The 121,896-nt window shown below is 45.9% G+C and overlaps 5 protein-coding genes and 2 long non-coding RNA genes across 11 annotated transcripts; 2 read left to right on the plus strand and 5 right to left on the minus strand.

Moving 5' to 3' along the window:
• The first annotated feature begins 1,769 nt into the window (after positions 1-1,769).
• On the plus strand, positions 1,770-8,795 carry tmem106c (transmembrane protein 106C). The gene is made up of 8 exons (XM_049016971.1): positions 1,770-1,944; positions 2,396-2,678; positions 5,703-5,766; positions 5,876-6,035; positions 6,125-6,265; positions 7,034-7,083; positions 7,556-7,609; positions 7,781-8,795. Exons 2-8 carry the CDS (start codon positions 2,465-2,467, stop codon positions 7,899-7,901), a joined length of 804 nt encoding a protein of 267 aa, XP_048872928.1. The 5' UTR covers positions 1,770-1,944; positions 2,396-2,464; the 3' UTR covers positions 7,902-8,795.
• Positions 8,796-10,885: 2,090 nt separating this feature from the next.
• On the minus strand, positions 10,886-45,063 carry tns2a (tensin 2a). The gene is made up of 28 exons (XM_049016949.1): positions 44,009-45,063; positions 30,029-30,134; positions 29,724-29,761; positions 22,876-22,914; positions 22,739-22,780; positions 22,498-22,547; positions 21,787-21,970; positions 21,572-21,622; positions 21,249-21,371; positions 20,989-21,053; positions 20,794-20,877; positions 20,573-20,685; positions 20,009-20,069; positions 19,802-19,877; positions 19,586-19,715; positions 19,409-19,474; positions 18,752-18,868; positions 17,261-18,643; positions 16,902-17,070; positions 15,809-16,737; positions 15,188-15,319; positions 14,999-15,091; positions 14,755-14,832; positions 14,425-14,502; positions 14,162-14,330; positions 13,818-13,886; positions 12,841-12,870; positions 10,886-12,456 (listed from the first exon to the last, which is right to left on the minus strand). Exons 1-28 carry the CDS (start codon positions 44,123-44,125, stop codon positions 12,315-12,317), a joined length of 4,734 nt encoding a protein of 1,577 aa, XP_048872906.1. The 5' UTR covers positions 44,126-45,063; the 3' UTR covers positions 10,886-12,314.
• Positions 45,064-49,150: 4,087 nt separating this feature from the next.
• eif4ba (eukaryotic translation initiation factor 4Ba) lies at positions 49,151-60,339 on the minus strand. 3 transcript variants are annotated; one of them, XM_049017024.1, is made up of 15 exons: positions 60,227-60,339; positions 57,663-57,800; positions 56,917-57,122; positions 54,854-54,970; positions 54,428-54,482; positions 53,787-53,924; positions 53,579-53,707; positions 53,244-53,411; positions 52,807-53,047; positions 52,375-52,463; positions 52,012-52,261; positions 51,807-51,850; positions 50,649-50,778; positions 50,095-50,167; positions 49,151-49,430 (listed from the first exon to the last, which is right to left on the minus strand). In XM_049017024.1, the coding sequence occupies exons 1-15, from the start codon at positions 60,237-60,239 to the stop codon at positions 49,350-49,352; spliced, it is 1,872 nt and encodes a 623-aa protein (XP_048872981.1). In that variant the 5' UTR covers positions 60,240-60,339; the 3' UTR covers positions 49,151-49,349. The 3 variants fall into 3 exon arrangements, with proteins under 3 accessions (XP_048872981.1, XP_048872982.1, XP_048872983.1); XM_049017025.1 differs by lacking the exon at positions 50,649-50,778; XM_049017026.1 differs by lacking the exons at positions 50,095-50,167; positions 50,649-50,778.
• A 14,843-nt stretch (positions 60,340-75,182) lies between these two features.
• LOC125744954 (uncharacterized) lies at positions 75,183-77,036 on the minus strand. 2 transcript variants are annotated; one of them, XR_007398531.1, is made up of 3 exons: positions 76,981-77,036; positions 76,591-76,890; positions 75,183-76,410 (listed from the first exon to the last, which is right to left on the minus strand). It is a non-coding gene; the product is annotated as an uncharacterized LOC125744954 (long non-coding RNA). The 2 variants fall into 2 exon arrangements; XR_007398530.1 differs by lacking the exon at positions 76,981-77,036 and having other exon boundaries at positions 75,183-76,260; positions 76,291-76,410; positions 76,591-76,909.
• An 8,644-nt stretch (positions 77,037-85,680) lies between these two features.
• LOC125744952 (keratin, type I cytoskeletal 18-like) lies at positions 85,681-89,952 on the minus strand. 2 transcript variants are annotated; one of them, XR_007398529.1, is made up of 8 exons: positions 89,467-89,951; positions 87,640-87,722; positions 87,396-87,552; positions 87,090-87,254; positions 86,822-86,947; positions 86,460-86,680; positions 86,059-86,257; positions 85,681-85,898 (listed from the first exon to the last, which is right to left on the minus strand). XR_007398529.1 is itself a non-coding variant. In XM_049017276.1 (8 exons), exons 1-7 carry the CDS (start codon positions 89,857-89,859, stop codon positions 86,143-86,145), a joined length of 1,260 nt encoding a protein of 419 aa, XP_048873233.1. In that variant the 5' UTR covers positions 89,860-89,952; the 3' UTR covers positions 85,681-85,898; positions 86,118-86,142. The 2 variants fall into 2 exon arrangements, 1 of the variants encoding a protein (XP_048873233.1); XM_049017276.1 differs by having other exon boundaries at positions 86,118-86,257; positions 89,467-89,952.
• A 3,393-nt stretch (positions 89,953-93,345) lies between these two features.
• LOC125744955 (uncharacterized) lies at positions 93,346-106,521 on the minus strand. Its single transcript, XR_007398532.1, has 3 exons — positions 106,240-106,521; positions 95,175-95,842; positions 93,346-95,045 (listed from the first exon to the last, which is right to left on the minus strand). It is a non-coding gene; the product is annotated as an uncharacterized LOC125744955 (long non-coding RNA).
• A 2,937-nt stretch (positions 106,522-109,458) lies between these two features.
• krt8 (keratin 8) lies at positions 109,459-114,554 on the plus strand. The gene is made up of 9 exons (XM_049017274.1): positions 109,459-109,928; positions 111,226-111,434; positions 112,043-112,103; positions 112,216-112,311; positions 112,506-112,670; positions 112,946-113,071; positions 113,187-113,407; positions 113,517-113,566; positions 113,895-114,554. Exons 1-9 carry the CDS (start codon positions 109,563-109,565, stop codon positions 114,125-114,127), a joined length of 1,527 nt encoding a protein of 508 aa, XP_048873231.1. The 5' UTR covers positions 109,459-109,562; the 3' UTR covers positions 114,128-114,554.
• Positions 114,555-121,896: the final 7,342 nt, after the last annotated feature.

A 121,896-nucleotide genomic window follows, 5' to 3' on the forward strand; every position in this document is an offset into this window, starting at 1 on the left:
ACACACAGATATAAAATCAGTTTGACCCGTGGCATTACCAAGATGAATGGACCAAAGAAAAATGTATTTGCTTCACAACAGATCATTTCCTCTAATTACTCTAACCATGCACCAACATACAACATATGGACAGAAGTATTGGGTACACCTCTTAATCACTGAATTCAGGTATTTTATTTAGACGCAGTACCAAAGGTGTATAAAATCAAGCACCCAGCTATGCAGTCAAATTTACAAATACTTGTGTAAGAATGTGTGATACTGTAGTAGGATTCCAGCTTCATGGCTAAAAACATGGTTTGGTGAGTTTGGTGTGGAAGACCTTGACTGGCCTGAAAAGAGCCCTGACCTCAACCCCATCAAACACCTTTAAGATGAACTAGGTTATGGCCAGCCAAACAACATAAATGTGCACATGTTAACATGATTAAGAATATTTCATATAGTTTATAATTGGCAAGACTCGAGCACGTACCATTTTTACACTTCATTAGTACTAACTTAGCAATTAGCAAACAATTCCTCAGTCACACTTCCTGTTATGGCTGAGCGTGCACCTGACGTCAGTGGCTGAGCGTGCACATGGCTGACAGTGCATATTCTGCAGCCAGACCTTTTTGACTTATTGCGCTTTCGTCGGCCCATTTCTATGCAGATGAGCGTGGGGAATTTGAATATGTTCTCAACATTTAGAGTCTACATTTAACATTTATATTTAACATTTATACTTAACATTTATATTTGCATTTACATTTAAGTTTTACATTTAATATTTAGATATGTTTACATTTAATATTTATATTTACATTTAACATTCAGATATGAGTTAACATTTAAGATTTATATTTAACATTTATATTTACATTAACTTCCCCCATGTCGTCGTGGGGTTTCCTCCGGGTTTCCCCCCACAGTCCAAAGACATGCTGAGGCTAATTGGAATTGCTAAATTGCCCGTAGGTGTGCATGCTGTGAGTGTGCCCTGTGATGGGCTGCCCCCCCGTCCTGGGTTGTTCCTTGCCTCGTGCCCATTGCTTCCGGGATAGGCTCCGGACCCCCGCGACCCAGTAGGATAAGCGGTTTGGAAAATGGATATATGGATGGATGGATGGATGGATATAGAATGGAGTGTCACAAAAATTAATGTTATGCAAAATAATAATAATAATAATTATCATCGTCATCAGAATGATAAATAGTTGATGGACGGATGATATAGAACTGCGCAAGAATCGTGAGACTGCAGACGATCTCGAAAAAAAAATCGTGATTCTTGTTACACTCGAGTAGTGTACACTGTAGTGCGCTGAATGCAATAATATTTTTTGATGGGCGAGTAACGGTGGTCGAACAGAATATACAGTATTTAGCACAGCAATGTGGTGAAGCGAAAACTTAAGTTCCAACAGCTTAAAATACACACGGTTTAAATTCGGAAAAAGTACTTAAGTGCAGTAACGAAGTATCCGTATTTTACTATACACAAATTACTCTATCACTTAAATTGCAGTACGATTAGTATGACGAAAAACTTGAACTACATTGTACAACGTTGCTAAAGAATATCTGAAAACATTTGAATTTTCATTTCCCTATTTCACTTTCACGTAGGTTTGCCTGGAAAACTACATGTAGTTGATTTCAATCAAATTATAACAATTATAAAAAGTGCGAAGAATTTCTGCTCTCAAAGACAGTCCCTTATCACCACTGCGAGCAGTCATTACGGGTCGGTCGGCATTCGTGTGATTGTACCACGTGGCCAGGGACCCGGAAGTGACCGATATAAGTGACCGATTTAAGTGGCGTCAGAAGTGCGATGTTGGCGAAACAAAGTGTGGAAGTGAAAGCCGGGCTGATTTCTGCGTATGCGAGTCTAAGTGTGTCCAGGAGCCTGTGCGGACTGTTGGGCGGTAACTGGAGACGTTTAGAAATACCAAGCAGGTCTGGATTATATCTAATCACATTGAATTGTTATATACTTATTAATACGTTTCGCAGGGTGTAACTAGCCCCTGAGCTAAAGGAAATGGTTCGTGCCGGAAGGTTTTTGGCTATACTTTAAATATATTTTTAGAAACTGCAATAGAGATGTGATTTCGAATGTTTTTCTAGAAATTAGCTAGCACTGTTTTAATCAAAACTTAATGCACAAATCCTGTATGTGACAGCACGGATCACGAGTAAACAACTTTTGACTTTACTTGTTTGATAGTTTTTTTTGTGAATAGACATCGCATTAATAGACATTGTTTGTGTTGATTCTCTAATATAGCTTTTGAACAGCAAGCTCGAGTAGTGTTTTGTTATTTCTCAGCGATGCCGTGTTTTGTTCAAGCGTTGATGTGCTGACCATGTGTTTTTTTTCCCCCCCTTTTACTGTTTTCACTCCTAGCTGCGTACCGACGTGTCGCCTTGTCACTGCCTGTCTGCCGGGGGCTACCTGCCATCAACCCGCCGGCCCATGGGTGCACAGTGGTCCCTAAGTACCAGCACCCTGTTGCCTCTTCCCGACAGCAGGAAGAGAGGGCAGCAGGAGGGCGAGTGGGAGGATGACAATGACTCTCTGGATGATCGGCATAGGCAGGAGGACATTGCCCAGTTCCCCTATGTTGAATTCACTGGCCGGGACAGCATCACCTGCCCTACGTGTCAGGGCACTGGACGGATCCCCTCAAGTAAGTCTGCCCTGGGGAATTAAGTGGCAGTCTGCTCTGTCCTTTGTATATTCTCTGATGTAATATTATCCTTAAGGTATTTTTTAACAGTGACGGGTTAAACCTGAGAACTTCGGTCATTTGTCCTACAGATGGCAATTTTTGAAATTTTCAAAAGTTTCAGTACATTTTAAAATAATCAGTGTCTTGGGATGCTGGCCGTGAGCAGCCTGCTGGTAAAAACCTAAACAGCAGCGACGGCAAAAGTGGGCAAACAAAACATTACTGGAGATTTTGCAGGTCACAACGGTCGAACTGTCAAAAATGTGTATAACCTAATTTTGATCATTTTCACTGTTTGTTGTAGATAGAACTGCAATTAGGATGATAACTTCTTTCTAAAGTTAATCAAGAGTGCAAATTTTAAAAATGTTTCAGTATTAATTTCTCCTGTGTTTGGCTTCTAGACCTTTCTTGCAGTATTATTTGGTTCTTCTCTTAATTTTTAGAAATTCTTTGAGTTTGGCCCTTTTTCTACTAGTAGCACTGGTGGTCTTTGCTGAAAATTTTAGGAGCACCAGAACAAAATTTAGGCATACAATTTAAATTGACATTCAATGCAAGAAACTTTTTTTTTTTCCCCCACCTTCACTGTATTTATTTCCCTGGGCGCCGCTATGGGTGGCAGCCCTTCGCAGACAACTTACTCTATGAAAAAGAGCAAGTTGTGGGAGGCGTAAAGACAATTTCCCTACAGGGATCAATAAAGTATCGATTATTATTATTATTTCCGATAAATGTTTTGGTAATAACTTACAGGAATGACATTGCTTTATTATAAAGGAAAAAGTTACATCGCAAAGTAGTGCTTAAGAGGGGAAAAAATCATTAAGTTAAATGATGTTTTTTAAAACAAGCACCAAATGCAAAATTTACAAGGATAAACAAAAGGTATATGGCCGACCGCAATACCGTCAGTGCTTCTGTCCCTGCATAGATTGTGCTTCAGTCTCTTGTTGAGCTTTACCAGCATTTCATAACGTACTTCCCCACCGACATTCCGGAGCTTGGTTCCTGGTTCCAAGTTCCTGAGTCGTCTTGAAGGAGAACTGTAGCTCCTGGCTCCTTTCGTGTGTCTCTTTCCCCCGCTGCACAGCAAGAACTGGAACATTGTGAGATGCGAAAAGCTCATAGGTTAAACTCCACATGCAATTTTATATAAAACTACACTGCAACCTCAAAAAATGGATTATGAGAAAGTTGTTTTATTGGTCATATTAGTTACTGGGTGGATCGATCACGATCATAATTATTATTTAAACAACCCACAATGTGTATATTTCATTATTAAATCCGTTCAACAGATCAATGTTTAATATTCCACAGAAATAAAAACGTTATTCGGCTAATAGATTGCGAAATATGGAGACGCAAGCAAAAATGATTCCTTAATGTATTAAGTATAATTGAGGTATAAAAATAATTCAGTTTGTTCAGTTTTTGCTCCACCAGTTCTGTCTCCTTTTTTTTCCCTGCACTTCTGCATAACCTCCAAGTTGGTGTTTGTAGTCAACCAATCAGCAAGCTATTTCTGTAAGCTGCACCCAAGTAGTACCTCCTGCAGTGGGAACCTGACAGATGTTCCAGGAAAAAGTTTCTGTGGTGGGAAAGTGCATTACATACACAGACGCACCAATTCCCCATTCAGAGTGTTTCACGTGGTATATGGTTAAAAAAATAAATGACGGGCATATTTGTTGCACTGGTGCGGTTAGAGTTCAGTCACACTGTCTCTAAAAATGGTTGCAAAATGCGAGTAAGTGGTCGCAGTCTGTAGCTCTGTATAGTATATTCTGTCAATTAAAACCTATTTGGTATATTTGCATGCCAAGTACATGTCGAGTGTTTATAGAAATGATCATTTGTCCAGGTTTTTGTTTGTGTATATTGAGCTGGTCATTGGAATTATTATTACTAATAATCAAACCAATGGAAAAACACATTTTCAGGCAAGAGTTTTAAATAAGTTTTAATTCAAAACTGATTTTGTGTGTGTGTGTGTGTGTGTGTGTGTGTGTGTATATATATATATTACACACACACTACATAATGTTGAGACAAGGAAGAATCCCTAATATTACAAACCTTTGTGAATTTTGTTTCCTATGATTAAACAAAGATGTTTTGCCGCAACTTGCTTATGATTAAAAGTGAAGCCAGCAGACTAGCGCAGTCCTTGCGATGTGAGGTGCATATGCATGAAAGGCCATGTCAATATCAGCATAGTACCTCATGCAAGACTGGTGCAGTGGCGCAGCAGGTGGGGCTGTCACTGCGCACTGCTCTGTTCTCACCCCGTGTGGACGTGGCTTTTCTGCAGAGTCTCCAGTTTCCTTCCACTGTCCAGAAGTATGTAACTGAAATGAACGGGGGAGCCTTAATTGATCGTGTGACTGACTGTGCACCCTGCGATATTTTGTTGGTTCCTGCCTCGCACCAATTGCATTTTATTGTATCATTTAATTATGTTATAATGTATATAAATGATTACTTAATGGATCATCAGATTAATTGGTGGATTACTCAATTATTGATATAATCAGTAGTGACAGCCTTAATTATCTAATTTTTCAATATGTTTCTAACTAAATCTAATAAAATCTTTGAAACTACACCTACCGTACATGTACCTCACTATAGCTATACTGAAATTACACTAACTACTAACCCGTCTAATCAATACTATTGAATTTCAGTTGTTAATAATCGCCAAGCTACTCGGTCAATCCAGCAACACCACAAACAGCCAACACACCCAATTTTCCCAGCTTGTTCCCCCGGCCCCATCATTTGGAGATATGACACACCGGTCACATAGCTGATGTGAAGTCTTGAGTGTTGGGTGATGAAATTACCATCTTTTTGTCCTACTTGCCAGCAGTTGAATGGTAGCTGAAGCTCTTCTGTGCAGAATATGATCTTGTCTTAGTGTGCAGCTTATTGCTATGCTTCTGGTTCCTTGATAAGGTATCATCTCTTCTCTAGGACAGGTGAATGAATTGGTGGCTTTGATTCCCTACTCTGACCAGAGGCTGCAGCCCCAGAGAACGTAAGCGAAACCCGGACGTCTGTCTTTGCTGACCTCTCACTATCTCCGGGGTAATTAAAGATTACGATGTTGCTTTGGGAATGATGACGTAAGGGCCGTGTCTCTGCAGGAAGCAGTATGTGGTCCTGTCCGTGGTGCTCTGTCTGCTGGCTTCCTCGCTGGTGGCGTTCTTCCTCTTCCCGCGCTCCGTGCTCGTGGTGGATGATGGGATACGGGTGGTGACCGTGCACTTCGACCGCAACAACAGCAGAGTGCTTATCAATATGACGGTAGGTTGCTCGAGATGGCTTTTTTTTTTTTTTTTGCTGTCCCCCTTGTTTACGAACCTCACCTAACCCATCCCCCAACCTTTCCCCAGAGCACATTGAACTTCACCAACTCCAACTTCTTCACGGTGCTGGTGGACAGCGTTAACTGCCAGGTGCTCTACATGAAGTCGGTCATAGGCATTCAGCAGCTGGACAATGTCATCCATATTCAGCCCCTCAGCCAAAGACAGGTGAGGAAGGTGTTCTGCTTAAGGGTGAATTTCAGAGCCCTCCACGATTGGGCCATTCCATGTCAAATCTTTCGAACCTCATAGTCACGGATTTTAACGAAACTTGGCATGCTGATTGGCATGAATGAATAGAATGGAGATGGTCCATGAGGATGTAAAAAGTTCAGTCTCAACTCCTCAGTGCTGGGCGTAGTTTCTTCTTCACAACACAACCCAGCCACCAATTATCATCATATGCAGCCCCAACATAACCATTGATGCTTGCACTTAGATTCCCTAAGTGTGCGTTTACACTGGACCGATTTGCACTCCTCACTCACCTTTGATGAATGCAGGGCATTTATTAGCCATATTTACTAGCCATGTGGACCTTTTCAGTAGTATGGCAAGTACAGGTGTCTGCAATGACATTTAAGAAGCTTCCATTAAATTTCATTGTAGCATATTTGTAACCTCAATTAATGTTACTTACACCTGTGCTTGTTATACTATTTCATGTCAGTTTGGCTGCCATTAAAAATACCCGTTAGTGATATGAAACCATGTGATGCTACCTTATATTATATACTAAATCAGCTGCCAAGTTTCGTTAAAATCCATGTTGATGAGGTCCGAAAGTTTGATGATTTGACATGGAATGAGCCCATTTGAGGTTGCAGCATCGTGTGCCTCTTGCAGGCCTTTTTCATATTGAACTGCGGTGTGGATGACTTTTTACATGAGTGATTGTGAAGTAAACTGTGTATTGTAATCTGAAATACCTTTCAGGTAAACTTCACTGTCAGTCTGGTGATCAGCGGAAGCCTCTCCTATGTTTAGTAAGTGCTGCCTTTTGATATTTTATTGTCCCTTCCAGATTTTGAAGATTGTTTATTAATACAGGCCAGTGTTTTCCAATCTGCTCCTCTGTGAGCCACAGTCCGGTCGAGATTTTTGCTCCCTGTAGATTATCTGGCAGGAAGCTTGGAGGGAGCAAAACGTGGACTGGCTTTTCGTTCCTGAGGACCGGTTTGGGAAACACTGATAGTCCATGACCTTATTTTGTTTTTTTTTTGTAAAAATAATATTTAAAAGAAAGTTTCATTGGTAAAATTGTATGGAAGCATGTGCAATATACGCATCACACCTGAATATTTTTCTCTGCACATTTTGTGTGTATCAGGAATTTTGCACGCCTGAATTTTTTTTTTATGTTAATATTCTGGAATATGCATTGAATGCGGGTGAAGGAGCAATTCCTGATAAGTTGGCCCTCCTGATCCTGAGCCTGGATCTCGTTTGCCTTCCCAGTGCCTTCTGTACCATGGCCAGCATCAAGGTCCATAACATCGTGGTGTTAATACAGTAAGTTCTCGTTTCTGCCACCTGCAGGATATGTGAACCCTGTGTTGGTCTCTGAAGTCCACGCGATGCGTCTCGCCTTCCCCCGGCGTTCATCCCTGGCCCATCTATGCCGCTTTGATCTCTTTCCTGTGAATTCTCCCACTTCTCATTTGCCTGTCCCCCTTTTTGTAGGACCTCAGTGAAGACCTCCTATATGGTACGCACCGCCCAGAACACCATGGAGGCCTACCACTACATTGACTGTGGCTCTAACTCCACCGTTCACCAGCCTTCCGTGTCCTGGGGTCATTGATGTGCTGCCCCCACAGCCGACTCCCACGAGGAGCCGGACCACAAACTGGGAGAGTGACGTCCGTCCTCATCCTGTCTCACCTCTTTATGGTCTCAAAGCTTCGATTTGCAGTTTGACAGGTACCAGTGACATAGATCTGCTGTAGATATAGATCTCCTCTTTGGTTACTACTGTAGCAGTGGTTGCTACCCTGTAATCTTTTTATTATCTGGATAATGGCTTCCAAAAATCTCGTCCATAGATGACTCTTCTGTAGCACTCGCACAATTTGAGCTTGTCAGTATCGATTTTTGGGATGTTGCAGTGGGGGTGAGGTCTGTTTCGCTCCTTTTTTGATCAGGGTGGCAACACTGCATAGAGTTGAGTGAAACTCCTGTAGCAGGTCAAGCCTGTGTGATGATCTCACACATAATGTCTAACATACTATAACAACACATAATGTTTGGATTGTCTTGCAATGCTTGTCTGCTTGTTAGGTCAGTCCTCTTCACAGCATAGCTGTTGCATCTCATTTACATTATGGGGCACTTACGGTTTATCAAAAGGGGGGGGGGGGGATATTTATTTATTCACTGCTGATTTGTGTTCAGTCTCAGGGAAATTGACGGTAACATCAGATTTCTACCCATGATCAAAATGCTTATTTTGAGGGAGGCATTTATCACCATTAATACTGTCTTGCAGTGAAAACCTGATTTCCATTCTTTACCTAGATTTGAAAATTAATTGAAATTTTGCTTCTGTCTACGCATGACATATTCCTATTCCTGATAATCTGCTTTGGGTTCCCCTTTTGAAAAAGTGCTTATATAAAGTTGTAATTGATCGAATTGAATCAGCTCATATGTCTGGGTTTTCAAGCATGCAGTGTTGACTTTTTTTTTTTTTTTTCTTGGCATATTTTCAAAGTTCCATGAACTCTGCAAAATACAGAACTGGCAGTGAATTAACTTGCACAGTGATGTACAAGTTCTGTGCATGAACTCTTCCAGCAGACTTAATGCTTGTACCAGTCAGCTTTCTCATAAGGACTGTCCCATGTTGTACCTTGAAATGTATATCTGTAGCAGCCCTCCGTAGCCCATTCACAGCTTTGGCACAGTAAGTCTGGCCACTTCCCACCTTTATAGTCGTGGTTTTACCCAATTTGGGGAAGGAATGTATTGCAGGAACGGCACGGAAACCAAAGAACCTCGGTAACTCCAAGCAGTTGAGTCTCCATCCTTGGTGTGTTCCAGATGTGTGTTCTGGCTCGTTAATAGTGCAGAACACACAAGACAGATGTGTCTTGTGCGTTGTCTTGCCCAAAAAAAAAGTGTGGTGTTGATCCCGTGATCAGTATGTAATGGGGAGAGCTGTTTGTGGAGAAGCAGATTCCTCAGGAGGGTGAGAATGATGTTACTTTTTTTTACTTGTGTAACAAAATGGAAGGATGATTACAGAACGGTGTGCTAGATTAGATGTTAGTTGGGTTGTCTGATTTGATTGCACATGGTTTTTCCATCATAGCTGGCTTGACATGGAAGTTGTGCATTGGAATGGACAATTTTTCTCCCTCATGGCCTCCAGCTGTTTCCTTGGGTTTCATTTGCTTTGTTTGGAAAGGATGCACTTAATTTTTTGCTGACTTAAACTGACTTTTTATGCTGTGTATATACTGGTTTAGCCAACATGATCCTGTTGGGTGAAAACCTGGCCTTGGCATTTAAAGGTCCAGGTTTAAATGGGTTAAAGTTCCGTCTTTCTGAGATCAGGGGTCACCGGTGAAGCTGCTGAAAGGTTGAGGTCCTCTGTCAGACCCGCATGACGGGCTCCCGCTTTCTCTACCTTGCTCTCTGTTTAACATGGCAGGCTGCTTTGGCTGGGACTCCGGAGCCTGAATTTGTTGTTTTTTAATTTTTTTTTACTGCTACTCCTTTGCTTGGAAAAGGCCTGTTTCCATTTCTCATTCTGACATGCAGTGAATTCCACATTAAGTGGGTTTATTTCCAATTAATAAAGTTCTTTTTTTTTAAAAAAAAAAAAACTGTTGTGCAGGGGTTTGTCATTCATACATGCAAGAGTTTCTGGAAAAATACAGCATGTTTAATATGTGAAAGCAAACATAGTCCCAGGGGGCTGGGTGACGCCGATTATATATTTAAATGTGAAGGAGCCTATGAACCTCTGGCAATGCTGTGACTCTGGGTATGTCTGTCACTTCACCTCTAGGCTTGAGGTCTTTGGGTGTGCGACATGGTGAAAACGTGCGTGGGTTTCTACTGGGTATGCCAGGCTCTTTCCCCGGGGTCTCTAAATTGTCCTTGCTGTGTTGTCCTCTGTGATGGACTCACATCTAATTCAGGGTGTTTCATGCTTTTTTCACATGTGCTGCCTGGGACAAACCCTAGGCTCACTATAAGCAAGTGAAATACATACATACATGCATACATACGAATACAGCTCTGGAAGAAATTGAGACAGAGAAAGTTCACTCATTTCTCAATTTATGGGTATGTATCTGTGAATAATATATTTGTTTTTGCAAACTGCTGCCTGGTTCTTCCTTGTTTCTCAATGAAGGGCTTCTTCTTGGCTTTATGGGACTTCAGTCCTGCTTCAAGGAGCCTGATTTGATCCTATACTAGCGGTGCACTTCACACCTGCACTTAATGTCTCCCATTCCTTTTGAAGGTCACTTGGTGTCATCCTACGATTTCATGAGAAATTTTCGGATAAGTTAACGGTCGTCTCTGCCATTAGAATGTCGCTTCCTCCCTTTACCTGCTGGTTTCTGGTTGTTCCCAGTGTCTCCTGCTTCACATTATTCTTGTGTACTGAAGTCTTAACTTTGAGCCTGGAAGCAGCCTGCCTCACAGCGTAGCCTTCTGACATCAGATCCACAATTAAACCAGGATTTAAAAATGCAGATTTGTTTAAAAATAGAGTGGTCTCTTAATTTTTTCCAGAACTGTGTTGTGATATGTATAATGGAAAAGACATAATGCATGTAAATAAGGAATTGTTTATTTCAGATACAACATTTATATTCTTTATTTAATGCATACATTGCCGTTTTAAAAAATAGCATATAATATAAATTCATTTCTTTTTATAAATGTTTCCTTTTTTTTATTTCTTACATACTCAAGCTGTATTTAGAAAATATATTACTACATACAAAGGTCAATAAGAAAGATAAAACAGACCACAATATATTAAAGCTGTTACACATTTTTCATAATCTGTCTTATAAAAACACTAAACAACAAAACATCCCATTTATGCAAAACACATGGAAGCTTGTAACAAAATGACCAATAAAAGGTTTGTAATCGAAAAACACGAGCGCTCTTTAAGCAGCTTTGGTTAGGGCCTTTGGCAGGTTTCTCCTGTGTCTTTCTCTAGTTTTGACTAAAGTTCAGTTTGCAAATGCCTACGCCATGATGGCAGTGGGGAAATCAATTACCTGCGATCTGCATGTGACATTACTACAATATCAAGTGTGATTGGCTACTGCATGCAGACACATGCAGCTGATTGGACAGCAGCCATGAACTGGCATTTGACAGAACGCTCGCCACCCGAAGCTGGGCTCTCGCCCTCTACCTCTGGACAGACACCGAGAGTAAGCCGCAGAGGGTTTGGAAAAGACTGAGCCATCACGCATCTCCCAGGGCACATCGCCGAAATGGCTTTGAGCAACCACTAGTCCTTTTGGGAGCTCCCTGGTGATGTAATGGGTCCCTTAAGCACCCCCCGTGTCCCCATCACGTCCCCTACGATACCAGAAATACACTCACATACATTCACAGCTACCTTCTGTAACAGTCATCTACTTCTTGACGTCATTCTCAGAAACGCTTGGCCTGGATCCTAAATCTGTCATACGCTGGATTTGTTTGTTTACCTCCAGAAATAATAGCATAATCATTCTGTTAATTACTTACAGGACATCACTAAACCCATGCCGTGTTCTCCTGTTATCACTCTAAAAATAACACCCGGTAAGAGTTAATCAACAACTGACTCGCATGGCAGATAATGCTGATAAGTGTGTCGAAAGACAGTGCTGATATCAGCTATGGTTCTCTCCCTAGTCACACAGCCTCAGTCTCATTCTCACTCCCTCAAACCAGAAGAGGAAAGCACATAAAAAATATCTATCCTCTTCCTAAAGTAAATTTATTGCTTGGTACGTGATTATTACCTAGTTTCACTTTGATATAAAACATGAAAGAAAAAATATGTGAATACAAAGGAAGACAAACAGTGAATAAATAGTGAATAAATTTGCCTGATGATATCCTATAAGGACACTGACAAGGATTATGGCAAAGGAGAAAAAAAACGAGAGAAGCAATAAAAATGGTACATCTCTCGAAGGGGATTTCCTGAGCCAGTGTACCACCCCCCACCCCCCCCTCCAGGCCACTATCTGCGTTGTGATCCCAGCATGACCTTGTTGATGAAGTTGACGATGGCGACGGCGGGCTGTTCGGGGTCTAGCTCCGCAAACAGGTGGCACACGTTCTCTGACACGCTTCCCTGCTTTTTCGCAACAAAGCCAAATACCCTGCAAGAGGGAGGATAAGAGGCAAGGAAGTAAGAGGAGGGAAGGTAGACCGGGGTGGGAGAACTGAGAACCACAGTGGGGCGTGCAAATAATCAGTAAGACCACTCTGAGTGGCACCTAAATCAGCGGAATGGTGACCAGGCCATGTTGAAAGAATGAGGAGAGTCTGGCTCCTGCTAAACTCAGAAGATGTGTCACAAAAGAGCTGGGGTATGTGAGGCAGAGGTGGGAGGAGCATGTCATTCTAGCCAAAACGCAAAGCATGCTGGTTAGCAGGCAGCTGCCTCTGGGTGCACACTCACGCTTGGCCATTATGCAGAAGAGGCCACACAAGCACAGCACAGTGCACACAAAGACAGACAGGATAAGCCAGCGAGCACTTACTTGGATGTTGTGCTGTCAGAGTTAGTCCACCTAAAGCACGAGAAGACAAAGACGTCCTCAGAACCACGCACACACACACGGATGGGAACTCAGACATCACGCTACAGCCCATGATAGAGGCATGCAGCCGCACTCAAAAGCCACTATCAGACAACAATGCTTGCACAACACCATCCAATCAGGGTTAACATTGCACCCACTGACATGACACCATCCAATCAGGGTTTGCATTACACCCACTGACAACACCATCCAATCAGGGTTTGCATTACACCCACTGACAACACCATCCAATCAGGGTTCATGTTGTACCCATTGACACAACACCATCCAATCAGGCACCACAGAACAAAGAGTCATACAAAGCTATCCAATCAGGGCTCATGCCAGCCACTGCATGATATGCCATTAGATGTAAACAGTCAATAAAAGCAATGAGTTAATGCAGTAAGATCCTTTCATTAGTTGGGTAAAAAACTTTTGATTTTGAATCTCTTGCTACAATTTTCTACCCAAAAGGTGAGGAATCCATAACACGACTAGACTACATAAGCGGCACTGACCATGTTAGCATTCTGCTGGCACATGCTAACTTGAATACGTGATGCTTGGACAGAATCTGCATGCATACTCTGCCTGTCGTGGCCTAGTTGGTGTGGTCCTGCAGATAAAGCTGCTACATTTCACACTGACTGGGTGCAGCACAGGCTATGACTCTTCAAATTATAACCTAAATCAGCATTTTAGTAGATGGAAAAATAGGGAAGTCCAGAGGAAGCTGAAATGCTTGATTGGCAACATTTATGTCCGTGACACCACCTAGAATAGATGTGTCCAAACAAAGAGGCCGCTGTGTGTGTGTGTGTGTGTGTGTGTGTGTGTGTGTGTGTGTGTGTGTGTGTGTGTGTGTGTGTGTGTGTGTGCGTGCCTAGGGCACGTGGGGGTCTCTGGGACGCGAGTTTTGCTCCAGTGCCCACCTCCTGTCCTGGGGGTCCACACTGCTGTAGGTCACGCTATTGACAGGATAGTGTCTCCTGAAAAACACTCTGTAAAGAGAGAGAGAGAGAGAGAGAGAGCTAGCATTACCTGAGAGGTCTCTGAGTGCTTAGAGCACCTGTGTTATTCACATGTTGTAAGGACTGGGGGTGCTGAGGGTAAGACACTGCGTTAAACTGAGGCTGGCACTGGCACTGCCACTGCATTAAATCACTGTATAGTACCATTAAAGTTTCCAGTGTTTGGACCTCATCTCCTCTGTGACATTAAGCACCCTTACAGCATGCACTATGTGACATTAACATGCTGGAGCCGGCAGCCGCACCTGCGCTGGTTGTCTGTGAGGGTGATGCCCTGGGAAGACACCTTGAAGTGCACTACGGTGGCAGAGGGCCGTGGATCCTGGGACATGGTGGCCCCGGTGGCTTTAGCGATGGCCTGGGGCCCCGTCAGCGACTCTGTCTCCACGGAGTTCAGGTAGAGCACGTTGCAGGCTGGGGGTGCGATGGACAAGCGCACGGTGACGTTCACTGCGGCCTACGGCTGCATGCCCAGTACAGCACTGCCCAGTAGGGCGGTAGCTCTCACCTGCTCCCTGTTTCAGCAGATCAGCTGCTGTGCTCATGTTGCTGGTCGTCTGCACCTCCTGGATTTCACCGACAAGCTCTGCAGCACCGAGACACACACCCATTATGCCTACAGGCTCTTGCAGGTGTTACAAGTTAACTAAACAAAATACAAGTTTTGGCATTTTTAGTTTTTTGATTACAATTGCCGATATTAATAAAACTGAGCTTCCCCATGTGGGGACAGAAAAAATGGTCCCCACGACGTCAAAGTAACAGGAGCTCCACACATCTTGCAGTGTACACATTTGGCGTGTGGGTCATGCAGTGGTTTGAGGATGCAGTGGATCACCTTTCTCAGGGATGCGCAGGGTGCAGGGCAGCGACATGGGGGTGATGGAGTGCTGATACACCAGGGCCGATAGGCTCCCTGCGACACACACACACACACACACACACACACACACATCAGGGACACTGCTAGGAGTCTGTACATCTACCGGAGAGAAGCTACAGAGCCACGTCTAACTGTGGCCTCACAAACTCGCCGAGGAGGAACAGCACAGTTAATGCAATCTCCGTCAGACAGATCTCACCGAAGTAAGGCTCGTTCTGGCAGCCCTTGATCTTCACCCCCCGGGAACCGGTCTCAATCAGGAAATGCCTGACCAGCTGCTCCAGAGGGTCACCTGCCAATGACAGGGACAGTCACATGACAAGATCAGCGTGCGATGGAGAAGCATTCCAGAGACATCCCTGCCTGGCATTACACAGCTACAGCGTACCTTTGCTGCCATGGTTGCTGGTGTTGGGGGGTGGGGTGGCCACCTTCAGCGCCAGACCGTAGGCTCCCTGGAAGGAGTTGCTGTCGCGGACGAGGAAGGAACCAGGTTCCCTTTCCTTCAGCACGGCAATTGCTACCCAGACAGGAATGAAAGAAGAGGAGGAATGAAATCACTGTTCACTTCCAGTTCAAGATAACGCCTGAAATTCAACCGGTTATATAATAGGCAGCAAATAAAAATAAAAGCTGAAGAACTACATAGTTCAGAACACCAGGGAGAGAGATGAGGTAGGTCTCCAAAACTCTAATATTCTTTACTCTTTAATACTCTTATTTTTCTATTGGAAAAACTCTAATACTAACAATGACAATCTTAACCCCTACCCAGCCCTAAACTTAAATATAAGTAACCAAACAAGTTACAAGACATAAAAAAAAATTTTGATTTCAGTCACAGATTTTTTATAAATTTGAGTTTCCCCTTGTGGGGACTGAAAAATTTTCAAAATAATATGTTTTTATCACATTGTGAGGATATTTGACCCCACGATATAATATATAAATAATCCACGCACACGTGATCTGCCTGGGCCCCGTCTTTGGGCTGCTTTGTGTGTGTTACCTTGGTCCCTGGAGATGCCGGGCTTATACCAGAATCGGGAGCTGTCCTGGACAAACTTGACGCTCACGCGATTCTCTGCTTCACTGGTGGACACGGGCAGCCCGTCAGCTACTCCTGCAGGGGGCGCCACCTCCCCAACTGATGGAGAGAAGGTGACATGGTGTGGGGCCCCCGAAGTGGGAGGCTGGACCCCAGAGGTACTGCAGGGGGGCCTCAGGGTGGAGAACCTGCTGTCGGACGAGGCTGGCAGGGCGGAGAGCCGGCGCTTCTCGGGTAGCGGGGGCTGGGCCGGGCCGGAGCCCGGGAGAATGGTGTAGCCCGTGTAAGGCACAGCCGGGATGCAGACTGGGTAGTAGCTGTTAGACAGGGGGAAGGTGGGCGTACACTGGCCTTCTGGAGGCGGGGAAGAGGAGCAGGACTGCAGGTGCCCAGCGGCGTCGGCACCCAGCATGAGTTTCCGGCTCATGGTGGCAAAACCAGGCACAGGAGGTTCGCTGGAGGGGGGGCGCTGAGGGGACGAGGGAGCCGAGCTTTGGCTGGAACCGGGCCTGGGGGAGCCTGAGGGAGGACTGGGGCCCGATGGGCTAGGCTGGGCTGCCTGGTAGTGCTGTGTTGGTGAACTTGGTGGATGGATGGAACCTGGAGAGCTCTGGAGAGTAGCCTGGACAGCAGGGGGAGGCACTGTGGTCTGGCTGGGGGAGCTACAGGGAGGAGCGACGCTGGGCTCAGCAGGCGGCTGGGGCTCCACGGGAGGGGCGGTCGTGGGCCGCTGCTCCAGGCTTGTGTTGCTGGATGGTGGGCTTTGCTGCGGCCCCTCAGGAGGGCCAGGGGATACTTGAGGGGGAGCCACTGTCCCATGTTGGCATTGGGACGGCACAGGAGTGGCACTGTCCTCTGTCACACACAGATCTGTCTCCCTGAGGTTGGGGCTACAACAGTTAAAGCAGAGAGGAGAAGCACTGAGGATGACAGACTCCTTACCTCTGCACACTATGAACGGGGGCTTAACCACCCATAGTATACATACTAGTTACATACAGTATGAGTTCATTTTGTCAGAAATATTGATAAGGGACAAAAAAGGCATATGTACCTCTGCTGTATGCACAAAGGACTGCTTGTGTGGACAGGGGTAGGTGCCTCAGAGAGGTCAGAGGTCATGGAGCAAACAGCTGGCGGCTCTCGGTGCGGTCGCCTCAGGGAACCCTGAGAAATGTGGTCCCGCCAGACCAGGCCATCCACCATGCCTCCTGGGGCCTCCACTGCAGAGAAACGAGAGGTGGAGCTTGAGAAGCTTGGCGTCCCCAGTGCTATTTCTACATACAAGCACATTCCTGTGGTGAAAATCCATCCATGGATAAGGGACAGTGGGCAGGTGACAGATAAAAACATGTATGTGTGAATGGCCTCCCATCTCAGGTACAATTAAAGGTTGCATGCTGGTGAACTGACCTGTCTGCCTTTCTGGGGGGCCGTTGGGGGAAGTGGTGCTGTGGGAGCAGGTGGAGATGCTCGCTGTGGGCGGGGGCAACGGCGAGGTGGACTCTGACTGGTAGCCGGAAGCGTAGCCCCGGCTCTCGGAGGGGGACGGCTGGTAGGGAGAGCAGGGGCAGGCCTGGCGGGGGGTCTGATACCCACTGCTGCTGCTGCTGTACTTCAGCTCTGGGTGGGTGTGGCCATGGCCATGGGGGTGGCCATGGGAGCGAGAGGACTCGGGGTAGGCGGGGTGGCCTGAAGGCAACGGGTCGAAGGTGAAAGCTTGCAGGTCGTGGCCTTGGGGCGAGTGCCGAGGGCCGTAAGGGGGCATGGCAGACCTGCGGTGCCAGTATTCGGCCTCTCTGTCACGCTCCCACTGGATCTCTGCCTCCCGGTCCCAGTGCAGTGGCACCTCCCGGGCCCGCCTCAACCCCGCCTCTCTGTGCAGCCCCACCTCCCTGTGCAGCTCTGCCTCCCGCCCCCAGGGCAGTGTGTGGAAGGCGCTGACGCCGGCCGCAGACTCGTCCCTACGGCAGCAGCAGTCCCGGCATGGGCATCCTGGGGAAGGCACGGGGTCCAGCATGAGCAGCTCACGGTAGGGACTGGCAGCCCCTGGGGGGTATGGCCCAAAGTCATCACCCCGGCATAGCAGCCGGCCAGGAGGAGGGAGGGTGTGGCTATGGGGGGGCAGGTCCTGCACCGGGTAGGGGCACAGGTGCCGGGCAAGGCCCTCGGGGAATGGCCGGTGCAGATAGTGTGGGGGACCTGGCGGGCGCTCCCACAGCAGGTCAGGAGGGGGCAGCACTTGATGAGAATGGCTGTTGTGGTGCTGGTACACCTCCAACAGAGGTGGGGCCATTCCAGCCAGGGAAGAGGAGCCAGGGTGGGACGGATGCCCATTGGACATGCTGGTGCGCTCCAGGCAGCAGCCATTGGCTAAAGGCAGGGGCCTCTGACAGCTGGGTTCAGGGCAGCGCTGGGAGCGGTAGCCCACGCGGCAGGAGCAGGAGCGGCCCAGCCGCATGGGCGCCACCGTTGCTGGGGGGGTATCTCCGTCGTCCAAGATGGCAGTCTCCCGCTCCCGCTCCCGGCCACTCTCAATGCCCCCCAGCAGGCGGTCGAGCTCCTCACGCTCCTGCCGTGTGGGGGGAGGGGCCCGTGCCAGCTCGTCCAGATGCTCCGTAGGGGCGGTCGAGCGGCCGGAGTCAGAGCTGAGGGACAGCAGCTGGCTGTGCTTCTCCTCGCTAATGCCCAGGGGGCTCCCGTTGGTGGAGGTCAGTGAGCCTGAGCCTGGGCCCCTGCGCTTCTTCACCTGGGCATAAAGGCTGCCGTCCAGGGGTCCACGAGTGTGCCCGATGTCTGAAAGGCAGGGGGGGATTTGGGGGTCACCGGCTGGAAGGACCCTGAGGCTATGGTAATGAGAGCTGAGCCCTGAAGCAGCCCGGCTTGCCGCGCGGAACCGTGTACCTTCTAGGCTGTCCTGGTGGTGCTGGTTCAGGTTCTCGTACGAGTCCCAGCGGACCACAGGGTCATTCGTGTTGTAGTCCACAGTGACCGCAGGGTCATTTCGCTGGTATTCTCGGCCTGCCAGGCACACAGACACACACATGCAGAATGAGTTCCACTGGTCCTCGGGGGACTGGGGAGGGACCCACTACCGTCAAAAACTGACAATGAAAAGATTGATCAAGCATCTTCTGCAGTTACCTCGCATAGTTTGGAAAAGATCTGACAAATCGTTTGAGTTATCATGTTGTCATGATCAAGTGTCTGAAGCTGCCCCTCTCTTTGCTGTCATTATGTGATGCTGCTTCAGATGCTGCTTTGATCAGCATCAATTTGTCATGCATACAAAGCTGCTGCACAGTTTGAAAAAGATCCATCACATACTTTATGAGTTAACGGGCTAAAGGGGTTAAGTGTCACAAACAGTGCTCTTCTTTGCTATCACTAAGCGACGCTGCTTCAATTTTGGGGCGATCTGTTTCAAAATTTGATCAGTTCCACGTTGTCCGCCAGACAATGTGTCTGCGAAGTTTGAAAAAGATCTATCAAATTACTTTTTGAGCCCAAAACCATATGTATTACCCGTCTGGGGACTACAATGAAGTAGCAGAACTGCACCTTTGATCTTCTCAGGTCCAGAGGAGAACACAAACTCCACGGTAGCATCAGGGGGAAATCTGTCATCTTTAGAGAGAAGATGCAAGTAAGCTTTTCCACAAGGGAGGTGCAACTAGAACAATTTCATTTCATTGGGAAAGTCTTTGTTTTTATTGTCCCCCCCACCCCCACTGGTACCAGTGCAGGCTTTGTCCAGCTCCCCCTTGCCAAACCACAGCTGAGCTCCATGGATGGTGCAGGTGTGGAACTGCAGCCGGAAAACAGTTTCCCTCTCGGCTCCGTGGGAATGACGGTGGTAGCACTTCACCTGGAGGAGGGGGGCAAACAAAGAACAGGATGAGGGGGGTCCACAAGGGCCTGCTAGTGACATTCAGGATGGGCGCTCCCGCTCACCATAATGTCGCCTTTCAGCAGCAGTGCCGGCTCGATGGTCACGCACAGCCTCCGACCTCCAGAACCCTGTAGGTCGCTGCAGACAGTGAGCATACGCATGCCGTTACACCTCGGTTCAGCCAGTGTGGGCTGGTTTAACACACAGCCACCATAAGGGGGGAATCGATAAGAGGCACGGGGGCGGGGCAGGGTTTGTACTGTGCTTACTAGATCCCTGAGGTGTAGACCAGCTGCATGGACTGATAGATCTTGAGGAAGGGGAAGTAACCTGAATGGGTGAGCAAAAAAGAGGAAGAGAGAGAGAGAGGAGAGATGGAGTGAGACGGAGCTATGAGGGACAGGAATGTGCTGACGGTTCCTCTCCTCCTCACTTGGTTCTGATTAAAGATAACAAAGGGGAGGCTGTGACACAAAGTCCAACTATTCATGGAAGGGGCACGTGTCAGGCACAAACAGAGGGTGTTTCTCAATATGCATACTTGACCGTCCATCTCCCATTACCGGGAAGCAGAAGCCCAGTTCCAATTCTGAAGTACAGAACTACAGAGGACGGGAAAAATGCCAGGATGCTGTTGTTGTCCCGCCCCAAATATCAAGGATACATCTTTTGCACCCTCACCGAATGAGACCAATCCCATGATTCACTGCGTATCCAAGTTTGTTCTTGGAAGGCAAGCTAGCAAGACCAGTCCTGCCAAGACCTTGGTATTGAGAAATACCCAGAGACTCAGAGACACACATGCAGCATACAGAGATGCCACGGGGCTGTACCTCCTCCAGCCTGGAAGTTGGGCAAGGTGGGGATAAGGACCTGGTGCAGGAACAGAGGGCTGCTGTTCATCTTAATGGCCCCAGACAGAAGTCCCCCAAAGTAGTAGATATACCTAGAGACAGTAGACAGAAGGGAAAACAGTGAGGCGGGAGAACGAGACCAGGGGTCAGTCTGCAGGTTCAGCTACACTGAATACACTGAAGGATCTGGGTGCTGATACCTATTCTGGGATGGCTGCAGCGAGGGTGACACCTTGTCCTCACAGAACTTCCTCATGGCCAGTGTGCTTAATGCTTGGTCAGCTCTGAGCAGATGACAAACACACAGCGAGGCGTGAGCAGTATGCCTGCAGGGGACACCCAACAGCATTGGCAAAGTGACCGTCATTGGCGGGGGTTGGGGGGGGGGGGGTTACCCGGCAGAGATCTTGCTGTAGTGCATGTAAGCCGCGATGATCACACCCGTCTTGCCCTTGTTCCCCTGAGAAAGAGGAGATGGATTTACGTCTCCATCGGTCACGGTGAAAGCTGGAGACGCCAATGGTGTATTTACAGACATGGTTGTCTGACTGCAGCTTTAAAAACACCTGTGGAGCCTGATGCTGATACAAATGTGGCAGAACGGTCTAACAAAAAAGGCCAACAGTCATCCCCGCGAGACCCGCTGGGCCCTGACCTTGCAGTGCAGGACAACCACATGCTGGGGGTCGGAGGTCAGCCAGGTCTCCATGGCTTTGCACATAGCACAGATTTTGTCCAAGGGAGGGGCATGAAGGTCAGGCCAGCCAAAATCATGGACCTGGATGATCACATAGGGGAAGATTAGCCCAATGACACTTGAGATATTTGTATATTCCCTGATGTATTCCACCATGTGACACTGAGAATGAGACACACACAGACAGGTGATATACAGATGATGAATGAGTATGGCAAACTACAAAAAGACAGCGGGACACAAGCAAGGGGGAAGACGAGCTCATGGGAAGGAATGCACACCTTCGGATTGAGCCGCGTGATGTCGTGCCGTCGCTCGGACAAGTTGAGGAGCTGGTGGGGGGAGAGGGAAACAGTAAAAATCATTGGATCACTGGACAACTAAGGTGACCAAGACAACGAAGACATTCCACCTTCACAGCTCTACACGGAACTGCTTTGTGTCACTGCAGCCCAATACCAGGCTTGCTACTTCTGGAGACCAAACGAAAACTGACCAGAAACTTGTCCTGATGCTTGGACTTCAGCATGGCAGCCACCTCCTTCAGGTTGGCCCGGTACCGCTGTTCCTCCAGCAGAGGGGGAAAGAACACTGAGATGATCCTCTCAGTGATGTAGGTCAGGTCGAAGTCGTAGTGCCTCTCCATGACGCGATCCATCACACGGTCCACGCTGAAGCTCCTACAGCGCAGGCCAAGGGAGATAAGGCTGTCAGGGTCCACGGCCCACCAGCAAGGAATGGGCCCCCACTTCTCCTGTCCCACCATGCCTTTACCCAGCTGAGGTGAATTATGTAGCCCAGGCACCAGGGTTAAATGGTGTCAGATGGGTGAACTTCTGAAGGAAGCGATGCAATAACATGCTTCATTATCTAGGCTGTGGGTCTTAAGGAATGTGGATCCCTTAGATCTGACACAGAGCTAAGCCTGAGATAACAAACTCCTGCTACAGAAGATGGTTTAGGGGGAAATCGGAATCAGAGAGAAGATCATGTCCATCAGAGAGAGGGGTTTCCTCACCACTCCACCCAGGGGCGGACAGACAACATGGAATGATGTCAACAGAGCGCGAGGCACTCAGAACCGTGACCTAAATTTAAGTAAATTTTCGGCAATGAAAAACTCAATACTTTCAAACTTCATTCCAAATGAGGAGGGTGAATAACCAGTAGAGGGTGATGCTGAGACAGAAGAGAAGAAAGTCACTACCTGGGAAGGGTACTTCGCTGTTTGGTGTAGGTCAGAGACTTTGTAGAGCCCTATGGGCAAAGGCAGGAGTAATGGTTCATTAGTTTAGACACCTGACCACAGAACTATATGCAGGCACTAAGTGATTATTTACTGAAAGGTTATGAACAGTGTCACATTTAGGAATCTGGGATGATGGGCATTTGGCCGGCTGGTCTTGTAATAAAAAAGAGAGAACAGAGATGGGGGGGGGGCAGCTCACCAGGTGCTGGATGTGCCTGGAAGGAGCGGTTCCTCTCCTCTGCTGCAGGTGACAAAGGGGGATAAACTGCTTGCCAGGGTGACTCTAACTTAGCAGAAAACCAACATGGAGGCAACAAGGATGCGAGTGATACTCACCAGGTCAGAGGTGGGAGCAGGGATGCAGGAGGAGGTCACCTAGAACAGAAACAAAACACGACTTCAAATTTTTTAGAGTGTGAAATCCTGCATTTGCCCCCCCGTCAGTACCTTCCGAAAGCACGAGACTCTGATGTCACCTGCCCCTTGCACATTGTGTGGCTTGAAGCTCATTGCCGCCTCTCATTATGCAGCTTGGAGCCCATCGCCGCCTCACACTGTGGTGCTTGAAGCTCATCACTGCCTCATATTATGGAGCATTAACCTCATTGCTGCCTCACATTGTGCAGCCTATAACCCATTACTGCCTCATATTATGTGGCCTGGAACCAATTGCTGCCTCACATTATGCAGCTTAGAGCCCATCGCCGCCTCACATTGTGGTGCTTGAAGCTCATCACTGCCTCAAATTATGGAGCATTAACCTCATTGCTGCCTCACATTGTGCAGCCTGGAACCCATTACTGCCTCACATTGTGCAGCTTGGAGCTCACCACTGCCTTACGTTATGTGGCTTGAAGGCCATCACTGCCTCACATTGCTTGCATTGCCCTACATGCCTGTCTCACTGAAAGCAGATGCAGATTAGCCAAAACTCTACTTTCGCCCCCCTTCCCAAAATTTTGAGCTATGACACTTAGCTGTGCGCAGACACGGGCCAAGCCAAGCCAGAAATGCACCCAGGCATGTGACCTCTGACCCCTTCTCACAAAGGAGCGAGGCGGTATGGCATCCCCCCAATACACTCTGTTGCAGTGAGCATGCCTGTCTGAAGTGTTCAGCCAGAGGAAAGGGCAGTGATTTGTATGTCTTATTGTATGAAGCAGGAAAGTTGCTGAAATTGGTGGGTGTGGGGTTTAGGTGGGTCCCCTCTTACTCATACACAAAGTGCCAAAACACAAGAAAAGTCTGGTTTCTCACAGTCCTGACCTCACAGGACCAGGACAGGCAGGACTGCAATACAAGGCCACACAGCTCAGCAGCAAACTCAGTAATGCCTTGTTTATTGAATGCTAGACATATGGGATAAAATAAGGGAGACACATTTCACAGACACATTTCACAGACGCAGAGAAGCACTGCACCCTGCGCAGTACCTCATTACCCCTGGCTCACAGAGGCACGACTCGCTTGTTTCCATTGACATATTTTCTGGCTGTTCATTCCAGCAGCTGCCAAGCTTATAATGTTGCATAAACCAGGAGAAGGAAAAAAAAAAAAAGTTTGAATGCACCATTCAGTAAAAGCCAAACCCAGAGCGTAGGGGGTCAAAGCAGGAGCAGAGGCAAGCGCATTCGCTCCTTCTCTCCGCCGCTGTCCTGCTCTCCCTCCCAGGCTCACTCCCCTCTAAACAGACGTCTTTCCCTCTGCCCCCCCCTGCGGTGGGGGAGCACAACGGCAGAACAAACACACCAAATTCCATCTCCTGGACCGGCGCTTACGCACACTTCCTGCCAGCACCCCCCCCTACCCCTTTCCCCCTCACCAGTCCACCATACCACCCTCCCCCCTTTTCCCGAATACAGAAACAAAACCCAAAGCTCTGTTACCACGGTCCCCAACGTTAATTCAGAGCATCGGACTGTGGGCTACATACCACTGGCATATCTCCCTTGATGTGCAGACAGTAAAACATTACATGCACGTGGGGATTACAGTACCCTCCTCCCCCCATATGAAACCACCAGCCATGACTGTCAAAATCTGATCTCACTGGCAGAGTCATGGGAGACGGGTTTCTCCGACCACATCAAGAGCCCAGAGGCAAGGAGAGTGAGCGGAACAAAAAAGGCAGGAAGGAAGAGAGCCAGACAGGCAGAACGGGGAACATGGAGAGCTCTGTACGCTGTCATGTGACCGTGATATGATTGGGGGGGGGGGGGTCAAACAGCAGCCTGATGAAGAACTGCGGAATGGAGTGAAATATAGGAAGGAAGAGGCAGACAGCGGAAGACAGGAAGGGGCGGGGGGGGGGGGGGTGGCATGGACAAGCGGAGGCACCACAGCCTGGCAGTTTGGGGGAGGGGGGGTAGCTTGGCCATGGGTGTTTACTGACGGCAGAGTCGACGTTCCTGATCCTGTAAACAACGTCATTAGTGAGATAAGTGTGGAGGGATCTAGGAGGAGCACATCCGCTGAGGGGGCATGACAAACCACCCCCCCCACCCCCAGATCTGAACACCCACATAAGCCTGTTTAAGCTCTGGTACATCTACTGAGGCAGCGAGCCTGCAAACTGTGTGCATGTACAGGCAGACGCTACCCCCGTCGCCTCAGCTGCGTGGCTGGGCTGTACCCCCCAAAAGGAGGGCATGCGGGTCTCTGTGCTTGCCTGTCTACGCCCGATCTCTGCAGTGACAGAGCATCGGCTACCCATAATGCCACAGGCAGTTTGGGGCTGCTGCTGTGAATCAGCCCCCAGGATCTGGGTGTGTGGTGACTCCATCTAAAGCAGGCTGACCATCTGCTTCTGCTCAGGCCTTCATCAGATACTAATTGAGGGCGTAAAAAAAGCTGATAAACGCTAAATGGCCGATGTTGCACAAGCTTTCGCTTTTGGCATGACGGGCAGCATGTCACCTGGCTCTGCTGCCCCAAAGGCTCAGCGTTCTGTTTCCAGAAGCCCCCCATCCCTGTGGCTCCCTGCCCCTCTGACGCCCGAACCACTTTATTACGTTACTTTACTGACTCGCTCAGCCAGAGTTTATCTGAAGCAACTTGTGTTTATCCTGTTTCCATGCTTACGGCTGGACCAGGAACTGAACTCTGTACTGGTCTTCCTCTCCCTGGGGCTATAACCTTAGAAATGTTGGGCGCACAGTTTAAGAGGCAGTCACACTCCCCAGCACCAGCTCTCATCTGGGTGGTGACACTGTATGGATTGGCCTAAGCAATTCCATCTGGAGACCATAGCGCTAGAACAATGACCAAAGCTGCCAGCGTACTGCAACGAAAAGATGGGGGGTTAGTGATGGGGGTGCAGAAGGAGGGCTGACATGCAGAGAGGAACTGCATGTTACTTTCCCTCAGTCTTGATGAAAAACAGATTCAAATCAACAACATAGAGTGACAGAAATACCATTGCAAAGACGGCGAGAGTATGACAGAAAAACTGAAACAAAGACAGCAGAGAGTATTACAGGAATGCTGAGGCAAAGACGGCAGAGAGTATGACAGAAAAACTGAGGCAAAGACAGCAGAGAGTATGACAGAAAAACTGAGGCAAAGACAGGGAGTATTACAGAAAAACTGAGGCAAAGACAGCAGAGAGTATTACAGAAAAACTGAGGCAAAGACAGCAGAGAGTATGACAGAAAAACTGAGGCAAAGACAGAGAGTATTACAGAAAAACTGAGGCAAAGACAGCAGAGAGTATGACAGGAATTGTGAGGCAAAGACAGGGAGTATGACAGGAATTGTGAGGCAAAGACAGGAAGTATGACAGGAATTGTGAGGCAAAGACAGGGAGTATGACAGGAACACTGATGCAAAGACAGCAGTTTAAGTACAGCAATGCTGCAGTTGTCTCCACTAAAACATCACAGGAGCGGCACTTTTGAGAGCTGCTGGAATGTCACGCAATCACAAGCAGCACACATCAATACAGCCCCTAGCAGGAGAAGCAACTGCTTTTGGAGCCCGACAAAAATAAACACTGGAAAGAGTTACCCCTGCATGTGACCCTATATGTGACCCCAGGGGCAACCCGGCACAGGCTCACCCTGGAGACTCTTTGCTGCCCTTTCTCTTTCTACGAGTCCTTCCTCCCCTCCTTCAATAACCATCAGTCCATGGAGATTGCTCTGGACAGGCACAGAACATGCAAGCTGAATTGTACCCCCCCCAACAGACAGATGAAACAACCAGACCACCAGGTGTCAGTCAATTCTCAAACATAACAGAGATGCCAGGCATGGTCTTACCCTGCCCTACGATCCCCAGATACCCACAGCCAATCACAAAGCACTCTCCGTTCTCACCTTAGGAATTTGGGCGAAGATGCCACGGCCAGTACCCCAGGTGGATGGGCTATAGCTTCCCTGCTCGAGACGTGAGGGGTCCCTCTATGAGGGAGGGGGAGGGGGGCTGCGGCCTCGCTGTGATCCCAGCACTGCACTCTGGCTCCCTGCTCTCTTACTGTACAGCCTCACTCTGCCCCCAGCTCCCACCCACTGCCCTGTCACAAAGCTACTCTTCCAAAGGCTCCCCCGCCCCCCCCCCCGGAACAGTCCACACCCTATGTAGCCCCCTCCTCCAAAATGCCAACACCAGACAGAGCCAGCTGTCGCCTCGTAGATTCAGAGGCAGGTCGGTGCCACATGCATTCTACCGCCCTCCTGAGGCTGTCATTGTTCACAGTGCAAGCCCCATTACCCCGGAGTGCACTAAGATAACGGCGACAGTAACATCGCAGGGCAGTTACCAAAGGAACGCTGAAGGCGCTTATTCTGGGAAAGAGTTTCTCTGGAAAGTCTGAGGGGGCTGGCTCAGTAAGTCAGCAGCTCAGAAGGACTGTGTCTAGCTGCGTGCAGGAAAACCCAAGGGCCCCATCCCCCTGCCCCACCTGCACCGTGAGGGCAAAACAAGCGAGAGTACAGAGGCTCCCCCATCGCTCCTAGACAGACACACACACACCAGCACACATCCATGCTGCCCTGCTTCCTGAGGGGTGACGCCTTTATTTTACAGACCCCAGAGTGGGACCCGGTGCCGCTCTCACAGATCTGGCAAACAAACACATCTCCCATTCGAGCCTGAAAACAGTACCTGCGGACCCCCCTGGCAGACAGCTGTAGCCGGCCGCCGTGCCTCCTCCCTGCTCAGTGGGGACCGGTGAGACGTTTGCAGTGTGCGCCACCATGAGAGGCCCCAGCCTGTCTGCTGTCGGCAAGTTTCCCGAAACTAAACTCACCCATTAAAAAAAAGAGATACTTGGGAGTTCTGGTTGCCATGACGGCAGCGGAACTGCTTGTGTGTGTTGTGGATGTCATTACGGGGTCCTCTGGGGGAAGCATGCAGGGTGGGGGCATACCAGTACATCCTCTCTCTCTCTCTCTCTCTCTTTCTCTCTCCCTCTTTCGCTCCCCAGAACAAACCAAGCAGGTCACGTGCACGTAGTTGTTTTGGCCATGAGTGACTCTCGAGGAGACAGTGGTGGTTCGTGTTGACAGGTGGGGGTCACGTTTGGGCGAAACTGGGGGGGGGGGGGCAGTGTTGTGTTCCTCACCCCTAGAAAGAGGGGGGTCAGCTGAATTTACTCTCAGCTATGCACACAGAGAGAGCAGAAGGAAACTCAATGTAGCAGAGCAGATTGGTACTGCGACCTAGGGCCTGGTCAGATGGACTTACATAGTCATGCCCAGACAGTCAGAACCGGTAAGTCAGGCCTGATCAGACAGGCCCAGAAAGTCAGACCCAATCGGTCAGATCTGCTCAGTCAGGCTGGCCTGGTCAGTTAGGCCTGATCAGGCAGGCTCATGTAGCGTACAGGAAAGTCAGTGCCGCACTAAGGACCTTAACAGGGCTGCACAGCTGGCTCTCCTCCTCTGTCTGCAATGCTGTATTCCCCCTTCACCTCTCTCTCTTTCACTTTCCGTCATTCCCAGCTGGTAATAATCACTCCCATCCTTGGTACACAGCTGGGTGCGGTGATTCATAGGGGAGGCTCAAATTCATCAGAAGAGGCTTTTGGACCAAGGCATCAGGATAAGGGTGGGGGGGGGGGGCTGCTGGTGGTCGGGGGTGGTATATGTTTCAGAGCAGCATTTCCCCATCCATACTTGGTAGGAGTTTCATGTTCAGCGTAGTCCAGTCCACTCCAGCTGTAGGAGCATGCTTGTCTTATTGCAGAGGTATGACACGCAGCTGCTGGACCTTAACATAAGCCCCCCCCACCCCCCCCCAAGGCATGATGCAATCTCAAGCTGGGAAAAGTCCAGGTTCAGTTCAACAGTCTCTCACTCAATGATCTGTGGCTTCAATTCAGCAAGAAACCAAGGATAACAAATAACAGTGAGACAGAGAGAAACAGGATCGGAGCTGGAGCCACGTGTCACACAGCAATGAGAAACGCTCCCGTGCACGGCGGTGAGAAACGCTCCCGTGCACGGCGGTGAGAAACGCTCCAGTGTACGGTGATGAGAAACGCTCCCGGGTACGGCGGTGAGAAACGCTCTCGGGTACGACGGTGAGAAACGCTCCAGTGTATGGCGATGAGAAACGCTCCCAGGTACGGCGGTGAGAAACGCTCCAGTGTATGGTGATGAGAAACGCTCCCGGGTACGGCGGTGAGAAATGCTCCCGGGTACGGCGGTGAGAAACGCTCCCGGGCACGGCGATGAGAAACGCTCCCGGGCACGGCGATGAGAAACGCTCCAGTGTATGGCGATGAGAAACGCTCCCAGGTATGGCGGTGAGAAACGCTCCGGTGTACGGCGGTGAGAAACGCTCCCAGGTACGGCGGTGAGAAACGCTTTCAGGTATGGGGGTGAGAAATGCTCCACTGTATGATAGTAATAAATACTCCTGGGTACGCCAGTGAGTAATGCTCTGGTGTATGGTAGTGAGAAACACTTCTGGGCACAGTGGTGAGACATGCTCTAGCAAGAAACACTGTGGTACAGCAGTGTCTCTGGTATGACATTTCTGCAGCCTCTTCTCTTGCCTCCTGGCCACCCCACATGGAAATCCTCTGTCAACATACTACAAAAAAAATGTTGCCCATGACTCATCCATGTTTGCATTTTTTCCAGGAGGCCAGGCTGCAGGATGTTGACCCAGCAACTGCAGAGAAACATTCTGTCCCATCCCTCCCACCCCCTGAACATGTGTGGTGCGATAAGCCTTACCTTAACTTCACATTTCTTGTGAGTGGCTGTTTTGCACACTGTGGGGAGATAATGGTAGAGAGGGACAGGCCATTAATGACTGATTGTCAGCTAGACCCAGATATGCAGGCAGAGGCTGACCCGCTAAGCCCAAGAGCTCAAAGTAGCATGGGGGAGTTTGTATGGTGCCTGGTGTTTACAGTGATGCTCAATTTAGACTGGGATAATTTAAGAGGTTAGCTATGCAGAGTGGGCTGTGAGCTACAGAAAGACCAGGCTGGGTATGAGACAGGAAGTGAGGTGTTGAGCCTGACGGGGGCACTGACCTCTGCAGAAGGAGCCCAGGCTGTCGATGGTCTGCCTGCATACCCCACACTGGCGTTTCTTCTTGAATGTCTTCTCTTTGAAGACATGCGCCTCCCCCTTTCCCACCTGGAGACACAGGAAGGAGCAGATATGCTGAGAAATCTCCGCCGACCACAAACACAGACGCACACACACACAAATTAGGTATCTATATCTTTGAGGGGACTCTCTTCATTTCCCTGGGTAAACCCGACCCGTTCCGCAAACTGGGTAAACCTCTGAGCTGTACCCGACCCGTTCTGCAAACTGACGGTGTCCCATTAGAATGCATACGAGCTGTACCCATCCTGTACCTGTGCTGACACAGCCCTGCTAAAGTGTGTGCAAACTGAGCTGCTTGCATCCCCGCCATCTGATTCATCGAAGTGCATGGAGATTTCAGTCATCCTTATGCATGAATTATCTTAAGGAAATAAGGGCATATTCTGTATACTGTACTATTCACTATTCAGTAAGACACGTTGTGATGTATTGATGCATTCTAATAACATGAAATTTCCTATTTAAAAAAGCATTACAACAAGGTTTCCAACTCTCACACATCTGGTGTTCACGCAAGAAATGTCACGGCAAATCTGTATTATTCCATTATAAACCTAAATTTAGCTACATCAAAAGCATTGGGGTAGTCTGCAAACCCTAAAGACTAATTACGAGGCAATAAAACTCTTATATGCATGTAAATGCATGTGCATATGTGTGGAGACTTGTCTCAAATTGAAAAACTGGCAACCCTGCTACAGAACAGCTGAATGGCATGAATTTGTAACACAAATTTCACTAGCGATTGATGCTGACATAATGCGGCGATTCACACAGATGTGCTAGCAGAACTCAGCACACAGTAAATCATGATGTACGCTGTGTAAACAGTAAATAAGCATCTCTTCAGGTGCTTATTCGCGCCTTTACCGAACCGGCCCTTCTGCGCTGGAAAACCAAACCGAGCTGGAATTAGTTCGTGGTACGGCTCGGCTCCTGAATGCCAAGTGAAAAAACATCACATGTTAACACTAACCTCTACCCAGCCCTAACCTTAACCAGAAGTATCCAAACAAAAAACAAGAGACTTTTGGCATTTTTAGTTTTTTGATTAAAGTGAGATTTTTATAAAACTGGATTTTCCCTTTTGGGGACCAAAAAATGAAAAATGTAAAAATAACAGGTTTATTTATCTATACCTGGACCACACACACACACAAATACACACAGATACACACACACACAGATACACTCAGACACACACACACACACGGCTTGGATTCCAGGCTAATTAAGCAGCTGGCTGCCCTCTGTCTCCCACGTCTCCAGTGAGTCATGGGAAACGGCCGACAGGCTCACAGACACAGATGAGCTGCTATAACACTGGGGACCCCTCAGCCACCCTGTGACAGAGTCGGTCCCTTGGCTCAGTGAAGGATCCCGAACGGCTGCAGATCAGCGTCAGACACAGCGGTGACACAGCTGCCTTTCTCGGCCATTAAAGGGGCAGCACAGTGAGGCTGTAGCGAAGGTGCCGTAATCTGTTACAGCTCCATGGACACCGAAGCCCCAAAATGACAAAGCCGGTCTCTCTGTACTCTGTAAGGTATCTGCACAGCTCTCTGAGTGTGCATGTATCTGTGTGTAACTGGAGACTACACACAGCATAAACAGCACACAGCACACCCCACACCACGGCACACAGAGCACAGACCACGCCGCACGGCACACAGAGCACAGACCACGCCGCACGGCACACAGAGCACAGACCACGCCGCACGGCACACAGAGCACAGACCACGCCGCACGGCACACAGAGCACAGACCATGCCACACATCACACCGTACCTCTGTGGCAGCTATTCCCCAGAGATGGGCGCCTCTTCCACTGTCCGGTATTTGCACAGCTGGCATCCTGGTGCCCCCCCCCCCCCCCCCAACTCAGAAAAACTTTCGGCTGGCATTGCCCCTACCCCCAAGGGAAGGCAGCTATGAACCAGCACCAGCGTTGTGCTATGGGGACACCCAGGCTTTCCCACGCAGCCACCTCACTTAAACCTGTGGCCCAAGATGCCATTTCATGCTCTTATTCCTGCTCACAATCAAACCCACTAAGGGGGCAGAAGACGCGTTTCTGAAGAGTCCAGGAGTAAATCTGAATAAGTGAGCAGATCTGAGGACAGTATGTCTTGCACAAAGCCAGGTGCATAAAACTGAGCAAATTTGCATTTTTCCATGGCTATGGTGAGTGATCGTCAGCGTACAGCACTACTTAGAGGGCGCCAGTGCCAGGACAACGTGCCAATGTGAGGAACAGAGAAAGCCCAAGGCATGTGCGCACACACACACACACACACACACACTCTCCTCTGCACAATACAATCAGGGCATGACAGTTGGCAGTAGCGTCTGCGGAACACCCCCCCCATGCACACAGGCCTGAGCAAATTTGTTCAGAGTAATTAAATGCCAGCCTTGACACACACCTACCTGCCCGCCAGTGTTGAGGGACGGGGAGGGGCAGCTAGCTCACCTCATGGGACACTCGCCATCCCTTTTTAAAAAGGTCAAGAAAGGAATGAGGCACCCCTGAGAGAGCTGAGCGCTCCTCCTTTGAGGTGAGCTGTCAACATGTGAGCCAAATTATTCTGGCATGTGGCACCAAGCAGGGGGTGCTGGGGGCCACAGGCAGGTGTGTGTGAGGAGGGGCTGCTGGGAGGCAGAGAGATATGGCTGCTAATGAACAGAGTGAAAGCAGAAAGGAAATAAAGCACCCTGACAACAGTTGCAAGCCAGTCCTCCGCGGCGCTGGCTCCCAGAATCCTCCACTGTGCATCATTCTGATTCGCTAAGCAGAAACAGCAGTTCCTTGCATGGCATCCACTTTGGCAGAGCCCCTATGGCAGGCTGGAACCATCATGCCTTTCTTTCCTTCATCTAATTTCCCCTCCCTTCAGCGGTCTGTCCTTCGCTCATTCTGCCCCAGCAACAGCCAACAATGTGGTGTGTGCTGTGGTGTGCTGTACAGCATGTTGTGTGCTGTGTGCAGTGTGCTGTGTATGCTGTGTGTGCCTTGTGGCATGGCGTGTGCTGTGTGGCATGGCGTGTGTTGTGTGGCATGTGCTGTGTGGCGTGTGATGTGTGTGCCTTGTAGCATAGCGTGTGATGTGTGTGCCTTGTGGCATAGCGTGTGATGTGTGGCATGGCGTGTGCTGTGTGGCCTGGTGTGTGCTGTGTGGCGTGTGCTGTGTAGTGTGGCGTATGCTGTGTGGCGTGTGCTGTGTAGTGTGGCGTGTGCTGTGTGGCGTGTGATGTGTGGCGTGGCGTGTGATGTGTGGCGTGGCGTGTGATGTGTGGCGTGGCGTGTGATGTGTGGCGTGTGATGTGTGGCATGGCGTGTGCTGTGTGCCGTGGCCTGTCGATGTTTGGCGTGTGATGTGTGGCATGGCGTGTGCTGTGTGGCGTGTGATGTGTGGCGTGGTGTGTGATGTGTGGCGTGGCGTGTGATGTGTGGCGTGGCGTGTGATGTGTGGCGTGGCGTGTGATGTGTGGCGTGTGATGTGTGGCATGGCGTGTGCTGTGTGCCGTGGCCTGTCGATGTTTGGCGTGTGATGTATGGCATGGTGTGTGCTGTGTAGCGTGGCGTGTGCTGTGTGGCGTGTGCTGTGTGGCATGGCGTGTGCTGTGTGGCGTGTGCTGTGTGGCGTGTGCTGTGTGGCATGGCATGTGATGTGTGTGCCTTGCCTGCCTCACAAGCATGACAGCATGGCCCCACCTTTGGGAACCCGTCTTACTAGCACGACGGCACAGCCATGACCTTGTGGACCCGTCTCATGGCACGCCGGTACGGCCAAGACCTCAGGGACCAGACTCTTGAGCATGATGGCATGGCGACGACCTTGGGGACCCGTCTCACAACACTACAGCACAGCCATCACCTTGGAAGCAAACCACAGCCTCACCTGCCACAGGCTGGACAGAGCTGAACCAGAAGGCATGGTAGTCTGGTGGGTTCCACCAGCTCCACACACCACCCCAAAAAGACGCGCGGGCGACTTGCCACGGCGCCACGTCGATCTGCCCCGCAGCTTGCTGGCATGGTCTCCCTCCACGCGTGTCCACCAGACACAAGAGCCGCCTGTTCTCTTAGTTTAGCTGCCGACGCCCCAGTGCTCAATGGGCTGTTTTGAATGAGGGTGCTGCTCCCGTTTTCTGTGCCCTCAAGGTAGAGAACAAGAGAGGTATTGAAGGGCGGAGCCACTGGAGTGGAACTCCCTGCAGCCCCGTGCCACTATCCACGCCTCCCCCCCAACACCAATCAGACACAGCCAATCTGGAAAAAAATACCCACCCTGTACTGGAATGAAACAGAGCTCTGTGTCTCTGAAGGTGCATTGCTGATAAGTGATGGAACCCCCCCCCCCCCCACCGCCTGGAACAGCACTGGAGAATAACCTCAGGAGGTTAGAGTTAGGAGTAGGATCTGTGGGTCTGCCTGCAGGGCCAGCTGAGGAACGGACTGACTGACACAAACCACACTGGGCCCTTTAAGGGTCCATGGCAGTGGCTGAGAGGAAGGCCTGACTGTGTGTGTGTGTGTGTGTGTGTGTGTGTGTGTGCGTGTGTGAGGCTCTGTATCTGAGGGAACTCCTAGCTCCCCAGCTTCCACAGTAACGCAGTCTGTCCCAAACGGGCGGGACAGCCCAGCAGAGAACAGAGCCGCCCTGTTCCCGCGGTGAGGTCAGCGCTGCAGCACTCTGTCATGGCCCCTTCCTGTTAACCCCCACGGCTCCGCCCATCCCCGCTCCCCGCCCTTACCCTGCCATCGCCAGAAGCCCGGCCGGGCGTTTTTTCCTTCAATATGGATGCCAGTTCCCTGTCAATGAACAAGGGCTCCTTTGGCTGGTGGTGCAGGCCTGGTGAGGTACCCAGAGCACAGCGCTGCATACAAGCGGAGGGCGGGGGGTGAGCGCACACCCCAGAGAACAGCCCCCACCCAAAACTACACAGCAAAAAGCTATCAGAGGCGAGCCCTGTTACCACATTAAAATAGGAAGGAAGCTGACAAAGCTAACAGGCTGTCAATTACAATGGCGCTTCCCACCAAACTGCCTGCAGGGACACTTTTTAGTCAGTCCTGAAATAGAACTCTGATGACGAGATTCCCATGTAATACATGCGGATATCTTTAGCATTTCCTCAAGATATATTACTAGATCGTTTGAGCATCACAGTAACAGCAGTAATATGATACTAACAGTGATATCACAGTAACAGCAGTAATATGATACTAACAGTGATATCACAGTAACAGCAGTAATATGATACTAACAGTGATATCACAGTAACAGCAGTAATATGATACTAACAGTGATATCACAGTAACAGCAGTAATATGATACTAACAGTGATATCACAGTAACAGCAGTAATATGATACTAACAGTGATATCACAGTAATAGCAGTAGTATGATACTAACAGTAGTAATAGAAGTAATATGATACTAACAGTGATATCACAGTAATAGTAGAAGTATGACACTAACAGTAATATCACTGTAATAGCAGTACTATAATACTAACAGTGATATCACAGTAAAGGATGAAGTGTAATACAGTGAAGACCCAGTGTGACGGCTCCTCCACACTGGGGTCTATATGCCCTCCTAGGCCCTCCACCATTCCCTGGCTCTTTTCCTCTCTCACATCATTTCCCAGGCAGTTGCTCTTATATCCTGTTGCTTTCCTGAAGCTCCCTTCGGGCCAAAACTGCACTGGGGCCTGAACTGCTTTGTATCCAGAGGAGCCTCATGGAGAGGGGTGTATTTTGGGCTGAGACACACACACACACACACACGCGCACGTCCCAATGGACAGTCAGCACTAGCCATGGCTGCAAATGCCTTGTGTTTAAATGGCCGTGTCACACAGTTTGGACCAACATTAAGGAGCTCTTAAACAGAAACAGCTCACTTAAACACATTTCCAAGATGACAAATGCATCGAACTAAATTATATTATGTAATATTCAAACCCGCAGTATCCAGCACAGCAAAGCACAGAGGACTTTTGACAGAGTATCTCTAAGCTGCAAAAACCAACACCCACCTCTAACCTATATCACTACTAACATATACCACTGCCAACCAATGCTGTCTATAGATTGACACACAGTGAAATGATGGCTCGGCTGTGCAGGGTACATCTGAGAAACGGCATCACCGTTTCAGACCTGAGGGGCCCAACGGGAGCTGAGAAACAACAAAAAAAATAATCTACCCCCACCATACCCCCTCTCCCCAGGACCAGCGGTCAACTTTCAAACACTGCTACAGTGACTCTTGGGGCTCCATTATTAAATTTAATAATTTAATTTAAAAATCTCAATATATTCACTTTCGTGGAAGGCCCAAGAAACCAGGGCCCTGCACATCCTTATCGTTTGCTGCAGACCTTTTCCCTTGACGCACGCCTCTTAGATAGCAGCTTCCTGGAACTGCCCACCAGGACTCACTGGCTGAATCGGGCACCCCTTCCCTGTCAGTGCCCCCTCTCTCATTCTTAATATGCCAGCATGTTTTAGGGCTAACGGATGATGGGAAGTGCATCCATAAAAGAACCTGCTGGGGAGATGGCACAGTGATATCCAAGGAGTACAGGTGAAAGCCAAAGGTGCACAGGCCTATGAATAGAGTAACTATTTAGCCATTAGGAGAATAAATATTGCCCCCACGCGCAAAAGATCCCCATAAAAAGAAAGGTGTGTAAAATGTCAGAGAATCGAGGTGATGGGAAACACCTTTAATGAGGAGGGAAAGAGAGTGACCTCAGCTACTATAATCATGACGTCATCACCTTACTAACGGTCACCCTGCTTCTTAATCAAACACCACCCAATGAAAAACATACAGCACTGCAAGTGGTTTGCTCTGAAAACACATGAAACATCCAAAGTCTGCTTTTCTAGCTGATAGCTTTATGTCTCTGGCCAAATGCATCGATTCTCCAGATGCTAGGATAAGTAAAAATAAATACAGAAGCGAGCTGATAATAGCGGGAACCTCTGGGACACAGGTCATTCAAAGTTTATATTATATTTTTCCGCGCGAGCTCTGTCTTACTTGGGAAACTGGCAGCGTATAACGTTAAACTCATTAAATCTTTTTTTTCTAATTCTTAAATCTGTTTGGGGTGTATCTTGTAAAGCACGTGCAATTATTTGAATTGGTTATATGAAGGGACCATGAAGCACGCCTTCTAACAGTTACCTTTTCATTTCGGGCTACTTCTTTTTAAAGGTAAAGAAAGAAAAATGAATGGCACGATATACTAAGCGGAGAGGTTTTTGCTATTACTAAATGGGCGTGGATCGGGAAATCTGAAATGTCCACTTACATTATCCAAAAGACGCGGAGTGAACAAAAAATATATCATATAAAGATCACAGCGGCGTTTACCCACGAAAAGTAAGGTGGGAACAAATTAACATAGAAAAGTTTGGGATGGGAGACGGACGAGAGGAAAGGGTGTGTGTGTGTGTGTGTGCGTGTGTGTGTGTGTGTGGGGGGGGGGGTCATATGACTCATTCTATCCTCATTCACTGTGTCTTGTAGTGTATGCAGTTTCTGGACAGTTTCATCCTGATGTCGCTTTAAATTGTGCCCCCCTTCGGCCAGCTTATGTAACTTAAATAATATTTGTTACTGGTCCATAAAACATTGAAACAAAGTCGCAATATGTGATTATCTGAAATGCAAACAAAACCTGGAGTACGGACGCGCTGCTATAGTGCTGACAAGATAAATCGGTTTCCAACAAACAGGAGAAGAGTGTAAATCACACTTTTTCACTATCATTCTTGATAACCCTCTTCAGTGATGGGATATGGTGTTAGGTAAGTTTGGCTAAAACTTCACCACCGTGACTTTAGGGAAACTGGAAAACCCTCCTGAGTACATGTAATCATCCGACATCAATATGAAGTGTACGAGTCCATATAAATACGGACTCCAGAAAATGCAGATCGGAAATAATCACGTTGCATACAGCGTTACATGACGCAGATCAACTGGTCCCAAATGTCCCCTGTGGGCAGCGTGGCGCAGTAAAAGGAGCCCGTAAATTACTCAGTTGATGCTTCTCCCAGCTAATTCACTGGCTGCGGAAAATCCATTAAACCAGGTGAAATGCACCTTCAAAAACTGAGATCGAAGAAAATACAACTCGTTATAGAATAACACCTCATGTTAATCATTGTAACATCCTTTAAATACAGACGACATTCAGAAATCTGGATATTTAGCAACAATATATTCTTACCTTACTCATGTCTGTGAATAATCCACTTAATTCGGCCGCCTCGTTAAAAACTTTTTTTTTACATTCCCGAAATCTACAAGAAAGAGCTACGATGATGCGCGTCACCCGAACGACTTGTTTTGCAAAACCTCCCTCGGCTTCGCAGGCGGGGCCATGCAAGGAGGAAGGAGCACTGGGATTGTTTTACTGGAAATTAACCCAATAATCGGCCAGATTCAGGAAAAGCGGGCGGGTCAAAACGCAGAATTCCATGGACGGCGGCGGTCTTCCTTACAATATTTGCTGTCTATTGGAGTAAAGTGGAAAGTGGGCCGTGACTTTTTTGAGACCGAGATTAGTTCTCTGCAGTTTCTCTTAGGTTAGATTGTCGGAGACGTAAGGCGCTCTATAAAGGATTTAGACATCCAAAGCGCAACTTGCCGGCATGTCCGGCGCAGTAGAGAAACTAATTATAAAAAAATAATGTCAATATATATTCTATTTTTAATGGTATGTTCAATTAGCCTTATATATACGTATGTATCTTTACGTGTTTTCTGATGCGAAATGGAAGTCCTTGCAAGTTTTTATCCCTGCCTTGCAGCATGGAAAAGAAGGCTCGGGTTAGGGTATAACTGTATTTTCTATTCCTAATTTTTGAGGATTTCGATGCCGTGATTGAAACGTCGAGCTCCCCAGCTGTGTCATTTTATTTGGATATTTCACGCTGCATTACACACGTCAGTCTTGTTGAGCGCCGCATTATCTTCCCAGTTGAAGTGTAATGGTGACACCTATTGCTTAAAACGAGAAGCGCAATCGAGTTCAATTTGAGGATCATGCGTTTTGTGCCCTCCAACATCCATCCATCCATCCATCCATTTTCCAAACCGCTTATCCTATTGGGTCGCGGGGGGTCCGGAGCCTATCCCGGAAGCGCCCTCCAACATACGAAGTAATATTTCAGTAATTCATATCAATGTCATTTTAATGTTAATGAATCGCTCAGCCACCAAGAAATTCGGGACGAAATCGCTAAATGGATTTAGAATCATTTTTATAGATTTTTTTAGGGGATGCTGAGACAAAAAATGGGGTGGAATAAGCCTGCAATCACCTATCATAAGAATGTAATAATAAAATAGCCATTAAATACCATTATTAAAGGGTACGAACTATTAAAAAAACATTTTATAGTTAATTTCAAATATATAACCCACTATCAGGTCTGATCGAATGTGGCACTTTTGGTGAACTTCAGCGCAGATCCCAAAATAAATTCACTAACGATAAGAGTAAACATGACGTACATTGTTTAATAGTGTAAATAATGTACGACAAGTAACATAAGCAAGAAGTATATAACGAAAGAAACAAGTGCTTATACTGATAATAATAATAATTATTATATTAATAGGGGCGGCATGGTGGTGCAGTGGTGCCTCACACCTCTGGGACCCGGGTTCGGGTCTCCGCCTGGGTCACATGTGTGCGGAGTTTGCATGTTCTCCCCATGTCGTCGTGGAGTTTCCTCCGGGTACTCCGGTTTTCCCCCCCACAGTCCGAAAACATGCTGAGGCTACTTGGAGTCGCTAACTTGCCCATAGGTGTGCATGTGTGAGTGAATGGTGTGTGAGTGTGCCCTGCGATGGGCTGCCCCCCCATCCTGGGTTGTTCCGTGCCTCGTGCCCATTGCTTCCGGGATAGGCTCCGGACCCCCCGCGACCCAATAGGATAAGCGGTTTGGAAAATGGATGGATGGATGGATGGATTATATTAATAATAAATCTGAAATAGCATGTGCATATTTTTTATATTCCCATTAACATTGATTTTATTAATTTTGATGCAGCAAAGATAGAATATTTAAAAGCGTTTCATTGCGTTACTGCGTTTAGACGGTATTGCAACATGTTTGCATATGTAATTAAAGGTGTGTGATTAATCGCGATTAAAAAATGTATGCTTTAGCGGCATTATTAACAGTCTTCGGTGACACCGATTTCATGTATTATTAGTAACTTTTAAACTGTTCCAGAACTTGTCTGGGAAATTCCATTAAAGGTACCAGCCGTCTGTGATTTATTTATCAGCAAATGGTTTATAGGGTAGGCCTATTTGTCCTGCAAGAAGCAGCTTCTTGATATCAAAAAATCATAAAAATGAAAAAAACAAGGCAAAAACAACAACAAAGAATTTAAATGCATGACGTGAACGTAGGTGTCAAACAGCAAAATTAAAAACGTAGGCCTAACTGAGCTGGATATCAAGAACTTCAGAAAGAGTCATTCGTATTGACATTGATAACTTGGGATAAAGTAAGACACTTGGACAATGATGAATATGAATAGAGCAATTCTCAGAAAGTGCCTGCTATTTCCAAGTACCAAACAGATCCAACTGCTACAGCACATACGTAACACTGAAGCTGTGACCTGGAAAAACATTACAGCCTTTAAATGAAGTTTTATAGGTGCTTAGTCCCTTCAAAAGTATCATAATAACATTCTGGAGGCCTGTTTTCGAAAACAAGCCCTCAAGATTTGGTCAAAATGTCATGAGAGAGAGTCCCACCAAATAAACACACCACCATTACACCCAAACTGTTACCTCACTATCATGTGCTCTTGACGGCGAACAAAAAGTTCTTTTTGTAGAAGGATCCTTTCTTGGAAAAGGTAAAGTTGCAAAATGTGGGATTGCTGAAGAAATACTGTTTTAAGTTATGGTTGTTTACTGTGCGTGGAAATCGGGACAAAAAAGGTATGTGCTTTTGTTCAGGGCTCCAGCAAGGCGGAGTGAAGCAATTCAAACCACAAAGACACGGTTAGTACTGGTCATACATGCTCACATGCAGACACATTCACAAACAAAACAAGCATTCTTTCACAAATGCTGCGAGCACCTCGTGTACATGTGAAGAGGCCGAAATAGAAGAAAATTCCAAAACAACACATAATCACATAATTCAGTCCAGCCATAAAAACCTAAACACATTGGAATTTCCGGCTCATATTAAAATGTAGGGATCTGGGACGTTTATTTGTCTGTGCATTTTTCTTTTTTTTAAGTTGTACCATGGCATTTGGAGCGGGGGGGGGGACAAGGGCCTTGGGAAAGGTTAAGAAAATATAGGGGTTGCGGGGAGGATGGGATGAGTGCGTATGTGTGTGTGGGGTGAGATATTGTAAAGCTGTCAATCACACAAGAAGCTGCGAAAGCCTTAGAGCCTACTGAGGTTATGAGAAAGAGGGCGGAAACTCATGGAAGGACAGAGCAAACGGAAAGGGAGAGATTATTTTGTGGGGAGGGTGGGGGGGAGACGCAGTTCAGAGAGCTGCTTAGTGCTCGGCCATGGAAACGCGAGACGAGAAGATGAAAAGGTCTAAGGAGAGAAAAAACGATGCTGTTGGGAAAGTGAGCAAACCTGTGTGATAGCAATGTGAGGAAGAGGGGAGAGCAAAGCAAATGGAAGAGGAGAAGGACACTGGAAAAGAAGGAACAAAAGATGGAGGAGGGGTGTTGACTTAGGAATGATGGAGAGTGAGCAAAGAGCCAAAGTTTGATAAGGTACAGCTGTAGAGAGAGGAAGCAGAGCAAGGAAGAGGGAGAGGAAAGAATATGGAAGCATATGGTGGGTTAGGGGATGGGGAGCCATTCAGGGGAGCTTTCTGCGCCTGGGTAGGGTTGGGTATCGTGACATGCATATTACATGAGCAGTTAATAAAATGCTGAATCATATCCCTTCCAAAGTCCAGCTCATTTCCTATCCACAGAATGCATTAACCACGGAGCAGAGTGAAAACATCGTACCAAAGCGGGGAAAAAAGTACAAGTCAAGGGCCAAAATTCCTCAGCCCATTTTTGGTAAGTTTGCTTGTTGGACGAGACTCTGCCCTGAGATGCAGAGGGACTGAGCTTATTACACTGCTGCTGGGATGCCATTCTAACCCAGAAAAAGAAAAATTTGGACTGATGGGTGAGTAACTGGTAATTGTTGAGTTAGCATGTGATAGCACTTTCATGGACAGAAGGAACAGGACACAGGAAACATGACTTGACCATTTCCTTTTTTTCCTGAAACACAAATGATTGATTTACAGACTAGGGTAAGTCTAAAGCAGGGCTGTGTCTTTAAAGCTGACATGCAAGTTCACATTAAATAGTTCAGGCAAAACAGGTAGGTGCTCAGACACCCCCAGCCATGTCCCCGGCACGTGCCTGCTCCACCACAATGAGTGCACCCCCCCCCCCCCTTTCCATCCAAGCAGCACGTCTGAGTGTGTGAAGGTGTCCACAGCAGGTGTCATGCCATCTTCGGCACACCGGGAGTGCTGCTTGCGTAACGCCCCAGCAGGTCACGGTCACAGGAAGCAAGGAAGTGCGTCAACCCATAGAAATCCACTGCATGCTCTCAGGAAGTAGTATGCAAGCTGGAAGCAGGCGGGCGTTGGGAGGAGCTCGCTGCCTGTCCAGGCAGTGTGGGATGGCGACTCAGCCGTCTACACTGAGATGAAGATCGCCACCCTAGTGCCACTTCATCATCTCGCACAATATTTCATCACACCTTTCTCAAGCTAAATGCACTCAGGGTAGTGATCTCTGATCCACATGCAATTCTGAGCACAAAGCAAAACACACACACACACACACACACACGGAGTCATTTTTGCTTTTTCTACAGCTGCATCAAACACATGATAGAGCGCAGTGCTGGTCACAGATCTACAACATACTTAAACACTAGATCAGATGGTCTTAGCCACATGCCCCCCACCCCCCCCCCCCCCCCCCACCACCACCACAGGCCATCGACAAAAAAACGCCAGCAGGTGACAAGCATCAAAAACAATTTTCGACATCATTAGCCTACGTAAGACTTTTCCGGACCTTAGTATTCATACATTCATACAAGTGTCACATGACGTTTTTCACATGTGTCCTTTATTCTGAGCGTGACCATTCTTGTCAGTTTTGTTTTATCACTTGGGCGAAGTTTCAGGAGCATGGGCCAATTATTTTCTCAAATGGCGTTTCTCTCGTCATCCCTGAAAGTTCATGTATTTTACAGCATGAACAACAGAGGGAGTACGGCGCCGATACAACCTGTTCTGCTGCGCTACTGTTATGACAGGGCTCTTGGCAAAATACACTTCTGCGCTTTTGGATGTGGAACATAATACTAAAAAAATTACAACACAACAAAGGGTCACATAAAGGATCTTTTGCTTACAAAAGATCACATGTTGTCAAGACTCACCATACCACACTCCTGTTTATGCCTCTTAAAGGTTATTACTAAAGTGCTGGCCGCACTATTTCATACTAAGTGCTACAGTGATGCAGTGATCCTTTTGCTGCTTTTCGTTACTATTTGCCGTCTCTCTCAGTTCATATGGGAGACATGAAGTGTGTGGCAGAGACTATCTGAGCTCAGCCCCAGGCTCTTGAATGTCAACAATGCAGCTGCCACATGTGGTCCACCATTCCCACACTTCCCATCATGTGAGGAAGCGCCGTGCCCACAGTCCCAAACACACGGACACACATACACACACACGCACGCACACAATCACAACTGTTTTCAGTTGGCTAACTGTGGTGGCAGACACCAAATAAAGACAGTAAGTTAACTTTTGTTTGTGAGGTTGATTCCCTACCTTGGTCAGCCGCATCTTGCTGTCCGTCTGCTCCAGTCCCCCCCGCTTTGGCGGCCCCTTGGGCGTCACGGCAACCGCCTCGTCCTCGCAGCAGTCCGTGCTCAGGGCACAACCCATAGAGGACGAGAGGCTGTGCGCCCTTGGCTGCCTGACTGGCTCGCTTGCTGGCTGGCTGGGGCTGACTGGGGCTCGCTGGGCTCCCTCTCCCTCGCGATCCCCCCGCTTTCTGCTCCCCAGCGCTCTCTCAGGCAGCTGTTTTTGTCAGCAAGGCCCTTCCCCTTTTCCTGGCTCCTGCTCAGACTCACAGGCAGCTCACGCACTTACACACACTCACATAGAGACATTCACAGCCATCGTAGAATCCTCAGCTTTTCTTGCTCATGCTTATATTCTTCATAAATATTATCGCTGCCCCTCACCCCAAAAACATTATATTCTTCCCTCTTCACTCTCACTATGGCTCTATGACCGGCTTCCCTTCAGCACCGGAATATTCACCCTCCAAACTCTCTATTGCACCACTGCGGCAGACAAATCTAAATAAATAAATCCAATGTTTTAAATAAAAAAAGCAACTTTTATATTTACAGCCAGCCTTTACTCATCATTAGGCATGAGAGAGCCCCCCCCCCCATCTGAGGCCTGAGTCATGCATCCTTCCACCCCACAATGCGAAAACATGGGGTCGTTCTCAGTGTTGTGCATTTCAAGTTCAGAAGATACAAATTCAGACCAAGATTTTGTTTCTACAAACCAGTTGAGCATTAAGAGCCACAGTCACAGAGTATTCAACCCTGTGGTAGAAACAAAATCTTGGTCTGGATTTGTAGCTTCTGAACCTGAAATGCCCAGCACTGGTCTTTCTGGCCAACGCCGCGAGTCGCTTCTGCCGGGATGCTCCTTGGGCACAGCCACCTACCAGCGGGATGCAAGGCTCTCAGCTCCTCCTTTCAATTTCACTTTGGATTCACGAATGAGCTGGGTGAAACTCTGCCCCTTTTAAGGGGAATTCCTGATGAGTATCCAACACCCTCCGTCAGTCTCTTTCCCCCACAATACATACCCCCCTCCCCAATCCTGGACATAAGCTGCTAGCACATTTTGTTTTTATAGGATTGTTGCTCCCTGGCCTACACTCTCAGGTATTCACCCCCCCTCCCACCCCCACCACACAGACTGCCAGCTCTGGTCCTAGATCCTACAGCCTGTTTACATCTACTGTCGAGCATTTTACAATCCACTCCAGCTCCAAAGAGAGCAGAAATGTGTCCCTCCCTGCCGCTTCCCTTCTGCGGGAATTCTGCAGCACGCCTGGGCACCACTTGGAGGCTGATTAACCCAACCCCCACCTCCCCGTGCCCTGCATGCCGGCACCGAGCAGAGAGCCACGGGTCAGCCCTGCAGCCAAGTCGCCAGTGAAACCCCTTTTAGGAGGGACACACTGTGTGCATAGGAGCTTCAGCCAAGGTTCTGCCTCCAGGAGGCTGGCTGACCGAGGGCCATGGCAGAAGGAGGGTTGGCTGCAGAGGAGACACTTAAACTCCAGGTCAAACACCCCCCACCTCCGAACCCCAGCTGTTCTGGGACTGGGAAGGGCAGCTATGTTTAGAACTGAGATCAGGGCATTTTCTGTTTAAATACAAAAGAATGGGGGGGGGGGGGGTCATTGCTGCCTTTGGTGGAAATCTGCAGTCACCTAACTGAGGACAGAGAGCAACTTGAAATGAAGTGGAGGAGATGAACGAGAGAGAGGATGTGGACAGAGAAATCAAGAAGGAATGCTTAAGGAGTGATAAAATAGGGAAAGTAAAACAAAGGGGTCCTATGAGTCCAAATGGGGGGGAGGGAAGGAGAGAGAGAGGGAAGGAAAGAGAGCAAAGAGGAGGAAAGAGAGACAGAAAGTGATTCAGGGGGGCTGGGGAGATCCGCGGCGCCTAAATGAACTGGATACGAACTGAATATGAACCGAAGAGATGAAGCGACAAAGAATCTATTCAAAAGGTCTGAACTGATCATCATAGCAAAGAAAAGTCCCAGATGTACCAAACCAAAAATGATGCTGCTTTGGGAAAAGACCAGTGAAAAGAGGCCAGGATGCAACATATTAGTTTCTCTGATCATAGCTGGGAAACTGCTGGCAGTTTTCTTTTAAAGAACATTTGAAAGTCATTGTTAAATGTGGGAAGAGTCTGGGTTAAACAGACAGCATGAGACACCCTGAACTGTGTAAAGTGTGTCACTACTGGGTTGGTCAGTTGACACCATGATCACACCACATCCTTATGCCTTTAGAGCAGCATTACTGTATGTGAACAACACCCCCTGCTGGAATACCATGGGAAAGGTTTCAAAACACATCGTCAGGAAATAAACACGCCTGAGAATCCAGCAATTGCGAGTCACATACCAGCGGCTGTGGCATTTCATTGCCACACATTGCTACCGGAATTTCCCAAAAAACACTATATAGTTTGCCCTTAATTTAACACTGGTGGTTTTAGCCAGTGGCAAAGGACAAACAATTCTGAACTGAGAGCAGGATTTAGGCACATTTTCAAACCATATAATCAAAGATGTACTAAATTTGCCAGGGAGAAAAATGCAGTGAACTTACAGAGTCTTTTTTAGCTTCTTTGGCTATTTTTAATTGGAGACCAAAACATTTTTTTAAACGTCGTCGTATAAATAGAGACCCAAGCTGTCTGTGGAAGGTTCCCGGACACACTCCTTTCCTGTTTTGGCGGCTGCAGCTGACATTTTGCCTTTTTCTAAAGGCCGAAGTTCCATTTTGTTTGGGAGATTATTGGGAAGGGCTGGGTGGGGGTCGGAGGGATACACCGGCAGCTGCCTATGTTTATAAGGGCCGGAAGTGTTAAGGAGTTTAGCCAAGAAAAGGAACAGTCATTAAATCAATGCCAAACAAGTGATGGGCCTGCAGCCCCCGGGGCTGTCAGCACTCAGGACAAATGTTTATTATTCTCAAACTCCAGGACAAAAAAGCCAGAAGCAGAACTCAGAATATTAATAGACACAGAGAAACAGCAGTAGTGGAAATGGAGGGCAAATGGCAGTCCTTTGCCATGTGGGGGACATACAACTATTTCTATTACAAAAAAATGCAATGACCAAATAACTTGGCAAAATGGGAAGTCAATGCAATGCAGCGTATTCATCACCATGGGATGTTTTATTTATTTTGATGAATCTCTTAATCGGTCATTAAAAAACAGAACACCCTACCTAAGCTGTCTTTAAAATATATGAAAGTTCACGTTTAATAAAGTAAAAAAAAAATTGGCAAGGCTTTACAAAGAAAGCTAAATGAAACAAAGAAAACCAAATCACACAAACCTCAAATGTCCAATGTGAGCAATTTTGAGCCCGTTTTGGAGATTTGCAGTCTGCTTGAGCACTAAAGCAACAGATCGACTAAAGTAAACTTTCCTACTCAGAATAAAGGTCGTCGGAGGTTTAAAGAAACACAGTGTTGAGAATCATCACAAAGGTTGAGTATTACAAAGGGGCTAAAATCATACGGCTTCAAAGCAGTTGCATAAACATTGACTCTTAGGAAACCTTGACTTCAAGATGCTAAATCCCTGTTCAAAGCCCATCTAACACCTTTGTGAGGCTTAGTTCCCACTGAACTCAATGGATCTCTGGACCCAGGTCCTACCATTGCTGGAGCTGGAAACAGACTATGTGGGAGACAGAGCTGGATGCTGGGAAAATGTCAACAAAGTCGTGACCCACCACATCTGCAGCCGTCTCAGACTTCTCCTCAGGAACGCTGGATTCTGGCAGTCTCTCTGGAGTCGCACAGAGCAGCCTGTTTCCCATCACATACCCCATGACAAAAGCTCCACTGAGCCCAAATTGGTCTCTCGTCTTAACGATCATGTCAGAGGTCAAAGTTCATGGTACAAGCAGCTGACAGCTAAAGAGTATGGGGTGGGCTGCTTAGGGAAGAGAGAGGAAGTCTCCATTCTATCCTTCATACAAACTCCAAGACAAGAGATCCCTTCAGTTTGGCTTCCTTCCAGTTGACACACGAGGTTGCAAGTACTTTTTAATAGAAAAAACATTTGATTTACAATCAACACACATGAAAAACCTTCCCCCGGAATAACAGAAGAAAAAAACTAAACCTTGCATTTAATACATTTTTCATTTTGAGTGCGTTAGTGGACAAGCACATTCTCTCCATTCTTGCTTTTTGAGCACACAAGTCAAAAATGGCTCCCAAAAAAGGAAAGGCAGGGGGGAGGGGGAAGAAAGCATGAGAGGAAGATTTTGGAGAATATCACTCCCAGGGTTTAAAGCAGGGGTCAGATTCTGAGGCCTGATAGTGTCATGGTTTTCCTGAATGGCAGAGCATGCACTGGGGGTGGAGCGCCATGTACCTTCCGGATCACTGCATAATGACCTGACGTTTTGCTAAGTGTATTCCCACCTTCCCACCTACTTACGAGCACCATTACCTTTCCATATGGAACCAAGGACATTGTTCTTCAGCTAAATGTCAGGCCATCTTACATCACATGGAATCTTAAGAATGCAACAGTGCAAAATTCTGTACACGGACCCCCCCCCCAACCAAGCATGAGACAGCTCAGCAGAGATGAAACAGCCCTAAAGCATTAGAGAGTAAAATTGTGTCACTTGAAGGCTCATTCCTTGAGTTTGCAGAGGGGGGACTACATAAGCAATTGTTTTTCCACCTGGCAGGAGGCCGGCACCATGAAACACGGCGACAGACGACACTGCGCGGCATCCTACAGGGAACGCAGTCTGTGTAGCCGTGCCTGCGCATTGCCAGGACCCTCAGATCTGCCTCAGAATAGCCGCCACCCTCCCCGTCACTCGAACTACTAAAAAAGAAACTCCTGAGTCCACACGACGGCCAACTCTGCCCAGGAACTTACCATGTTTGCTAAAACCCAACGCAGATCAGTTACAGGCATCAGTTCACCAAGCAGTAACTTTGAAAAGATCATGAAATTTATCTTAAGTGAAATAGCTCATGTACTGCTGAAATCCAGTGGCTGGGGTAGGAGGAGGACCCCATACAAAGCATGGACTGAGCAAACCAGCCACCCCCGTTTCACGCTAACATGCTAAAAAGTGGATCTGAAGCCATGATTTAATCTTTTTTTCCCCACTTTTTATTTATTATAATTATTTATTCAATTTCCATTTCCTTATTCCCATTTTAAAACAAGTCCAGTATTGTACTATGTTTAGGTCCAGTCCGGCTGAGCTGGGTCTGGTGCGGCTGCCGGTGTGAAGATTGGATCTGTTTCTCGGACTTCTTTAATTCATTCTTCGCATCTTCCTCTTCCTACTCCACGCCATCCTCTGCCTCATCGCCTTGGTCGCCATCCATTAGCAGCGCTGCGTACTTACTGGCGGAGCTGAATTTCTGTGGACCAGAATTAGCAAGACTGAAGCCTGGGAGTGACAAAGGGGATTTCGAAGGCCCAACAGCCGCAGCCAGCATGGGGCGGGCAGGCAGGCAGGCGGTCAGGTCTGCAAAAGCCGGGTGGGCAGCCCATCACCAAATATATGGCTGCAAATGGTCACTGGTAGTCATGAAAAATGTAGACAACACCATGTGTCTGCATGTACTCTGACATGATATAATCATAGTCAGCCTGTATGGCACTACATACAAGTTATAAATACCCGTTTGTCACCAAAAACCTCTTATCCCAACCATATCAAATTTAACAAAGCAGAAAATTTGCCAAAAATTCCATAAAGATCTACATCAACTTATAACAAGTCATCTAACTTGACTTCACAGTGGTGCTTATGGTTTCAAACAGACCAAGAGACACCTTAAAAGGATCGAAAGTTCCCTGTTTGCTGAAGAACCGGCAATAAGTGGCATAGTTTCAGCCCCATTCCTTTTGTGACGGGCATCAAGTTCACCTTGGGGTTGATGATCTGACTGATTTGTAAATATTTACAGAAGTAACAACAACAATCAGCCCTTCCAGCAATGTCACAATGCTTAACGACCACGGCAAGCAAGTGTGCTGAGCGTAAGAAGCCCGAGGGAGGCGCTGTGCTGAGACACTCACAGGGCTGGGGGATTCCTCGTATCTCTTTGGCTCTGGCACAGGTTTGCAGTCTCGCTCTCTTCTACCATCCTTTCTGTAATCAATGCAACAAGGAAGTCAAACGTGCTTAGTTGGGTACAACACCCACCACTCTAGCCACTGGAAACAGTTAGGGCTGCGAGGACGGACAAACCAGCACTTAAGGTGACCCGGGAGCATGAGAAACAAGCTGCAAAGTTAATACTTAAACAGGAAGCCCTGATTTACAAGTGAACACACGACACCAGAGAATCAAGAGGACTTATGCAGGGTCCCTAAACTCTGCCAGTCTTCTGAGTGAAGCTGAAACTCTCTCATGTGTCACCTGAGACCAAATACAGAGCTTCTGACCAACACTCCTTGACGGCTGTCATTGTCTTCCACATGACACCGATTAACACTAAAAGGAGTGATTTCAGACATCCAAAAGTACAAGAAACCAAGGAGGACACGACTCTCTGCAGCTCAAGGAATGCTACTGAGCTCAGAGCCTAGTGGAGCTGAGGGACCCTGCACTGTCACCCATGAAGGCTGACCTGTCTGGCTCCTTTCTCCGGTCTCTGCTGGCAGCATCTCCTCTGCCCCTGCCCGCCCCAGGGACAGAGGCGCCCCCCCGGCCCCGTGCAGGGCCCCGGTCCCGGCGCACACTGTCCACCTTGTTCTCATCTGCAGGAAGAGCACTGTGCTAAGGAAGGGTGGCGTAATGCGACCAACCGCACAGGACTCTGGGTCTTAACCCTAAATACCAGCCATCATTAACTTTTCAGGGGTATCCTTCAGCTGAACAGCAAACGAACAGCCACACGGGATATTTCAATACTCAGGAAGCAGATCTAGCTCTTGCTCATACTTGAGCAAGAAAGAAAGTGGGAAGAGGGCAAAAGGAAGTGTCTCTAAACGTACGATTCCCTCAGCATCGAGGGATGTCCTTTTCTTGCCCACTAAGGGCCATCCTGCACTCTGCACCAACCCGAACACACTGTTCCAAATGTCTCCGCGCTTCACATGAGGCAATGCCAGGACCATTCCATACAAGTGAGACATCACATGCTGGCCAAACAGTGGTGTGGCAATTCCACGTGGGCAAAGGAGGCATGAAAAAGAAGAACACCAAGGAACACCAGGGGCCCAGCGCCCAAAAAGGCTTAGCACAGATCTATCAACAGCTATGCTACTCTCCCGCATCCTCATCCCTTCCATCCAAAAGCCAACAACCAGCCCACCAAACAGGACGTTGACCCTCTCAACAGGTCCCAATATCCCACAGTGGTCATTCATCAAGCAGAATATCCATCAGCGCCTTGCGATTTACGAATGCCCTCCCTTTCTCTACCACAGATTAAGCTTCAGTAGTTGGATCAGTCACATGTACTGGTTTCTCTGACTGCTCTGTGTACTTCCACACATGTGGCAACACCTGTTGCCCCTAATAACCATTTAATGGCTCTGTCCAGTAATTCAAGGCCATACCCACAGCTCCATACAAGTGATGCTGCTCAAATTCAAGCTATATAGAGCCCATCCATTCACAAGTGTGGTGCAGGGAGTGGCCTACAGTCTTAGGCAGGCAGAACCCAAAGCCCCTGGGAGGGAAGTGGACTCAGAGACACAGCTGCCTATACTGGCAATGCTGGACACCAGCACGCTCATTTTCACCATAGAGGGGGTTGAAGGCCCAGGCAGTTCCTCCTTACCTTTACTGCGCGGAGAGGTTTTCTCGTCCACTGAGCCTGAGGAGCTGAAACGGAGACATATCATGTTTTAGCAGCGAGTGGTTCATTTTTCAGATTAATTTGTTCATGTTTTGTCTTCTAGAAAAAGTAGCCAACTGGAGTGCAGAGAGACATGCACACACCCTCCCCGAGAAATAAAGAAGCCCCCGCACGGAGGAGCCCTGACCTGGGCAGCTTCGGGGGCCCCAGGCTGCTAGGGGAGGTGGGGGAGCGGCCCTCCTGCTCGCTGGAGCTGCCACCTCCCACAGCACTGCGCTTCGCCCAGGCATTCTCCTTGGGGGGCGGGGCCGGTACGACCTTCAGGGGCAGGGCTTCGTGCCTAGGGGGAGCTCGACTCCCTGGAGAGGGGGGGTCCTCCTCACGGCCGCTGAAAACCTCGTTCTCCACGGCTCGTTCACTCTCCCTGCGCCGGGAGTCTGCAGCAAAGAGGTTCCATCAGCAGGTCAGCTATTCTAAAGCCACCTTAGAGGAACCAGCGACCTACCAGGCAGACCCCGACCTGGGAGCGGCAGAACAGAGCAGCCCTTACCTCTACCCGAGGTGCTGCCGGGCTGCGAGGACTCGCTGCCAGTGCGCGATCGCTCCGCGGGCTGCTCCTCGTTCCGCCAGCTTGGGTGCCTGTGGGGGGGAAAGACACAGGGAGAGGGTGAACTCAGCTGCAGTCGCAGGAGGAGCAGTGAAGGTAGTCACTTGGTTTCAGCTCGGGCCCCATCAGCAGGGGTTTCACTGCTGCCAAGACACTTGAAATATGCAATGAACCGCAACCAAAACAGCTGGTAAGTACGGAGAGACAAACATGGTTCTTTGACCGGTGCGAAATCTCTGCCTGTTTTGGTCGAGGCCTGGTCTCATCACACCAGTCAGAGGAAGGAAGCACGCGCAGCTCAGCCCAACACAGGGGCACGCTCGCATTCTCTCCGGAGTGGTGGCCCTGCTGGCTCCGGCGCCCGCTGCCGCTCACCTCTCCCGAGGCTTGCGCTCTGGTGCCCTGCCCTTATCCTCCTCCAGTTGCCTCTGCAGCTTCTCCTGCTCCTTCTTCAGCCTCTCCTCCACCTCCCGCTCCTTGGCGGCCGTGTCCACCGGCTTGGCCGCACCGAAGATGGATGCGGTGCGACCCGTCGGGGCCGAGGGAGCCCCACCCTGGTCCTCTTCCTTGGGCACACTGCGGGGTTTCAGGTTCAGCTTGGGCCTCTGGAGGGGGCCTGGGTTAGAAGGGTGGGCAGAGTCAAAGGCATTAGCAACACAAAGCTGGCTCCTGCCTTTTAGTTCAGTGTGTGCAGGTCCATTTGTCAAAATCATGATGTAAGCAGTCTGTCTTAGAAGTCACAAAAGCTACTATCCAGTGGCGGTCTGGAGAGGCAGCGGCCCAGCACCCCCTAACTCCCATTGGACACTCACCTCTCTCCTCACGCCTCTCGTCCCGCCTTTCGTACCGGTCCTCACGGTCAGCATACCGATCGCCATAGCGATCACTGCTGCCCCGGAAGTCATCGCGCCGGTCATCGTAGTCACGTCGGAAACCACTGCCAAAGGGTCGACGCCCCCCACCACTGCGGGAGTCGTAACCTGCATATGAGATTGGGGGAGAGATTCAAACCGAAATATGTCACTGTGATTTTTCTGCTGTTACGGATCACCAGGATGAAATTTTTGAAGAAACAGCATCCTGCTGGACATAGATCCTGGATCCTGTAAGCCACACCCATAAAGGTTCTAGTCTGACTTCAACTAACCTCTGTCAAAGTCTCTGCGGTCACGGTCATCGTAGCGGTCACGGAACCGGTCCCTGCCGCCATCATAGCGATCTCCATCTCTCCGGGGGCCGTCACGGAAGCGGTCCGACTCGTAGCGGTCACGTGACCCTGGAAGAAGACACAGCCAATCAGAATAGCTTAAGCCTTCATCAGATGCCATTTTAGCTGAATGAGAGTGGATGCTCACGTTCGCCGAAGGCATCGTCCCGCCGTGGACCGTCGTCGCTATCGCTGGCAGGCCGCGCTCGCCAGTCTGAGTCTGTCTTGTCAGGGCCACCGTCCCCCCGGTTCCGGTCGCGCCCAGACATGGAGCGGTCATCTCTCTCTGTGGGAACAGCAGTGGTGGGTCAGCAGCCCAAGAGGAAATGAAATTCAAGCACGACTAGGGGCAAACAAACTAATCACACCAACTGGACACAGCAACATGAGTATGTCAGAACTACTGGCCAAATACAAATTACTTTTTTTCCCCCAATGTTTATTTTCAGACTTCATTTAGGGGTTTAAATATGTCTGTATTGTAAAAACCTTAAGAGCGTACTGGTCTATACCAGGTTCTTTAGTAACTGCTGATAATTAGTCTAATTGTGTGTTTTCCAGCCGCTTACAACAATACGAAACCAAGTTGAGATTTGCGGTCCTAATATTATCACTTTAATTTCTGGAATTTGAATCGGCAAGGGATTTAGTCTGACCTAATCAGCAGAGATTCCCTGTGACACACTTTATCTGAACTGTAGGTGGGCAGTAAGAGATTTAAAAGTACTCAAAGGGGAAGGTACAATGTATGCAAATTAACAGACATGCGGGGGGTTGCTGCAGCCATACCTTTCTCGTTAGACTGGTCTGCAATGTCCACACGGATCCTTCTGTTACCCAGGTTCTATAATGTGACCAAACAAGAGCTCATAAATTCCCCTTACAGAATAAAGAATAGACACGATTCTTTAAATCAATGAATAAAGAATGACTAAAGGCTGCCATCTAGTGGTTGCTGATAAGTGGTGTTTCTCATACAAGCTCCAATCAGTTATCATGTGGCTCCAGTAATGCTCCTTGAAATCAGCTGAAGCAAGGTCAAAACTAACGCACACATGGAAGTAACTGCAGACAAGTATACCTCAGTAAAATGTAGATTTTGCCCTCTTAATTCTTGGCTTTACCTGCTCTACCGCAGGAAGGCAAGATACGTGAAAAACAACCTAAACCCCTCAGTTAGCATGGAGGACACAGCCGGGTCCCTTAGCGGCTCACCTCCTCGTTGAGGCTCAGGGCCCGCAGGAGCGAATCCACATCGTCAAACTCAGCGTAGCCAAAGCCTTTAAGTCTCTCAGGGTTGTTAGGCTCCCTGGGGAGACGCACAGCACTGATCTGCAGGGGGGGGCAGCCAAAGACCAACAGTCACAAACAGGCGTGCTATACAGGCCGAGGATTTGCCTCAGGTCACAATAGAGTTCAGGCTCAGAAAGTACAAATCCAGACCAAGATTTTGTTTCAACCTACCAGTTGAGTATAAAGAGTCACAGTCACAAAATACTCAACTGGTTGCCTGGAACAAAATCTTGGTCTCGATTTGTATTTGCTGGACCTGAGATCTCCACCTATTTCTCACACATACACACACACGGTCAGAGCAGTTCAATAATAATAATAATAATTTAAAAAATGCATCTCTGATGAAAATATGTATCAATTTTGTGTGCATGTATATATGTATGGGATATAACAGTACACATACTTGTGTACAGTTTGGCACATCGTTTTGAGTCTGGTATGCACAATGAAATGAAAGTTTGATACAGGTGGAATCTAAATTCACAAGCAGATGTTTAGCATTGAAAACATTATACTAATATTGGCTTAGTCTTATGGCAAATGCTGGCTACAGTCAGTCGTAATCAGTGGTTTGGGATCATTTTGGTTTAGTGGTTTTGGAGTATAGGATAAGACCAAGACTGTCAGCAATATTATACCAAAAGCTAATATGTGGCTGGAAAGATACCCAATATGCTAACGCATGTGAGACGACATCATCCGCATGTGTGTGCGACCAGAGTAAAGCCGAAACAGCCTCTGCAAATTAGTGTCCCTGTGGCATCCAAGGTGCTTTTGCCAGAAAATTCACACCAGGTGAAAAAAAATTCGTCACTACAGACATGTGACCGTACTCAGTAGTAGAGAAAATGGGATTTAGTTCATTATAATTAATTTTTTAAAATGTACATTTCTTTTGCAATGTTTTTTAGGTGTTGCTATTCAGACACAACAAGACACTAACTTTGGTTTGCATTTGTTCCAAATTGAGTCTTTGCAGTTTTAATAATAAATTTCAAAAAAAGTTATTTTTTCTCTCCGGTGTATCCAAGGTTTGTATCAAACTATTAGTTTTATGTGCTGCTTCAGTCCTTTATATATAAATACATAATTTTTTTTTTTACAAATTTTATATTGTATTACAATCACAGGTCTTCTCTTCATGTTGATCTTAGAGCAGCATGAGGTTAAATGCCAACCTTCTCAGAGTTAAATTCAGTTCAGCCACAAAGACCATGAGAAAACCCAATCTGCTCCACAGAGCAGAAACGATAGGTGAGGCTGCATGGCAGACCCTAAGACGTTCAACACAAAGATTAACTAGACGGCTGCCTCTCCTAAACCCAGCAGCCATAAACACTTTGTAACTTTCATCCGCCGCCTTTAGCCACTGCGTAGAGCTCTGTAAAGAAGCCATTTCAGTTCAAATTTATTTATGGTGATGTATGTCAAGCAGCAAGCATTTACAGACTTGCTAACTGAGGGCTTGCAGGAGTTTACTTACCCAAAAATGTTCTGAGGGCAGAAGGAAAAATGATCGATTCAGAAAGATAACCAACCACATTGTACAGGACCTGGGTCTAAGCAACAAGAGTAGGTGGGACCAACACATCTGATTGGATGGTCCGGCCCCCTATAGTTGCTTGGTCCAACCGCCTCTACAATCTGATTGATTATCTCTCAGAACCAATCTTTTTTTTTTCTCCCCTCAGAACATTTTTGGGTAAGAAACTCCCAGGAGCTAACTGAGATCCTTTCCAAACTCCTGCTGGCTACAAGCCAGTGGATGCCAGCATGGCATCATGTGACCTGCAGTGTGCAAAGATTCCACTGCAGTGGTATAGTGGGTACTTTGGGTCAAAGCAGGCTTGCAGGAGGTGGCGGACAGGAGAGTCCAGCATATTTAAGAAAACTGAATAAGGACAAAAATGAGAGAGAGAAGAGGCTTCCTTTACGGGAGAGACGGAAGCAGTCAAAGAAATGCAATCGAGGGTGACACTCACACTGAGACCTCGGAAAAAGTCCTTGATTGAGTCCTCTGTGACATCATATGGGAGGTTCCCTAAAAAGGCCGTGTAGGGAGGGCTGCGGGGGAGCCGTGTGCGGTCCACATTGGGTTCGCGGGCAGCCCGGGGGGCCGTGGGCAAGAGGGAGCGGTCAATGGGGGGGGCCCGGTACACATCATCCTCTGTGTGCCAGGAGGTGGAAACTAGGAAAGATGAACAACTTCAAATGCAGCACTCTGACGGCAGTCTCACAGAGCAGAGGACATGGAAAGGGCTCTTCAGAGTCTTATCAAAACAGACCATTTAACTAGAGGCTCTGAAAATCTTCAGCCTGTCAGATCACGTTTTATAGGGTAGATAGGATGCCTGATAAGAAGTGATTGAACAATGCTGCACTAAGTTGTATGTGCTCTCAATTAATATCAGTATAATACAAACTAATGAACAGGAGGAACTACTCAATCAACTACATGCACAACAACGTGCTTGCTGAAGTCACTGAAAACACATGGGCGATCTACTGGATTTCAGTATAAGGTATCATGCTGGTTATGCTCAGCAGTATTTACTAAACTCATATTTCATACTTAACATACTCCTATTATTTTGGCCTTAGTCGGCTTAATGGATCGGCTGGATTAAAAACCAAGACACACAGCAGACCTCTGCGAAAGCACTGTGACACAGATTAGGCACAGAGTGGTGCACATGGTAAGCTGAGCAATGAGACTGGCTGCTCTCACCATCTCCTTCCAGGTCGTCGGTCTCATCCGCCCAGCTGGTGGGCTTGGTGGGGTAGCTCAGGGGTGCATTGCCACCACTGTCCTCGGCAAGGAAGTCGGTCAGGGTCAGGGTCTTCCCTTTCTTATTCTTCTTCTTAGCTACACACCAGAAATAAAAAAGTTGCAATTTATAGCCATGCCTTAGAAAAGACTTCAGTTTAAAATACTGGTACATAAGGCCAAATCCCATGAAAAGGGCAAGCGCAGTTTCAATTTAGAATAAAATCCTCAGTGTGAGTGATGAGTAAAATTAGGAAATCTCAGACTGAATGCTAGAGTCAATTTTTACAATTCACAATGGGAATCTAACCATTACGAATCAAGCTACACAACTCTCTCTTGCATTTAATGCTGCCACAATGAACATGGCATTTTATATTAAATAGCAATAAAGTATAAGGGTGCTGGGAGAGGAAGACAAAAACTACATGAAGGTAGTGCACAGCAAGAAAAAGGCTGTGGTCAATATAAGCACAAGCCTTCCTCTCTGTTTGTGGATTCAACACCTCGCAAACATCAGATACAACCAAATTCACGAAAAGTGCTGAAATCTCATGTATGAATTTAACATTTTCCTGGCTCAGGAAGAACTTGGAGAGGCAGGCATTGAAGAAATCTGTAGTGGTTCCTTTCCAGGTGGATATGGATTGTTGACCCCCCATTTCATTTTTACATGTAGAAGAATATTTTTTAATTAAGATTAAATATTTCAATCCCGAACATTTTAATCAAACTTTCTTTGCAAATCATTCCTTTTTAGCTGAGTATGCAAAGGATTTAATCTATTTGCAGGTGCAACCCGAAAGGCACTCAAAAAATCATTCAAACCGCTAAGAGAAGTTACAGATCCTCAAAGAGTGGACGTTAAATAAACAAACACAGCACACGGACTGCCCCAGTAACTAAAACATGTACCGTAATCATGTGTGTTCCAGAATGATATTGTCCTGACAGATCAGAACAAAGCGAGCCCTGGAACCACCGCGGGAAAACCATGATGTTAGGACATTTTTCTGAAGGGGGCATCGCTTGTTTGTGTTTATAGATCTGCCTTAAAACCGAAAGCTACAAAGCGATCGATTTAACCGACAGTGGTAACACAAATACATGAAATTGAAGACTAACAATAGAAAATAACACGAATTAGTACAGACACGTGCACGCTCTGTGAACTGCATATCGGAGAAATAAAAATTTAAGACCTGGTAACAGAACCACACCAGTCTTCTTAAAAGTTTATGAGCAATGACTACACGATATTACGTATCGAGAGCTGCACTGAGATCCCTTGAAGAAGAGCAAGCAACCAGACATGTTACACAGTCCGCTTCAAACGAATCCAGCTAGCATTCTGTGCGGCACTGAATCACCGAAAAATACGCCCGCGCCGCGCCAGCACACACCCCCAGCCCGAAGGGGATCCCGCCCGCACCACGTTTCACCATCATCTCCACCAAACGCACCATCTTGGTGAACAGGGCACTTCGGCGCTGTCTCACAAGACGCCAGTAGACCAACTTGGCGCGTTTAACAGACATGTCAGCGACTAGGGTAACCGAGTGAGTCAGTTAAGAGACGTCTAAAATCAGCACGTATAAGAGGGAAGTGCATCCGAACTGAAGTCGGCCTTATCCAGTGAAATACAACTTAAACGGCCGTAGTACTGGTTAGTTGGCGCACACGATTTCTTTACGAGATTTGCACAATTCGTCCTCCGGCCTCACAATAAGCCAGGCGGAACTTCACAATAGTTTCATTTTCATTGTTGCGGGAGTCGGATATTCAACGCACCAAGCCGGTTCCCTGACAGTACGGCACCACAAGCCGACTTGCCGCACGCCCCAAGGCCTGGCCCAGTCCGGATATCCCCGAAGTGCTAGTATACTAACGTCGGGTTGGATGACCACCGACGGGCCGCACGGACTCGGTATACGCCGCGCTCCCCCCAGACGGCTCGCCTCGCGCTGTCCGGCCCTCCCTTTAAACTTTCGCGTCCCCAGACCTACGGGGGAGCACGTGGGGACCTCGAGAACAGCCGCGCGGCGCGCTGCCCCTCCCTCCGTTCCCCGCCGCGCCTGCGCTTCGCCGTGCCGCCGAGCGGCTGATAATCGCTGGACAAAACGTGGCAGAGTCTACGCGCTCCCGACGCGGCGGCTGGCTGAGCCGCCACCTCGGCCACACGCGCTCTGAAAGCGACATCCTATCCCGCAAAGGGCCACCGGCGCCATGATATTTCAGCGCTGCATACTACCCGTACAACGTGTCGCAGGTCCGCGAACAGGATCTAGCATAGCACTGTAGATTCAACCCCTCGCCTGCCCCTCGTCTCCTCTGCGTCAATTCTCGGAGACCAAGCGGGTTTTCAACCCACTCCGTGCACAAAAAATACGAACAATGCTATCACGCCAGTACTAAGACGCTAATATTAAATTATCTGACCCCGATAAATCATGTCGAGACAACAACCGCATATTCTTCCCATATTATCCACACCGGCCCAGCCCGCCTCCCCACATAAACCTCACCTGACGCCGCCATGATGGAGAGTGAGTCTGCGTCGAAGTGTCCCGGATGCAGGCGTCACATGCTTATCGTCGGGACCGCGCATCAGTGCTCCCGAGTACGTATTAGCAGGTCTTGGCGCTTAAAGTGTTGGAAGCTTTGCTTTCGGTTTTTCTTGAATATTTTGTCTAGCATTAGAAATTAACTTTATATTTTAATAAAATAACATAAACAAATTAATTCTATATTATTATTAGTATTATTATTCTGATGATTATTATTACTATCTATGGAGTAATAATACTCCTCCTACTACTACTACTATTATTATTATTATTATTATTATTATTATTATTATTATTATTATTAACAACTCAAAACACACTCAGAAAAAGGGTTTTTACCTTGACTTGTCACTTGACTCTGACACTACATCTATTAATTTATTACACATTCATTTTATATGCCAATTTGCACCTTGTCTTTCCCACCAGTTACCAGTGGTTAGGCCTACCTGTATTTCTTTATATATGCCTTAATGTTCATGTCTTAGAGTGTCATTTATATAATTCATGTTTGTTTTTGTGAGCACGGTGTAATAATGAAATTTGGACTAAATGAAACATAATGTTTTGGTTGTTTGTTTTTTGCCCAGAAACACGTGACTGCAAACCCGGAAGCTGAAGTGAAGCCCATAAATACTATGAGTTTTTCAGTAGTAAATTTATTCACTTAAATCTTTGTAAAAATGCATGATACATCTCGGTATCCAATTTGGACTTTTTACGCTAGATCTGGCACTAATTCTATGGCAGAAATGAGGTGTCATGGTCATCTAATTCTGAATACTGTGTATGATAAAAACCATTATATGCATAGGCCTAAATCCTTGCGCCCGTATCTTTAAAAAAATTCATAATAGGTAGGGATGTGCATCATCATTACTGAGGCGATGCGATACACATCTTATTGCATTGCCAACCATCCAATACATTAAAGATATGTATGAAGCAACAACTATTGCAATGATATGATTCACCCCTATTGTGATGCAGTGCGATTTGACACAATATGACACAATGCATCCCTGGACACGCTTTCAACTCAAACAAGACTTGGATGCATCTGGAGATGAGAGAGCGCACTTGAGAAACAGTTTAGAGAGGGGGGATCAGTCAGAATATAAAATTATTAGTCAAAAAATATTGGTCAGATTTCTAAATAATAAACACATAGGATCTCTACTGATAATTATCTATATATGAATGTAACCCTGGCTGTGCACTGCTTCTCACTCCAGTGGACAGGGCAGGCCAGGTACAAAAATGTTCCTCAGAAGCATTCCCCAGACAGTCACCTGCCCTGCCCTCCTAATCCATACTCCTCCCACACTGACTCACTCACCGAAATAGCTCCCGTTGTGACACTGCACCATGTGTTGGTATGTTGGTGATGTGACGTGTGTTGGTGAGGGAGGTGCAGCTTCCACAGTGACAGTCTGACAGTCTTATGTTCTCCAAAAGAACGTACTGCTAACTTTCCCTTAGCAGGTACCTCATCCTCACGAGATGTGTGTGTGTGAGATCTGTCCCCATAAAGATATGTTTACCCGATTTGCGTGTCTGTGTGTCTACATGCAGACTGAGGCATGGCAGCATCAGCCAACAGATGACAGGAGACGGTTTTAACCGAACGTGCTCTTTAATGTAATCCTGAGAATGACCACACTCAAGTAATAGTAACAGGGAAGGCTGACACGCGGTAGGATAATTACATAATGGCATGTCAGGATCACACATACAACAGGTAAAGGTACATGTGACACTAGGGAAACACAACACAAGTATTAACACTAACAACAACAATTACACAAAGGGGCTATTTACAAGTACTTGTGAGCATGCTGGGATATTCAAAGGCTGCCGGCACTATAATGTGTCTCCCCCCAAAGGTCAGCTGTCCTGGCAACCAGCACTCCCAGTCTTCAGCTCCATTCTGGAACAAGACTCCTCGGTCCCGTGGCAGCCACCTCCAAAGGGGGGCAGGCGGCCACTCATGAATGCTGGTGAGGCTAGCGGACGCTGGGCAGCTGGCAGGCACTGGCATCTCAGGTTCCCCCAGGCCTCCGACTCTTTCCTTTACCCGGCTTGGTGGGAGCCTGCTGCCCCTCCGGCTTCCTGGATCGGGAGGCCTCGCGCTACCGCTCCTTGCCGGCCAAGCCTCCAGAGCGTGCTCGTACTCCTCCACTTTCATGCACTCCTGCACAAGCATAACATAGCAATTGGCAACACATCTCCAAGAGGTCATGTAGCGTGGCCTCCAGCTCCTGCTTCTAGAAGTTTTCCACAGTATGCTGCCCTTCCACCATATTCTGTCACATCCACTCCCTGTCTTGCTCGATCTGCATCCGCTACATCTCCAGATCATTGTGCTCCTGAGCCAGATGGGTGTCCAGGGTACGACACGCCTCCTTCCGGCCAGGCAGGGCCACTTGCAAACACTACTGATGGTCTCGCCCGTACTCCCAGCTGACCCATTCCTCACACAGCTGCTCTCGGCCCTGCTGACCCTGTGCTCCTGAGCCAGCCGAGCCTTCAGCGTGTGGCATGCCTCCTCATCACTAAGGAGATTAGAGTTCAATAGAATCAGATCAGTAGTTCATTTTGCTGTCAGAGTGTTCACCCTCATCGTATCTGCTCAGTGTCAGCTCCTGATGACCCGAGTATTAAATCGCATGAATCAGCCTTTTCAGAATCTCATGGTTTTTCCTTATCGTATTGTTGTGGCTGGTTAGCTAGAGACGCACGTGTGGCCTGAAACTATGAGGCAAATCGTGTCCTATATTGGTTCAAAACTGACATGTTCTTTCTGCACAATAAAAAAGCTGAACAAAAAACTGAACATTTTTATTTACAGTATACACACCGGATTTCCTAAAATCAACAAGAACGATATTTACAAAATCAAAGTATTTTTAACTTTTGGCTATTTCACATAGAGGATATCAGTTCCTTTCCCACAAAACAACAAAGAATATTGGAAAACAAGTTTAGCTTGCCTGACGGCTGAATTGATAATATAAATGGTAAAAATAATTAATCACACTCCTTTTCTGACAAAGACAGACACACACGCACAAATTAGGTAACTATATCTTTGTGAGGACTTTTCATTTATTTCTACAGGCAAAACCCTAATCCCAACTATGCAAACTTTAACCTCTATGCAGCCCTAACCCTAACCATAAGTAACCAATCAAAATCTTTTTGCATTTTTAGTTTTTCTTTTGTAGTCACAATTTTTTATATATATAAAATTGAGTTTCTCTTTGTGGGGACTGAAAAATTTCCTCACAACATTAAAATAACTGATTTGGTCCCCACAATGTAATATATAAATAAACACACACACACAGACCAGTAGTCATATCTTTGTGGGAACCGTGCATTCATTTCTATGGGCAAAACCCTAATCCCAACAATGACAACCTCAACCCCCACCCAGCCCTAACCTTAGCCATAACTACACAAAATACAAGACTTGCTGCAATTTATTTTTATGATTGCAGTCACAGATTTTTTATAAAAATGAATTTCCCCTTATGGAAATGGGCACACTTAAGGATCTGAGCAACTCTGACATGGGCCAAATTGTGATGGCTCAATGGTCTGGTCAAAGCATTTCCCAAAGGGCAGGTCTTGTGGGATGTTCCCAGTATGCAGTACCTACCAAAAGCGGTCCAAGGAAGGTCAACTGGTGAACTGGTGCCCAATGCTAACTGATGCACGTGGGGAGCGAAGGCTAGTCCATCCCACAGGAGAGCTACTGACAAATTGCTGAAAAAGCTAAAGCTGGCTCTGATGGAAAGGTGTCAAGACATGCAGTGAGTCACAGCTTACTGCATATGGAGCTGCATAGCTGCAGAATGGTCAGAGTGCCCATGCTGACCTCTGTCTACTGCCAAAAGGGCCTACAATGGGCATGTGAGTGTCAGAATTGGATCATGCAACAATGAAACTAGGTGGCCTGGTCTGATGAGTCACATTTTCTGCTACATCATGTGGATGGCTGGGTGTGTGTGTTATTTACCTGGGCAAAAAAATGGCCCCAGGATGCACTATAAGAAGAAGACAAGCCAGGGGAGGCAGTATGATACTCTAGGTAATGTTCTACTGGGAAACCTTGGGTCCTGACATTCATGTGGATGTACTCACATGTACCACTGACCTTAACATGGTTGCAGACCAAGTACACCCCTTCATGGCAGCGGTATTCCCATAATGCCAATGGCCTATTTCAGCAGGATAGTACACACTGCCACACTGCAAAAATTGTTCAGGAATGGTTTGAGGAACATGAAAAGTCATCTTTCTTGACACACTACAGCAAAACACATCCTCTACATTTAACCCATACGTGACACAAGAGAAGGCAGCTAATTCAGCACCCAGGAAGCAGTATCATGCTGAGAGAATTTCACTGGTTAGGGATTCAAACCAGCAACCTTTCAATCACAAGCGTGCTTCACTAACCATTGGACTACCCTTGCCCCACAAGAGTTCAAGAAGTTGACTTGGCCTCTAAATTCCCCAGATTCTCAATCTGATCAAGAATCTGTGAGTTGTGCTGGATAAACAAGTCCGGTCCATGGAGGCCCCACGTCACAGCTGAAGTTAAATGATATGGTTGCTAATTCGACAGCATCAGAGCACTTCCTGTCACTTAACTTAATGCTATTCGGTTCACCAGATCTGCGCCCGTTCTTCGGCTATGTGGAACCATGGCTAAGCGATACGTTTAAATCCCCCCACAATACGTCATTAATATTGTTGGCTAAAAGTTGTTATAAAATTACTTTTAGTGGGGCAACTGGATGGGTTAAGTGGTGATAGTGCTGATGACTGTCTTGCTGCTTTTCATAGTTCAGGTATGTTTCTTTTAAATGTGTCATTTTGCTGACTGGTGCGTTGTAGCAAGTCAGAGTTCATATTGCCTAGTTGAATTTGAATCAGCTTTTAGTGCATAATTCTGCCGTTTGAGCGAGACATCGACTACGGGATTATCACAGCTGCAAGCAGGACGGTGGTGGGTTAGCTTTTCTTTAAGTTTTCAGTTGCCTTTTAGTACATTTAGTATTGATGTTAGCGTGGTATATTTTCCAGGATAATTGAAGTTCCATTGAAGTGTTCTTGGAGTGGCCGGGACTTTTCGCAGCTGTTTTTGTGTGGATTCATCTCCTGCTTCCGACGCCTCTTCATTTGGAGATTTTGTCATTCATCTTGGAGAATTGCTGTGTTCTCCTACAGTCTTTATTTTGTTGTTGGATCCACCCAGTAGTGACGGGGACCAGACCATCTAAATCAAACCTGATTCAGGACCAATACCTTGAAATCCAGGTAAAGACCAAGACTTTAGGGGTGTTAAGACTGAGTCAAGACATAGACTTTGGGCGGTCGAGACCAAGTCATGACTGAGACCAGAAAAAATAGATTTACTTACTATAACCATCACCCCAATAACCAGGGGTCAAAGAAGGATTTCTTGTTTAGCCAGACCATTTAAGTGGCGGTTCCTGAAATCTGACAAGTTATGCAACTAAGCAAGAAATCCAGCTTTGTGATATAGGCCCCAGTTTTCAGCTTAGTTCAGGCAGGGCTGCCAACTCTCACATATCTGACAAGACACACATTCAACCTTAATCTCATGTAAACACTAATCAGCTAACAAAAACGTTAGCATCGATAATTAGTGGATATGTCGAACCCTGCCCACCACTGATATGACCATGCAGAGCAATCATTGGACCTATTGATTACCTGCTTGCTTCCTGTATCAATAAGACTCATGGGTTCTCCAGGGCTCCTTATACCAGATCATGCTTCTTTGCAACTGGGTCTTGGATACCAGCGGTTTTCCACCGGCCATCCAGCCGTAACATTTACCTTTGTATTGGCATTTGTTCTCGTTTTTCTTCTTGTTATCAAAACATGGAAAGTTTCAAAGATGCATCAATGGATCTTCATAGTGCTCCTGTAGAGACCATGAAGCTCCTCTGCTGGAAGTTTGCTGATTCTGATTCTATAAGACTGAGAGCCAGTTTGTTCTGAGCCCAAGTGTGATACTTGCTGCCACATAAGTGAAGCACAATATACAGTTTCTACTGAGACAGCATCACAAAGGTCCCACTTCACATAGGCCAATAGGGCCTGTGGTTGTAATCCAGGACTTCTTAGCAACCATCCTGCTACATATCCGTCTGTGCATGTGAACTTTGGCTTGCGACCACAGGACCTCCTTGCTAACGCAGGTTGTCTGTGTTTGGATAATGCTGTCATGTTATTGAGACTATTCTCCTTGACACGGTTAATAATTTAGCAGTTTTTGTGACCTGCAATTGGGGCACCAAGTTCTAGTCCTCCTTGCAATTCTGTTATTTGCTTCATGTTATTTTGAAAACTCACATATGAAGTTTTAATTGGCAACAGACAGTGATATAGCATAATGATAGTATGACCCACCCACTCTCCTTGTGTTCTCTGCTGCCCTCTTGTTTCCCTGGGATACTCTGTTACTGACACGGGAGGATTTTTCACTGAATTCCCTCCCATGACGTTCAGTACCACTTTGTTCCAGAAGTCCTTTTCTCTTAAGCAAAACTAGAATGCATTTTCTGTTCGTGTGAGCATATCTAAGCGCATGCATATGTTGGAGCTGACAACGCAGGGTGTTTATGTCTATGTTTTGTGAGCACTGTGTTGGAAGAGTATGCAGAGGTCAGTGAAGCTGGGCATGAGATGTTTTGCGTGGTTCTGCCTGTGACCTGGAGACCGTCTTTGGATTCCCTCAGCATGCAGCATTAGATTTAAAGATCTGACCATGTGTGCAACAGGTCCTATCATTCCTTTATGTCAAGGGAGCTACAATTGGTGGAGGACATTCAACCACTGGTTTCGTAAAGAGTATCTTTGCTTGTTCCTGGAAATTTTCAGCAATATGATTCAGAGCAGCAGCAAACAAATTTTGTCAGTTCATTTATATTAAAAATATTTCAGTAGCACCCGGGTTCGAGTCTCCGCCTGGGTCACATGTGTGTGGAGTTTGCATGTTCTCCCCATGTCGTCGTAGGGTTTCCTCCGGGTACTCCGGTTTCCCCCCACAGTCCAAAGACATGCTGAGGCTAATTGGAATTGCAAAATTGCTCGTAGATGTGCATGTGTGAGTGAATGGTGTGTGAGTGTGTCCTGTGATGGGGTGGCCCCCCATCCTGGGTTGTTCCCTGCCTCGTGCCCATTGCTTCCGGGATAGGTTCCGGACCCCCCGCAACCCAGTAGGATAAGCAGTTTGGAAAATGGATGGATGGATGAATATTTCAGTAGCACAGGGTCTAGTTAGTGTAAATAACTGTAATGTCACGGAATGCAACCAGAAGTATTTCTTCTGATGTTTTCTACTTGCTCTTTTGCACCCCCTAATTAAATGGCGCCCTAGGCGATCGCCTATGCCGCCTATAAGATGGGTGGGCCGGCCCTTGTGCCTACAACTACCTAAGGTATATTTCTTGGCTCTGTGAACTGAGGCTATTTTTCATCTGTCCACTAGACGGCAGTATGGGATTTAGGGTGGGAGAAATGGGGAAAAAACTGCTGTCAAGTCTTCAAACCTTTTTCTTTTTGTGTTCACTAATAAGCAGATTGTTGATTGATGTATCAAAGGTATTACAACAGTACATTACAGGTGTCTTTTATTTTACTGACCTCTGACAGATGGGGAAATATGTCGCAGCTGTCCTGATGAAAGATGGTTTTATAAAGAAGTGAGCACTGCTGAATGTGTAAACTTGGAATTTAACCAAGTTTAAAAAATGTATTTGGCTTTAAAATAAATAAGGTTATTTGTCGATATATAATTTTTTTGTTTATTCACTCTGAAGCTTTTTATTTTTAATGTATCTGATTAGTCATAATTTTCAACTAAATCCGTTTTAAGTAGTTCCCAATTCTGTGCTGGGACTTGCGTTATGGTTTTGTAATTCAAAAGTGGAAGAGCAATTCTTTCATTTTTTTATTTTAGTTTTGAAGTTTAACGTCACCCATATCCTTCTGGAGTGCCCCATTGAAAGTGAAGTTAATGGGCACTGGAAAGAACTGGAGTGGAAACAGCTTCTAAGACAGAAGGGCCCAGTTACAAACAGTGCTACTGTCCACACAGAGAGCTCTTGTGTCGTCTGTTTTCCCAAAAATTTGAAATCCGTTTCCATGGCAACGCCCTCCATATGTCTGGTTGGCCTCATGGGCAAGGCCACACCAGTGAGGTTTGGGGAAATTGCTTGTCCCACAAGTCATTGGCAATAGGCTGTGGAATCACACTGCCTGGCGTTGCTATAGAAACCAAGGTCTGCAAAAATCACCACTGCCAAACATCTCAATCACTGTTTTGAAAACACAGAAGGTCTCTAACTTTCCATCCTGGAGTCACAGGACTCCTTATGGGAATTTCTGCAGTCAGATTTTCATGATCAAGATTGAGCAGATTATCGTAAACTGGGGATTTCCTGTGTCAAAGTAGGATTTGTCGAGTTTATTTCCAACTTTCGGTTTTGGTGCCTAAGTTATAAGAAGATTAGACACTAAGGTGGTCTGGAATTTGATGTTATTTTTCACATGTTTAGACATCCCCATTGCAGGTATATTATATCTGATCATGAATAAAGATTTGCACGCATACTAAAGGAACCACAGAAATCGTTGTATTTGATTTGAAGGCTCGCTCCAGTTGGGCAGCATTATTGTGGGAACCAAAGGTAAATAGAATCTTCAGAGCTTAAACAATAACCAGGCATTATATCTAATACAAACAGAGTAAGTTAATGAAGAATTAAACTGAAAGTTCTCGGAATGCAGAAGGACGGGCATTTCTCTAAGTGCTACAGAAAGGAAAGACGACTTGAGTAGCCAGGTGAATAACGGGGTTTCTTAGGAGAGAGAGAGAGGGAGAGAGAGAGGTCATGTCAGTGTAGAAAAACTAAGACGGAGGAGGGAAACTATGCTGAAGGCCATTAAACTTTTAAGGTTAAAAGTTAGCACAGGGCAGTAAAAAGTCCTGGCTGAGAAGATAATGTAGTGTAATGTGGATAACAAAAGATAGATGGCAACTCGGAAAATATGTTGTTCCCCCAAATATTATGTCATGCGTGTGTTACTTTGCATTTATTGTGTTCACATTTTCTAAGTACTTTGAATGCTTACTATGTTGATCTATACCCTGTGTGTAGTATTTAGCTCATTATAATCTTCTAGCTACTCAAAGTGCTTATGCTGTTTACTAGTGGATCATCATCTCTTGCTTTACAGTATGTACTTTTGCATGCGGTGGATAGCTGGCCAGGTAGCACCTTAGTAACAGCAACCTAAACCTGAGGAATCAGCTCATTGCAGCCTCAGTCGGATAATGATTTTTCCCAAGAGCCGTGACTCAGCCTTGCCGTTCACCGACTTGGGTCTTATAATTTCGTTTTACCCTGTTTTCCAGCCTGGGTTATTTCTGTGCTTGGCTTGGTAAGAGTAGTTAGAGGAGAATTTTTTTTTCTCCACAATTACTGTGCAGAGAGCTGGACAAAGGCTTTGAGGCAGTGTGCTCTGGAGATCTGCCACACCCAGCCAGGGTTCCGCCTACGCCAATGGAAAGGGAGATGTTTTATTGCTCTGAAACACTGAAGACAGCCTTATTATTGAATGTGCCCCTTTTCCAAAACCCCTTTGCCTATTGAGGTAGCATCTTGGGAGACCCTGTGCTTTATTTGTAAAACAATCTAGTACAGTACCAGAGCTGTGAGGAATCAACAACATGATTCTGGCATTCACCGCTGCAGAAACAGCCTTATTAATAAAAATGGGTGGTAAATTATTACAAGCAGTACAATTTTATGTCCTCAAGAGAATGCTTTGTGCTGCATATTTAGTTACTGTGGCAAGGTAGGGAATGCCATTGTTGGCATTCGTTCTATTTTTTCTGCTTGCATGTGAGCTGGACATGCAAAGTTTCAAAAACGTGTCAATGGAAATTCATTGTCCTTCTGTGGTCACTGTGAAGCTCCTGTAGAAACCCAGAGCCAGTTCGTTCCGAGCCCATGTGTGATGCTTGCTGATGCACATCCATCCATGCAGTTCAGAGATTTCAGCAGACTTTGATGTTACGGATGTTTTATGGCTGTTAGTCATCCATCCATCGTCCAAACCGCTTATCCTTCTTGGTCACCAGGAGCCTAACCCGGAAGCTATGGGCACGAGGCAGGAAACAACCCAGGACAGGGGGGCCAGCCCATCGCAGGGCACAGTCACACGTGCAATTTAGTAACCCCAAATAGCCTCAGCATGTCTTTGGACTGTGGGGGGAAACCGGAGTACCCGGAGAAAACCCCATGACGACATGGGGAGAACATGCAAACTCCACACACATGTAACCTAGGTGGAGACTCGAACCCGGGTCCCAGAAGTGTGAAGCAATAGTGCTAACCACTGCACCACCATGCTGCCCTGGCTGTTAGCCAAAGTCATCAACAAAGAAAATGCATGACAGTACTGTAATTAAGAATGTGTTACGTACTGTCTGTAGCATATTATGTGTAAGGGATTTTTCTTAAGTAGCTGAAATCTCCTGGCTGTCAAGATCACTTAGATTTAGAGACACCCCAATAGGGAAAAAAATTGGGTAATATTGTGTTTCAAATGTTTACGCCTGTCTATAGCTGTCACTCTCACCTGAAAGGCTCACGGGCTTTTAGGAACCGGAGCAATCTGATGTGAAAAGCATGTTAAAATGACATCACCGGGCCTAAGGGGGAGGGACCTGGGCCCTGCCCAAGGTGTCAGGTACTCATTAAGGATTGTGGTGCCAATAGGATTATCCAAGATACCTTCCCGGGTTGTTGAAATGGCACCTTTCTTTGGTGAACAATATGTTTGTGGATTACGTCAGCTTTCATAATCATTTACTGGAGTAAGGTTTTGTATCAGTGTCTAGCAGAACTGTTATTTCATGTCTGCAGTGATACACATTAACACGCCTCATTTAAATTTTTGGCCCCTCATGTGAATAGACGTGAGTTTGTCAAAGCATAACCTTTCAGGGTCTAGGCGGATATGAATGGTTTACCTGGCGACAGGCACGGTTTTGTTGATGGCGTCACTGTGAAAATGAAGGGGTGTTCCACTGAGACTCAGACATTGTTTTCCTTGGAGAGATCTAACGAGCATAACACCAGTTTTACTTGTGGGTTCTGCAGTTTGAACCTTGAAGGATAAATGTGACTCGCCCTTCTCATCCTTGATGTCCACAATTCATCCTCCCTTTTTCTGTCTACTCCCTTGAGAAGGGAGATTATCTTGTCACAGAACTCTGTTTGCTCGCACACCGGATGTTTGCTGTGATGAGCACTGTTTGTCACAGGTGTGTGGCTTGTTTGCTGAGGGGGGCGTTCGGTACTGTTCGCTACTGGAGGGAGAGTCAGAGACTGGCTTTCAGTGGCAGACTTTCAAAAATTCTCCTTATATTTTTGTTTTCTTGTCAGGCAATTTTTTGAACAGACTTCAGTTCGGGGCCTTTCCCAAATATTTAACACTGGTTTTTGATCCTTGAGCCAAGTGTTCTTTTTAATCGTTGGCGGGAACCGAAACTGACCAAAGGGCAATAAAGGGTCTATAAATATGCATGAACAGATTTCTTTTTTAAAGAATTTTATTGATGCATGGTAATAAATGTCTGTGAAGTGGTCCGTTTGATTGAGATTGTCATCGTTCTGCGGTTAGCAGAGATAGGAGAGTCCTATTCGGATATTTCATGCCCATTAAATGAGTCTTTCCCGCCCCTCTCACATGACTGGGTCATTTACCCCTGACGACGGCTTATTATATTCTTTTCAGTTTTGCTTGTGATACATCAACTTTAAAGCATTCTATCCTGGTTTAGCATCAGGTTTCAGGTAACCAATAGCAGAGGTGTCATGTCGCTGGTATTTGCCGCTCTGCTGTCTGTTGTTAGGTTTTATGATTCAGTTTGTGCTTTCTCAGCGCGTGCCATGATTACAGGCACCATGGAACAGAAAGTCCATTTTTACAGCTGGGAGGGTGTGGCTGTCTCTGGGTTCGCAGAGACGAGGGGGTGTGGCTACTTTTTTGCATCGGCAGCCATCTGCCTGTCTCTTCCTGATAGCTGGCTCTTGTGTGCCGTGCTCCGCTCTCCACTAGGACAGCAGTTTCACCTGCGCCTGTCACAGTGAGTCACGGTGGCAGGCTGCCCAACTGGCGGGCCGGTCTGGCTTTGCTGTGCCCCAAGATGAACCGGCAGTGGCGCAAAAACAGCAGGGATCTATCACAGTATTCGTGAAACCAGCCACAGGTTTTACTGGAAACTTGGTAGCAGGAACGAGTAAAAAAATAGTGGGAAACCCTCGTAGGTAGTCTTGGGCTGCTCCGACACCACCTGAAAGTGTCGCCCGTCAATTCATGGTGGAGCAGTGTCTGGGCTGCGCGAATGAACAGTTTATCAAAGCCATCATGAACACTAACGCCCTTCCTCTTTTACCAGCACTCCTATCCTAATCAGCACCATAGAATCCGAAGCTTTACGACATTCCTCTTCTTGCCCCCACAATTCCCTGCTCCCCCTTGGGGCATCTATGGGAGCTTGTTTCGTTAGTCTAGCAGACTGCGCAGGGAGTCCCTTTTTCGGTAATATTAGAAGGAAGGGAGGGCAAAGGGCAGATTGGGGGGTGGGAACACAGACGGGAAAGAGGGATTACAGCAACAAGTCTGTCTCCTAACAGGCTGCCTCTCAGGAATGTAACTTTTTCAACAAGCAATGAACCAGATGAGGTCCACGGGCATTCTTATGCCTCAATGTGGGCCCTTGTTTAATCTTTTTAAAATTTGCTTTAGGAGTCTTTGTGCCCTCAGGGGCCTGAAGAACAGGACTCGGATTGAACTCTTAATTATGCCTGCTTAGCTGAGCTTTTGTCCAAAGCGATTTGTGCTGTTTCACAATGATCTGCAGCTGGATGTCGTAATTCACGCGACCCTGTCCTGACTCAGCAAGTGTCTTTCTGAAGAGTTCAAACACCCCAAAGTGCTACATCACCTCCCATCGCTTACTTGTTCATCAAAATACATCATTCTCTTTGTGTACTGTAAGGTGCATGGTGGTGGTGGGGGGGGTGTTTATGTATATGTTGGATCTTACGGGTTTTCTGTTGCATAAACAAGCCAGGAAGGTACAAATAGTTAAGGGTGCAAGTAAATGGATAGAAAAGTTCTTTTCAATTGAATTTCAAGTGAATTTCAATTAAATTAGCTATTTTCTGCCCCTCCACCGGCTGGAACGACATGCACTGTAAAACACCAATTTAACAGTGAGTGCATTCGTTGAATTTTGATAAAAATAGGATATAGGTTAAATCACTGAGACAGGCAAATTCTAAGCCTGCCTCAGAGACCTTACTGTTTGTGCTACAGCAGAAACCTGTAGAGCCGGCCTGCGGTTTGTGTGCTAGCCGCGTAGCCTCCGTGACCCAAATGTGGATATTCTCATGACCGTGAGGCCCCTGTAGAGGTGGGGCCATGCTGACAGCGGCCCGAGGCTGGAAACCCTCGTTCTGCTCCTTGTGCCTTTTTGGCATGACCCTCATTCATCACCTGAGCAGCAGCAAGTCCCAGTAAGCGACCTCTCTTATTAACTCTTTCTTGGGGAGGTCAGCCTCGTTCAGTAACAGGGTGTTGTCTGAAGAACATTAATGTATATAAATACAATTCCATAATACCCTCCCCCCACCTGACTACACCCTATCAGTTCAGCCCTTTGAACAGTTGTCAGTGTTATGTCTGACTCTATGAGTCATATGTAATCAGGCACACAAATGAATAAACAAGATTCATGCCAAGCAAACAAAGCCCGCATTGTAGGGTCAGGTGGGATAGGGGGAAGATCAGGAGACACGGTATTGTGAGAAGACAGTTGTGATGATGTGCAGGCAGATGGTATACGAGATCTGCCGGGGCTCGTTCATGCAGGTCGGTAAACATTGTTTGGAGGGGCTTTTTGGTAATTTTGGTACCTGGCTGGGAAAGCCATAAAAAACAAATAAAGTGAACTCACTCTCCCACCCCCACCACAGCCCTCTGCATTCCTCTGCTCAGATAAGGCAAGGTTTTCCGTTTCTGGCACCGAATGCTGGGAAAAGGGACTTTTTTTTTAAGCATAGCAATTTAGTTTGGTTTCGTCTTGGCTAAAATTCCATCCACAGTGGCGGCAGGAAACTGCAGCGGAGAAAGTTGTGTGTGTTCCGAACTGTTCTGTGTGCTGAAGCTTGAGCTGACAAATTCTGCTCCTTCCAAGAGCAGATACACCATGACTCAGAGCTGCTTTTGCATTTACACAAATTAACAAGCTGCTCCGATTTGCATGTCCTGCATAATGAGGGTGGTATTATCAGACCTGACTATGTCTGAAATGTTGGGAACACTTTACTGTACTTAAAGAAGTCATCATAACGGTCAGTATAAGCCATTATAATGCATTATGAAGGCATCTATAATGCATTATACATGAGTGCTTTAAGTAAAGTGTAACCAAAATGTTTTCTCTGGACTTCTTTTTGGCATTGCAGTAAAATATTTTGTTTGGTTTGATCTCAATTTAAAAAAAAAAACTGAAAAAACAAATGTAGTATTATCCAGTCTCAACACAAAATAAAATGCAACAATGGCATTTTACTTATTTTGTAGATGCTTTCATTCAAAGCTGCATATGAGTGAGAAAGCTGGGATCGGACTGGGACTCAAACCCCTAACCAACCCAGCACAGGCACCCAACCATTTGAACTACACACCATCCCATTTTTACACATACATGGATTCTATGATAAAATGTGCCAGTCAAGTGTTATTTTTTCTTCAATATAATGCTATAACCAACACAGGGAATGAGTCTGCAAAATATCTTTTCAGAAGCAATTCTTGTATAAGGGTCCCATGTGGAGCACATTTGCTATTGGCTATATCTTTTGCTTCAAGGCCGGAAGACAGGCAATGAGCAAGACATGCAATTAACACAGATTTATGTGCGCGTGGCAGGACATTACAGCCGACGGCAACAGAGTGAAAGCAGGAGCCTATGACGAGAGTGCCGCATGCTCCCTGACACACTAATGCACTGCTGCCCTGTGGTTTAAGTATGTGTGCTCTGCCCGTCCATGGGAGTGAGTACAAAGGTGAAGGAGCACGTGTGTGCCAGAGTCTTCAAAGAACAAGCCCAGGTTGGGGCTGAAGCCAAATGCCCCTGCTTCACTTTTATGTTTCAGACAAAGACTTCGACAGGCAGGGTGGCTCATAGTAAACCCTCTGGTCCGTGGAACAAAAATCCACCCACCCATCCTGCCATTGAATAGGCCCTATGCTTTGTGCACATCTTACATTGCCAATCCTCTGGAGGACCCCGAGGCTATGCCCGACAGCCTAGGACCAGAATCTCTGACTCCAGGGACAGCATGCTTTGGTCGTTATTCATCCCGCCGGCTCAGCTCAAAGGCTTTGCTCAGGTGTTTGTTTTCACAGGCTTTTATGCTCGCAGCTCGTTAAGATGGCGTGCTGGCGGCTGCTCTGCGTTTTAAGCACCACCCATGATATGTGTGGAATTTGACAGCACCTGTCATTTGCAGGAGAGTCGGACTCGCCCATCGGAAAAAGAAAAGTCCAGAAAGTCAGCGATATTTCCTTCCGTGCCTGGGGCCGGGCCGCGAGCTGTATGAGAAGGCCGGTCTGTGACTTTCTTTCTGGGCAGAAATGGGGGGTGAAAATGTGAGAATGACTCAGGGGCCATTTTTATTCCCAGTGCTCAACTTATCTCTGGGATGGGCGGTAGTGAAAGAGAAGGCTGAACACGGTCGTGTTATTATTAAACAAAAGTCTGAACCTGCGACCTGAACATGGTGGCATTATGAAACAGCGAACTGAACATGGTGGCATTATGAAACAGCGACCTGAACATGGTGTCATTATGAAACAGTGACCTGAACATGGTGGCATTATGAAACAGTGACCTGAACATGGTGGCATTATGAAACAGCGACCTGAACATGGTGTCATTATGAAACAGTGACCTGAACATGGTGGCATTATGAAACAGCGACCTGAACATGGTGTCATTATGAAACAGTGACCTGAACACGGTGGCATTATGAAAAAGCGACCTGAACATGGTGGCATTATGAAACAGCGACCTGAACATGGTGTCATTATGAAACAGTGACCTGAACATGGTGGCATTATGAAACAGCGACCTGAACATAATGGCATTATGAAACAGCGACCTGAACATGGTGTCATTATGAAACAGCGACCTGAACATGGTGGCATTATGAAACAGCGACCTGAACATAGTGGCATTATGAAACAGCGACCTGAACATGGTGTCATTATGAAACAGTGACCTGAACATGGTGGCATTATGAAACAGCGACCTGAACATAGTGGCATTATGAAACAGTGACCTGAACATGGTGGCATTATGAAACAGTGACCTGAACATGGTGGCATTATGAAACAGCGACCTGAACATGGTGTCATTATGAAACAGTGACCTGAACATGGTGGCATTATGAAACAGCGACCTGAACATAGTGGCATTATGAAACAGTGACCTGAACATGGTATCATTATGAAACAGTGACCTGAACATGGTGGCATTATGAAACAGTGACCTGAACATGGTGTCATTATGAATCAGCGACCTGAACATGGTGGCATTATGAAACAGTGACCTGAACATGGTGGCATTATGAAACAGTGACCTGAACATGGTGTCATTATGAAACAGCGACCTGAACATGGTGGCATTATGAAACAGCGACCTGAACATGGTGGCATTATGAAACAGAAGTTTGAACATGGTCACATTATAATCAAACAGATAGCTGATCATGGTCACATTATTAAACAGTAGCCTGAACATGGTCGCATTATTAAACGGTAGCCTGAACATGGTCGCATTATTAAACGGTAGCCTGAACATGGTCGCATTATTAAACGGTAGTCTGAACATGGTCGCATTCTTAAACGGTAGCCTGAACATGGTTGCATTATTAAACAGTAGCCTGAACATGGTCGCATTATTAAACGGTAGCCTGAACATGGTTGCATTATTAAACAGTAGCCTGAACATGGTCGCATTATTAAACAGTAGCCTGAACATGGTCGCATTATTAAATAGTAGCCTGAACATGGTCGCATTATTAAACAGTAGCCTGAACATGGTCGCATTATTAAACAGTAGCCTGAACATGGTCGCATTATTAAATAGTAGCCTGAACATGGTCGCATTATTAAACAGTACCCTGAACATGGTCGCATTATTAAATAGTAGCCTCACCATGTTTGTATTACTGCCAGAACAGTAAGTTCCTCTGGACCCATCCTGCTCCCACCTCTCCTGTCTCTGCCAAGGGGAATTCCATAATTCACTGGCAGCCACACCAACATAGCTCAACCCTTCACCGCTTGCCTCTGAATCGGAGTGGCCCAGTAAGCTTGCGAAAGGCATTTTCCCCCAGCTGTCCACCCCTGACACGGGACACTATACTGTGCAACTAGTTTCTGAGTTCATTAGTGTGCCCCATGCGATCACTAGAAAGAGCCGCATGCAAGATGGCAAAACAGAAATATATAATTTCCCTTGTTTCTCATAGTCATATTTAAGCTATATCAGTAAATTCTATTCTGCATAAAAGCCAATAAACCTTTGGTTGTAAAAAATCACAACCTTAAAGTGCAAAGGAGCACAGTGAATCCCATGTCGGGGTTTTGGAAATGCATGAGGTGGCAATGGATACCAAAAGACACCATAAGATGGTTTTGAAGAACAGCATTAGTTTCAGCTCTGAGCTTTTGTCACTAAGGTGCAGTGCTCCACATTCCATCCACGGGTTCTCTGGCTGTAATTACCATGGCTGAGCCTCCAGGGTCAAGGAATGCGGGGGGCTGGTGCACATCGAGAAAGGTTGCTGTAGCGTGTAAGTTGTGCATGGCACAGTGCACAGTGACCACAGCTGGGTATGATGTATATTTCTTGCATACATACATGGTGCTCGAATCCCAGCCTCAGGCCCCCTCCTATAGCCTGCAGGTTAGAAGTTTGTGTTCTCACAGACCAGGTCACCTGCTGCCCCAAGGCATTTGGTGTAGTTAAGATGAACCCAAGCTCAGTGACTTTGGACCTCCAGTCCATCCATCCATTCATGCATTCATCCATCCATCCAGTCTCTTATCTGATACAGGGTTGCAGAGGGACAGCACAAGACAGAGGAACACCTGGGATGGGTTCCCATCCCATCATAGAGCACACATTCACACACACCCACACACTATGGCTGATTTAACGGCGAGAATTCTATTAAGAGTTTTATGGAAGAACATACAAACTCTATGCACACTGGGGTGGGATTTAAACCCTCAGTCCAGAAGGTGAGAGGTAACAGCGAACTGAATTGTCATGCAGCCCATCTGCAGCGATAACACATATAATATGTAAGTACATAACACACCCCAGAAATAAACAAACATGCATAGTACATAAAGAAAGCAAAAGAAAAGTGGAAAAAAACCTGAAAACGATGTATGAACATTAGGAACTAAATGGTAATTCTGAAATGAATGGCAATTGACCAAAAATGGTCATTTTATGAGCAGAGTACACAACTGGGACGGAAAAAAAAAACAACTAGACTGAGTCAGTTGTTCAAGTTACGAGCAGCAGGGGAGCATTTTATAAAGCAAGGCTTTTTTTCCAGAACAGATAAAAAAACAAATAATCCCTGAGAAAAGTGTGTTTAAACAGGAAAAAGCAGTGAGTTGGCCGGACCTGAGGTGGGGCTGGTGTTTATCGGGGAGTATTGTTCATTTCCATTTTTATCAGATGAACAATAATCAGGTCTGAACTGGCATGGCTCATGTTGCATTATCAAAACAAAGAACGCAATGGCCACCCAAGTTTGGAGCCAAAAATTGTTTCTCTGATTGTGTTTGCATTGTCCATGAACTAATGGTGTATAATCATCTAAAATGGTAGGCGTCTGATGGATTTAAATCAGCTGAAAAACCTAGACAGTGTTTATTGATTGATTTCCCGGGTTTATAGAAATAATAGTATACTGAAAGAGCATGCATGAAACTGCCCTTAACAACTTCTGCAACTTGCAACAGGCTGTGTATTGCCTGACTGAGGTGGGTAGCATGGATTATGGATGGATCTCAGCAATAATGGCAGCATTGTGGGATTCATTTAAGCTGTGCTACAATTGCATTTTTATGTAAGTTGCTGCTGTGTGATATAACATTGATAATAGCAAACATAGATCTTATGGTGATGTCTGTATTTGGTCCTAATATTTGTGCTGGTTCTCTATGGACAAACCAGCTGTTTGACTGCGGTGTAGAATTATGCACAGTCCCATAAGCACTGCCCCCAGTCTGCTAACCTGTGCTCTTTTGCTGGGTCTCCATTGGCTGGTGTGTGTGAGAGGCGCCATAATAAAGCCCGACCGACCGAAATGCCCAGCAATTTAGGTTTAACAGCTGCCAAAAAATGTGAGGTGATAAACAGTCAGAAAACGATCCCATAAAACCCCTGTATGTCAAGTTTTACACTGTTGTTTGCCACTGTGCCTGAATTTTTCCTGTAGGCTGTGAAACATCCTATGACAAAAACATCCAGAAAAAAGCAATTTTTGTAAAGAATTCCCATGCTGTCCAAGACAAGTAGTTGGAAGCTGGATGGATTCTCATTAATACACAAATGTCTGTGTGATGTTCACCACCTTTTCTGACATTTCACAGATTGTTCAACAGCATCCTCTACTCTAAATTTAGTAGTTATGGTTTTTCTCAGATTTCATACAGTGTGAACATACCACTATTACAGATATAATGAGACATGCTGGTGCTATGACCTACAGAGTATGGAGTACAGGACTCCTCCGATAAGTCAATCTACAGGTACGATGAGCAGCTCTGGGCCTTATTGGTGTCAAATTTTCTTCCATGTCAGCAAATTACTGAATTTCAGTGCCCACAAATTGTCTGTTAATTAGTTCAAATCTAACAATTACAAAACATTTGGTCTTTACAAAGTGAGCCAACAGTCAGTGTCTTGAAACATTCTTCATAGATATAATCGAGCTGTTCCTCAAACGCCAGCAAGTGATTAATGCTTCTAGACACATCTCTACCTGAGGTCATATATGTCAAAAAACATATATATTGGTCACACCCCTTCTTGCATAATTCAGTTCTTCACCCTCCAACAGCCTCCTGTAAGTGGCAATCTCAGCTTCCAGCTCCATCATGACATCCTCAAATTTGCACTTCTGTTGCTGGATGTTGGCACGCAGCCACTCCGATTTGTCTCCAGGCGCATAATGATGTCATTGTCTTTCTTCTGCTCCGTGTTGAAGTACACGTGCTTGCTAATCATGTTATTCTTTATGCTGTCATTTTGCATGAGGCAAGGATTGTGCAGTCAGAACATCATTACCGAGGGCTGGCAATCCTGTATCTACAAAGAACTGTTACGCAATGCAGGTGGAAAGCACATGGCTCATCACAAGTAACGGGCAGTGGGTTACGGAGGACTTTCTGTGGCTACCGCTGAAAGGTGTGCATAAAATACATCTATATGCGAGTTTATTAAGTAGCAGCATATTTGCTTGCTAGGAAAGCTGCAGTATTTAAGTTCATTTCCTATAGCTACTGCCATAGAGAAGGTAGAGATGTTACCACAGTCATACACAGAAACAGAAATATCTCCTGAATACTGCACTGAAAAGTTATGAAACTGAACTGAATTACCTTCATATTAAAAGACGACAGATTTGTATCATCTTGTAGTAGATGTGGCAAGGTGAAAAGTTGAAAGTAGAAGTAGAGGTAATATCCTGTTTTCTTAGCAGGCTTTAGCTGCTTCCTGGTTCTTGTACTTCTAGAAGCTTCTTCTCATATTTGACCCTTATGCTCCCCGGTCTTTTAGCCAGATCTTGTCCCATGGCAGTTCCACATGCACGGCTACGACAGATTGGGCCATTCGAACTTCCTGTCATAGTGGAAATACTGTTCCTTTTTCTTTTTAAACCATAATCAGAAATATTAATAAAACATCCAGAAAATATCAAGGTATTTTTCACAATATACACAGAAGGTATCTTTTAGCAACAGCATGTGGAGAGTGATTCAGCAGGTTAAGCCTCTGTGCCTGTGATCAGAAGATAGTCACGCATCTGTGGGCCCTTCAGAAAGGCCCTAACTTCCAACTCTGTGGGGGGGGGGGGGGGTGCTCACGCTGGCTGACCCTGTGCTATGACTCCCAAGTTTGCTCTCACCTGCAGGTGTCTCATGGTGAGTAAAATGGGGTAGTTGAAGAGGAGCATTACAATGTACCTGCACTTATACTTGTGCAAATGGTAAATAAAGGATCATTTGCATCCAGTATTTTCTCCTGTCTTGTGCCTTATGGTTCCTGGGACTGACTCTTGCTGTCCTGTACTCCACAAACAGTTATGGAAGATGGGTGGATTTAGATATGAGAAAAACTTGCCCTCAGGCTATTATTTTTAAATACAAATGAGCTTTTTATCTTTGATGCTGGTAGAATGGCCAAGCTTTCTCCTCCTGGTGTCTCTTGTTCAGTAATATTAAGTCTTCATTTAGGTCCTCAGTGTCAGTCTCCAGTTACAGACATAGCATGTTTGTTTTATCAGAAGCATAAGGACAGGACAGGTAGGGCAGGCAATGGCCTGGGGGCCTTGAGCTGGGAGGGGGGACCCCGAGGGCAGCTGATTACATAGCACGCAGCAACGACAAATCTGCTTTATTTGTGTATTCTGAAAAGAAAAGAATTGCGTTTATTAAATTCTCCTCGTTGATATTGTTAATTGAGACATCATGCAAAAATAATGGTTATAAATGTTACCATGCCGGAGGAGGGGGAGTGGGAGGGCCTCCATTGTCCCTAGAATCGCCCCTGGGTTTTATCTGTCACCTAGTACTGTCTGTCTGCACTAACTGACTCATTCTGGCTACATACTCATGTCTGATGACACAGAGATGAGGGAGTATGACAGACATACACATATGCTGTATCCATGTCTGTTCTTTCTTATTCTCTATAGCTTTAGAAGAACATTTTATTTGTTCACTAGTCAACACATTGTAACTGCTTATGGAGAATGGAGTAACAAGATCCTAAAACTCCTTGCCCCACTCACTCTGGCTCCCTCATGGAAGCTGCGTCTGCTTCAGTACCACATGGCATGCCACAGACTCGTGGGTCAGACCCCTGGAGTGGGAGTTGTTTAAATGAGTAGTCGTCCTCTTAAATGAGTAGCTAAATGAGTAGTCGTCCTCTTAAATGAGTAGCTAAATGAGTAGTCGTCCTCTTAAATGAGTAGCTAAATGAGTAGTCGTCCTCTTAAATGAGTAGCTAAATGAGTAGTCGTCCTCTTAAATAATTAGCTAAATGAGTAGTTGTCCTCTTAAATGAGTAGCTAAATGAGTAGTCGTCCTCTTAAATGAGTAGCTAAATGAGTAGTCGTCCTCTTAAATGAGTAGCTAAATGAGTAGTCGTCCTCTTAAATGAGTAGTCAAATAAGTAGTAATGCTGTTCATTTCCTAAAAAAAGATTTACAGTGAATCCAACAAAATACAGGGACACAGAACAGCAAGAATAAGTACAGCTGGTGTTTATGTTCATTCTTCCCTATCTGTCACCACACCCAAATTGCAGTCATGTCTCTCCATGTGTGGTCTTAGCTGGACTCCGTACTTTGCTTTGCTGAATATGCATAAGGAGTTAGGGCATCAGGAAGAGCTGGAGAAATAAACCAGAAATATATGTGCAATCCGCTGCAACCCGTGAGACGTGAAATACACTCGATCAATGTCCAATCAATAGGGATTCATCCATACATTTGCCAGGAACATTTTCAGTAAATGGTCCTGGGAACTAGTGCCTATTCCTTGGCCACAGAGTATAAGATGGGAATACCATGACATCCATTGCAGGACACAAATACACACTCGCAATGGGATAATTTTGAGATTCACCACCTGTATGTTTTAGACTTGGGTTCTCCAGTTCCAGTCCTAGAGGGCCAGTCTGCAACACAGTTTAGTAGGTGTGTTTGAACAAGGAAATCTGCAAACTGTGTTGCAGACTGGCCCTCTAGGACCAGAATTGGGGAACCCTGGGAAGCTCTGTGGGACAGTGTGGGGTTCTATAAGGCAGTTTGAGGGGTGTGGGGCTCTGTAGGGCAGTGTGGACCAGTGTGAAGTTCTGTGGGGCAGTGCGGGCAATGTGGGCCAGTATGGGGCACTATGAGGCAGTATGGGCCATTGCGGGGTTCTATGAAGCAATGTGGGGCAGTGTGGGCCAGTGCGAGGCTCTGTGAAGCAGTGTGGGGCTCTATAGGGCAGTGTGAGGATCTGCGGGGCTCTGTGAAGCAGTATGGAGGAGTGTGGGGCTCTGTAGAACAATGTGGGCAGTGTGGGGGTCTGTGGGTCAGTATGGGGCTCTGTGAAGCAGTGTAAGGTTCTGTGGGGCTCTGTGAAGCAGTATGGAGGAGTGTGGGGCTCTGTAGAACAATGTGGGCAGTGTGGGGCTCTGTGAGGCAGTTTGAGGCAGTGTGGGGCTCTGTGAGGTTCTGTGGGGCAATACGGGCAATGAGAGGCAGTGTGGGGAAGTGTGGGGGTCTATGGGGCAGTGTGTGCCAGTGCAGGGCTCTGTGAGGCAGTGTGGGGGAGTATGGGGCTCTGTGAAGCAATGTGAGGTAGTATGGGCCTCTGTGAGGCAGTGTGGGGCTCTGTATTCAGTGTGGGGTTCTGTGAGGCAGTATGGGCCTCTGTGAGGCAGTGTGGGGCTCTGTGAAGCAATGTGAGGCAGTGTGGGCCAGTGGAGGGCTCTGTGAGGCAGTGTGGGGCTCTGTGAAGCAATGTGAGGTACTGTGGGCCAGTGCAGGGCTCTGTGAAGCAATGTGAGGTAGTATGGGCCTCTGTGAGGCAGTGTGGGGCTCTATAAGGCAGTGTGGGGCTCTGTGAGGCAGTATGGGCCTCTGTGAGGCAGTGTGGGGCTCTGTGAAGCAATGTGAGGCAGTGTGGGCCAGTGCAGGGCTCTGTGAGGCAGTGTGGGGCTCTGTGAGGTAGTGTGGGGCTCTGTAAGGCAGTGTGGGGCTCTGTGAGGCAGTATGGGCCTCTGTGAGGCAGTGTGGGGCTCTGTGAAGCAATGTGAGGCAGTGTGTGCCAGTGCAGGGCTCTGTGAGGCAGTGTGGGGCTCTGTGAGGCAGTGTGGGGCTCTGTGAAGCAATGTGAGGTAGTGTGGGCCAGTGCAGGGCTCTGTGAGGCAGTGTGGGGGAGTATGGGGCTCTATGAAGCAATGTGAGGCAGTATGGGCCTCTGTGAGGCAGTGTGGGGCTCTGTGAAGCAATGTGAGGCAGTGTGGGCCAGTGCAGGGCTCTGTGAGGCAGTGTGAGGCAGTATGGGGCTCTATGGATTAGGACTCTGGACCCTGATTGGAAGTTGCAGGATTAAAGCCTGCTCCTGGCAGAGTGATGTCACTGCTGGGTCCTTAGTCAAGGCTCCTAACCCCCATTACTCCAGCAACACAGGCTGACCCTGCTCTCTCATGGACACAAATTTCCACAAATTTGTCTGCTAACCGAATGCCTTGCGGAGGGAGCCCTCAGAAGCACCGTGCCCCTGTACAGATACGCTTTCCATCAGCATAACCAGTGGCACCTGATTGCATACCATATTTTTTTAATTACACTTCTCAGAGGTATGTGTCATAAATTTTTTGAATGAGGTTCATTCAGCTTCACGCCCACTCACTGATGGTCATAGCCCCTCCTTGTATCATAATGCAACAGCATGGATCTTAAATACAACCTACTTTGACTAATAAGTTTGAAGTTCAGTGTAGCTAAACTTAGATAAGAAATTATAGTGCCAAAGTCCATGCTGCATTCGCAGTGACACCATAGCTAGATGGCTCTAAAAACATATGTGGATATAATTTAAAATCATTTTTAATTAAATCACATTTTCAGCAACCTTTGTAAGCTTTACTGTTAAAATGACCTCTTTTTTAGGATATATTACTTATTGACAGTCTGGAAAACTTTTTAGCTTTCACTTTTAACAAGAAAAAAAATGGCATCCATGTGTTTTAGCTTATGCTTCCATTACTTTCATTAGAGAGAATTTGATTTTCAGCCAGTCTTCTGGGCAAAGCTTTATTCCCAGTTGGTGCCACAAATACAGTTTTAATATTAAGACCTTACATTCAGAATATCAGCTCTTATCATCGTTTCCTCACCCATTCAGGTCATCAAAAAAGCACAAGAATCCATCCATCAACCTATGTGTCAAACAAAACACAGAACCCAATGTAAAAATGTACTCAAGCACCTTTATTGAGACACCCCATACAAGTGATTAACAGTTGACAGTCTTGGTTGATGATTATAAAATCTGTAACAGTGGTTGGAAGGGGTCAAATGACCAATTGCAGGAAATGGCCATCATTTGTACTGTAACTACTGATCCATATTTCTTCACCTCATATTTTTATTTGATAAATCTAGGGAAGGGGTGTCAATATCCAGTCCTGGGGGGCCAGAGCCCTGTGTATCTTCTTTCCCTGTACCGTCACAAATGATTCAGTTCAAGGGCTATGTGGTAATTAGCACAAAGAGTTGAATCAAATGTGTTAAATGAGGGGAAACTCAAAAATATGCAGGGCTCTGGCCCCCCAGGACTTATAAGACATGCTGTGTCATTGGTTGCTGAAAAAGAGTAGTACTAGGCCACACTTTTGGGCATGGGGCTGGGGCATGAGTGGCTATGGACGTTTATGTTGTCCTCTCTTTCGTCTCTGTGGACACCACCTTCCCATCCACTAGGGTCTGTGTCACAGTCATCACTTTGGTCTTGGTGGTTTTCTGATCCTCCAGGGCATCCTGTAGCCTGGGAGAGGACAGAAATCAACACAGCAGTGAGCACTTTGTAGCCCATTCAAGGTCCCGAGTGGACAAAGACAAGTTAATCTTAATATGTCGATTCCTCTGTCTTTCTCTGGTCTAAGTTGCCTGGATTTTGATCTCTTTTGGTGTTAATCTTCACATTGTGCTTGTGCCCTCTCCTCCCTATCAGCCTCGCTGGGACTCACTTGAAGTCGCCGCCGTCCAGCAGCCTCCTGTAGGTGGCGATCTCAGCCTCGAGCTTCATCTTGATGTTCAGCAGGGTCTCGTATTCCTGAGACTGCTGCTGGATGCTGTTGCGGAGCTGCATCAGCTCGGCCTCCAGCTGCACAATGATGGTGTTGTACTTCTCCACCTCCATGTTGTAGCGCAGCTCTGTGTCATGCAGTGTGCCTTCCAGGGAGCCTTTCTGCAGAGGACGCGGGGAGGAAAGGAACATGGTAAGTCAGTGATGTGATTAGCGCACCATTTGCCTAAAGTCAGAGCGTAACCGTCGTAGGTTATAACGCCACAATGAGCACGGAGGCAGCAAGCATGGAGTGACCCTTACCAGATTCTTCTGGGACTCCAGCTCAATCTCCAGCGTCTGCACCTGCCTACGCAGGTCATTCACCTCTGTGACGGCACCCTGCAGGGCCTCCGTGTTCTGCGTCACCTGCACTTGGACCTCTGATAACTTTTGCATGGCAGATGAAAGAAAAACAAGCCGTAAGAAATTACAGACTGTATCTACATGGATTTTACGCAGCCTGTTTGATAGATATGTGAGACGATAATAAGTAATAAAGTCACATCAAAAAAACAAAGCGATCACATACTTGCGTTTCATGCCAGGCTTTCAGCTCCTCCTGGTTCTTCTGTGCCATTTTCTCATATTTGCTTCTGATCTCTGCCAAGACCTGAGACAGGTCCTGTCCCTTGGGGGCGTCCACATCCACCTGCACTCCCGACTGAGAGATCTGGTTGTGCAGCTCCAGAACTTCCTGTTTGATTGAACAAGAGATGAAAAAGCTTAAATTTGTATCTCTGGGGACATTCTCAGTTATTTTCTACTATAAATGATGAGAAGGATGAGGACATGAAAGACTTCGTGCCTATAGGATTTATCTCTACAGTTTTCTTACACTATCATGGTTCTTCTTGAGGAAGATCAGTTCCTCCTTCAGAGCCTCGATTTCACTCTCAAGGTTCAGGCGGCCGATGTTGGTGTCATCGATCACCTTCCGGAGACCTATGATATCGGCCTCGACTGACTGCCGGATGGAGAGCTCAGACTCATACCTGCATGTAAAGAAAGAGGTCAGTAAAGGGATGTGGGCAGATCAGCTGTGACCCCTCACTACACTCTTTGGCTTTCATGTCACTCACTTGACTCTGAAATCATCAGCAGCCAAGCGCGCGTTGTCAATCTGGAGCACAAGACGAGCATTGTCCACCGTAGCATCGAACACCTGTGCGTCCAAGAGAAAGATAGAAGATTCTGAGTTCATTTGCCATTAAGCCCATAATCAGGTAGTGATTACATTGTAGTTACCCTACTCTGTTGTGGGTTAATGCTGATATTGTAATTGTCAATAAATGAGATAATTTCCATGGAAAGTTCGAAACAGCAAAGCAGAGTTAAAAGCTGTGCTCAGTGTAAAAGATAAGTCACGTCACAAAATCCTAAGGGAAAATTATTAACAAAGAGAAGTCAGCAAGAAAAACAGGCTGACGTGTCCTTGGAGTAACTGAAAATGAGCAGGGGCGGGGGCAGGGGGGGTGGGGGGGTGGGGTTTCCTGTTTCTGAGCGCGTGAGAGAGCTTGTTTTCTTTGGGGCCACATTTAGCGATTAACATCCTGGTTTAAAACAAAGGGGAATAAACAGGGCAGGTGAAGTGGCTGCGGGGCTTTTGTGCAGCTCGTCTGCTCCAGCTGCGACGTGACCGGAGCATGTTTGACCTCCACGGCCAGCTGCCAATCACACCATATGTGTTTCACATTAGGGCTTCTGTGGTGGAAAAGGAGACCTGGACAGGAAATGCCTGGGAATGTTCTGTATGTCAATTTTATATATATATATGTGTGTGTGTGTGTGTGTGTGTATGTATGTATGTAGTATGAATGCATGTGTGGCTATGTGTATGTCTGTTTCTATTACGAATTTCAGCATTTACATTATTTAAAAAAAAAACCTTTAAATTTACATTTCTTGGTATCTTGCAAAACTGTCAGAATCCAAGGCAGTTTAGCGGGAAATGGAAGGCTTCCTCATCCAAATCTTTCTTTAGATTTGAGCATTTCTTTAAAGAAGCTAATTTCATATTAACAAAACTCAGTGAATAGTAACTGTCACGGCCTTCTGTTCGCCTTGATGTATTATACATGAATGAGACATGCCCCACCCAAAGGTAAAATTAATGCCAAACAAATAGTGGGAAGGCATGGATACTGTCCAGCTCTGACTCGAAATTATTAGTGATAAATTTAGGCCAGTTCAGTTACATCTAATACTATTAAAATAACTTGTTATGATAACCATAGTGTCAGTAGGCATTAGTCAACTTAATTGTCATTTCAAAATTTGTAGGCATACAGTGAAACGAAGTAGCTTTACTCCGGGACGTTAAAAATGCCTTTACACAGAACATGACAAAATAGACATACAAGACAATAATACATAAATATGCTGTGCATAGAGCAACAATTATCTAATATGTACCCAGACAGTCTTGTTTTTTAAAATTCACACATTCACCATTTTTCTTTTTTCCTGTCATTTTTAACTGTACCCTATCACACTTCATTTTATAGGTAGTACTGTTTAGCATGTAAATATAATCAATCAAACACAGAGGAAGGTAAAGGCAGACAGTAAGCCAACATTTCTTTTCATGATAGATAGTGCAGAACTTTGCTTGTATCCATGGACACCAAAGGGATCCAATCAGCTCCCCCTGCCCTTATCTCTTCCTCTTTCTGCAGCGGCCTTGGACATTATCCATTTGCCACCTTCCCCTTATTAGTTTACTTTCTGTTAACAATGGCAGCTACTGTCAGAGTGCCTGATCTTTCACACCATCCCAGTCCACAGTTACTGAGACCCACTCTGTCGGCTGTGAGCTGCCTTTTTGTGTTTCCCTTAAACCCACCGGCTAAAATCGGCCCTCACCCCCCTGCCCCGGTCTCAGTCTGTTCCTACATAGTACCGCTCACCTTCTTGCGCAGGTCATCCAGGATGGCATTGTACCGGCTGTAGTCACGCACTTCCGGGCCACTCTTCTCCAGGGCCTCCCGGATCTTGATCTCCAGCTTGCTGTTAGCTTGCTCCAGGTTTCGCACCATCTCCAGGTAACTGGCCAGCCGATCGTTTAGGTTCTGCATGGCCATCTTCTCGTTGCCCATGATGGCGCCCGCATCGCTGCTGGCACTCACCTGGATGCTGGAAGAAAGGGTACTCCCGGGGGCGGAGGAGACACGAGCCCCCCTACCCCCAGCGCCCGCGAAAATGCTGGCAGCTCGGTAGATGGGAGCTGAGCGGGTCTGGGAGACGTACGCCGAGGGCACGTGGCTGGAGGAGCGGACGCTGTAAGATGAGGAGAAACTCATTTTGCTGGAGACAGAGGAGGAGGAACTCTGGAGGTGAACAGAAGACTGTGCTAACTTCAGCTCAGAGAGACACAGGGCAGTATCTGTGCAGGCCGGCTCATTTATATACCCAAGTCGCTGCCCCGCCCACAGGGCCCGCCCCATTTGCAAATCCTCTCCCCGTTCCAGTCTAACTTCCCTGTGTGTGCTAACAGGGCAGACAGGCAGTGCCCATTAAAGTTAACTAAGTAAAGTCTCTATGGAAGTGAAGAAGCATGAAAGAAGGTAAAGCCTTGCTTTAATGCTAATACTGGGCAGAAAAATATAGACAAATGAAAAGAAAGAGGTAGATAGAAAGAAAGGTATAGAAAGAAAGGACATGTGAGTAACTGAGTATAAAGTCCAAACCATCTTGAATCAAACAAAAGTATTCATGGGAAAAAATACAAACAAACACACACACACACACACACACACACACACACACACACACACACACACACATACACACACACACACACACACATATATTTTTCTGGGAACCGTGCATTCATTTCTACAGGCATAACTCTAATCCCAAAATGACGATCTTAACCCCTACCCAGCCCTAATCTTAACCATAAGTAACCATACTTTTGGCAATTTTTGTTTTTTGATTGCATTCACAGATTTTATTAAAATAAGGTTATCCAAATGGGAAAGAAAAAATAAAAAGTGGCAGGTTTGTATCACATTGTGGGAGCATTGTTCCCACACGCACACATATATATTGGGATCTCATCATTCATTATCCATCCATCTTCTTAGCATCATGGGATCAAACACTACAGTTAATTAAATAGTTCATAATAGTCATAATTATATATAAATATACAATAAAATGAACATGGCTGTGTCTGTAGAGTTACTGTAATTTTAACGTTGGTTGAGGCTCTGATTGTCTATATTTATACATCGAAAAAATAGACATTGATGCAAAGAAGACCACTCACTTCAGTGTTATTCTTCTCAAGGTATTAATACGTCAAATTATTCAGAAATACGTGGTTATTGGGACCATTGCATGAGTCGTCTATGACTTAATCTCCTGTCATCTCAAGTAGTTTAGCATACCAGGGTGCAGACCACGGATGACAATTTGTCATGTCCGGACAGAGCACCCACTGGAGGATTTCTTCATAACGAACAACTGCATAATTTTTCAATAAAAATACTTAGTAGTACTGAGCAGTATTTATGGGGGACTTAGGAAAATTTTACCAGCTACAAGGCATAACTTATTTAAATCTATAAACGGACTGTAGAGGATATTAGCCGAAATACCAGAAATTCATTCCCAAATCCCACTAAGGCAACAATTGCTCTGAATATCAACAAGCATTATCTATTTTGCTTTCATTTCAATTACTCAAGAATTACCTGAAACTACCTTCTGCATTCCTGAGATATAGTAGATGATAAGAACCAAGGCGTGGGGTCTCCTTTATGAGCCTGGGGCTCGTTGATGGGTTTTCAAATCCTGCTGATCAGTTGTTAAAGATTTCTGTCAAAAAGCAGTAAAGAGATAATGACCTAACCAGTTTTCCCTGATTTTTATCACCTCCTGTTGCCTAGAAAAATCCTCTGGTAATCAAAAATAGCAAATATGTTTAGGCATGACGATTCAGCAGATATTTAGGTAAATTGGTGGGAAATATTTGCTAAACAAATGACCTTTGTTTTCTGAACAAACACGGAGTGTGACTTACCTGCCAAGTTTGGGGATCTCAAGTAATAGATAGGATACTGGGGCAGTTTTGGACAACAAGTCTGTTCAAGGTTGATGTACCATCAGTATTACTTTGGAAGATGTTCACACGTGTTTTATTGCAACGTGAAGGTTATTGAAAACCAGTATTTCTGTCTCCCGATCTAAAACTTTATTTGAAATTATTCAAACGATTGACAAAACATTTCATTGGCGATTCTGCCTTCGGGGAGTGCCCTACTTGTTAAGGACACACAGGCTCTTGCACAGCCTTCATAGGGTATGTAAATTCTCCAGAAACAAGTGTGGTGTTGTTGCTTATCTGTGGTCCCTTATCTCAGAATTGCGTGTCAGAAGATCCGTATCTCAGGCTGAGGTACCTGCACTAACAAGAAAAGCAACCAGCGTTTTCACCATTCTGGTAATAACTACATGCATGGGTTGCCTGCAACTATTAAAATCCATCTACTGATACCCTAAGTAAAACAAAAACAACAAAACACGAGTTACACTTTTGATTATGAGTGTTATACTTTTGAATCTGAACATGACTACAGATTAATTCTTTTTGGGGAGCAGACAATGTAAGCTGTGAGTTAAGTGAAGCAGCGTTTCACTGTCCTATCATCCACAGAGGTTTGCAGTGGCTGGAATGTTCCCCCCATGTCCACAGTGTGACTCACAGACACAAAAGGTTATGTAAACATGCTGCTCACAGTGATTTTTCATGTAGACGACGATGACAGTGGCTAGCAAATTTCTGCATAGGATCAAGTGTGCCTCTGCAGGTTAAGACTCGGAGATGGAAGGTCATCTGTTCAGATCCTAGGACGTGTTTGAGCGATTTCATTGTTAGGATCCTTGAACCAGGGGCCCCCAAAAGCATATTGTATTGGGCCCCCAACTAAGACCAATACAATTACATTCCAGATTTTGTTAGGGCCTCTGGAATTGACCTAACTGCCCCCCTTGCCTTGAGTGAGTCCCTTAAGCACAATTGCTCCAAGGACACAGTCTAATTCTGCTCTCTGATCCTCCCCTGTGTGTTGTTTCAGACAAAAGCACCACCTAAATAGATGTATATATGTAATGTAAAACTCATGACCCAGATGAGAGGCAGACAGAATGAAATGCTACCTGTTGACTCTGTTAGATGGTTGCCAGGGTGAGCTTCTGTCAGATAAGTGTAGATATTCACATGCTGGTTTGGGATGGTCTGTTTACCCCACAAGACATATTTACCCGTGTAATGTAATCAGCAACGATAAGGCCGACAGAGGCAAGTAATGACTTGGTTTCCTGTGACTTACTCAAGAGATACTTATGGTATACTCAGACTAGAGTGTAACACGATTAGAATCGTCTGTATTTTTCTCCTCATTGCAAAAACATCCCACGCCCTTCCCGCCACACCCCGCCCCTCCACTCGGGCAGTCCATGCAAACTTTGACCTTAGCATATTAGTACAGCTTCCCGCCATTGAGGAAGGGTCTCTCTCACTGGACTGTGGAGCTTCAAAAATGCCGTTTTCAACGGAAGTCCACTCAGATCTCTATTCTCTATACACACAGTGAGTCAACATCAAACGGAGGGTGGAGGTTATGACTGCTTCTAGTCTGATCCTGCAGTTTCTTGGAGGAGTGGGGGGGAGGGGGAGGGGGAGGGGGCGGGGGAGGGGGAGGGGGAGGGGGAGGGGGCGGGGGTCAGCGAGTCTCCTTTTGATTTTGTAAAACCATTCATTCCTAAAATATAATGCCAAGCACATATGTGTCCACAACAACTGTCCCTTAAAAATCATCTAATTCTTCTCTCATCCTGGCACAGTATAAAATTAAATAGGAATCAGTGTAATTGTAATATTTTTCATTTGTTTTGTATCATGTACAGTATATTGCCAAAGGTATTAGGACACCTGCCTTTACACACTCATATACTTTAATGACATCCAATTATTAATACATAGGCTTTAATATGGAGTTGGCCCACCCTTTGCAGCTATAACAGCTACAATTACTGTGGTTTAGGAGTGTGTTATGGGAATATTTGACCATTCTTCTAGGAGAGCATTTGTGAGGTCAGGCACTGATGTTGGATGAGAAGGACTGGCTCGCAGTCTCCGCTCTTATTCATCTTAAAGGTGTTCTATCGAGTTGAAGTCATGGCTCTGTGCTGGCCAGTGAAGTTCTTCCACACCAGACTCGCTCATCCATGTCGTTATGGACCTTGCTTTGTGCACTGCTGCACAGTCATGTTGGAACAAGAAGGGACCATCCCCAAACTGTTCCCCTCCAACTTTATACTTCACACAAAGTAGTGAGGCAAGTACTCTTCTCCTGCCAACCACCTAACCCAGACTCATCCATCAGATTGCCAGACAGAAAAGTGTGATTCGTGATCTCCACTGCTCTTGAGTCCAGTGGCAGCATGCTTTACACCACTGCATCCAACACTTTATGTTGCACTTGGTGATATAAGGCTTGGATGCAGCTGCTTGGCCATGGAAACCCTTTCCATGAAGTTACCTACGCACTGTTCTTGAGCTAATCTGAAGGCCACATGAAGTTTGGAGGTCTGTAGCTATTGACTCTGCAGACAGTTGGTGACTTCTGCACACTGTGTGCCTCAGCATGCATTGTCCCCGCTCCGTGATTTTACATGACCTACCACTTTGTGGCTGAGTTGCTGTCGTTCCCAATTGCTTCCACTTTGTTATAATATCACTAACATTTGACCGTAGAATATTTAGTAGCGAAGAAATTTCATGAATGGACTGATTGCATAGGTGGCATCCTATCACTGGACCACACTTGAATGCACTGAGCTCTTGAGACTGACCCATTCTTTCACAAATGTTTGTAGAAGCAGTCTGCATGCCTAGGTGCTTGATTTTATACACCTATGGCTATGGAAGGGAATGGAACACAATGATTTGGAGGGGTGTCCCAATACTTTTGACAATATAGTGTATATGGCAAAACTGTGCAGATTTCCTTGTGGTCTTTGCTTAACTTTGCTCATCTTCTGCTCCTCTGGACCTAACAGGCAAATCTGGGCATGACTCATGCCGCCCGGGAAGCACGAGCCAATCAGGAGCCACGGTGCAGAAGGACTCACACTCATGAGTAACTTTTTTTTCTTGTGCAAGGATAACATGCGAAGGAATTTCAGCAAAGATGTTTGACCCACAGGTGATAAACTACATAGACTGGTACCACACCTTAACGTTTTTAACATTTCCATGGAATCTACGTGCCGCTACTGGGATGCCCCCTTTTACCAATTGGGATAAACCTGGCAGGTCACACTGCAGTTTAAACATCAGCAATGTGTGAAATGTGGACACTTACACTCTGTGACGACTTGCAAGTTTTCTTCTTTTTCCCCATCAACAGTGGCGCCCCCAGTCCAAAGCTTAGACACAAGAGTGTCGTTGTTTGGACTCTGGGCATGAAAAGAGGCACTGTATGTTGGGGAAAAAGATGGAAAATTCATTAAAGACCATAAATGGGAAGCGTATCAAGGGAGATAAGTAATGTGCGTCTTTGCAACGTGGCCATGTTGTCTATGGAGCTGTAAGGAGACCACTCACTGGGAGGCCGAGTGGAGATGGCAGCGTGGAGTCCATGGATGGGTGACACCCCTCTAGCGTAGCCAGCAGAAGCCCACAGAGACTGGCGGGAGCTGGAGGCCATGGCTACTGCTTCTGCTTCTGGCTCTGCCCCCAAACGTCCGCTGACTCACTGTCTCCATTCGATTTTCAGCGTAATGGTTCAGCCTTACAGGAACCTTCACCCACCCATATGCTGGCTCCCCACCTCAACCCAAATCCCAGCTCTTCCATTCCTGCATCCCTCACACAGCAGTCTGGTCAGAGAAATGCCTCATATGTTTGTGGAGAGCAGCAGACATATGCAACCCGTTCAGAAGTTCCCATTGCTGGGCCAGAATCTTGTTTATTTTGGCCTCTTGTGCATAACTACCAGAAACACAGCAACATCCAAAATAAGTCTGCCTTCTACGAGGGCATTGAGACCCAGCACTGCAGAAATATGAGCATTGCTGCTGAAGTACGCTTTTGAAGTGAGAAACTACTCTCCTCTTGGCTATTTTGAAAGCCTCCAAGTCTCTTTCGTGTCCAGTTCAACAAACAGTGCAACTAGAGAAGTGGCAATTTGCGTGGAATCCAGGCCTGACTTTTGACCTGGGAGAGGCAGCAAAAGGCCCAAGCATGTATCTCCCCCACTGCAGGACCTCCATCTGCGAGTGAAACAGCAAAAGGAATGTTAGATCTGTACACAAAAATGACAACAGAAGGATAAGACACAGGATAAGCTTGGAATCACAAACTGTGTGAACCAACAGATAAATTTAAGGGGTTGTAACCATAATAAGAGCTCATCTTGTCTTTAAGTATCTCCCGTGTCGCAATACTGAAGAAAATACACTACAGCTTTCTTTAGTTGTTGCTTTAGGCTCAGCATGGACTAATTGTACCGGTTGTGAATAAAGTAGAAACACTGAATTGAAAGCAGTTGTTTCCACTTGCAGGAAAAGTACCTTTTTTTATTTTTTTTGGCCAAAGAAAACCTATTCAGATTGTTCCCCTGTGAACTTCAAAGCCCGAACAAAGGAGCTGTAGCTGAAATTTCAAATTTCTCCTTTTTAAAACAGTAGAGCAGTCAGTGAAGCGGAATCAGTGCTGGCAGGCAGAGCAGCCACATTTGCCTAAAATGATCCTGCGGGTGGGTGTGTGTGCGGGGGGGGGTCGGACTAGTCACGCTACTGTCCCACATAATGAGAAGACGGCCTCCATCTCTGTAAGCTTTCCCTCATGTGTCCCTCATGAAGTAAATAACTCCTGCTTACGACTTGGCCTCCTCCAGACTGAACTGGAATAGGCCTGAGAAAAAAAAGGGATTTTCCATTTGAACAAAACAGCAAGACGTCTCGTAATATGCTTAGAGGATTTAAGGGTGAAACTACTGGGCAGAATTTTTCTCCCGTTTTTGAACATGTTCCCCGCAGCTTGAGGAGACTGGTTGACCCCCCCTCCCACCCCTGGGAGTGCCCGTGCCGTATGCGTTTGGGAAGCCTAAAAACTCGGTGGCTATTTTCAGGCTGTTTCAGATGTGGTTTGAAATGCGATTTTGAGCAAAACTAGATTTGGAAAGGTTTCTTCAGATGGCACGTTTCTTTGAGCCCCCTACAGCCGCCTGGCACGCCCTCCCGCTACAGCCGCCACACACAACTCTGCACTGGGGGGTTGTGTTCCCTGACACAGAGGGGAGTTTAGTAAGAGGAGAAGAATGCTTTGGGTAGGACGATAAAAATGCTAGTCCGTTACAGACTGTACAAACATGGTGTTTTTATTTGTTTTATATTGGCTTGGGAAATCTAGCCGTCTGGATCTTCTGGCCTTGCAGATGTGATGTCTTGTTTATGAGTTTTTCCCAACTGTTCCAGCCCCACAAACTCAGAAACGAACAATGACTAATAGACAGCAGCTTCACCTGCAAGAACACATGCTTCAATAGCATGAAAAGTGCTGAAAGTGGGCCTTGAATCTAAATTCATCATCTGATCTGCATTCAGTGCATCTTTCACAGGCATCGTCAAAAAAATAACACAAACACAGAATCCTGACCACCCCCCCAGGCCCTCCATCAGTCATGGTTACTGCATTACCTGCTTATTAAATGGGTTATTGTGTTACCATATATTATTTAGTTGTGTAACCCGCACGCTTTTCCAAAACAGCACGCATAGCCGGCACGTTCGAGCTCTGCCGCTTTACACTGCCAGGTATTTCACTGGAAGGTTCCAGTTTACAGGGGGACCAAATTTGTGCTCCCACCTGTGGCTAGACAGCTAGTGTCTCTGCAGCCTGGCAGCATGGGAAAGTAGCGTGTAAGTGTTTCTCGTGTAAGATTCGATTTCACACAAGCAGTCTCCGTTTGTTATGATCAGCTCTGGCTCTGTCCTGCCCCAGTATTCCAGCAAAAGTTACAACCTTGGTTGCATACAATGACTTATCGCATATGCAAATTGGGAGGGGAAGTTGTGTCGCGGTCATTTCCGTTGCGTGTGCAAGGCGTAGCAAAGGGTGTCATCAAGTGGGGTGACAGCAGGTGCCTGAGCTCATTCCTTCACTTCACATGCACCTAATTACACTGATATGAAAAGGTTATCTGCCCTACCCCCCCCCCACAGGCCCAGATGCTGATACCCACCCATAGCCCTGCCCAAGACCCCAGGACTGTTTTGCTAACCCACGTGTTTCCCTGGTCCTGAAGCTGAAATCACTGTCTTTTGTTTATTTGCAGTGTTGGATCCATACCCAGATAAAGATCCCATTCCATCCTCCCATCCCAACATCACATGGTTCTGTTTACCATCCTGCCAAGAGCGAGTCCTGAAGTATTTTATTGGATTATTTATGTCTGTAGCTGCAAAACTACCGACATATATCTAATTCTATGTGAGAATTGTGCTGTCAGAGCCACATTGAGTGCCTTCTGGGTCCGACACATAGGAGATGAAGACGGTTGTCTCTTTCAGTGTCTTTTTTATTTGTAGGGCTGTTGAAAGTATATTCATAGGAATAACATGTCACCAACCCTCCCATCTTTATGGGGCAGTGAACATGCCATTCCAATCTGTGGGTGCCAGCTCTCAGACAGTTAGCCTTTCAAATATATTCTGTAATTAAAATGATCTTTTTGTTATTCTTTTTGGGGTGACATTAAACTCGTTATTCTATCAGCTGGCATTTTGAAAGGATTCGTCCTTTGGTTTTCCTTTACAGGAATCATGCATTATTTTTTTCAGCACATCTTTCTAAAATACAAATTTTTATCACTTGCTGTTATATCCACGATATTGTTTTCACTTTTATTTTGTCATCTCTAAATTATTTTGCAGTCACTGCACCTGGATAGGCACTGTGACAAGTGATTATGATAAGAAGAACCCCGGTCCAAACTGAAGCGATGTGAAAGTCAAATTAATCAATGGCCATAAAGAGCTGCAGTTACCGTGACATAGAGGCACCGTTTGCCATCTGAAGGCGACCTTATGCTCTATAGTGCATAAAAAAACACAATTCTGCTACCCTCCCATCCTGCTAATCTTTCGGACAAACAGTCACACTCACCTGTGGGTCGACGTCACCCAGCACAAGGACAAACAGCGTGAAAGTGCCTTCCCATTCTTTTACAATAGCACTAAAGTATATGTTTGATGCGTATTACAGGTGGTGAAAATGTGCTCTCATGCGGCAGCAGGTGGCGTCAGCTGGTTGGCTGCAGGGGCGTGACAGATACCTGCATCTGAACAGGTGTCTCGCATCTCTGGCAAAGCCTTTGAACTCACACTGGTGTCAGATTTCACCCGTCTGGCAGCGGCGCGCCTGCTCTCAGCAAATATCCCATGGCCGCTTTGCATGGGTTGGGCTCAATTATTCTCCCCCGCTGTGTGGAACTCTCAGGCCTGTGGCGACCGTCCTTCTTTCATTTATGGGTCCAAATGAACAAAAAAAGACACACATTTCCAAATAACAAAGCCAAGAAGAAAACTGACTCACGCCAGCGTCCAGCAGTATCCAGCTGATAAGCCCACAATGCACGCTGCATCTGCATCATCCCCAGTCTCTGATGCTCCTCTTTCATTTTCTTTCCTTCATTTGCAAACTCACTCATGCCTCTTCCAGCTTTGCTGGCCCGGATTCCTCTCGAGCCTTGATAATATGCTGTGCTACATTCACATTCCTGAATGCACCCTCACCTAGCCTTTGCATCTCTCTCACGGCTAGGAGTTCCCGTTCGGAAGCTACGCTGAGGCTGGATTTACTAGCAACAGCAGCAAGATGCCCAAAAAGCATGAAGGACATGGATGGGCTGCTATTCTCAGGCCAGGGAGATCTTCAATGGAAGTATGTTACCACTAACGAAAACACAACCCAGCCCTCCGCCTTATTACTCATCGGTGAGGCTATGAAGGGGGGAGTCGAGGATAGATGTATGATGTCCTGCACGGTCAGCTCGTCAGAAGCAACATTAATAATTTAGCTGAGGACTAAAGGTGTGTCAAAGTCACCACATGCCAGAACTCCATTCAGAAGATGCGACTACAAGAGGGCATGTATCTGCTATTTTTACAGGTCTGGCTGGACTAAATCAGGGCTTCATATGCCCTGCATGCGTACGATCTCTGCCCAGGCTGCTACTCAGGGCTGAAATGCCCTTATCCTTCAGCCCCTCACTGCGGTGTCCTAAGGAGTAAATTCAGTCCCAGTAGTAATAGGAGTAACCTCCACCATGATCAACATCTTCTCCTCCCTGTTTGTGTAATTCCCACACAGTGTATTATGCAATCACAAAAGGAGGTGAATCAAGAAATACAACGCTAGAGTTGATAAGATCCTGATTTTGCAATATAATATGCGCCCAAGCCTTGTTCACAGCAAGGGTGAGGCCCTATCTAGTTATTTTATTACCCACTAAACATGGTGCCCTGTGGTCAGTGCCGTCTAAATGTCATTGGACTTTAAAAACCCACTGGTCTTTAATTCAGTAACAAAAACAAATGGGTGATAGATTTTCTAGCAGCAAGTGAAAATGGACAGACTGCATGCTTTACACTGGTGTCCATCACTGGTGATGGGAGAGCCCTGCAATCGTTTGGGTAAATGCAAGCCAAACACATAACCAATGTCAATCATCACACAGTAATTTGTCACCCTAACAGTGACAGAGCTGGAATCTTGCTGCTGTCCTGGGCGTGTCAAATTGCAACTGCTTAAAGCTACATCTTCCTGGGCCTCGAGAGGAATTATGCACCTCTGACTACTTCCAGGCATCATAAATCTCTGTCTTGAGATTTGGTTCTCATCCACACTAACATACTTCTTCTCCTGCAATGACCCACACACACCTACAACCTGACCCCCACCCCCCCCCCACCCCCACGCCCTATGCCCTCTCCGCCTACACACATTCCTTTACCTGCTGTCATACCTGAATGCTTTCCTTGAGAAACCCAACACCCCACCCCCGACAGGCCACGGACACTTACACTCGTGACTGGTAATTCACTGAAAACTTAGCCTAGTCGTACTTACATCCACTGAACTCACTAACAGCACATGTGTTTGTGACATGCAACTTGCCCCACTTGAACGTTGCTTTGGAAAAAATAGTCTGCATAAATAAGTTTAAATGCACTATGGAAAACTTACAAAACGCAGTATCTATTGTACACAAAAAAGTTCTGTTTTTACAGCATGTCTGCAAGCAATAAGTTAATCTTATTTACGCTCCCTCATTAAAAAAAAGAAAAAAAATTATAAGGTCTCATATTTAACCCCCAAATTCAGTGGTTTTGCTATTTATTTTTGTAGTTGATTTAAACTACTGATTTACAGATAATAGAAACATTAGGCGCAAAAGTGAGCACCTTTGTAAGCAATAATCAGATAAGCACAGTGCCTATTATATGCTTACCTTATCCATCCATCTATTTTCTGTTAGCGCTTGTCCTGTTCAGGGTCACAGGGGATCCAGAGCCTATCCCTGAAGTTACAGGCATGAGGCAGGAAACAAACCAGGATGGGGCACCAAGCCATCGCAGAGCACACTCACACACCAGACACTCACACATGGTCACCTACGGGCGAATTGGTAACTCCAATTAGCCTCAGCATGTCTTTGGACTGTGGGGGGAAACCGGAGTACCTGGAGGAAACCCCACGACGACATGGGGAGAACATGCAAACTCCACACACATGGTAGAGAATTAAATCCCAGTCCAAGAGGTGTGAGGCTACAGAGCTAATCACTGCACCCTCGTTCTGCCCAATTTTCTATACTCACTTACATTATATGTGTTTTATACTGTGAACATGTCATAAACATTTGTGTTTATCATATTTATGTTGCACTAACAGCGAAATATAATGGTACCGTTACGCTTTCCGGTTTTCACAGAAAATTTCTTATCAAACTTGCTCGTCATGCTATGTGTCAAAGACTCTTTTCTTCAATCTTGCACACGCAGTCAAGAACTAAACACACCCTGTGGAACCAACCTAAAACCATTCCGGGACTATTCTGGGAAGTTAATGATTCACAGATCACAACATTCCAGCCTTTGCTCAGCCCACAATAACGAGAGACATCTGCAGCTCGGCTACCAAAACACGGCCTCTCAACTGTGAAAATCCAGCTGATTCAGTCACACTGGAGCATTGTGCAGATCCTGATTACTTAGCAGACCAGGTTTAACAGCCCCTTTTTAACAGCACTCGGAATTTGACAGTGTGTTTCTAGTTATAACATTCATTAGTAATAGGTAGGTAGCAGATTGTGATTTGATAGGGCTGTTCGGATTTATTAGTTAGGTTTACATCAGATCCTGCTGTCAGTGAAAGGATTTTGACCGCCAGGTCATTGTACTTATCTCACACGATTTTTACTTGAGAGTAAAATTGCAAGAAATTCAGAGTTTCCATCACGGTTCTCAATAATAGCTCCCTTCGTTTCAGGGCGGAAGCCCCCAGTGACGCCGTATTCTAAAAATGCCATAGCAGCCCAAGCTAAACTATCTTTGCAGCCATCGCATTTTCCTGCACTGCAAAAAGGAAGCGCCCAGCGTCATCCGTAATTTGATGTAAATCACTGGCGATGACTCACTGGCTGCCACACTAGCCACAACATAAAATGGCCCCAAAACCCAAAATGCATCATGGACGGATAGACTTTTTCCAGGGTGGGACCCCATTTTGTATTTTTTTCCCAGCATGCACATCACTGCCGCTCCGCCTGGGATTCCCCTAAGCACGACATCCCCTCTGTGTCTGCAGAGGCTCGTTGGGTGTCCTTCTGCAGCCAGTGACTGGCACCTTCGTGCAAACAACGTCTCCGATAAACCACACCCTGCTTTGTCACCCTCCTCATCTACGGCAGACCTGTGACCCCCTTTGAATGAAAGATCTTCGGAAACAAGCGAGGACAAGACAGGACAGGGCTGGGCAGCCAGTGAGCTGAAATGTGATAAGCACCTATGTAAGAACCTCTAGTTATGCTCCAAAGGCTTCCATCCCATAATTGGACCGAATTAGAGTGAGGGAGCCCTTCTTATGAATGAAGGAGCAATGATTTGAATATAAGCAGCCCCAGTAAGGAGCGAAGCGTGAATGTAGAGATTAGATCAGAGCAGCTGTCTGCTCATATTTATCAAGTGCACAGTACCATGGAAAAAATGAGCAATTAGTGACTCACAGCTAATTCTGTTCTCTGAATACTTAATTCCATCATTTTCTGCCACTTATCCTTCCTTGGGTTGCCACACATAGCACTGGGGGCTTAAATTAAGGAACTAGAACTGACTGCTAGATTTCAGTTCATATTTTTGATTATATAGCAAGTGAGGTCATCTATTTATCAGATTTCTACTAATTTGTACCAATCCATATATATATATCTCCAATTAGCCTCAGTATATTTTTAGACTGTGAGGGTAATCCAGAGTACCTGGAGGAAACCCTGCGACAACACAAGGAGAACATACAAACTCCACATCTATGGAACCCTAGCAGAGACTAGAACCCCAGTCCCAGGCATGTGTGGTGAAGGTGCTAACCACGGCACCACCATACCACCCCCCAATTTGTACCGTTTTTGGAATGTGTCTTGCGTCTGGGGAGATGTGTGGCTGTTTTCTTGTTTCTTTTTGTGGGTCCACATTGTTAACCATAATGGCACTTAACGAAATGACCCCTTTCACCATACAGGTGGTTTCAGGCATTAGACGTTCAAAGGAATGGAAAGATTTCATTAGTATGGATGCAGATGGTGCACATTCCAGCATCTGAATGGAGCACAGCTGTATTTTCAGTAGAGACGGGCGAGTCCTGCACCCTGGAGGTGGGGTGGAAGGAGAAACGCAAAGCAGCATATGGACAGATTCCTGATCTCGGCTCCCACTACCAAGTATGCTGCAGCTTTGAGAGATTTCCTGAGAATCCTGAAATGTCTGTTCTGCGGCTTAACCTGAAGCAAGGGACAAGTGTGAGGTCATTGGATGGCCTCACCGAGCGAATTCTTTCACAATCTTCTGGACCTCTTTTGAGAATGAATCAAATTGCAGGCTGTGTGGATTCATCAAAGGAATGTGGAGTAAATAAGGCGTGGTCACTAACCCAAGGTGAGAACGGATATATCCGTCTTTGCACCCCTGTGTGACGTAACAGGAGATCGCAGTGAGAAAAAACTGCATCATTGCTTCACTGCATCTTCCAGCTTACAGTTGTCCCATTCAGGGTTGTAGGGGGGGTCTGGAGCCTATGGATACAAGGTAGGGAACAACCCAGGATGTGGTACCAACCCATCACAGGGCACACTCACAGTTTGATAACTCCAATAAAACCCACATGAGTACCCAGAGGAAACCCCATGACAACACAGAGAGAACATACAAACTCCACATCCACGGAGCCATGAACCCAGGTCCCAAAGGCATAAACCAACAGTGCTAACCACCACACCACCATATCACCCCAAGCAGCAACCAATGTTCTGTTAAGTACAATTATTCAGCTGCTGTACAGCTTTCAAATTGGCATTAACACCTAATATTCCTATAATCTGGCAAATGGGAAGTTCACCCGTCAGTCAAGGAGCAAAACAGGTTTACCAAAAGAAAAGCCATGTCTTCCCTCTGGTACCTATCTGCATGCCCCCAGACTCTTTATCAGTTTATTTCCTTTCAGCAGGTCGTGTCCCTGAGATACAGCCTGTTACTCAGTTGGTTTGTGACTCACATTGATTTATCTCTGCAGGCATAGCTTATCTTTTCAATAAGTGAAGAATCTTATGACTACTTCAGTGAGGTTACCATTAGCTCCCCCTCACCACGCCATGGCTGCCCCCTCTGTTCAGGAGGCTTCCGCCCCGTTAGATCGGTAGCCATGACGACGAGGAAAACACATTCTGTTCATCATTAGCGCAGAGCTTGGTTCAGCCCTAGCCACAGTCTGAGCAAGTCTGGTTTTAGGAGAACCGGGAAGCATCGGCAACACAGGAAGGCAAAGCCATTACAGACCAAATAAAAAGTACAAGAGACTAGTTTTGAAAAGTATTGCCCCTATTACTATAATTTTATACTAGAACAAGTTTGAGATAGTAAGACTTATGTCTTGTAAAGTTCAAAGAGTCTCTGTTTTCTTTACCCCCGGTCAGTGGCCAGGCTGCCTATTTCTCATTACGCAGTACTGACAGGCATAGTGTCTCTTATTACAGTATTTATCGATGGCAGCCAAGACTCACTGATGTGAGATATCAGTGAAGGCTGTCTTGTGTGGTACAAACCAAGAGAAGGGCTACTGTGGCAAAAAGGGCAGATTATTTTGACGATGATCACGGAAATAACATATCATGAAATGCATCTAGCCCTGCGGCGTATGGTGGTACGTAGCCATGGATCAGACGTGTCGGTCACATTCATCTCTCTGATAGCCAATACCTACCCTGCCGTCCACATGATGCGACAGAAAACGGGATTCATCAGACCAGGTGACCTTCCATTGCCCCAACGTCCAGTTCTGACACTCTCATGCCCATTACAGGTGCTTTCAACATTATCTGCCTGTTGTACCACAGTAGCCCCTCTGTCGGTCTGTACCACGTTATAGCCTTTATTCATATCCCACACTGATGAGTCTTGGCTGCCCCGTCGGTGGTTCATGGTGATTCCCTCCTTGGACCATTCTCAGTAGGTGCGCACCATGGTCGACCATGAGCACCTTTGTCATTTTGGAAATGCTCTAACCCAGTTGTCTGGCCATAATGAGATGGCCCTTGTCAAAGTTACTCAGATCTTTATCCATGTCCATTTTCTCTGAATGTGATATATTCCAGACTTGCATGCACTGTTCTTATTAGATAGTCAATATAATTCACTTCCCAAAGGAGTGGGCATAATATTGTGGCTCATTGGTGTATATTGGTGTGGCTGATGTTTGCTATTTCTCATATCGCCTTTTCTACAGGTAACCACATTTTAATAAAAATGCCTCCCCAGGCAGATCAAACCCAGACAGCCCAGAGTCAGGTCTTTCTCTGTGTCTGGTGGCACAAAATGGAAGAAAATAGAAGTGAACAACCATAAGTGCTTTCCTGTTCATAAATCTGAAATGTTACACGAACCAAGGATTATGTGCAGTGCTATTTGTGACGGAGCAAAAATCGACTGTACACTGGGCTCCAGCTGTCATGAGGTGTGTGTGGATGCCAACAAAAGCCTTCCACTTTGGAAATAAATCATCCCCGTAAGTTGTTCTGTGTGACATCACTCACGTAAAGGCAAATCTGCTCACCATGTCAACTGGCAGAGTCCAGTTCGCATCGGGACTGAAACAATTTAATCTGGGCAGCAGGACTGATCCTCAGAAATTTGCTCAGCAAATTTCATCCCCCCTTCCGGTAAGTTTAAAATTTTATCAAAAATGATCAAATTTTTATCATTTAAAGATTTTATCCCCACCATCGCCCTTAAAATATTTTTACGACTTGACTACTGACTGTACAAATATACTGGCATACATATAAGTACAATGTTACACAATAACAGAAATCACAGGCCACGCCAAATCCAAATACCTTAATTCTGAGGACACATCCATCTTTCTTCGTGGACATGAGTTATGCTAGGAGGGTGTATATATTTGATTTGATTGCAAAGCCTCAGCGTTTGAGTTTACAGCCTTTTGGTTATACTTATACGTGATAGAGTACAGTTAATTAGAAACAGCAGTCTCTCATTCATAAAACCTAGTCTGAAGATCCCAACGCAGATCCTGCAGTGTTCCCGTAGATTTCACATCAATGTGTTTCACATGCATACAACTTTCCGCTTGCGAGTCAGCCGCCTGAATTTATCGCTCGGCCTTCAAATTCAAAACTGCTGCCTAGCAACCACGTTGCCATAGCAATAGCAACAACAGGAGGAGTCATAACACTGAGCTATTTAGATAAAATCTGAATAGGGAGATGACAGCTGACGAATGTTTCCTCTGACCTCTGAATCCTAGCGATCGCCTGTAGTGCTGCATATTCCTCTTGAATAGTTGAAGAGCCTTTGGCGGCAGTATCACAGAAACTGCATCAGTAATGCAGGCCCTAGGCATGTTGGTGGCATGAACACCCCCCCCCCCACCCCGGGAGATGGCCCATGTTTTTGGCCAGGCTGTCTCGCCTTTCGGCTACAACCAGACCAACGGGTCAGACAGCTTAATGGGAAATACGCAGCTTGAGAGGATGGATCATATTTCAATAGCGACAATGTGGCACAGTATAACATGAGACAGTGTGCCCTTAAATGTGATCAGGCATGGAACTGCTGCATTATAGACAAACTCAATTAACTATACACAGGCTAAATATTAGATTGTTTTATTATCTGATTGCATTAGATTTGAATAATCGTCAGGAGTGTATGGGTGCTTTGACACTGAAGTTCCAGAACCAGGTTCCTGGTTCCAAGTTCGTGGGCCATTTCGACCTGGAACTTTTCAAGTTTAGAGCCAATTTCATGTCGTTTTCCCACCACACAACAGAAACCGCAACTTTTATGCTAAGTAGGTAGCGAACGTGCAAAAAAACTTCTATGTTAAACTTCACACATAATTTCAGTAATGCATTGTTACACCAAAACATTAGAGGATGAGCAAGTCATTTTGTTAGCTCTTTGTTAGTTATTGACGAGGGAGGCGATTGCGATTAAAATGGGCCTTTTATTTATGATTTATTTATATGACCCACAACATGTTTATAATTCACTATTATATCTGGCCAGCAGATCAATCTTTCATTTTTAACAGAATAAAAATGACGCTGTGTTACACTGCTAATAAGCATTGACAAGTTTCACTGCCAGCAACGGTGATATAGACAAAACTATATATCGGTTATTGACTGAATCTTCCGATGCAGAGATATGGAGACTCAAGCAAAAAAGTATTCATAAATGCATTAAATGTATGTGGGATATAAATAAAATCCCATCTGCTCACTTTTTGCTCCACTGCTTTTTTCCCTACATTTCCACGTAACTTCAATCTCTGTAACCCCCACCCCAGCCGTTTGTTTTTAGTACCTAGTCTGAAGTAGGTACTAAAAAATGTTATGGAACTGCCTCCAAGGAACTATAATCAGGCCAAGTTACTGCAAGTGGAAACAGGACAAAAGGGGTTCATGGTTCCAGAAAAAAAGGTCTGGTTTCTGAAAAAGTTTCTGCAGTGTGAAAGCCCCCTACCTAACAACTTCTTGCTCCATGAGAACAATTTTGCAAAAGACTGACCACTTCCAGAGGTCAAGTAGATCAACAAGACTGCCTAGTCAAACTATAAGCTATTTTGTGCATTTATGCTTGATTACCCTGCAGGAACATCGGCCAGCTCAGAATTGCTCTGATGCTGCCTTTTAGGTATGAATTGCAAGATACTTGGACCTGCAAAACTCAGCTCAAATGGCCGTGCCTTACAGCTCAAAGTTCCTGGGTGGGGTTTCTTATTGGCAAACATTTAGGCCAGCAAAGATCCGATTCATAATCCTCACAGCCCTAACACCATACCTTCAGAACTTCCCTAAGAAGAACCAAACAAATTTTGTTTTAAAGAAGTGAAGTGTGAAAACTGATTAGCCTCAAGCCTGTTTCTAGCCTCAAGCTGGGGGAACAGCATTGAGACCTGCAATGGAGTCAATATCAACATTTGGAATTTACCCTAAGTATTATTAGTATTATAAGCATTGTTGATACCAAGGCATAACCTTCAATATTTCTGACTATGGAACAAGTGAAACCAGAATTGTCATTGGTAATTATGAGTGTCATTTAATTAATATTAATTTTATATTGATTGAATATTAAAAAAATACTCACATAAGTCAAACAAAGAACAAACCCATTTACAATATATGCTCTGAGCTGCTGATTTGAGTCAAATGTTTACTTGCATCCCATTGGAAAAGCTGGTATTTATTGATGGGATTCCTTTGTGTCCACGGCAATAAAGTGGTTCATTTTCCTGACTTTTTTTTTCTAGTACAGTTAGAGGTGAGACATGAAGGAAGCATGCTGGTTTCTCACAATTTCCATCAGAAAAACAAAAGCGAGGAGGCTTACTATTCCTGAGGAGGGGGCCGAGGGTTGGGGGGGGGGGGGGGGGGTCTGACACACTTTAATGGCTGGCTTTCTACTACAGACCAAGTCAGGCTATAATGCCTGCCTGAAAACTAGCCTGGATGCCACTGCAAAACGCCCAGTCATGGGGTCACCATTGCTATTTGGGCAGCAGGGGGCAGGGCGGCTAATGAGTGTAAAAATATGAGATACCTATGAGCAGCAGAAGCTGCTGAACTACCAATATACTTTAACCACAGGAAAATACTTTCAATTATTCTGAACAGTGACTGACAATCCATCTTATAAAAAAATGATGGGTTTGAACAGTTTGAACACGAGCTGGATGGAAGTAAAACAATGAAGATGAAGATGAGTTACTGAGGAAGGTGATCCCTTGTAAGTGATAGAAACCTCTTATCAGCTACAAGCCCCACCTCTGACTCATACATTCCAAAAGCTGATTTCTGAGAGAAAAAAGCAGGCCCTTGAATTAGTAAAAAAAAAGCAGGGAGGAGGTTGTTTAAACGACAGGTAATGATTTTATCTTATATTTCAGGCTAGGAATGCCGTGGACTGTTCGGCCTCCCTCTCTCCCTTGTTCTCCCTTAGACTCCGCCTCCAAAAATGACCTCGGCCAATGAGCCATCAGCCTGTCTCCTCCCCTGCAGGAAGGTTATAAAAATGGATCAGTGTCCAGCAATTGTTCTATCTGCTCCAGTGTTTCAGGCGCAGCAGAAAACTTTGCCTCCCTCCTTTTTTTCTTAAATTTGCACCCTTGCAGCCACTCTCGACAGTCAACATGTCGCTCATAACCAAGAAGAAGTACTCAGTGGTGTCCTCCAGTAGTGGCCCCCGCAACTTCAGCAGCATGTCCTACTCAGGTCCCGGCCAGAATCTTTCCAGGCAGAGCTACAGCGTCCGCAGCTCCTACGGCACCGGCAGCCGGCCTGGTGTGGGACTCGGCACCGGCTTCGTCTCCAGCACCTCAAGCTACAACCTGGGCTCAGCTATGCCTCCTGTCACCCCCATTACTGCTGTTCACGTCAACAAGAGCCTGCTGGCCCCCCTCAATCTGGAAATCGATCCCAACATCCAGGTCGTCCGCACTCAGGAGAAGGAGCAGATCAAGTCCCTCAACAATCGCTTCGCTTCCTTCATCGATAAGGTCAGTGCCCGCTCATTTTCAGTATAAGGGGCCTAGGGAGAGTTTGGAAATTTGGCAAGGGGCAAAATCCTTGTTCGTTATGCACATTCTAAATGTTTTGGAGTCTGGAATAAATTGCATGTGTCTGTGAAAAAATTCCCTCTAATTTAATTTCCTCCTAGAAAAGCCTGTACTTTCGTAGTGACATGTGAGAGGATGAATGGTGAATGAAGAGAGGTGCTGAAGAAGGAGTGGGTGTGTCTAAGACAATCAGATCTCCAAATGTACCTTGAAATGTAGGAAGAATGGGGCGGGAGGGGCTTTATGGAGCACGGCGCCTCACGTCTCTCCCTGCCTCTAATAAAAAGCCCACACCTGAAGCGCAAACAAGCTACACATTGTTTCTTTCAGTTCTCCAAACAATCTCACTTGCAAAAAGTTTGAAACGCAACATAATGTGCCCTGCTGTTTAGTGCCAGGTTCTGGGCTGCTGAAACAGGAAGACGATCATTTTTTTCATTGTATGTATTACAGATAAATGCTAGGCACATGTTTCTCGTTACGGATCTGCCTGCCGCTTGCGTTTACGTAAAAAGGCCACGCAGGCAGTTAATATTTAAATATGCGGCCAGGGTATCATGTTTCCAGTTAACACCAGTGTATTGGTTACATAAAGAGTTTCAGCTGTGCAAGAAAACAGTCAGAAAGCTTTTTGAGGCCACGCACTCCTTCGGGGCCTTGAAAGCAGCCCTCTCACTTTTATAATTTTGTTTGTTTTAGAGAAATTTACCATTTTTATCTTTTCTTTTGATGAGTAATGAATGGGATATGCCAAGGAAGGCAAACATATACTAATATACACCATGAGTCATAAAGTCATGGCTTCCTCTTCTGACAAACGTGGTTCAATGCTTACCAGATGGGTTTCTGGAATTTGTTCCACTGCATTTTCTCATTCTTTTCAGTGTCCAGTGCCCCACCTCTGGACTTCTTCCTTCTAAAACAGGAAAGCATAAGAGGCTTAACAGCGACAATTTTTGTTAGACTGCACGTCACCCTTTCCTTTGGAAAACAGGCCTGGGTTCCTGTGTGGAAACAAATGCCATACTGGCCCCTGCAGTGATGTGGGGGTGGGGGGGCTTTTAACCAAAAATGTTTCCATGGTGGCGTTTACTGATCTGTAAATCTCAGTGACACCAACCTATAGTCTAGGCCAAACTGAGTCACAGTAATGCAGTTAAGCAGCACCTTGCTTCTCTGAGGCAGCCTGTTTGTGGTGGTCTTCATGGTGAACACTGTCACCTTCCCCCAACCACAGGTGCGGTTCCTGGAGCAGCAGAACAAGATGCTGGAGACCAAGTGGAGCCTCCTTCAGGAGCAGACCACCACCCGGTCCAACATTGACGCCATGTTTGAGGCCTACATCGGCAACTTGCGTAGGCAGCTCGATAGCCTGGCCAACGACAAGATGAAGCTTGAGGCCGACCTGCATAACATGCAGGGGCTAGTGGAGGACTTCAAGAACAAGTGAGTTGTGAGGCTAGAGAACAATATAAATACAAAGAGACCTTGAGGACAGAACAAATATATCTTTGCCTGAGAGATAGTCAAAGAGCACTCAATGGCATCAGCATCATCACTGCACTGACACAACATTTGATGTATTGGGGGCGGGGGGGGGGGGGTAAACAGTTGAAATTTGACATCAGTTAATTTTTTCCCAAGTCTGTACACTTTTCCATGGCAACTATACTCAACAGCAGCACGATTCCCTTAGTGGCTCACACTTGAGTTCGGCTTGTAAAACTGTCTACGCCCTTGAGGGTGAATGTAGTAACTGAGAAAATATGATAAAGAGAAACCCCGAACAAGCTCAGTATGGAGAGGAGAATCAGGTCCACCAAGGGTGTGGCACTATGAGAAAATTTCAACATAACTACACTCCCCCCTAGTGTCACACTTGCACACTGCATCCTTGGCAAGCATTCTAGAAGTGGCTGCTTCCAATTATTTTCTGGAAGCTTGACAGCTTAAAACCGACTAGGCTAGTGAAAGCCTTTCGTAGTTTTACTGAGCAATTAAAAATACAGATGTGTTCAGACTAATTTTGACGTGGGTGTTCCTTAAACTCACAGATACGAAGATGAAATCAACAAGCGCACTGAATGTGAAAATGATTTTGTACTCATCAAGAAGGTCAGTGTTCCCCCATGATGTGCCTTAAAACTGCCTCCTATCAGTGCATCATATCTGAAGACTGCAATGAGAGCACATTTCTCAGTGTCTAACTCTTCTTGTGTCCCCTAAGGATGTGGACGAGGCCTACATGAATAAGGTGGAGCTGGAAGCCAAGCTGGAGAGCCTCACCGATGAGATCAACTTCCTAAGGCAGATCTACGAAGAGGTGAGCACTGGAGCCTCCTTCCTCTTATAGTAACTATTTTAACCCTTCCAGAGATAGCGATACAATGGGACAATTTGGTTTACTATAAAAGGAAAAGAACAAGACACTCAAAAAATCACAAGATTGCAATACTTCAAATGGCTGCCTCTTTAACTCTGTCTGATGGCATGCCCTGTCACGTTTCTCCTCTCCAGGAGCTGCGTGAGCTGCAGAGTCAGATCAAGGACACCTCAGTGGTGGTGGAGATGGATAACAGCCGCAACCTGGACATGGATGCCATCGTGGCTGAAGTGCGCGCCCAGTATGAAGATATCGCCAACCGCAGCCGTGCAGAGGCTGAGACATGGTACAAGACCAAGGTACGTTTCTCAGTCCTTGATTTGAATCCATCCCAATGTATTAACTGTATTTGATGAACCTAACCAGGACAAAAGTGGATGGATGGATGGATGGATGGACTTCATATACCGCTTTTTAACAGCAAAGTGAGGTCACATAAGTTTAGCGTCTTGCTGTCTTAATACATACAATAATAAAAAGCAGCAGATAATACATGTGAAAAATGGCTCAAAATGCATCCAGTCTGTAAAGCTTCCTCCAGTTAACATCCTGTCTTTTCTGGGTTTGCTCTCAGTATGAAGAGATGCAGACCTCTGCTAGCAGGTATGGGGATGACCTGAGATCCACCAAGACAGAGATTGCTGACCTTAACCGCATGATTCAGAGGCTGCAGTCCGAGATTGACTCCATCAAAGGCCAGGTAATCCACTGCTTCTGAGGGGATCGTTCCCCACAAAGTTAGACACTCGGGTGCTGCCGTGATAAGGAAGACAGTGAAGGGTCTCATCTGCTCTCTGTCTCTCACCATCTGTTAGCGTGCCAATCTGGAGAACCAGATTGCAGAGGCTGAGGAGCGTGGAGAGATGGCAGTCAGGGATGCTAGGGCTCGCATCAAGGACTTGGAAAATGCGCTGCAGAAAGCCAAGCAAGACATGGCACACCAGATCAGGGAGTACCAAGACCTGATGAATGTCAAGCTGGCTCTGGATATTGAGATCGCCACCTACAGGAAGTTGCTGGAAGGAGAGGAAGACAGGTGAGCCTTAGAATCATAGCACGGAAAAACAGGTTTTACAGGTCATTGTTGACTAACCTTTATTTAATCTTCTGGAACTAAATGTATACATTTCATCTGTCCCTGTTAGGCTGGCGAGTGGTATTAAGTCTATCAACATCTCCAAACAGAGCTATGGTCGTAAGTAACGACTTTCTCATTTCTGGACTGGAATTTCTGCCTATCTACTGAGTCAATGAAGCTGTCAGTAAAGCTACACTTTGTACAAACTATAGGATTAGGTATGACTATTTACTAAAGGAGGTTTAAGCAACTAGTGGAGGCAGGACCAACCAATCAGATGTGTTCGTTCCACACCTCTAGTTGCTTGGGCCCACCTCCTATATAATCTGATTGGCTATCTCTCACAACCAATCATTTTTCGTTCTGCTCTCAGACCAATTAAATAAGCAAATCTGCCACGAGCGTCCACCAAAGTTTCACATGGTTTCTCCCCTTATAACTACAGCGAGCTATAGTTCCTTCCCTATGGAGAGTGCCAGCAGCGCCTACAGCAGCTACTCCTCGAGCAGCTACGGCGGAGGCTACGGCGGAGGCTACGGCGGAAGCTACAGCGGAGGCTACGGCACAGGCTATGGGGCCAGCGACATCTCCCAGAGCAAGAAGAGCATGGTGATCAAGATGATCGAGACCAAAGACGGCAAGGTGGTGTCAGAGAGTTCGGAGGTGATCCAAGACTAAGCGCTCCTCTATGCAGCTGCCTCTGCCTTCCAGCCTTCACTATCACACCTCATCTCCCAAAACAGAAGGAGTTCAATAAAGCAATAACCAAAAAGTCTTAGAAGAACCAAAGCCTTTACCCTTACTATGCACCAAAACACCTTACCTGTACTACACAAGCAATACGCAAATCTCAGAACTATCCACATTCCAGGGTTCTCCTATTGGCTACAGACTGCTTGTAATGCACATGGAATTAGTCAGCCTCACTGTTATGCTTCCCAGTGTGTACTAACTCCTGTCCGTGTGTGCGGCCCACCCACCGTGCAGCACACATCCACAGTCTCTGTATGGCCATGGACTCTGAATTCCAGCCCACAGTCTCCCATTCTTTATGGTGCTGTGTTTTGCTACCAAAACAATAAAACATTTACTGTTACACCGAGAACTGTGTGACTTGAACTGCTATTAAAAAAACCTCTATTTGGAGTGGAGTGGAGAAAAATACCAATAATACTATTACAAAAGATGCTACAACATACTGAATGCAATAAAACACATGAATAGGGTCTTATTTTTCATGATTTACTTAAAATCCCCTATGAATTAAAGAGAGAGCACACCGTATTTACAAAGTGCCTGCATTACACTACAGTAAAGCACAGCGTCTCCGATTTAAACAAATTAAAACTACGGATAAAATGTGTCATTAAATTCAGCACATGGTTTCTTAGAAGATAAAGAGTGCTCATTTGTTTATTGCTCAGTAGATGAAGAAAAATACAGTGAGTTCAACAGTGATAATAAAAAAGGTCATTAGGCATGATTGTAGCTCCATCCATCTTCCAGCTGCTTATAATGGCTCATGGACACAAGGTCAGTGATTAGTATGAGAGTAAATAGCCTAAACCAAGCCTTACCAGCCTTCTGTAGAAGTCGTAGTACATACAGCGTTTCTATTTTATTAACCATATGACTTAATATATTAAGCATTAGGAAGCAAGTGTGAATCTGTATTTTGGGGGCTTCTTATTAAAGTGTACAAACTGCTTTATATTGACCTTATATTGACCGAAATCAGCAACTCAGAAATACCGACAGATTTAAAACTTATAGCATTATGCATTCATACCCTACGAGTGAAAATATGTGAAAAGCATGTGTACTATGATATACCCAGTACAATAATAGTGTTTGTGAATCGTAATGTGAAATAAGTAAAACAATATTTGTGAAACGCCCACGCCGCTAAACCTAGAGGTGACTAACAGGTTCCCAGCCGAAGTTTAGTGATTAACTCTCTCGGTTTCCCTTAATTAATCATCGGGGTAGATCGTTACTTGTTCGTTTTTGGAAGCCTGGGAGATACATATGCAGATACAGAAGGTACCAATTAATTTACCGACCTGGCGTGTTTAAAGTGTCCTTGTGCACACATGCGTTTACTCGCATATTTACAGTAGCTTTAGGCAGCACTGTTTACCAGTAAATGGTATTAAATAATCTTTAGCTTGAGTTTTAGAGATAACGTCACATTCTAAGCATTCTTAAACCAAACATGAATACGTCATCGCGTTAGCAAAGTATACTTTAGATTTAACTCCGTTTTGCTAACGCGGAACCTTATATATAACCTGACGCTTTGTCGAAATATTGTCTAATTGTCGTAAATACTTGTGTGGTTTAACTACGCCAAACAGATTTTGCGTTTATTTCAGTTTTCATACAATAGATACTTCCACACAGTTTCCTTTCCCCCTGCTTCTCCATGTGCCTTATATGCCGCCAAATAGTTCTGTTAATGATTTTTTTGGTGTGGTGTTGTACATTAAAATAAATCTGGACAATAGTTTTTATAGTGGAAGGTCTGCGTAGGGCACACCTGTGTGACACGCGTTGTGTCTTTTTAGTTGTTCTATTCTGACAGACGCTGCTATAAGGGACACGTGGATATCAATTCACATTAAACTGCTGGAAAATCCAGGAGTATTGGCCAGTCGAGATTAAAAGCTAACTATGTTGTATGTCAATAGCATGTCTGTATGTAGAATGGAAAGGTAAACAGGACTGAGCAGAAACACCCTTTGTACAAACGGGCAGTTTCCATATGTGTCTTGTTACTGTCCATATCCCACAATAACTCCCCACAAAACACAAAGTTTTTAATTATTATATATATATATATATATATATATATATATATATATATATATATATATATATATATATATATATATATATATATATATATATATATATATATATATATATATATATATATATAAGGGGCGGCATGGTGGTGCAGTGGTTAGCACTGTCGCCTCACACCTCTGGGACCCGGGTTCGAGTCTCCACCTGGGTCACATGTGTGCGGAGTTTGCATGTTCTCCCCGTGTCGTCGTGGGGTTTCCTCCGGGTACTCCGGTTTCCCCCCACAGTCCAAAAACATGCTGAGGCTAATTGGAGTTGCTGAATTGCCCGTAGGTGTGCATGTGTGAGTGAATGGTGTGTGAGTGTGCCCTGCGATGGGCTGGCCCCCCATCCTGGGTTGTTCCCTGCCTCGTGCCCATTGATTCCGGGATAGGCTCCGGACCCCCCGCGACCCAATAGGATAAGCGGTTTGGAAAATGGATGGATGGATGGATATATATATATATATATATATATATATATATATATATATATATAATTTTTTAAAGGCGATGAGTCCTAGTCAACTATTGCAACATTTTATAACTATATAAACGCGGTGCAATCTCCCTGCTGACACAATCTAAAAGAAACTGTACAATTGTATAGTAGAGACACTAGAGGGAGCTATAGCCTCAGGAGAAGAATTACGTCATTCCTCGGTAGCGCGTATAAAGCAGTAAATAAGATCACGGCTCCTCCTAAGACTGCTTTGTGGGTGCTGCGGTACTCTCAAGTCTCAGAGTAATCCAAGTAATTTCATCTGAACGTATTCCTGTCTTTTGTCTTGTGTGTTTCTACAATCTTGCACAAAGAGCAAGGATTTTTATTGTTTTGTTTTGGCTTAATAACCAGCAGTACCTGATTATATTTTTTAAATCGTATTTCCTCTTGTACATAGATTGATGTGTTTCCATTAAATATGATGCATCATGTCCTGATCCAAATTCAAGTCATACTGTAAATTCTCTTTACAACAACCTTCCGTATTTTCTAGATTCGCTGAAACTACTGTCTGAAAGCTGCTTTGCCCCTTTGCCAGGTTTCTGCCTTTAATCTGCATCTGTAGAGTACAGGAATCCAGCAGGTATCCTCAAGAAATAGGATTTTCCACTAGTGTTCACTACAGAAATGGCGTGCGCTGTTTCTCAGAGTCGTCATTTTATTAATAAATCACATGTAAAAACACCAAGTGTTTACCAAAGTGCTGTACAATGCAGTATATAGATGCTATACATAAAATTCTACCATAAAAATTCCATCCATCCATCTATCCATCCATCCACTCTAACTCCTTATCCTATTCAGGATCACAGTGGTCCAGAACTTATGGGTGCAAGGCAAGGAACCACCCCAGGATGTGGTGCCAACCAATCGCAGGGCACACTCACATACAATTCACACCTATGGACAATATGGTAACTCCAGTTAACTTCAGCATGTTTTTGGACTGTGGGGAGAAACTGGAGTATTCAGAGGAAACCCCACAGGGAGAACATATAATCTCCACACACATGTACTCTAACCCTGGTTCCAGAGGTATGAGGTAACAGTACTAACCACTGCACCACTGTGCCACCCCACAATGCAATTCGTAATATTAAATCCAATAATAGCAATCATTATACATGGAATCAATAAATAAAATTAAATGTAATGATGACATGCAACATTAACATTCAAAAGCAGTAACTGGAAAGGCAATGTCACCCGTATATTATAACTGAGACCGTGGGACTGACAGCATTAACTGCAAAGGCACGGTCACCCTTAATTATAACTGAGACCGTGAGACTGACAGCATTAACTGCAAAGGCACGGTCACCCTTAGATTTTAAACCATGACTGTGGGACTGACAGCAATAACTGCAAAGGCACGGTCACCCTTAGATTGTAACTGAGACCGTGGGACTGACAGTATTAGCTGCAAAGGCACGGTCACCCTTAGATTATAACTGAGACCGTGGGACTGACAGCAATAACTGCAAAGGCACGGTCACCCTTAGATTATAACTGAGACCGTGGGACTGACAGCAGTAACTGCAAAGGCACGGTCACCCTTAATTATAACTGAGACCATGGGACTGACAGCATTAACTGCAAAGGCACGGTCACCCATAGATTATAACTGAGACCGTGGGACTGACAGCAATAACTGCAAAGGCACGGTCACCCTTAATTATAACTGAGACCGTGGGACTGACAGCATTAACTGCAAAGGCACGGTCACCCTTAGATTATAACCGAGACCGTGGGACTGACAGCATTAACTGCAAAGGCACGGTCACCCTTATATTATAACTGAGACCGTGGGACTGACAGCATTAACTGCAAAGGCACGGTCACCCTTAGATTATAACTGAGACCGTGGGACTGACAGCATTAACTGCAAAGGCACGGTCACCCTTATATTATAACTGAGACCGTGGGACTGACAGCATTAACTGCAAAGGCACGGTCACCCTTAGATTATAACCGAGACCGTGGGACTGACAGCATTAACTGCAAAGGCACGGTCACCCTTATATTATAACTGAGACCGTGGGACTGACAGCATTAACTGCAAAGGCACGGTCACCCTTAGATTATAACTGAGACCGTGGGACTGACAGCATTAACTGCAAAGGCACGGTCACCCTTAATTATAACTGACACCGTGGGACTGACAGCATTAACTGCAAAGGCACGGTCACCCTTAGATTGTAACTGAGACCGTGGGACTGACAGCAATAACTGCAAAGGCACGGTCACCCTTAGATTTTAAACCATGACTGTGGGACTGACAGAAGAAACTGGACTTGAAAGTTCTGACAGAGACTTGAAGGTGCAGTAGATCGACAGTATAAATTGGAACAAGCTCATTTAAGGCTTTGAAGACAAAAAGTAAAACCTTATACTTTATCCTAAAATTGATGGAAATTGACTCTATGATTTGTTCTGAGGAAAGAGGGATGTGCACTTTCACATGAAGTATAACACTCACACTGCTGCAGTCTCACCTAAACATACTGTAAACTAATTATTGCTGTCATCAGCCGCTCAGGCTATTGTAGCTCCTCACAGTGTACAAATTTATGTCAGCATTATTGCCAAGTGCTGACTCTTTGGCTTGTTTAAAATGATTGATTTTACTTATTCTATAGCTACAACAGTATATGCGGTTATGGGATTTATAGCAAAAATTTGACACCTTTTAGTCTGACATGCATTTATAAGCATGGACATTTTTAATATGTATTAACATGTCATCTTAGCTAATCTGTAGCTTAGTTCTTTCCCTGTTCTATAATAAATGTTTTAGCTCAAGAGCTGTGTGGTACTTGGCATAAGGAGTTGAATCAGGTTTGTTAAATGAGAGGAAACCCAAAAATGTGCAGGGCTCCGGCCCTCCAGGACTGGAGCTTGACACCCTGTTCCATATTTTTTCGCCTGCAACTGCATTCATTTCTTGTAATTCATGGTGCGGCCACTAGGTGGCGTGTAGCACTCTCTCACGCGTTGAAAGTGAACCCTGGGGCGTTGTCTGTACTCACGCTTTATCTTTTTCCTCTGTCTTGTGTCGTTCCATTGCTGGTTCTCACACTTGCATGCAGGGTGATTTTGTATATGCTTAAGTCCTCTTGTTACACAAGACAAATGCAGTGTTAAAAACTTCTGACCTTCTGGGAGTTAAAGGTAATAAAATCCCATTAACTACCTGCAGTGAGGGTTTTCAAGCCTAAACTGGTGATCTTTGCTTCTTACTGACAAATTTAGCAGCAACAGGCAAATGTCATAGTATTGATTTTTGTCTAATTAAATATTAATAAACATGCTAGACAAAAGGAATCGTGATTTTTTTTCCCCCATTATACTGAATAAAAGAATCCTACATGTCTCCTGTTCTTAATATACATATACATATATAATGTAAAATGCATTTTTCAATGTAAATCTAACAGTTACTTCTAGATGAGGGGACTTTCTGTACACAGTTATATAAAAGGAATTACAGATCAACTCGTGTTTCTGCTAGAGTGCCTTCATGCCAGCCTGTAATGCCGGATTGTGTGATTCCTCTTGTGAACTGAAGAGAGAGATATTACTTGAACCTGACAGCCGTGTACAGTAGGCCAAAAACAAATATTACGTGCCAGGACTAGCTGTATGGGTTCATTCTGGAATTCTCCCCTAATGGTTCTAAAGGCCATGAAGGGGAAAACCAAAGAAAATCATTGAAATAAAGTTTTGCTTTTCATTATTCTTCTTTATAATTCCTTTTTTTTACGATTACTTTTTCCTACTGAAGATGTTTTTTTCATCATGCGATTAGCTAAGTGTCTTGCAACATCTCCTGAATTGCTAGTGAGGCTAATTTTGGCTTACAAATAATCTGGTTCTTATTAATAGTTTGAGTTGCTATGAAACACTGCCTGATAAATAAGCAATAACAATGATTCAAAAAATATCTGCAGAATTTCCACTTTTCAACACAAATTCTGCATTTTAGCTTGCAGTCGCAATGCATGCGCTCAGTGGCCACTTTATAACATCCCCCTACTTAGTCTCCAGAATAATATGAATTAGATTCCTTTTCTTTCATTTGTGTCCTTACTGTTAGCTGTAATGAATCTGACCATTTTCCTCTGACCTAACAAGGTATTTCCAGCTACACGGCTGCCAAAGACTGGATTTTTAAATTATTATTATTATTATTATTATTATTATTATTAATGCACAATTCTCTGTAAATTCTACATATTGTAGTGTGTGAAAATCCTAGGAGGGCGAATGTTTCTGAGATGAGGGAAACACCACATTTGGCACAAGATAAGATAAGATAAGATAATATAAGATAATATAATATAAGATAAGATAATATAAGATAAGATACTCTTCATTGATCCCACAGTTGGGAAATTTGCACAGGAAAAGGACAGTACAAGAGGGGTAAAGGCGGTGTAGCTATACTGTACAACAATAAAAAAAATGGTTGCACTTCATCAGTCCTTTAAGAGTGCATGCGCGTGTTTGCCTGTGCTTGAGTGCCAGTATGCGCATGCGGTCGCCTGTACGATGTTGTACATTGCAGAGTCTGACAGCAGCTGGAAGGAATGACCCACAGTATCTCTCCTTCACACACATCATACACATTTGCTATTTCTTAGATCAGGAGCCTTAGCTGCTCTAATACTTAGCCGCCCAGTAACAGCCTCTTTAGTGTCTGCATGCTTTACATACTCAGCGGTGAATGATTCACTTTTTGGATGAGCAAAATGTTTGTGTTAATGAGTAGGTGTACCTAATTAAACAGCCACCGTGTTCTGTCACCTGGCTCCATCATTTTAGCAATGATTTTTTACACTGACTTTCTTTTGTGTTGCCTGTATGTTTATTCTTTGCTATTTGGGTGTTTGTGGGGTATTTACTCTTTTTTCATTCCACTGTAATCTTTTCCTTTTGTTTTATATGCTTCTTCTGCCATAACATTTATGACTGAAAACAGTCCAGCTATGTGGATAAAGGGTGCTAACACTCGTCGGATTCCCTGGTACCTGCACTGTGGTCTACCTGCTCTGCAGAGAAAGCCCAATTTCCCCCAGGTCATCCACTGTGCCGGA

This window comes from Brienomyrus brachyistius, chromosome 6 (genome assembly GCF_023856365.1).
Source record: "Brienomyrus brachyistius isolate T26 chromosome 6, BBRACH_0.4, whole genome shotgun sequence".
Classification (NCBI taxonomy): Eukaryota; Metazoa; Chordata; class Actinopteri; order Osteoglossiformes; family Mormyridae; genus Brienomyrus; species Brienomyrus brachyistius.

What these genes read in the sequence shown, in the direction of transcription:
- tmem106c (XM_049016971.1), top strand. Translation starts at nt 2,465, where the DNA reads ATGGGTGCACAGTGGTCCCTAAGTACCAGCACCCTGTTGCCTCTTCCC. An exon ending in AGCCCCTCAGCCAAAGACAG is followed by an intron (nt 6,266 to 7,033) that starts GTGAGGAAGGTG and finishes AATACCTTTCAG; the next exon opens with GTAAACTTCACTGTCAGTCT. An exon ending in AACATCGTGGTGTTAATACA is followed by an intron (nt 7,610 to 7,780) that starts GTAAGTTCTCGT and finishes CCCTTTTTGTAG; the next exon opens with GACCTCAGTGAAGACCTCCT.
- tns2a (XM_049016949.1), bottom strand. Translation starts at nt 44,125, where the DNA reads ATGGGTTGTGCCCTGAGCACGGACTGCTGCGAGGACGAGGCGGTTGCC. An exon ending in CAGCGAAGTACCCTTCCCAG is followed by an intron (nt 21,971 to 22,497) that starts GTAGTGACTTTC and finishes CCTGCGCTGTAG; the next exon opens with GAGCTTCAGCGTGGACCGTG. An exon ending in CGGCATCTCCAGGGACCAAG is followed by an intron (nt 15,320 to 15,808) that starts GTAACACACACA and finishes CTGTCTGGGTAG; the next exon opens with CAATTGCCGTGCTGAAGGAA.
- eif4ba (XM_049017024.1), bottom strand. An exon ending in CCGCAGAGACTTTGACAGAG is followed by an intron (nt 53,412 to 53,578) that starts GTTAGTTGAAGT and finishes TCTCATATGCAG; the next exon opens with GTTACGACTCCCGCAGTGGT. An exon ending in CGGCAGCACCTCGGGTAGAG is followed by an intron (nt 52,262 to 52,374) that starts GTAAGGGCTGCT and finishes TCTTTGCTGCAG; the next exon opens with ACTCCCGGCGCAGGGAGAGT.
- LOC125744952 (XM_049017276.1), bottom strand. Translation starts at nt 89,859, where the DNA reads ATGAGTTTCTCCTCATCTTACAGCGTCCGCTCCTCCAGCCACGTGCCC. An exon ending in TCAAGAAGAACCATGATAGT is followed by an intron (nt 87,255 to 87,395) that starts GTAAGAAAACTG and finishes TCAATCAAACAG; the next exon opens with GAAGTTCTGGAGCTGCACAA. An exon ending in TGGAGTCCCAGAAGAATCTG is followed by an intron (nt 86,681 to 86,821) that starts GTAAGGGTCACT and finishes CGTCCTCTGCAG; the next exon opens with AAAGGCTCCCTGGAAGGCAC.
- krt8 (XM_049017274.1), top strand. Translation starts at nt 109,563, where the DNA reads ATGTCGCTCATAACCAAGAAGAAGTACTCAGTGGTGTCCTCCAGTAGT. An exon ending in AGACATGGTACAAGACCAAG is followed by an intron (nt 112,671 to 112,945) that starts GTACGTTTCTCA and finishes GTTTGCTCTCAG; the next exon opens with TATGAAGAGATGCAGACCTC. An exon ending in TTGACTCCATCAAAGGCCAG is followed by an intron (nt 113,072 to 113,186) that starts GTAATCCACTGC and finishes ACCATCTGTTAG; the next exon opens with CGTGCCAATCTGGAGAACCA.